This window comes from Eleutherodactylus coqui, chromosome 3, assembly GCF_035609145.1.
Source record: "Eleutherodactylus coqui strain aEleCoq1 chromosome 3, aEleCoq1.hap1, whole genome shotgun sequence".
NCBI lineage: Eukaryota > Metazoa > Chordata > Amphibia > Anura > Eleutherodactylidae > Eleutherodactylus > Eleutherodactylus coqui.
In genome coordinates this window covers 20623083-20767261 of record NC_089839.1, presented here as the reverse complement: position 1 = coordinate 20767261, position 144179 = coordinate 20623083, and the positions used below count along the sequence as shown (strand labels likewise).

Genomic DNA, 144179 nt, shown 5'->3' with positions numbered 1-144179 from the left:
CACACATGTGGCAGGTGTGCAGAGAGTGGGGCTGCTGCAGCGCTGCTTGGGGTCTGGGGCAATTAATCCCGTTGGGTAGACATGTTGCTGCGGTCATTTTCTGAGGGCTGAAGTGAATGTGCATTTCTGCCTTTCTCGGTTGACAACGATCGGTTAAGGATCAGCCAAGTGTTTTCATACCATCTAACTCCTGAGGATACATATTCCTCCTGTGATAATTTGCTGGAGCTCACCGCCATGTTTGGGGTGTTGGCAGGTCTTACAATTCGGACATATTGAGGGTAATGGCTATATATGACACAGTTTCTGCAGCTATGGGACTATGTGTACGTCTCCAGGAATATTTATGTGTCCCTGATTTATGGAAAGCCTTAACAATAATCTCATGATGCTTTACAACTTATTGCCCCAACTCTTCATTTAGCACATCATAGATTCCCTCTATACCGAGGATTGTCCATAACAGTAGAAACAGCCGTCCAAGCATTCCTCCGGCTCTGGAGCTAAAACCTTTTTTGCAATGACTAGCTTGTATCCAGGTGTCCTTTCCTTCCAGTTTGACTGAATTGGCAGTTGTCAACTGGATCCGGTATGGACTGTCAAATGTTGGTTCAAAACTATTTCTGACATGTCTTTTGAGGACAACCCGGTCCTGGAAACAAAATATGTGACCCTTTTTTTGAGTCTGGATCTGGAAGCAATTATAATGCACGTATATGAGTGACAGCTTCTGATACAAGGTACTCACAGGGGGCTCAGGTCCCCATGCTGGGCCTGGAGGTGTTGGGGAAAGCAGAAGCCTATTACAAGGGCCCTACCAAAAATCTACATATATAAAGGTAAAAGCCCTTACTGACTGCCTGACTCACCGACTGACTGACTCGCCACTAATTCTCTAACTTCCTGATATCGTACAAACATGATATTTAACAGGAGCATTCTTTAGGTCCTAAATAGGAAAAATAAAGGGATCACAACTCGAAAATTCAATGCTAGGTGCAAAAGTATTGGTGCCCCTGTGTAATATGCCAAATCTAATTCTCTAACTTCCCGATGTCGTGCAAACATGAAATTTGGCACAACCATTCTTTAGGTCCTAAATAGGAAAAGTAAAGGTGTCACAACTCGATTATTCAATGCTAAGTGCAAAAGTAAGTGCACCCCTGTGTAATGTAAAATCTCGGTGTCATACAAGCGTGAAATTTGGCGCAAGCATTCTTTAGGTACTAAATGAGGAGAGTGGGAGGGGTGGCACATTCTGCAGAGGGACATCCGTACACATGCAGCCTAAGGAGAATCTAACACTCCTCTATGTGTATACATATTTTATTCTTCGGTTCCTCTAAAGTACCCTTGACTTCATAAAATTTTCCGTGCAAACAACAGGTAAACACCTGTATTAAATTAACTCGGGCAAGGCTGAGTACATCAGCTAGTAATTTCATATGGGGACCGCTTGGTGTTTCTATTATGCTTCTTTCTGAGTAGAGATAATGAAATGTCTACCTCTATTACTTTGTATGACTTCTGGTATACCATATGTAAATTTCTTTACTTAACAATTTCTTAGCTGGAGTCTTGACCTTGGCATTTTTCTCCAGCTAACCTAAGAAATGGTCCGTGCAAACCAACACAAACTCCCAGAAAACAAATGAATAATTAGGAACATCCCTCAAGGTGTATTTATATAGAAAAAGATAATATTTCTAGTCCTATTTTTAGTAAAGAGTTTGAGCTGGAGAAAGGCTCGGCTGGTGTCTGTGGTCTGACCCAATGGGACAAGGTCAGCCGCTGCACCTACTACGGAACATCCCTCCAAACTCAAATAAAAAGCCCTCTCCTTTTAACCCAAAATAGGTGAGCAGCAAGAAATATTCACCAGATGCCAAATAAACTCTGCCCGGGGCAAAGAATAAAACAATGTTATCCTGTTCTCTTTATGGGAGCAAAGCAATCTCCTCTTCAAATAAATTTTCTCAACTTCCACAAGCTTGAAAAAGAGGCACAATTGCCCCAAAACGCATTGCATCTGCCCTCTCTATGTTACTTGTCTATCTGTTATAAATAAATATCCTTAATTAATCTAAGGAGACTGCTGTGGAATTCTGCTTGAAAGTCTGCTGTAGTGGTATATGTGGCATAAAGGCTTGCATTCCAGGACTGGGGGGTCTCTATGGAGGGGACCTCCCTCAATAGTAAGTTCTGAAACTTCATTTAAGGAGGGGATCGCTTTGCATATGTATAGCGCCAACTTATTCCGCAGCGCTTTGAGGTAATTTTTATTTATTACCCCCCAAAAAGCTGGGTACTCATTTTACCGACCTCGGAAGGATGGAAGGCTACCTGAACCATTCAGAGTTTGAACTTGCAACCTTCAGGTCGTGAGCGAGAACTTACACTCTACACCACAGGAGGTGTGTGCGTGCGTATTTGGTCTGAGTTTAGGAAAGGCAATACTTCCCTCCTCCTCTTACATCACCTAGCTCCACCTCTTGGGGTCTGGCTAACTATTTGAGCATGTCTCTTAGATTCTATGTCCAGCCATCCAACTATACACATACCATATAACATATACGCGGGCCCTTCACACAACACACAGATTCACAAAAGTAACACATCCATATAATCAGAACTGACAAATGTTCCCTCCCATTCTCTTGTGCAGCAATATCACAGTCTACCAATCACACCTCTCACACCGGCACCTCTACCCCCTGGGATGCAACTGATCTCATAGAGAACAAAGAAAACATTACCTCTTTCCAGACAAGTAATAGAACTGTGTAACAGATGTATCTATTTCCTTTTTCTAATTTCTACATGCTCTGACCATAATGTCACATCTTTCCATGCAGGGACTTCTGTACAAAGTGAATCCCTGATCATTCGCTACTGAACTCTTGATTTTGATAAAAAAAGACATCCACTTTGGGCATACCTGCCTTTTAAAACACATTGGCACTCCCTCAGTACCGCCACTGTGGTAATTTCAGTTACTGCCAGACCCAGGACCTCACTATGGTCTTTCATTTGTCCTTAGGACAGAGTACTGCCCCGATTCCCATTCCAGATGGTAAAGTCATTCCCAGACGACACCAATGGGGAACTTCCCAACACAATCCAGATAAAGTTTGTCTCATACTCTGCTATAGTCATGAGTTTTCAGCTCACTCACAATGATGGCCCTCTCACACGGGACGATTATCGTTTAGAATTATTCCCGCGGGACTTTGAGCACTAATCGTACCGTGTAAATACATGCAGCGGCTGAAGGAGAATTGTTCTGTTGTTAAGTTTCTGTATGAAAACCATTGCCATTATGTGTTAATAGCAGACTTCACTTTCGAACAATTACCTGCTTACTGTGACTGAGAATGCTACCGGGCCGCTCCACCTCCATGCCGGCAGCGCTGTGAGCAATGTAACCAGTGTAACAGCACAGAACTGAGCATCACTGGGAACAGCTACTGGGCATCGTTTGCCTAAAAACTAATCTTATATAAATGGGCCATCAACCTCCTTCATACTTTGGTGCTCATAGAATGAACAAGTGCCCTTCCCTGTGGAATGCAGTTTAGCTCTTGAGCGCCCCACTCTGTGGAAGGCCTGCTCTCTCATCGCAGGCAATGGAAAAGATTCAACTCTTTCACAATGTAATACAACCAGAGAGAAGCACAACCTGTAAATGGAAGCGTGAAAACTGTAAAGATGTCTTAAGCTGTCCATAGGGATGCATTAGCATCCGCCAAGCAGCTAAAAGCATGCGGATGTGATATTTTTTTTCCCCAGCGTGCGAATCGTACGCGCAGGAAGAGATCGTAGCATGCTACATTTTCTTGCGGATCCTGCAGGGACAGCTTCCGTTGCAGTCAATGGAAGCCGTCCGATCTGCGGCACACCCGCAGCTGCAATGTGGAGGTGCCATGGATCTGCGGGAAAGCAGGAAATTTACAAACAAAAAAGAAAGCCCTGCGCATGCGCTCGGTGAGTTGGACGGTGCATCTGTCGTGCTGAAGAAAGAAGATCTGGCCGGTACAAAGGAGACAAGCGCTGGATCCAGAGAGGTAAGAAACTGTCTTTTTCATGTCCATGGCCGCGAGCCAGTTTGGGATGGGATACAGCAGTGGAATCCATGTGTGCAAGTGGACATTAGGTCTAAGTATACTGATTGATAATTGGGAAAGTGAAATAGAGACAGAGGTCTGCACCTTTTCTCAGGACGACAGAGACGGAGCAAACAAGAACAAGATTCTTACTCGCCGCAGTTTTGTTTTTGTCTGGTATTTACCATCAAGGGTCCTTGTCAGACCTCAGAACATTCCACATATTCTCCACCAAGATGTTAGAGTATACGTTGAATTTAGGTCATACTCAACGGGTATCATAACCTTATCAATCAGGTAAGCCTAAAAATCGATCAATGCCTCAGAGAACAATATGAGAACCCCTTTAAGTGATGTTTCCAAGCTCATTTTATTACTTCCATAGTTTAGAGAAATGCAAAGCAGTGATAATAATCGTCCAACTATCAAAAGTCACACAAGTGCAGCATTTTATTGTAAATCACATACAAGGTCTTCTGTGATGTTTCCATATATGAGTTCATTTCACATTCCTCCACAAACTGCTTCTCGCCAGCCTGTTCTACTCTTCGCCATTTTCTTTTAAGTGACCCATATTAGCCTTGGAGGATAATATCCAAAAGTCAAGAGAATTGTATTAACCCCGGGGGATAATGTGCAGAAACAACTGCTAGATTACTCTTACACCAGTGATAAGTTGGGTGATTATTGCGAAGGTGCCTTAGCTGTCAAACCCCTGTGATTGTAGCTGCCAGGTGTCATCTGCTTCAAACAACCAGCACCCACTGGGTATGCGGCGGGCACATCTCCCGAGCATACTTCATATTCATCCTGCACTAATGTTATCTACATGTAAGTCACAGAGGGGGAATGGGTTAATTATTGAAATTTGCTTCAAGCCTTCAAATTTTATATAGAAATTTTCTATGTAAATATATAAGATATCAAATATATATTTTGTTTTATTCAAAAATAACAAAAATACATTTTATTGTTGGCAGATGCCGGTACCAGGAGCTCAGGGGAATATCGGACGTCTTCAGATCTTAACGCAGAAGACTGCAGTATTGCCCAGGATACATTAGAAGAGCCCACTATTACCCCAGATAAACCCTCAGACCTTCACAGCAAACATCTATCATCTGATCCTGCTACACAGGTCCTGCTTTCTGATGCATCACAGACTACTGAGCCAGATAAAATCCACAGCAGGGATGTTGAATATCAAAAAGCTCCCACAGAGGAGAAGGCATTTTTACATTCAGAAAGTGGAAGATGTTCTATAAATAAATCAGATCTTGCTCCACATGAGGGAAGCCACACAGGGGCAAAGCCATTTTCATGCTCAGAATGTGGAAGATGTTTTGCTTTGAAATCACATCTTGTTACACATCAGAGAAGTCACATAGGGGAAAAACCATTTTCATGTCCTGAGTGTGGGAAATGTTTTAGTCAGAAATCATGTGTTATTAGACACCAGAGAACTCACACTGGGGAGAAACCATTTTCATGCTCAGAATGTGGAAGATGTTTTGTTCGGAAATCACATCTTGTTGGCCACCAGAGAACTCACACAGGGGACAAACCATTTTCATGCTCAGAATGTAGAAGGTGTTTTTCTGATAAATCACATCTTGTTAGACATCAAAGAACTCACACAGAGGAGAAAACATTTTTATGCTCAGAATGTGGAAAATGTTTTGCATTGAAATCACTCCTTGTTAGACACCAGAGAACTCACACAAGAGAGAAATTATTTTCATGCTCAGAATGTGGAAGGTGTTTTTTTGAGAAATCATATCTTATTATACATCAGAGAAGTCACACAGGAGAGAAGCCATTTTCATGTTCAGAATGTGGGAAATGCTTTACCCGGAAATCATATCTTAGTATGCATCAGAGAAGTCACACAGGGGAGCTACCATTTTTATGCACAGAATGTGGAAAATGTTTTGCTTTGAAATTGCTTCTTGTTAGACATCAGAGATCTCACACAGGAGAGAAGCCATTTTCATGTTCAGAATGTGGGAAATGTTTTACCCGGAAATCATCCCTTAGTATACATCAGAGAAGTCACACAGGGGAGAAACCATTTTTATGCACAGAATGTGGAAAATGTTTTGCTTTGAAATTGCTTTTTGTTAGACATCAGAAAACTCACACAGGAGAGAAGCCATTTTCATGTTCAGAATGTGGGAAACGTTTTACCCGGAAATCATACCTTAGTATACATCAGAGAAGTCACACAGGGGAGCAACCATTTTCATGCACAGAATGTGGAAAATGTTTTAGCCAGAAATCATGTCTTATTAAACACCAGACATCTCACACAGGGGAGAAACCATTTTCATGCTCAGAATGTGGAAGGTGTTTTTATAAGAAATCACATCTTATTGTGCATCAGAGAAATCACACAGGAGAGAAACCATTTTCATGTTCAGAATGTGGTAAATGTTTTAGCCAGAAATCAACTCTTATAAACCATCACAGAACGCACACAGGGGAGAAACCATTTTTATGCTCAGAATGTGGAAGATGTTTTCTTGTGAAATCACATCTTGTTATACATCAGAGAACTCACACAGGGGAGAAACCATTTTCATGCTCAGAATGTGGAAAATGTTTTTCATTGAAATCACTCCTTATTAGACATCAGAGAAATCACACAGGGGAGAAACCCTTTTCATGTCCTGAATGTGAGAAATGTTTTACCCAGAAATCAGATCTTGTAAGACATCACAGAAAGCACACAGGAGAGAAGCCGTTTCATGTTCAGAATGTGGGAAATGTTTTACCCAGAAATCAGATCTTGTAAAACATCAGAGATCTCACTCGAGGACATTTTTTTTCAAGCTTCTGTTTATTTGTTGAATTGGCATATTTTTCAATAAAAATAAGTACAAGGACATTGACGTCACGCTTGTTGTTTTACATAGCATAGATTATGTGTAACTTATGGATACTAGAGCAGCTGTTTGTATTAAATGTAAAAAAAAAACCTAGATGGAGCATACTTATATTGTACATATTCATATAACTAATAACTTCCAGATTTAAAAAAAGGAAATGTTTTCTTTCCCTGAAACTATTGGGGGAAGCATAGTTGATTGGGAAAAATATGGGTTGGGGGGGAGATAATGATGGTGATCTTTCATATCAATTTGCCTCCATTGTGTCTTGGTTTGTCAGATTCTTGTGATTTTCTTGCAGATGTGTCAGTTTTCTTTGGGAACATTAGCGTCCCTCTCACCCTGCTAGTCTTCCTAATGTTCCTTTTAATTCCTCTATTAGGTACCATTTCATGTTTTTGAAAGGAGCAACTATAGCAGTGTCTGAGAAATACGATACCAGAAAATGTTTCCATTTTTTTTAAATGGTGTTTTGCCCCTTTTTTCTTATTTCGCTCCACTTCTTTTCTGTATGAGTTGTGCTTCTACCTCCATTACATCTGGCATTGTTTGTTCTAACCAGTGTCTAAGTATTGCCCATTTGGCTGCCAAGAGAAAAATATGTAGGAAAGGTGGTAATTAGAGATGAGTGAACGTACTCGGTTCGTGTGTTTTTGGACTCGAGCACCGCTTTTTCCGAGTAAGTGACTACTCAGACGAAAAGATTCGGGGGGGGTGGGCGGGGGGTTGCAGAGGGGTGTGGAAGGGGGAGAGAGAGAGCTCTCCACTGCTACCCCCGCTCCACCTCGGCGCCCCCCGAATCTTTTCGTCCGAGTAGTCAGTTACTCGGAAAAAGCGGTGCTCGAACCGAGTACGTTCGCTCATCTCTAGTGGTAATGTCTGTTGGTCTGGCGTGTCTATTGTCTGTTATGTGAAATAGCATAAATTGTATGTCTACCAATAGTTTTATCTTTCATTTATTCAAGATATGTTGTGCTATGGTAGTCCAGAAGGCGTTTACATATGTGGACGACCATATGCCATGATCAAAGTCAGTAGTGCGTGTGCCACACTTTGGGCATTCAACCAAATGATTAGGTCTGTGCGGTGTGGCAGGTATGTTGAAGCCACATATGGCGTAGTGCATCACCTTGAAAAACGCTTCTCTCCACACCTCACTTTGAACATGTTTACGGATCGTGTTCCAGCCCTTCAGTATTTTGCTTTCTAGATCCATGTCATTGGTAATCCCTTTCCATGGGGAGTAAAGCTTATTTTTACCTTTTTTTTATTAAATTTGTGTTTGTTTTTTGTATGTCGGCCAATGAAGGTGTTCGCTGTATCTGCGCAATCAATATGTCAATTTCATTAGTTTGTCTCTACAGAAAGAAAGTGCTTGTTTGATTGTAGGAATTGTGCGCTGGGTATCTTATATTTGTCATGAATTTCCTTTTGTGTATGCCATCTCCGGTCTTCCTCATGCATGAACTGCCATGCTGTTGTCAGGCTGCTTGCACTCCACTCTCTGAAGATCTTGTCATCTAGCCCCCTATGAAATTCAGGATGTCCTATCAGTGGCATGTGCTTGGATATTAGAAAAGGTAGGTTGAATGCCTTCCTCAACTCTTTCCAGGTTACTATGGTGTCTCTTAGCAGCTGCGATCTTTTAATGTCTCCCGGTAATTTGGATATTGGCGTGTGTAGGCACGCAACTGTGATAGACATGATGATTATTTAGTATAAAATGTCTATCGATTTGTATAAACCAAATGTATTTTGCTATTGTAATGACTTTTAGCTCTGAGGAGTTTAATGGACACACACACAATCTAATCATGGTATTTGCTCTGAGTACATCGAAATTGCACAAGAAGCCTCTAAGAGTTAAGGGCCATAGTGTTATGTGTATATCTGTGTTCAATACTGAGTGTTTACCTAGGCCCCCTTCCACTCCTCACACAATCTATTTAAACAATGATTTGTCAACTACACAGAATTCCTTAAGGTTGTCTGCATGCTAAAGCAGACAAAGTCCACACTATGGCGGACGTGAGGAAGGGTGGGTAGGGAGGCGGGAGATTCTATATGATCCGACAAATGAGAATCCTATATGTTACTGATGTAACCTGTTGCACGCCCATTCTATGTCTTTACAATAAAAGGCCCTGTCTGGCTGTTTCTGGGCAGAGAGCCATTTTGAGCATGAGACTGATACCTCGTGTTTGACTTGGTCAGTGTGCGCATACTGCTTCTACACAATTTGGAAGCTACAAAATACCCCGAAACCTGCTGGAGAAAACTATAATCCAGATCAGTGGCGTATCCTGGGTGGACCGAGTTAGAGATTTTGATTTCTTTCTTTCTGGAAAAATACAGAGATCGGCGGATGGCACGCAGAACTCAGGGGCCCGAAAATCTACAGAACACGGTAAGATTGCTTTATGTAATTCTACCGATGTGAGCTGAGTTCTGACTGCTTTTCTGCCTATTTCTGATCCAGAGCGATAAATCAATGAAAGGCAGGTAATATAGTTCTTTCTTACTCGGAAAAAAGACCACCGTTTTAACCTGCTTAAGGGGTATTTTGTATGCTGTGGCTGCTATGTCTGAGACGGTTAAAAATTGTGTATACAAGACCAAGAGACAAATTCTGTGAGGGTTAATGTGTCAGAAGGGCGGACTCGGCTGTTTAAGTCTGAGGGAGTGCGCCAGAGACTTACTCCTAGGTAAACTAGTGTGAGGTTAGGAAGATTTATGATACGCATATTTACCTTTTATGATTGAGCGTGTTATGTTCTCATATGTGAAAAGGTATATACGCGGGAATATAGCCGTGGTGTGACGGCTGATGTCTCCAGAATATTGTTGAGGTTTTGGTCATTGAAAATAATCGTCAGTCTCTGTGTATAGCTAAAATGTAATGCCTTTGTGTTGACTACAGCCCCTCCCTGTAATGGCGGCCGCGCTTGCAATGTTTACAACCCCACATAGTGTGACTCTGCAGCACTTCCCCCCATGTGCTCACTTTCAGGGTGTGTGATGTTACTTCCGGTCCCTCCCCATCTGGGACAGGACCTGGCCCCGCCCCTTCCTCCTCCAGCGGCCATTTTGCCTCACCTGGAAGTGCTGCTGCCCCTGGCCCCGCCCCTTCCTCCGGCAGCCATCCTGCCTCACCTGGGAGATTTGTAGCTCTGCCCCTTTCTGCCTCTGGTGGCCATTTTGCTGCACTTGGGAGGCCTATATTCCCCAATGCCACTGTATCCAGTGCTAATATCATGATTGTCTGAAGTAAGGTTTTGTTTGACCAGACTGTGTTACGCTCCAAGATGTGGCCACTTTGGATGTGTGATAAGTTCAGGGAAACAAACCTTTGTGGAGATGCAGCTTGGGACATAGTAGATGACTAAGCTGGTTTATAGTGCATGGAAGATTGGAGTTGATGCATGGGAGACAGAGACCAGGAATACATGACAGGGGACGCTCTCTCATGTTCCCAGGGGCTCTGTTTTCCACTGCCCGCTTCTCCAATGGATGCTCAGACAGATGATGTTATGGAAGGCTCCTACAGATGGAATAATTTCCCTATAGTCACCCAGCAAACTTTTTCATGCAATTTGGTGAAGTAATTTTACTTTTTATGTGAAGAAAGAGGGACTGAATTGCCCAGAGTAGGATGTTAATTCATCCGTATTCTTTAGTTTTTCTTTAAGTCTTTTGTATATTCTAGTGTCAGTCTACACTGAAGCTATAATTATATTCCGACAGGAGAGTAAAAGCTAAACGCTGGACTTCCCCTGAAATACTATTACACTGGGTGACGTAAAATTTTACTTGTGTTGCGCCCCCTTGTGTTAAAAAATGCTAACTGCGACCTGAAAAAAAAAAAATCTAAAGGATATTTTCGCTCAGACTTCGCTGCATACAATGTCACCTTGACCTACAAGGTGCTTGTTTTTGTGCCTCTTGGTTTACTAGTTTGAACGCAATTACTCTTTTTCCATTGAGTATTCCGGTTCAAAAGGGGGGAGGCATAGATGATCTGGGTCATAGATGATCTAGGTGTTGTAGATCAGCTGTTGGGTTTTTAAAAAAAACAAAAGTAAATAAATAAATGGAATAAGATAACAAGATTCCGAGCCATGTGAAATAGAACATCAGCACGATTATTTAGTACTAATTCAGTAAGAAACTGCAGGTATGCAAACGGTTACCAGAACCTCTGTTGATAATGCATATGTTGAGCTTTTTGCAGATGGTACCAGGGTGAGGATTGATGACTCTACATCGGATATGCAGTGGTCACACAACAAGATGTCCTAGAAGCAGAAGCTCTGCCTCCGCATGTCACAGTACAAGAAGCGGAATTGAAGGCCATCACTGGGGCGAGTAGAGTGGCGAGAGGTAAGACGGCAACCATTTACACTGACTCCTGGTATGCATTTGGCATAGCTCATGATTACGGCCCAATATGGAAGGCCAGACAGTTTTTACCTTAAGCAGGACAACCAATTGAGAATGGTGCAGCGGTACAGAGTCGCATGGAGGCCCTACTTCTACCTGACAAAGTTGAGAGTTCGCACCGATTCCTACACTGGAGAGGCGAGAGACGACACCCTCGCTGACAGCATAGCAAAGGCAGCGGCCCTCAAGCCGTGGAAGAAAGAAGAAAAGATACTGACGGCATGAGTCAGTGGTAAAAACTTTGGACATTGACAAAAATTTGGACTTTGATATGCTAAAGACTTTTACAGTTACAAGCCAGCAAGGAAGAAAAGAATAAATGGACTAATATGGGAGCAGCAGAAACAGGACAGCGTGTGGTGAACGGTCAACAGCACTTGCCTACCACAGTTCCTGTATCCCATGATGGCCCAGCTGATGGACGGAAAGACCCACCTAGTAAACCAGCAATGACGACGACGCTTGAAAGACGATGGGCGACTTCTGGGTTCTCAGTAGCTGCTGCATCATTTGTCCAGTTTAGCATGATCTATGCCATGGGTAAGTCAGGGCAGAAGTAAATTTGCCACATCACGCTTGCCGGGACCACTCTACCCATTTCAGGGATTACAAATTGACTACGTTCAGCTCCCACTTGTTGGGAAGTATGAATACGTGCTTGTTGTTGTTGATGTCTTTGCAGGTTGGAGGCCGACCCTGTTACCAAGGCAAACAAGTAGGTAACCGCAAAGAAGCTCATGAACGAGGTAAACTGTGAATATGGGGTACCAGAAGTGATTCAGAGTCAGACAGAGGTATAAACTTCGCAGGTGAATGTAACATGTCATGTCTGCTCTGGGTGTATCCCAGGCCTTTTACATACTCTACCATCTTTAGAGTAATGGAAAGGTGGAGAGACGTAGTGGCACGCTAAAAGTAAGAAACCTAAAAATGACACCACTTTGGAAAGACTGTCATCCAATAGCCTTATACAGTGTTAGATATGAACCCAGGGGGGATTATGCATTATCTCCCTACGAGATTGTTTGGGCTAGCCCCAAGGCTAGGTCGTTACTATCCTCAGTAGTTACAATTACAATCTGATGTGTTGACTGAGTATGTGATTTCCGTTGTTAAAGAACTAACCAAAGCCTATGCACAGGTGTTCTCTTCCAGACTCAGAGGCAGACACTGGGACACATATCTTGCAGCCTGGGGATTGGGTGTGCGTCAAGAAGTTCCTCAGGAAGCACCCTCTTGAGCCCCGATTTGATGGCCCCTACCAGGTGCTTCTGACTACTGCCACAGCTGTGAAACTAGCCGAAAGACTTACATGGATCCATGCTTCATACTGTAAGAAAGCTTCAGATCCGGGAGACCAGTCTTAGTTGTGCCAAAGACATTACTCTGGTTAGGGCTAGTGAGAGAGGAGGGTGGCAACTGGAATCCTTAGTCGGAAGAATATGGGGGTATGGTTACCTTCTAGTATAACTCGTTCAATGCTCAAGTAGCCGCATATTCCTTCGACTATTGTACTGTGGTCCCGTGTCTAGGCGCAAGATCCCACCGCAGGCCAGATTTAGCTCAGTCCAGCTGGTTATATGACTTATATACCCGGGGAATACAATATGTTCGCGCCACTGATAACGTCTGGGGAGAAGACTGCCGTTATTGGGGATTAGTGGGATGTAACACAGGAATAGACTGGTCCTATAAACCGCGAAGTGCCTTAAATAAGAAAGATAAGAGCGGGAAATCCCTAATTAGTCGTATAACCCTCCTTGAGAATAATAAGGACAGCAGGTATTGGAAGGCTGAACTTAGTATGTTGCTTGGTTTTAATGCGGTTTTTACATTAACCATGGGAGATCCAAGCCCGGGGGACGGAGGGACTTATAGTCTGGGGACATACCGGTACGGGAGGACAGATCTCTTAGGGAAGTTTAAAATAAGGGATATGGTAGATGCACCCGAATGGAAGCCTTCACTCAGTCCCGTGCCCATAATTAACCCCCTCCGCCGTAAGATAAAGACCTTGACGAACATGATGATCATAGCCGACCCTACCTTTGAGGACACCTTGACAGTAGCGACTGGCTACTCTGACCAGAATCTCTGGTTGGAGTTGATGAGGTACAATGCTAACAGGAGCAACAAGTCTAACTGTTGCGTGTGCGGTAGTGCCCGACTACACTCGGTGATGGTCCCCCTAAATCTCCCTGTAGATGCTGAAGAGTGGTTTATCAGTCTCTTCACAAACATTTCCACTAATTACACTGTCCGTGAGAAATGGAAGAAGGAATACTCTATAACTACTTAAGTGTTTTGCACCGGAGAGAGTATTACTGACTACCCTGGAAACTACACCTGCCGGGCAAATAGGCAGGGTGGAGGGAGATTTTTGGGGAACTCACCAACAGGTATTGCTCCTCCTACGGTACGATAGGAGGGGAATGGATGCAGAATCAGGTTCAGTCCTTAGGAGACGTTTACTGGCTTTGTAGTGACATGAGGTAGAGGACCCGCCTGGAGGGTATTTGGACAGGGGGGTGTGCCTTAGTAAAGCCCTTATGCTCCTCCACATCCTGTCAGACAACATTGAGGATAATGAGGTTACCCCCAATAGTTACTTTATCTCGATCCAACTCAGTCTGTGTTTTGTGGTTATCCTGTCATGTTGGTCTATCCTTGTTTTCCGCATAGGTACGGCGGTTCCTTCCAGTCTTGTCACTAGGTAGTGTAGGGTCAGGGTGAGGCGGCCTGCACGTGTTCACCATTAGGACTATCTCCAGGAGGGACATTGGTGTGGGTGAAGATTAGGGAGTCCCAGGCCGTGCGTACCTGTGCACGCTACTAGTATTGTAACATTATACTAGAGCGAGAAGAGAGACCCCTGGTGGTAGTTTTGATCTACACGTATACATTGACATCATAGGATAGCCAAGGGGGGTACCTGACAAGTTTTAAAAATTAGAGACCAAGTTAAAGCTAGATTCGAGTCCATTTTCCTGGTCATTATGGTAAATAAACGTTGACTGGATTAATTATGTTTATTATAATTAGCAGTGGTTTATAAATTATACTAGAGACGCCTTATAGGGACTAGTCGACCAATAGGACCTACCTCGACTATGACTTTTTAAAAATAGAATGACCTTAGATATGACTTTAGCTAAAAAGGGGAGTGTCTGTAAGATGATAGGGGAGACTTGTTGTACCTACATCCCAGACGACACGTGACCCGCGGGTAAAGACGGAGTTGCCATTAAGAAGCTGACCGCACTAACTAAAAAGAGCTAACTTTTGGGACCAGCACTCGCCATGGATGAGTGGGTGGTAAAGGATCCTGGCACAGACGGGCGTCGCTGTTGTATGTGAACTGATTATCTTTTCTGTTCTAGTCTGCTGTGTTATCCCCTGTGTCAGAGAGACCTGTGAAACTGATGCTGGAAAAGCCGCTCCCACCATGAGTTTGCTGGATGCATCCCCAGAAGGAGTGGACAAGTCCTACACCCCCTTGAAGACTCTAAAACGAACCTTCAACGCACTCCGATTATAGGCTCATGCGCAGAGAACTGTGAAAATCAGATAGAGAGTTAGAGGATAGACATTTTAAGGGGGGATTGTGATAGACATGATGATTATTTAGTATAAAATGTCTATCGATTTGTATAAACCAAATGTATTTTGCTATTGTAATGACTTTTAGCTCTGAGGAGTTTAATGGACACACACACAATCTAATCATGGTATTTGCTCTGAGTACATCGAAATTGCACAAGAAGCCTCTAAGAGTTAAGGGCCATAGTGTTATGTGTATATCTGTGTTCAATACTGAGTGTTTACCTAGGCCCCCTTCCACTCCTCACACAATCTATTTAAACAATGATTTGTCAACTACACAGAATTCCTTAAGGTTGTCTGCATGCTAAAGCAGACAAAGTCCACACTATGGCGGACGTGAGGAAGGGTGGGTAGGGAGGCGGGAGATTCTATATGATCCGACAAATGAGAATCCTATATGTTACTGATGTAACCTGTTGCACGCCCATTCTATGTCTTTACAATAAAAGGCCCTGTCTGGCTGTTTCTGGGCAGAGAGCCATTTTGAGCATGAGACTGATACCTCGTGTTTGACTTGGTCAGTGTGCGCATACTGCTTCTACACAATTTGGAAGCTACAAAATACCCCGAAACCTGCTGGAGAAAACTATAATCCAGATCACAACTAGACTCCAAGGTATACAGTGTATATGTTGGGCATAAAGCGTATGCCAAATTACCCCTTTGTGTGTCCGGTCAATCCACACTAACAAAACTGTATGCGGTTTATAGTGTCTATTTTGGGCTTAAAGCATACTCAAAATAACTCGCAGTTTGCGTAGCATTTTGACGTAGTGCATTATACAACATGATGAAGACTAGGGGTAAGGGTCGAGGATGAGGACGTGGGCGTCCGAATGAGGGTGTGGGCAGAGGCCAAGGTCCTGGGCGAGGTGGAACAGTGCCTGCTGCTGAGGGAGAAGTAGAACGCCACGTATCTATGCTCCCTAGCTTCATCTCACAGTTTGCAGGTCCGTGTGGTAGACCATTATTAAAAGCACAACAGCGCAATCAGGTGATGATGTGTATAGCAGATAACGCGTCCAGTAATTTATCCACCACACAGTCTTCCACGCAGTCCACTAACACTAGCCAAGACTCTGGACCTGTAAATCCTCACGCTGATCCTCCTTCCTCCCAGCCTGGTCACTCCAGGAAAAAGGAGAGATTAGGAACAGGCATACTCAGAGGAATTGTTCTCGGGTCCCTTCCCTGAGTCGGAAAAAACGGTTCATGAGCCACCTGAGGAGTTTGTCATGACCGATGCTTAAAATTTGAACCTTTCACAGTCTCAGGGTGGTGAGGGGGGGGGGGGGGTGAGTTCCAAGTAGTGTCTCAAGAAGTATTTGTTGATGATGAGACACAGTTGTCTGTCAGTGAGGTTGATCTCAGGGCAGTAAGTCTGAGGGAGGAGCAGACTGAGGATTCAGAGGAAGAGCTGGTGGATGATGAGGTGACTGACATGACCTGGGTTGGTAAGTCTACTGAAGACAGTGCTTCAGAGGGGGAGGCAAGTGCAGCACCAGAACAGGTTGGAAGAGGCAGTGGGGTGGCCAGAGGGAGAAGCAGGGCCAGAGCAAGTAATCCCCCAACTGTTCCCCACAGCACCTCCTTGCGGCAAGCTCCCGTGCAGAGGGCTAGGTGTTCGAAGGTCTGGAGGTTTTTTAATGAGAGCGCGGACGACCGACAAACAGTGGTGTGCAACCTGTGCCGCACCAAGATCAGCAGGGGAGCGACCACTACCAGCCTGACCACCACCAGCATGCGCAGGCATATGATAGCTAAGCACCTGACGAGGGGGAACGAAGGCCATTCACCGCCTGCGGGTCACACCACTGCCTCTTCCCATGTCACATGCTGGCACTGAGATGCAATTTCCCTCCCAGGACACAGGCACGAGCTTCTCCCACCCTGCACCCACCCCTTCACCTGCACGGTCCTCCACTGCCTCCACCAATGTGTCCCAGCGCAGTGTTCAGCTGTCCATGACACAAACATTAGAGCACAAGCACAAATATGCAGCCATCCACCCGCATGTACAATCGCTAAACGTGCATATCTCAAAACTGCTGAGCCTGGAGATACTGCCATATAGGCTGGTAGAAACTGAGACTTTCCGCAACCTCATGGCGCTGGCCATCCCTCACTACGTGGCGCTGCAGCACTGCCGTGGGGAAGCGTCGACAGGCCGTGCTGAAACTCCTGAGCTTAGATGACAAGAGGCACACCACCCAAGAGCTGTTACAGGGTTTGATGGAGCAGACAGACCTCTGGCTTTCGCCCGCTAAACCTCCAACCAGGCATGGTCATGTGTGACAATGGGCGTAACCTGGTGGCGGCTCTGCAGTTTGGCAGACTAACACACGTGCCATGCCTGGCCCACATGTTCAATCTGGTGGTTCAGCGCTTTCTTAAAAACTACCCCAATTTGTCTGAGCTGCTCAGCAAGGTACGTCGCGTGTGCGCACATTTCAGGAAGTCCACTACAGATGCTGCCACCCTCAGTACACTGCAACATCGCTTCCAGCTGCCAGTTTACCGACTGTTGTGTGACGTGCCCAGGCGCTGGAATTCAACATTGCACATGTTGGCCAGGGTTTACGAGCAGCGTAAAGTCATTGTTGAATACCAGCTGCAACATGGCCGTCGGAGTGGTAGTCAGCCTCCGCAGTTCTTCACAGAGGAGTGGGCATGGATGTCTGACATCTGTCAGGTGTTACGAAACTTTGAGAAGTCAACACAAATGGTGAGCGGCGATGCCGCCATTATTAGCGTGACCAACCTGCTGCTTTGCCTGCTGAGAAAGTCGCTGCTAAGCATTAAGGCCGACACTTTGCGGATAGAACAGGAGATGGGGGATGACAAATGTCACTTGATAGCCAGACCACCCTCAGGTCTGTCTCAGCGCGTATTGGAGGAGGAGAATGCCAAAGGCGCATTCGACAAACCTCCAAGCACGCGTGAGTCTGTAAGACCCTCTTTCTGGTGTCCAACCTTCTGCGTGGAAATGGGCGCAGAATGTGGGTTGACAGGCCAAAACCCTCATCCGTGACAATTACAAATGGGGCCTTTAGACCAGAAGAACCAGGTAAAAACTGTGGCTCTGGCAGGGGAGCTGGTTGGCAAGAGGCTGCTGGCCCATTCTGGAAGCCCTGAAGATGTGTGCATTAGCAGAGCTTCTATAGGCCCCGATATCCACCAGTACATATCGGTAGTCGTTGTCGGCTACAGCCAACAGGACTACCGAACAATACTGTTTGTAATTTAAATATTGGGACCCTGAGCGCGGCGGCTTCTCACGATCCTTGCCACTGTGCAGTGGTTCAACAAGAATTCAAAATGCAGCAAGGCAAACGTATTGCCGGTGACCAGGAATCTGTGAGAAGAAAGAAAATTTGTAAGTTATGCTAAAAACTACATGTACAACACAAATTCATGCAGCTAAGCATGCATTGCACATGCACAATCATGCAGCCATGCATACACAATCAGACATGCACCCTCAGACATGCAATCCTGCACATGCAATCAGACATGCAGCCATGCAGACGCATTTAGACGTGCACCTCAGACATGCAATCCTGCGCACACAATCAGACATGCAGCCATGCACACACAAATTTATAAACTTACCGGAGGGTGACAAGCAGACGCTCCTCTGGGGTGATGTGGCCCGCATGTTTGTGCCCTGGAATTGTAGGTGAGGACGCAGCAGCTCCACCAGCTTATCAAATGATGACACTTATGTGACAAAAGGAAGTAAATTTTTCTTTGTGCCTGCGCAGGTCTTGGAAGACGGTTGCAAAATGACCCTTTCGAGGGCGCTCCTGCACGATGGGGTGCACTCAAAAGCGTCTTTTCTTAGACTTGGGCTCCCTGTCTTCCTGCTCCACATCAGAGAGCTCATCATCGTCGAAAAATTGGTCATAAATCAGCCATGACAGCACAAAATTCAGATTTGCTCCAGCAAATGTCATCTGGATCTCAGCAATGATAAAGCAAAATGGCTTCTAGGGGTTGGCTAATGGGCTAATAGTTGGAAGGGGTTTGGATTCTTTTCCCATTTTTTTTTCATTTAATTTCCACGCGGAATCCGCAATTCAGATCCACGTACACCAGTGTGGGGAAAAAACACAGAATCCGTGACCACCCGCAATTATTAAAATATCATTTTTAACAAGATCCGCAGTGCACCCGCTGCGGATCTGAAGCTTAGAACCCCAGCGGCTGCACTTTGTGCCGTGGACATGAGGCCTTAGTCATAAGTTTACAATCAATTTCAGAGCTACAGTGATTTTTTTTGTATACAGATACACAAAAACATGTTCCATACCTGCACATCCACACCCACAGCTCTGCTGCATACACTGCAAAGCTCTTGGATATGACCGACACTTAACTCCAAGTCAGTAACAATGCTAGTGCATGCCCCCATCATGTCCCATCTACATTCTGTGGCTCCAATTCAACGCTCTTGTGCCTCTCCAATCAATCCTCAAGTCTCCTGCCCAGTTTATTCACATCTCCCCCATTACTTCCCTGCCACTCTCTTCTGATAATCCCTTCACTGGCTGCCTATTATCCTGCAAATCCATTTTAAGTTATAATCATTGGTATATGAAGCCGTCCACAACCTCTCTAACCTGTTATCCTGATACCTCCCCACATATAACCACGTATATACAATCTATCCTGTTCATATATCTCTGACCTATGGTAATGGATCGATGCCTCCCCAAATATAACATGCTATATGCAACCTATTCCGATCATACATCTCTGACCTTTCATTATATACTAATACTTCCCCACACATTAAGTCCTATATACAATCTATCCCGTCCACATATCTCTGACCTTGCATAATATCCCAACACTTCCCCACACATAACCTCCTATATATAACCTATTCCATCCATATATCTGACCTACAGTAATATTCCAATACCTCCCCACATATAATCTCCTATATACAACCTATTCCATCCATATATCTCTGACCTACAGTAATATCCTAATACCTCCCCACATATAACCCCCTATATACAACCTATCCCGTCCATATATCTCTGACCTACAGTAATATCCTGATACCTCCCCACATATAACCTCCTATATACAACCTATTCCATCCATATATCTGACCTACAGTAATATTCCAATACCTCCCCACATATTACCTGCTATATGCAATCTATTTTGTCCATATATCTCTGAGCTTCCATAATATCCAAACACCTTCACACGTATAACTTTCAATATACAACCTATCCCGTCAATGCATCTCTGACCTACAGTAATATCCCGATACCTCCCCACATATAACCTCCTATATACAACCTATCCCATCCATATATCTCTGACCTACAGTAATATCCTGATACCTCCCCACATATAACCTCCTATATACAACCTATCCCATCCATATATCTCTGACCTACAGTAATATCCTGATACCTCCCCACATATAACCTCCTATATACAACCTATCCCGTCCATATATCTCTGACCTACAGTAATATCCTGATATCTCCCCACATATAACCTCCTATATACAACCTATCCCATCCATATATCTCTGACCTACAGTAATATCCTGATATCTCCCCACATATAACCTCCTATATACATCCTATCCCATCCATATATCTCTGATCTACAGTAATATCCTGATACCTCCCCACATATAATCTCCTATATACAACCTATCCCATCTATATATCTCTGACCTACAGTAATACCCTGATACCTCCCCACATATAACATCCTATATACAACCTATTCCATCCATACATCTCTGACCTACAGTAATATCTTGATACCTCCCCACATATAACCACCTATATACAACCTATCCCATCCATATATATCTGACCTACAGTAATATCCTGATACCTCCCCACATATAACATCCTATATACAACCTATCCCATCCATATATATCTGACCTACAGTAATATCCTGATACCTCCCCACATATAACCTCCTATATACAACCTATCCCATCCATATATCTCTGACCTACAGTAATATCCTGATACCTCCCCACATATAACCTCCTATATACAACCTATCCCGTCCATATATCTCTGACCTACAGTAATATCCTGATATCTCCCCACATATAACCTCCTATATACAACCTATCCCATCCATATATCTCTGACCTACAGTAATATCCTGATATCTCCCCACATATAACCTCCTATATACATCCTATCCCATCCATATATCTCTGATCTACAGTAATATCCTGATACCTCCCCACATATAATCTCCTATATACAACCTATCCCATCTATATATCTCTGACCTACAGTAATACCCTGATACCTCCCCACATATAACATCCTATATACAACCTATTCCATCCATACATCTCTGACCTACAGTAATATCTTGATACCTCCCCACATATAACCACCTATATACAACCTATCCCATCCATATATATCTGACCTACAGTAATATCCTGATACCTCCCCACATATAACATCCTATATACAACCTATCCCATCCATATATATCTGACCTACAGTAATATCCTGATACCTCCCCACATATAACATCCTATATACAACCTATCCCATCCATATATCACTGACCTACAGTAATATCATGATACCTCCCAAAACATAGCATCCTATATACAACCTGTCCCGTTCATATATCTCTGACCTACAGTAATATCCTGATACCTCCCTTCATGTTACCTCTGGTCCTCTCAAGACCTCCTCTGCTCTCCCCTCACGCAATTCCCTCCCCCCCTCAAAACACCCATATTTTTCCTTCAACCTTTCAGACCATCCATTACCTTGGAAAGCTTCTAAAGAAACCTGAAAACCCTCCTCTACACACAAGCTACAACCTACCGTAACCCATGGGGCGTTTTTCGTTTTCCGCAAAGCGTGCAGGTTATATTTTGAATTACGCCCCCACTTGTCGGGGCCTGAATACCAGAGGGTAGACATCGTAATTTCACGCTTCAGAGGCGACCCTCAAAACTGGGCATTCTCGGTGCCCTCCGACTCACAGCCCTACCAATTGGTTGATGCCTTTTTTACAGCCCTTGGGCAGATTTATGAAAAGCCAGATAGGGCGGGATACGCCATGAGTAAGTTAATGAGTCTTCGGCAGGGAAGACGTCCTGCGGAAGAGTTCTGCTCCCAGTTTCAGCAGTTTTGGGTGTAGTCTAGATGGAATGACCGCGCTCAGAAAGATTTTTTTCTGACTGTGTTGTCTGAGTCTGTTAAAGATCTGTTGTTGTCACACCCGGAACTCGAGACGTTAGAACAGGCTATGACTATCGCAGTAAAGGACGACTGTCGTTTTAGGGCCTGACGCAAGACTCGTCAACTGCACGTGACGCGGTCCGAGAATCCTCCCTTGACCTCAGCTACCAATGGAGTCGAAGCAATGGAAGGGGGCTCCTTGTCCCCAAAGGAGCGCAAGGAATTCCAGCTCAGGAACTGATTATGCCTTTATTGTGGAGGTCCAGGTCATTGGGTCGCCAGCTGCCCCAAAAAACAGCCTTCTGAAAACTTCCGCTCTTAGGCGATGTTCGGAGGGATCACCTAGGAGCTCAGGTACTTCCGGAATGTTCTAAATTGTTAGTGCTGTTCTCTATTTTGTATAATGCTCATATCCTCAATGGTTGGGTCTTCATTGATTTTGGGGCTGCCGCGAACTTTGTTAATTTTAAGTTCGTTATGTCTATGTCTGCATGTCTTTCACCAGTGAATCCTCCCATCCGGGTCTTGGGTATCGATTCCACTCCGTTGTCAGCGGGGTTAATCAGTAAGAGGATTCCTGAGGTAGTTTTTTTTTTCCGTACGGGCGCTACATTTAGAGGTGTGCTCATTCCTGGTGATGGAGAGCCTTTCTGTTGATTTAGTCCTTGGGTTACCCTGACTCCGGCAGCACAAACCCCAGTTTGATTTGTCCACCTCTGAACTAGTACAGTGAGGGCAAGGTTGTGGTGAACATTTGGTCTCCGTCCAGGTGCATTCCACAGAGTGTAAGGTAAAGGGGTTACCTCCATATATTGAGGACCCCAGCTGGGTCTGTCACCCTGTCTGACAGAGGAAGACGCCCTCCAGATGCCCCAGGCGGGATTAGTGACAGGACTCTGTGGGTTGTGAGCCCTAAAGCTAAATGGACTGTCTATGATTTGTGATGTGCTGTGAAAAAAGGCTGGCAGGAGCCAGATTTAAAGAGATTTGTGCCACTTGAGGTGTGCCACTTCCTAACCGTGTGGACGGCGATCCAAAGGCGAGTAAACCCCTGTCAGGGTAATTCTAAGTACAGCACCAATCAGGCCCACCCCACTTGCCCCGCTGCCGGCTGAAAGAAGAAAACACCACACGGAGGTCTGGTATAGTTTCTCACACGGGACATGGCTGCGCTTTGCCGACGTGCTTTATTACAGATTACATGAGATCTTATACCCTTTGTCCCATCACCAGCATAGGGGTGATGGGCTCATAACCATATATGGGAAGTCCGGATTTCCGGACTGAGACAGTGAAAACAGTCGTTATCTTGCTACGGCGCCTCTGGCTTATGTACAGAAAATCACGTATTCAATTAACTCCAGTGCAAAGAATCACCCACTCAATTCTAAGAAAACGGCCAAGCATGCATTCTCCATATATGGGAAGTCCGGATTTCCGGCCTGAGACACTGAAAATCATATAACAGTCATTATCTTGATATGGCACTTCTGGGAAAACAGCCAAGTACACGTGGCCTTGTCCGATTCTTCTTGTGTTCAAGATACATTTTGTCTTCGCCTGGCAAGGCCTCTTGGCATATCTGATGTAAGGCGACATATAAGTTTTTTTCTCATTTGGAATTGAATAGAACTTGCATACAGGTATAAAGCATAAAAAAAAACATATGGCAATATATACATATACCCTCACACCCCGACTTGTTACATATGGTGGAGGATGTGCTTGCACCAAATGGAGTGACGCACAAAGCAGCGCATGTAAAGAGCCAGCAGGCTGGATGTGCGGTTGCCGTGAGGTAACGAAAAGTTGCAGGCAGCGGGTAAAGACCCAGGAGGCTGACGGTGTGGTTGCCTTAGGGGTGACAAACGTTTGCTGGATGCAGTTTAAAGGGCCAGGAGGCCAGAAAAATTGCGGTTGCTGTGGGAGCAACAAAGGACCAGACTGAGGACGTCTGTGAGACAAGTTAGTGAACTTGTTGCATATGTTTATTTTTTGGAATGAGAACTCAAATTTGCGGTCATTGCAGGAGGCAACCAAAAAGAGCCATGCTGGGGGTGTCTACAAATGGACTGGTGCATGTATGGATGTCCACTGGCAAAGTGGCTGGTAAAACCTTACTGGTTTGTGTTGGAGGCTAACTGCAAAGCTTTGAGGACACAGCAGGAGGTGTCCCTGCCGAAGGACTGACAAAAATCCGGAGAAGACTCCATGGAGTGGTGAGGCCACTAAAAAGACTGTGGGTTCTGTGCGGTATGGACTTGACAGTGAAGGAATTGATGCCAAAGTAGTTAAAATGCTGCATAGTATGTCTTTGTTGCATGTCATAGTAACATAGTATGTTAGGCTGAATGAAGACAATGTCCATCTAGATCAGCCTGCTGTAAGACCCTGGTCAACAACCCGCTGGTCACCTACAATTTATAGCCTATAATATCCTTCCACTCTAGAAAGACATCTAGTCCCCTCTTAAACTCCTCCATGGATTTTGCCATCACCACGTCCTCAGGCAGAGAGTTCCACAGTCTCACTGCCCTTACAGTAAAGAACCCTTTTCTGTTTTGGTGATGAAACCTGCTTTCTTCTGGATGTAGAGGATGCCCTCTTGTTATCGTCGCAGTCCTGGGTATAAATAGATCATGGGAGAGATCCTTGTATTGTCCCCTCATGTATTTATACATAGTTATTTGGTCGCCCTTAGCCGTCTTTTTTTCCATGGTAAATAATCCTAATTTTGAGAGCCTCTCAGGGTATTCCAGTCCCTTCATTCCATGTATTAATTTAGTTGCCCTTCTTTGAACCCCCTCAAGCACTGCAACATCCTTCCTGAGTAGCGGTGTCCGCAACTGTGCACAGTATTCCATGTGGGGCTTGACAAGTGCCTTAAATAGTGGGAGGATAATGTTCTTGTCCCTCACCCCTATACCTCTTTTAATGCACCCCAAGACCTTATTTGCCTTTTGCAGCAGCTGACTGGCATTGGTTGCTCCAGTTGAGTCTACAGTCTACTAGTACCCCCAGGTCTCTTTCCATATCACGTTTCCCTAGCAGTACCCCATTTAGTGTAAATTGGTGACATTCATTTCTCCTGCCCATGTGCATAACCTTACATTTATCAACATTGAACTTCATTTGCCATTTTTCTGCCCAAGCCCCCAGCTTATCTAGGTCCGTTTGTAGCCGTACATTGTCCTCCTTTGTATTAATTATCTTGTATAATTTTGTGTCATCTGCAAATATTGATATTTTACTGTGCAGTCCCTCTATCAGGTTGTTGATAAATATATTGAACAGAATGGGGCCTAATACTGAGCCCTGTGGCACGCCGCTAGCAACAGTGGCCCAATCAGAGTGTGAACCATTTATTACCACCCTCTGCTTTCTATCTCTGAGCCAATTCTTTACCCAGATACACACTTTTTCACCCAATCCGAGCTGTCTCATTTTATATATCAACCTATTATGTGGCATGGTGTCAAATGCTTTAGAGAAGTCCAGATATACGAGATCAATAGACTCTCCCAGGTCCAGCCTAGAACTTACTTCATCGTAGAAGCTGATCAGATTGGTCTGACATGATCGACCCTTCATGAATCCATGCTGGCGAGGAGTTATTCCGTTGTTCTCCTTGAGGTATTCTTCGATGGCGTCTCTTAGAAACCCCTCGAATATTTTTCCAGTTACTGAAGTGAGACTTACCGGCCTGTAGTTACCAGGCTCTCTTTTGGTCCCCTTTTTGTATATTGGAATTACATTGGCAATGTGCCAATCCAGTGGTACAACCCCGGTCTTGATAGTATCCATAAATATTAGAAATATCGGCCTAGCTATCACATCATTTAGTTCTCTTAGAAACCTTGGGTGTATTCCATCTGCGCCTGGTAATTAATCGGATTTAATCCTCTTTAACCAGTTTTGCACATCCTCCTGTGTTAGGTATGTAATATTTTGCGAGGGGTTCATTTTATTCCTCTGCATCTTATGTGGCATTTCCTTTTTGTTTGTGAATACACTTGAAAAGAAACAGTTTAATAGGTTTGCCTTCCCTCCATCATCTTCAATTATTTCTCCTGCATTATTTGTTAAGGGGCAGGGGAATCTGCATAATGTGAACTGACATCCATTAACCCTGAATTGTCATGTGTGGGGGATGAAGGGATGTGTTTGCTATATGACGTGCCTAACGTGTTGTTATTGTCCCCGAAGTAAGTCAGGGTGTGAACAGGTTTCTACAGGCAGTGCAGCCAACACCCATGGGGGAGCTAGTACAACTATGCCTCTAGTGATAGAGAGGAATAGTGAAAGCAAACTAAAAGTGAGTTGACAAGTAGTATTAGAGGTGCAAAAAAGATAAAAAATGAGAAAGGCTGCTGCTAGTGAGACAAGTGAAGTTGTCAGTGCAGATCCTGAGGTCCAAGGTGAGACAGAAAGAGAACGCTTGCTTAAAATTCAGGAGGGATTTGTACAGATGCAGGCTTATATAAAGTTTCTGGAGGAAGCATGTCAAGCTGCAAATAGAAAATATGAGGTTCAGTTAGAGAAAGAAAGGACTAACCCGTGTCTGCTTGAAGAAGAGGCCAAGAGGCAAAGGCCGCTGATACAGGAGATTGAGCACTTTAGAAGATTAGCTAAAGCTGATCAGAGGTTGCTGCTGGAACAAAAAACAGCTGAGTGCGAACAGAGCTTAGAAGAAATGAAAAGTGAGAAAAAGAAATATGAGGGATGTCTTTCAACAGCTCATGAAGAGATACAAGACATCAGAAATTTAGCCTGCGATGAGGCTTATCACAGAGTATGTCTGGAGGCACAGTATGAACAGGACTGTAGGAAACTGCAAATGAAAACCCAAAAGTTGGAGATGACGTGTTGCAAGTTAGAAAGAGATTCTATAGATGCACGGAATAAAACTACAGGTTTGCAGAATCAAGTTGCAGAGCTGAAAATGCAGTTAGCAAAGAAAAATGGGGAATCGGAGCTTCAGATAAGTCAGATCAAGGAAAAGCTGGAAATAGAGAAAGCTGCTTGTAGTCAGGCAGAGAAGCAAGCAGAGATCGTGAAAGACAAACTGGGTTACAAGGAAAACCAGGAAGCGCTCCATGAGAGACTGGTTTCCCAGTTACAGATGAGATTGGATGAGAAAGCTGACCTACAGGAAACCCAGATCCAGGAGCTAGAATGGAGTCATGCTCTAGTTATGGGGGCACTGTCCAAGCAGTTGGAGCAAACTGAAAAAGTGAAAGAAAAGTGATGGAAAAGTGAGTGTATCGAGCTGGCCCAAAAGCTGAAGGTGCTGTTGGAAGACAAACATGAATTTGAATGCAAGAAAAATGCAGTAGAGCTGCAGCTACAAGTAAAAGTCACTGAAGTTGACCGAGTCCAGACAGAGCTGTCTGAGAGGGTGATTAGACTGCAGCTGGAGCTGGAAGCTCAGAGGGAAGAGTCTCAGAAGCTGGTGGAAGACGAGACACAGTAGAGGCTTGGTCTTAGTGCACACATGAAGACTATGTAACATGAGAGAGATGTGCTCCTCAAGCAGTTAGAGGAAGATGCAAAAACTAAGAGGAATCTGTCAGAACAGATTGCAACACTTTAGGCTCAGGTGTCATATATGGAAAAGGAAATGAATGAGAACTCTACATACTGGGTCACGGTTGAAGAGCAAGACAGTGAAATCCTAGAAGAAGTGGAAGCGATAAATCAGCAGTTTTTTCTTCAAAATGCTGTCGATGATGAAATTGAGAAGTTTACAGTGAGTCTTCAGCAGGAAGTAGAAGACAATAGTTTGGAGCTTGGTCACCAATGTCAGATGGTGTGCAACTGGGAGAAGAAACAAAAGATGTGTGAACAGTGGCTTACTGAGGAGAAATCAATGTTTCCTAAAGTTGCAAAGGAATGGCTTAATAAGTGGGTGCGCACTGAAATGCAAGACTGGAGTAGCGCTGAAATAGACGCTGAAAAGAGAACCCTAGTAAGGGAAAAGCTAAAAGGTGTGTTCCAACAACCGGTAGAAGGAATGGAGACCTTGTTGGAGACTGAAGCGCTAACCTTGATGCGCACCCTGAAAGTGGTGTTAGAAGAAAAAGCGGTGTTTCAAAAGTCCGCTAAGACTGTAAGTGCGAAGATACAACTCTGGGAATCAAAGAGTCATATTGCTGAAAAGATGGTTCAGAGACTAGAGAGGTCCAGGGCCCAGTTCAGACAAGTGAAAAGAAAGAAGAACCTGTTGAATTCTAAAAAGGAGATAAAAATTGTGAAGTCATTGAGAAAGTGAAAGCTGAGCAAAAGATGAAGACTGAACAGACCTTTGAAGTACAAGAGGCCAAGAAGACAGAAGGTGAAAATGTTGAAGCAGAGAAGGCCACTAAAGTAGAGATTGCGAAAGATACCTCAGACGTTACAGGTGAAGAAAGTCCTGTAAAAGAAGTTGCGGGGGTGATACCTAGGAACGGGGCAGTTAATGATCAGACTAAAGAGAAGATAGTTAAAGGGGTTGTCCCGCGGCAGCAAGTGGGTCTATACACTTCTGTATGGCCATAATAATGCACTTTGTAATATACATTGTGCATTAATTATGAGCCATACAGAAGTTATAAAAAGTTTTTTACTTACCTGCTCCGTTGCTAGCGTCCTCGTTCCCATGGAGCCGACTAATTTTCGCCCTCCGATGGCCAAATTAGCCGCGCTTGCGCAGTCCTGGTCTTCTGCTCTCTTCAATGGAGCCGCTCGTGCAGAATGCCGGCTCCGTGTAGCTCCGCCCCGTCACGTGCCGATTCCAGCCAATCAGGAGGCTGGAATCGGCAATGGACCGCACAGAAGAGCTGCGGTCCACGGAGGAAGAGGATTCCGGCGGCCATCTTCACCGGTAAGTATAGAAGTCACCGGAGCGCGGGGATTAAGGTAAGCGCTCCGGTAAGCTTTCTTTAGGTCCCTGCATCGGGGTTGTCTCGCGCCGAACGGGGGGGGAAGGTTGAAAAAAAAAAAAACCGTTTCGGCGCGGGACAACCCCTTTAAGAACACGCAGAAAAATCAAAACATTGTTAGTGTTTCAGAACATGAAGAAAGTGGCAGTGATAGTCCCACACATAGAGACCCCCAAGCCTAGAGTTTTGACCCTGGAGGGGTCAAAGGAAGAAGGAAAATAAAAATTGTGATACGGCCTTTATCAAGGTGGTGGGTGGGGGGTGAAGGGGGGGGCATGGCTCAGTTTGTAATGTGTCCTTCTCCAGGACCTGCTATATGTGCTATACATGCTGCAGGGCTCAGTGTGTAATGTGTCCTTCTCCAGGACCTGCTATATGTGCTATACATGCTGCAGGGCTCAGTGTGTAATGTGTCCTTCTCCAGGACCTCCTATATGTGCTATACATGCTGCAGGGCTCAGTGTGTAATGTGTCCTCCTCCAGGACCTGCTACATGTGCTATACATGCTGCAGGGCTCAGTGTGTAATGTGTCCTCCTCCAGGACCTGCTATATATGCTATACATGCTGCAGGGCTCAGTGTGTAATGTGTTCTTCTCCAGGACCTGCTATATGGGCTATACATGCTGCAGGGCTCAGTGTGTAATGTGTCCTTCTCCAGGACCTGCTATATGGGCTATACATGCTGCAGGGCTCAGTGTGTAATGTGTCCTTCTCCAGGACCTGCTATATGTACTATACATGCTGCAGGGCTCAGTGTGTAATGTGTCCTTCTCCAGGACCTGCTATATGTACTATACATGCTGCAGGGCTCAGTGTGTAATGTGTCCTTCTCCAGGACCTGCTATATGGGCTATACATGCTGCAGGGCTCAGTGTGTAATGTGTCCTTCTCTAGGACCTGCTATATGTGCTATACATGCTGCAGAGCTCAGTGTGTAATGTGTCCTTCTCCAGGACCTGCTATATGTGCTATACATGCTGCAGGGCTCAGTGTGTAATGTGTCCTTCCCCAGGACCTGCTATATGTGCTATACATGCTGCAGGGCTCAGTGTGTAATGTGTCCTTCTCCAGGACCTGCTATATGTGCTATACATGCTGCAGGGCTCAGTGTGTAATGTGTCCTTCTCCAGGACCTGCTATATGTGCTATACATGCTGCAGGGCTCAGTGTGTAATGTGTCCTTCCCCAGGACCTGCTATATGTGCTATACATGCTGCAGGGCTCAGTGTGCAATGTGTCCTTCTCCAGGACCTGCTATATGTGCTATACATGCTGCAGGGCTCAGTGTGTAATGTGTCCTTCCCCAGGACCTGCTATATGTGCTATACATGCTGCAGGGCTCAGTGTGCAATGTGTCCTTCTCCAGGACCTGCTATATGTGCTATACATGCTGCAGGGCTCAGTGTGTAATGTGCCCTTCTCCAGGACCTGCTATATGTGCTATACATCCTGCAGAGCTCAGTGTGTAATGTGTCCTTCTCCAGGACCTGCTATATGTGCTATACATGCTGCAGGGCTCAGTATGTAATGTGTCCTTCTCCAGGACCTGCTATATGTGCTATACATGCTGCAGGGCTCAGTGTGTAATGTGTCCTTCTCCAGGACCTGCTATATATACTATACATGCTGCAGGGCTCAGTATGTAATGTGTCCTTCTCCAGGACCTGCTATATGTGCTATACATGCTGCAGGGCTCAGTGTGTAATGTGTCCTTCTCCAGGACCTGCTATATGTGCTATACATGCTGCAGGGCTCAGTGTGTAATGTGTCCTTCTCCAGGACCTGCTATATGTGCTATACATGCTGCAGGGCTCAGTGTGTAATGTGTCCTCCTCCAGGACCTGCTATATGTGCTATACATGCTGCAGGGCTCAGTGTGTAATGTGTCCTCCTCCAGGACCTGCTATATGTGTTATACATGCTGCACGGCTCAGTGTGTAATGTGTCCTCCAGGACCTGCTATATGTGCTATACATGCTGCAGGGCTCAGTGTGTAATGTGTCCTTCTCCAGGACCTGCTATATGTGCTATACATGCTGCAGGGCTCAGTGTGTAATGTGTCCTTCTCCAGGACCTGCTATATGTGCTATACATGCTGCAGGGCTCGGTGTGTAATGTGTCCTTCTCCAGGACCTGCTATATGTGCTATACATGCTGCAGGGCTCAGCAGGCCTGGAATGACACTGAATAGCCCTTAAACTCCTAACTGCTTCCCCTCTGTGTGAGGAGCTTGTCACGACTCCAGCAGTGAAAGGGTTACAGCTGGTAACTTACAGGAGCGCTCTCCATATATATATGTACCACGGACTGTAGCCATGCAGAGTATCCTCGGGTCTGTAGCTGAACCTCTGAATCGGTGCCCATGAGTCTGTAGCTCCGCCCCTGTGTGTGTGTGTATATATATGTATGTCATGTGGTTATATATGTAGTTATGCTCTATATTATATTAGTTCGGCGCTCTGGAAATAATGGCGCTATAAAATAAGCGGTCCCTGAGGACTGGAGTTGGGGAACACTGAGATAAGCGATAATCTCCGACCTGATCCGCAGACAGAAACTGCACCTCCTGCTACCCAAGTGCTGTATGCACTGAGCTGATCATGTGACCGCTCACATGACTATGACATCACCACAGGTCCTGTAAGTACACGGCTGCTGCAGGTAAGTACAATGTCCGGCTCCTGTAATGTGCGCCGTGTAGCTAATGCTGCATCTCTGCAGTGAGCGGGGTCTGTACTAGGCTCCTATAAGATGAGGGACCCCAAGACACGTGTAACCCCCAACTCAGTCCCCCACACAGTAATAATCCCCCCTACACAGTAATAAGCATTACTTGTGCCCCTGACAGGGTGATAGTCTTCTCTCTGCCCCCCTCCCAAATACTGGTGCTTCCCCCACTAACTTCCAGCGCTCCCTCTGTTTTTCCTCCTAAGTAATAGCGGTCCTTTTGTACATCTACGCCCAGTAACATAGTATGTAAAGCCGAGAGAAGCCCCCTGTGCATCCAGGTCAGCCCATTACCCCCCGATGTTGGGGAAGGCAAAAAACCCCAATGAGATAGAAGCCAAATTTCCCTATTTAAAGGGGTTATCCCGCGAAAGCAAGTGGGTCTATACACTTCTGTATGGCCATATTAATGCACTTTGTAATGTACATCGTGCATTAATTATGAGCCATACAGAAGTTATTCACTTACCTGTTCCATTGCTAGCGTCCTCGTCTCCATGGTGCCGTCTAATTTCAGCGTCTAATCGCTCGATTAGACGCGCTTGCGCAGTCCGGTCTTCTCCCTGGAGAATGGGGCCGCTCGTGCCGGAGAGCTGGTCCTCGTAGCTCCGCCCCGTCACGTGTGCCGATTCCAGCCAATCAGGAGGCTGGAATCGGCAATGGACCGCACAGAGCCCACGGTGCACCATGGGAGAAGACCCGCGGTGCATCGTGGGTGAAGATCCCGGTGGCCATCTTGCTAAGGTAAGGAAGAAGTCGCCGCAGCGCGGGGATTCGGGTAAGTACTAAACGGTTTTTTTTTTCTTAACACATGCATTGGGTTTGTCTCGCGCCGAACAGGGGGCCTATTGAATAAAAAAAAAACCCGTTTCGGCGCGGGACAACCCCTTTAAGGAAAAAGAATTCCTTCCTGACCCCAATCTGGCAATCGGAATAATCCCCGGATCACCGACCCTTCTGAAGTCATCAGTGATATAACGTAATATTGTATCGCTCAAGAAAGAGATCCAGGCCCCTCACCATCACCACGTCCTCAGCCAGAGAATTCCACAGTCTCACTGCTCTTACTGTAAAGAACCCTCTATTATGTTGGTGTAGAAACCTTCTTTCCTCTAGATGTAGAGGGCGCCCCCTTGTTATAGTCCTGGGTATAATAGATGATTGGAGAGATCTCTGTATTGTCCCCTGATATATTTATACAATTATTAGAGCGCCCCCTTGTTATAGTCCTGGGTATAATAGATGATTGGAGAGATCTCTGTATTGTCCCCTGATATATTTATACAGTTATTAGAGCGCCCCCTTGTTATAGTCCTGGGTATAATAGATGATGGGAGAGATCTCTGTATTGTCCCCTGATATATTTATACATAGTTATTAGAGCGCCCCCTTGTTATAGTCCTGGGTATAATAGATCATGGAAGAGATCTCTGTATTGTCCCCTGATATATCTATACATAGTTATTAGAGCGCCCCCTTTTTATAGTCCTGGGTATAAACAGCCTTCTTTTTTCTAAACTGAATAATCCCAACGTTGATGACCTCTCTGGGTATTGTAGTAACAGCGTTCCCTATGTGCTCCCCTGAAGTATTGGTTCTTCCCCCTAAGTAACAGCAGTCCCTTTGTTCATTTCCTCCAATAACAGCAGTCCTTTGTATGTCTCCACTAAGTCTGTGTGTCATCAAGTATTTGTGGTCCTTCTATGTGTAACCACAAATAGCATTCCCTCTGTGTTCCCCAAAAATAATGATGCTGCTCCCTTTACTGGTGTATCTGGTCTCCACCGGAAGCGAGGGGTTTGGCTGCAGGTAACGCCCCCACCAGATCCCTCGTTGCTGATTGGCTTCACTGTAGTGTGACAGCAAACTGACAGGGGAGCAACTTTCTCTGCTGCTTTTGCCCTTCTGCTGGGGTAACGTGTGGGCTGCTAGCGGCATTTTAGCTAGCGTTTCTGTCTGCCTGATGGCATGTAAGGTCCCCGAAGGTCCTAATGTCCACTACTAGCGTGGATTTTATGAGCGGGGCTGTTGGACTTCTGACATGTAAGCTCCCTCCTCGGCTTGTATCTTCAGTGTGGGCGCGCCAGCCTGCCATCTCTGTTTGAGAAGCTGCTGTGACTGTCACTGCTGGCCTCCCTGCAATGTCCCCCGCTGTCACTCTCATCGTCGGCATGCGTGCGGGCTCCCTGCAATATTCCCCACTGTCAGCACCAGTCTTCGTGCGTTCTCGTCCGTTGCTATGAATCTCCCTGCCGGCCTCCATGCAATGTGTCCTGCTTTGACTGTCACTGCCGGCATGTGTGCAATATCTCATGCGTCCACCCGCGCACCACTAGCCAACCTCATTCTGTGTCCCCACCGCCCCACAAGCAGGCTACGCTCTCAGTTTCCCCCTGCCCTGCAAGGTGTCAGGCACTTCATTCAACCTGCATCCAGGCGGTGTCTTGCAGAGGCAAGAATGGATGGAGTCTGGCAAGTGACTGACAAACAGCTAATTAGAAGCTAGGGGCTTGACAGGGGGCATAAACTACAGCAAAGCCAGGTCAGCCCCGAGCTTCTGGTGGAGACGAGATACACCAGTACTGCTTCTCCCTGTATAATAGCAGTCCTTTGTACATGTACACCAATTAGTAGTGGTCCATCTGTGCATCTCCCCAAAGCACTAGCGGCCCCTCTATGTGTAACCACAAGTAATAGACGTCCCTCTGTGCTTCCTCCCTCTTAGTGATAGCGGTCCCCCTTAATCTCTCCCTAAAGTAATGATGGTCGCTCTGTGTGTGTGTCCCTTGTGTCTCCCCCAAGTAATAACTGTCCCTTTTCATAATCACAAAGTAATGGTGGCCTCTGTACGTTCCCCCCAAGTAATAGCGCTGCAGGTTGTAATCACCCCATAAATCTATACAACAGGGAATACAACATCTACACTTCAGTGTCTCCTAGAATGTTTCTCTATAAACAATATTTTTTTGTGGTTTTTACATTCATTGATCTTGTTTTCATTCAGGCTCCGGCATCCTAGTATCGTCTGTTGGGATCTTCCACATGAGAGAGGTTTTCTGATGAACCTGCCAAGGATGGATGGGAAGAGGAAGGAGATTGCAGAGAGTCTATTACATCTCACCCTAGAGATCCTCTATCAGCTTACTGGGGAGGTGAGAGATTCTGATGACGTCACATGACATCATTCTTCTCTATGATAACAGATGGACATAACTGGGAAGGTGAGGGACTCTGTAGATGTATGTAACACCATTTATTAGTCCGTCTCTCCTCAGGATTACACAGCAGGGAAGAAGACCTCTAGTGAGCGCTGGCAGAACTTTGTGCCTGAAGGTCATGGAAGAACCCTGAACCCAATAACGGGGCCTCCAACTCACTACCCGATACATGAGGACTTCAATGGGCAGAAGATCCTAGAACATGTCCACAAGATGACTGAGCTGCTGACAGGAGAGGTGACACTGCGGGGAATGGGGGACATTATACAGTAACAGGAGGGCTGTGGAGGATGACTGTATATTGTGTTGTCAGATTCCTATAAGGTGTCAGGACGTCTCCGTCTATTTCTCCATGGAGGAGTGGGAGTATTTAGAAGGACACAAGGATCTGTACAAGGAGGTCATGATGGAGGATCAGCAGCCCCTCACATCACAAGGTAATAGACATATAGAAGTATACATGACCTTAAGTACTTGAAGATGGAGTCCAGTCACTGTATGTGTGTCTTACAGATAGATCCGGTAAGAGGACATCACCAGAGAGCCGCCCCAGTCCTCTCCATCCACAGGATTATCCGGTACGTGGAGAAACTCCCTATAATCTGTAGAAGGCTCTGAAGGTTCTGCATTCAATACCAAATTGCCCCCAACCCTTTGAGACGAACGTTCAGTTTAAACGCAGAAAACGACTGAATGGCGAACAAGAATCATGCGCTTCTCGTTTGTTGCTCAGTTTCAGCCACCATAAGGATCAGCGGCGGCTTGTGCGCTTATCCTGCAGTTTAACCCCTGATCGTTCACTGTGTGACATAGGAATGTGGAACAATGAATGATTAGCGGACGAGACCTGCACGATTGTCAACGAGAAACAGGCTGCCGAGTGCGGATGTGCTGGTGATGGCGTTAGCAGCTCGTTCGCTCATCGTGCAAACAAGAATTGTGCAGTTCTTATCCCGTGTAAAACAAGTATAACAATACCGAATAGGTCTAAAGGGGATTTACATGGAACGATTATTGTTCAATGTAAACACAACCAATGACTGAATGACAAACGATAATTTGTTTGCTTCTCATTAGTTATATGTGGGCATAAAAATCTTAGCTCATTTACACATTGTTGCGTGTAAACAGCGGTTGTTTAGTCACTCACATTCACTGTATAAACAAGCTGCTACTACCAATGATAAATCTCTTAGTACTCTAACAGAAGTTTCTTTCCGCACTGAAACAACTTAAGGCTCATCTAGCTATGCTGAATCCTAGTTTTGTCTGTTGGCATCTTCCATATGAGATGATTTTTCTGTTGACCTCGCCAAGGATGGATATATGCATGAAACACTCAAGCTGCCATGATGTTTGTCCGTTATTACGGTCATCCTGACTTTTTCATCACGTTTACGTGTAATCCTGGATGGAAGGAAATGGCGGAGATACTGCTGCCTGCTCCACGATGGTCATGACCTCATAGCTGGAGGATTTCACATAAAAGTTAATTAATGGCGTTGTTAACAAAGGGGCATTAGTTTGGAGGGTGCGCTGTTTTATGTATTCTGTGGAATGGCAGAAGAGAGGTCTTCCTCATACATGTTGTTGGGGCTAGAGCAACGCATTTCTCCTAACAGAATAGATGATGTTATCTGTGGGGAGAAACCAAAACCTGAAGAAGATCCTTCCCTTCATGAAATTATCAAGGCCGATATGATCCATGGTCCTCGCGGTAATTTAACCCCCAATGCACCCTGTATGAAAGAAGGTCGCTGCAGCAAAAAGTATCCTCGACCCTCCTGAAAGACACACAGGAGACGACAGATACCCCAGTGCCGGCGAAGACCCCCGAAGGACGGTGGTTTCACCGCTGAAATCCATGTGTAACCCTGGATAACCGCTGGGGGGCCTAATAATCCTGTTCTTTCACCTACATTTGTTCCCATATTAACAAAGAGTATTGCAGTTCTGTAAGATCTATACAATACATATGGGAAAATGTATGGAAATGTAAGTTAGACCTGCAGCTGGCTCCCTCATATAACTACTGCTGTCCTGTCATTACTGGTCATTATGCTAATTAACCATCTTCTCCGCTCATCTAACACGTTCCTCTACATCTGTCTGACTTTTCCAGTATTTGTTTCCCAGCTTTTCCCTCAGGGTAATGATCTGAAGAATATTGATGCTGCAGCCATAGTGGTAAAAGAAGAGGTAAATGTGAGGGGTGATGAGCGGTGGAAGGAGGAGATTCCTACAGACACCCGTCCAGGTGAGTAGTAACCACGGAGTAATGCAGAGAACAGTCACATCTTCTGCTCTTTCATCACCTGCAAGGTTTTTGTGTTACATTTTTAAGCTCTGCGTTCTGTCAGATTGTTCAGCTGCGTATTCATCCATTTAGCCGAAACACAAATTAAATGTGATATCGCTACAGGAGATAACCCGTGACGAGCATTTAAACATGCTGATCTCTGCTGACTTCCTACTAACCCTCCTTGACCTGTCTGCTGCATTTGGCACTGTCGAGCATAGCCTCCTCACTATGCTCTGCTGTATTGGTCTAAAGCACACTGCTCTCTCCTGTTTCTCTTCCTACCTCTCTGACCGCTCTTTCAGTGTCTCCTTTGCTGGTTCTATCTCCTCTCCCTTTCCTCTCGCTGTTGGGGTTCCCCAGGGCTCAATCCTTGGTCCCCTTCTCTTCTCTATCTATACAGCCCCAATTGGACAAACCATCCACAAACTCGGCCTCCAATACCATCTCTACGCTGATGACACCCAACTATACACCTCCTCTCGTGAGATCTCTGGACCATTCCTCCAAAATATTACTGTATGTCTGTCCGCTGTCTCTAACACTATGTCGTCCTTTTTTCTCAAACTAAACCTCTCTAAAACTGACCTCCTCGTCTTTCTGCCTTCCAACAGACCTCCCCTCAACATCTCCATTCCAGTGTCTGGCACATCATAACCCCCAGACAGCATGCCCGCTGCCTTGGGGTCACACTGGACTCTGACCTCGCCTTTACCCTCATATCCAATCTCTGGCCCAAACATGCCACATGCACCTCAGAAATATTACTAAAATACGTCCGTTCCTAAACACGAACACGCTAAAGACACTCGTGGTCGCCCTCATCCACTCCCGACTTGACTACTGCAACTCGCTTCTCATTGGCCTTCCCGCACTAGACTCGCTCCATTCCAATCCACACTAAATGCGGCAGCGGGGCTCATTTTTCTATCCAGCCGTTACTCAGATGCCTCTGCACTATGCCAGTCGCTGCATAGGCTGCCCATCCACTATAGAACTAAAATTAAACTCCTCTACCTCACCCACAAAGCTTTGCATGGCGCTGCGCCACCATACATTGCCTTCCTCCTGTCTGTACACCACCCAGGCCGCTCACTCCTATCCGCTAACACCCTCAGACTAAGCACCCCTCTAATACGAACCTCACATGCTCGTCTCCAGGACTTCACCAGAGCAGCACCCATCCTCTGGAACACTCTACCCCAAGGCATCCGGACAATTCACGATGCACGAAATTTCAGACATGCCTTAAAAACGCACCTCTTCAGGGAGGCATACCAAATCCCCTGACCTAGTCTCCTGCCTTTCCGTATGGCTTCCCACACCTTCCACCCTGCCTATTACATAGGACCTCTAGCCCTGCACCTACTTACTGTCCCACCCCGTTTTCTTTCTAATAACTGATTTCCACATGAAATCCTCTACTGTCTGTGTTCCCCCATGCCTCGCTCCCTCCCCCTTGTACCTCCTGTACCACCCCCACCCCATTTGTTTCAAACTGAATGTACCTCACATTCTAATTGTTGTATTGTTTGCATTTATCCCATGCTTGAAAGCGCTGCGGAATAGGTTGGCGCTATACAAATAAAGATTATTATGATCTCTTTAAAAAGGTGTTTTAGGGCTACCCATATATGACAGACCATCGTGTGGAAGTACAAAGGTGGCATCTGTAAGCCAAGCACGGGTACATAACCTTGCCTTGTGTCATAGGCCTCATGTCTGCATACAATGTAGATACTTGGAGGAAGTGCTAGGACAGTATGGTTGAGGACAACGGCTAACCACCGGGCCGAAACAATATCTACTGTCTTGTATTTAGATGTCTCATTGTTGTAATGACTGCAAGACAGATCGCTGACCTGCAGTAATTACAGGGGTAATTGCCTTTACTTCTGGTCCTCCTCTTATACACTGGGTGTTGTGTGATAAGTTGCCCACATACATGTGGCAGGTGTGGAGAGAGTGGGGCTGCTGTACCGCTGCTTGGGGTCTGGGGCAATTAATCCCGTTCAGAAGACATGTTGTGGTGGTCATTTTCTGAGGGCTGAAGTGAATGTGCATTTCTGCCTTTCTTGGTTGACAACGATTGGTTAAGGATCAGCCAAGTGTTTTCATACCATCTAACTCCTGAGCTGGAGGCTCAGAGTGAATAGTGCCAGAAGCTACTGCAAGAAGAGACGCAGCAGAGGCTTGGTCTCAGTGCACACTTGAAGATAATGCAAGATGAGAGAGATGTGTTCCTCAAGCAGGTAGAGGAAGATGCAGAAGCTAAGAGAAACCTATCAGAGCAGATTGCAACACTTCAGGCTGAAGTGGTGGATCTGGAATATAGACTGGAGAAGAGTGCTGTGTGCTTGGAGTCTATGGAAGAGCAGAAAAGAGAAGTGCAAGGAGAATTAGAAGCTACAAGGCAGCAGTTTGAAGAGAAAACAGCCACCTATGATAAACTTGAGAAGGTTAAAGTAAGTCTTCAGCAGGAGTTAGAAGATGTTACTGTGAAGCTTGGCCACCAACAGGAGCTTGTGTCCAACTTGAAGAAACAGAAGAAGTTTGATTAGTTGCTTAGTGAGGAGAAAACCATCTCTGTTAAGTATGCAGAAGAACGTGATCATGCGGAAGCAGAGGTTCGTGAGAAAGAGACCAAAGTGATCTCCTTGCAGCACACCCTGGAAGAGGCCTTCAAAATGAAAGTTGTTACAAAGACTTAACAAGCAGTTGTGTTCAAGTCTGAACATGGAGGAACAGAAACAAGAGAGGATTCAGGATGAGCTTGAGAGAAAGTCAGAGGATTTGACAGTGTGTGATTGTCCAAGCATTGCAAGAAGACCTAGCTCAGGTGAAGCTCCAGCTGTCACAGGTACAATCAGAGATGGAGAACGTCAAAGCTATGGCGCCTGTGTCTGAGAACGCTAGGCAGGAAGCCGAAGATAAAGTGAGAAAGCAATGGTAGGATGAAGCTTCCCAGCTACAAAAGAGCTTATATGAGGAAGCTAAAATACATGAAGCTGAAGTCCAGGAGCTGAAACAGAAGCAGATGAAACAAATGGTGAACTTGCAGCAGTACATACAGGTTTTACAACAAGAAAACAAAGGTCTTAAGGGGTCTGTTGTTGACTTGCAAGGCTAATTAAATCAAAATCTAGAAAGGTTTGCAGCCTTTAGGCCGGCTACACATGGCCGTGACATTCCGCGGCGGAGCCCGTCACGGCGCCCCCCAGAGACCTCAAACTTACCTGCGGATCCGGCGTCCTCGCTCCCGCATGACACTTTGGCGTGACGCGCCGCAGCGTCACGTGACACGCCCACCGCGTCACATGACGCGGCCGGCCGTGTCATATGACGCGGCGACGGTAGGTGGGAAAGCGGTTTCACGCTATCTTCCGCTGTGCTACAGCGGAAGATAGCGTGACAGACGGCTTCCATTGACTGCAATGGAAGCCGTCAGCGTGTACACCCATGGCAAATAGAGCATGCCGCAGGTGAAGTCGGGTGATTTCACGGTGTGGAATTCCGCACCGTGAGCCCTGAGCTATTAGGTTCAATAGAACCTAACAGCTGCGGGCAGCGAATTACGCGGCGGAAATCCATCCGTGGGAAGGAGCCCTTACTCAGAGTATGTGTTCTGTCCAAAAGGATAGAGACTATGTTCTAGAAGAAGCTAGAACATTGAGTGAGACATTCACAGATGCAATGCAGAAAAAGGAAATGGAAATCGGGGTATTGAAGGAGAAACTTTCTGACGCTGAAGAGTTAAAGAGAGAGTTACATGAAGTATGTTGTCTTCTGGAGCAGGAGAGGCGGCAGTAGAATCAGTTGAAAGAGACCTGGCAAGAAGCAAGTGAATGGTTTGCAGAGTCTCAGGGCTTGATGAAGTGTAAAGAGGCTGAAGTTCAGAGGTTGTACAGAAAACTGACAGACATGATGGTGGCCAACCAGCAGATGGAAGTAGAGGTGACCTGGATGCAGGAAGAGCTTGCAATGGCAGAATGTACCCGAAGACAAGCTCAACAGGAGACAGATGAACTCACTAGTGAGACTGCAAATAGCAGAAGTAAAGATGTTCTAGTTGTGGAGGAAAAGGGGTGGTTAGAATCCAGCACGGCACAACTAGAGGAAGATGAAGTAACTGGGAGAGTGTTAGCGGTTCTCACTATCTCATATGTGGAGACCATTCAGAGGGGAACAGTTTTCTGTATAGCGAACACAGTCCTAGTGGAGAGTGAAAACACAGAAGCTGTGCAAGACGCACTCAATGAAAGACTGTGAACATGGCCTGAAGACACAGCAAGAGTTCCTGAACATATACAGGGAAGGCGAGAAAGAGGCCATTGAAGGGTTCTCAGGCCGTTCATCAACTGAGCAGAAATATCAACAGCGGCTGAAAGGACTGATTGAGAATGAAATGAATGTATCCTCTGCAGAGAGTGAAAAGACTTCAAGAAAGTTGTGCAGAATACTTCTCCAAGAGCTAAGTGTGACTATGGAAAGTTGCATGTTGGAGGAAGCGTTTTCCATGCCTGGGCAATGCCAGAAGTACTTATGGGAGAAGGTTATGGAAGCTTATCATATGAGGTCACAAAAAGGTGTAAAAGCTCCTGAAGGAATACAGAAGTATGTCTGTAAGAGAGCTGCTGAAGCTGCCACCATTCAAGCAGACGAGGCCCTGCCTGAGCCAGGGGAAGAGATTAGGGAGCAAAATAACAAAGACAGCTGGCAACTTGTGAGTGATGGCTGCCAAATGATGGAGGAGAAAGCCATGTCGGCTGAAGATGCAGAAGAGTGTGACCTGCTGGAGCAGATGGAGAGAGAAATGGCTGACCAGTATGGTGCTGGAGCAGAGGCTCCTGAAAACCTAAGCAAAGCGCTTGTCTTGAATGTTCAAGAAGGAAGAGTAAAGATGCAGTTTGAGGATGAGTTGCCAGTCCCCGGAAATGCAGAGTGGCACTGGGAAGTTAACCCACAAGCTGTGGGGGCGCAGTGTGAGAGAGATGTGCAAAGACGTGATAAGGCTGAAGACAAGAAGAGACAGCTTATCAGACAAATAAAAGAAAATGTTGAGGGACAGCTTAGGCCCCTTGTTGGAGTTCAGCAATTATTTGATCCTGGTGGGTCTAATTTGCTTATGAAAAGACTGATGGTCTTTGTCATGGGGAGGGGAATATGTGACAGTGCAGTAGCAAGAGTGGCCTGTTGGGGGCCTCTGAGCACAGTCACTGTGTTTGATTTAGTTAACCTAAACCCGCAAGGGTGCGGATACACAGTTTAAATTTCCCCTCCCTCACAAACTCGGGGTCCTTGAAGTTTGTGGAGCTTAGGTCCATTGAGGCCTGTGGGGCCTGAGGTCTATGTAGACCTGGTGCTGGTCTGTGAGGGACCTGGAAGCACGGAGCGGACAGGGGTAGTCGGCCCCTCGCTCATCGCCTGTCGGGGCGAAGTCACCTTCCTGGAAGGTCCACTGGAAGAAGCAGTGTGCGTTGCTGTGAGCACTGTGGTGGACAACAGTGTGCAGTTGCATATGATATGCTGGACTGTTTGTAAACTGAATACCTATGCTGAAATAAAAGCTGGAGGAACCAGCATTTGAACTTTACCCTGTTTCTGGACATCATTGCTGTGCTGCCACCCCTGGGCAGGGGAAAATAAGCAGGAGATCCTGGGAAAGTAACCCCAACTTGCCACATAACCCATGCTGGCTCTGGTTAATTACTCCATTTTCATCCAAGTACTTGCATACATGCTGTTTAATAATTTGTTCAAAGATCTTTTCTGGTATAGAAGCCAGTCTTACAGGCCTGTAGTTTCCTGGATCCACATTCTTAGGGCATTTGCTTTTTTCCAATCTTCTGTGACTTCTCCTGTTCTCCAGGAATTTTCAAAGATTATGGCCAGTGGTTCAGCAATTACCTCCACTGCTTCCTTTAGTATCCTAGGATGTGATTCATCTGGACTTTGAGACTTGAATTCATTTAAAGTGTTCCCTCACCATCTCTCTGCTTATAGATAACCTGCATTCTATTATTCCCACAATAACACAGGGAAGATCAGTTGATGTTCCATCTACTTTCTGGGAGAAAAGAGATACAAAATAGGAATTTAAAGTTCAGCCTTCCCAACATCATTCTTAACCAATTCACTATTTTCATCTTGTAAGCATCCAGTAGCATCTGCACTGTAGCACTAGCAATAGCACTGTAGAAGATGGACTTTTTTTTTCTTAATCTAAATAATTTTTATTAGAACTTATCAATATTTTGAGGTATGTGGGCCGATTAATCGGTTTTCGGTATAGGGATGGCTGTATTGAATTGTTTGAAATTTTTATGGTGGTGTCCAAAAAGTTGATTTCTGTATTCAAGTAGCTTAATGTCAGGTTTATGATGGGGTGAAATGCATTGAATCTCTAATTGAATTTTATTAGTTCATGTTGGTGCAGATGATTATGATGTCATCAATGTAGCGGAAATAGGCCAATGGTTTGCTGGAGCAGGAGGCCAAAAAATCACTCTCCAGTTTTGCCATGAAAAGGTTGGCATGTTGCACTGCCATTTTACTGCCTATGGCAGTTCCGGTGAGTTGCGGGAATATCTCTTTGCCAAAGAAGAAATAATTGTGTGTGAGGCGGAATCTTGTGAGTTGTAACACTGATTCGGAGGCAAACCCATTGGCCTCAAGGTACGCCTTGGAGGTGGTCAGTCAATCTTCATGTGGGATGTTGGAGTATAAGGATTTCAAATCCATGTTGGCCAGGATGGTGCTATCAGTTAGGGAGGGGGAACTACGATTGACAGTTTGTTCAGTAGGTCTGTGGTGTCCTGCAAGTAGCTGGTTGTATTTATCACCAGAGGTTTGAGGACACCTTCTACGAATCCTGATATTTTTGCAGTGAGCTTTCCCACACTTGAGAAAAATGGCCTCCCTGGGTTGCCAGCTATGTGTAGTTTGAGAAGCATGTAGAATACACCAACCCAGGGGCTGTCCTGTATCAAGTCCAAAACTACTGGCTAACACAGTACCAATCTTTTATCGTTATATATACACGTTATATTTTACATCACCTAGCTCCTCCCTTTGTGTCCTGGCTAACTATTTGAGCATGTTTCTCAAATTATATGTCCAGCCGTCCAACGATACACATATACCATATAACTTATACACGGGTCCTTCACACAAATTAACAAAAGTAGCACATCCACATAATCGGAACAGTCAAAAGTTCCATCCCATTCTCTTGTGCAGCAATATCACAGTCTACCAACCCACACATCTCACACCGGCACCTCTACCCCCTGGGATGCAGCTGATCTCAGAGAGAAGAAAGAAAACGTTACCTCTTTCCAGACAAGTGATAGAACTGTATAACAGATGTGTCTATTCTCTCTCATTTCTACATGCTCTGACCATAATGTCACATCTTACCAAGCAGGGACTTCTATACAAAGTGAATCCATGACCATTCATTTTTTAACTTTTGATTAAAAAAAAAAAAGACATCCAGTTTGGGCATACCTGCCTTTTAAAAAACTCTGGAACTCCCTGAGTATTGCTTGCTTATGACCGCCACTGTGGTAATTTCAGTTAGTGCCAGACCCAGGACCTCACTATGGTCTTTCATTTGTCCTTAGGACAGAATACTGCCTGAATTCCCATTCCAGATGGGTAAAGTCATTCCCAGACGACACTAATAGGGAACTTCCCAACACAATCCAGCAAACGTTTGTCTCATACTCTGCTATAGTAATGAGTTTTCAGTTCACTCACAATAATGGCCTTTCCACACGGGACGATTATCGTTTAGAATTATTCCCGCGGGACTTTGAACACTAATCGTACCCTGTAAATACATGCAGCGGCTGAAGGAGAATTGTTCAGTTGTTAAGTTTCTGTATGCAGAAAACTAAACGATGAGCCATTATGTGTAAATAGCAGACGCTCACTTTTGAAGGACTACCTGCTTACTGTGAATGGAAGCTAGGGATGGGGGTGAACGCTTCCGAGCGGCTCTGCCTTCATGCTGGCAGCTCTGTGAGCAATGTAACCAGTGTAACGGCACAGAACCGAGCATCACTGGGAACAGCTGCTGGGCATTGTTTGCCCAAAAGCTTTTCCTATGTAAATGGGCCATAAGCCTCCTTCATACTTTGGTGCTCATAGAGTGAACAAGTGCCCTTCCCTATGGAATGCACCTTAGCTCTTCAGCGCCCCACTCTGTGGGAGGCCTGCTCTCTCATCGCAAGCAATGGAAAAGATTTACCTCTTTCACAATGTAATACAACCAGAGAGAAGCACAACCTGTAAATGGAAGCGTAAAAACTGTGAAGATGTCTCCAAATTCTGTAACAACACCACCATGGGGAGATATTGGATTGTTATATAAATTTAAGAATATTTTGATCCTGCTTGTATAAGAAACACTTCATACACAGTCATACAGTCCGGACATAATCTATTCATCCGCACAAGGTACACTGATTGATAATTCGGAAAGTAAAATAGAGACAGAGGTCTGTACCTTTTCTCAGGACAGCAGAGACGGAGCAAACAAGAACAAGATTCTTACGCACCGCGGTTTTGTTTCTGTCTGGTATCTACCATCCAGAGTCCTTGTCAGACCTTAGAACATTCCACTTGCCCGCATATTCTCCACCAAGATGTTAGAGTATATGTTCAATTTGTACTCAACGGTTATCAAAGACTTATCAATCAGGTAAGCCTAACTATTGATTGATGCCTCGGAGAAGAATATGAGAAACACTTAAGTGATGTTTCCAAGCTCTTCTAAAGGGTTTAATTATTTGCTTAATTTTTTTCAGAGAAATGCAAAGCAGTGATAATAATCGTTCAACTGTTGAAAGTCACACAAGTGCAGCATTTTGTTGCAAATCACAAACAAGGTCTTCTGTGATATTTGCATATATTAGTTCATTTCACATCCCCTCCACAAACTGCTTCTAGCCAGCCTGTTCTACTCTTCACCATTTTTATGGGTCTTTTAAGTGACCCATATTAGCCTTGGAGGATAATGTACAGAAGTCAAGTGACTTTTATTAACCCCGGGAGATAATGTGCAGAAACAACTGCTAGATTAGTATTACACCAGTGATAAGTTGGGTGATTATTGCCCCATGTAAAGGTACCTTAGCTGTCAAACCCCTGTGATTGTAGCTGGCAGGTGTCATCTGCTTCAAACAACCAGCACCCACTGGGTAAGCAGCGGGCACATCTCCCAAGCACACTTCATATTCACCCTGCACCTCTGTGATCTACATGTAAGTCGTAAGGGGGAAATGGGTTAATTATTGAAATTTGCTTCAAGCCTTCAAATTTTGTATAAAAATTTCCTATCAAATATTCTAAAATATCAAATATATATTTTCTTTTATTCAAAAATAACAAAAATGCATTTTATTGTTGGCAGATGCCGCTACCAGGAGCTCAGGGGAATATCGGACGTCTTCAGATCTTAACGCAGAAGACTGCAATATTGCACAGGATACATTAGAAGAGCCCACTATTATCCCCGATAAACCCTCAGCCCTTCACAGCAAACATCTATCATCTGATCCTGCTACACAGGTCCTGCTTTCTGATGCATCACAGACTACTGAGCCAGATAAAAGTCACCGCAGGGATGTTGAATATCAAAAAGCACCCACAGTGGAGAAGGCATTTTTACATTCAGAAAGTGGAAGGTGTTTTATAGACAAATCAGATCTTGTTCCACATGAGAGAAGCCACACAGGGTTGAAGCCATTCTTATGTTCAGAATGTGGAAGATGTTTTGCTGAAAAGTCAGATCTTGTTAGACATCATAAAACTCACACAGGGGAGAAGCCATTTTCATGTTCTGAGTGTGGGAAATGTTTTATCCAGAAATCACATCTTGTTACACATCAGAGAACTCACACAGGGGAGAAACCGTTTTCATGCTCAGAATGTGGAAAATGTTTTGCTTTGAAATCACAACTTGTTAGACATCAGAGAACTCACACAGAGGAGAAGCCATTTTCATGTTCTGAGTGTGGGAAATGTTTTATCCAGAAATCGGGTCTTGTTACACATCAGAGAACTCACATAGGGGAGAAACCATTTTTATGTTCTGAGTGTGGGAAATGTTTTAGCCAGAAATCAGTTCTTCTTACACATCAGAGAACTCACACAGGGGAGAAACCATTTTCATGCTCAGAATGTGGAAGATGTTTTGCTGCAAAATCACATCTTGTTAGACATCAGAGAACCCACGCAGAAGAGAAGCCATTGTCATGTTCAGAATGTGGGAAATGTTTTATCCGGAAATCAGATCTTGCAAAACATCAGAAAACACTTTCTCACTCAAGAAAATTTTCATGTCGTCAATGTGGGAAATGTTTTACCCTGGAATCAAGTCTTGTTCTACATGAGAGAATTCACACACAAGAGAAGTCATATATTTATGTTCAGAATGTGGGAAATATTTTGCCCAGCAATCCTATTTTGTTAGACATTAGAGGACTCACGCAGGGGCAGAGCCAGGTTCAGGTCCTGAATGTGGGAAATGTTTTACCTTGAAATCGGATCTGGTCAGACATCAGAGAATCCACATGGGACAAAGCCATTTTCATGTTCAGAATGTGGGAATGTTATGGCATTAATTTCATTTTTGTTGAACATTAATATAATGAACGCCTTAAAAGTAATTTAAAAAACATCAGAATTGCAGATTTTGTTAACCAAGCCTCCGGAAAATAGCATAACGTGATCAAAATGTTTATATGCTCCCAAAAATGGGATCAGTCAAGACTAGAACTGTTTTGCAAAAAAAAAAAAGCTCAATAAGCATTGTTGGGAAAATAAAATTGCTATTGCTCTTGGACACAAAATCAATTTTTTTTCCTCCTTTTAGTTTTCTAGCAAAGGGTCCTAGAATGCACATGTTGTGATGGATAGAAGGGATACTCCAGTGGCACAATATATCTATCAAGAACATGGTGGGAATTCAGATTGCTTAACGGGGTTTTCCAGAGAAATACTATTGATGACCTATCATCCTAGATGCAATTGGAATATTCCCCCGACTCAGGATTCTAGGGCAAGACAGTTCAGGGTAGGGTAGGTCTTATATTTCAAGCCTCCCCAAAAATTAGGCTAGGGCTTATTTTTTGGGGAAATGGGCAGCAAAACTGAGAGACAGACAAAAGATGAACTCTGTCTATAAACTACATACTCCTTGTAACGCCACCACCAACCCACAAAAAATTTATGATACATTTGCTAAATGTTATGCATCACTATAAAAGGAAAGTAAGGGGAAAGTGGGGAATCTGTGGCACAAATTCCCTCCCGCTATCTATTCTTTCTCAAGCTCAAAGGGAGTGTCTGAATACAGATATTACCTCTGAGGAAATAGCCGAGTCCATTGATAACTTGAAATTGTGAAGGGCACCGAGCCCGGGCGGCTTTACAGCCCTCAAATATAAAAAATACAGTGAAATACCGACACAGTCTCTACAGAACATGCTTCATACTTTGACGAATGGAGACATCCCACCCCAAGAATTCCTAAACTCCAATTTAACCGTTAACCCTATGGTTAATAAAGATTCCCTTTCACCTAAAAATTATAGGCCCATCTCATTAATAAATATTGATTTATGAAATTTTCACTTCCATTCTAGCGGCTCGCCTCAATCAATTTTTCCCAGATTTGATTCATAAGAATCAGGTGGGGTTCATCCTGTGTAGACAAGCCCCGGATAATAGAAATAAAGATTAAAATATTATAGATCATTCTAAACATATTAACATCCTTTTGACTCTTCTGGCCCTACATATTGAGAAAGCATTTGACTCCTCCCCCAACATGTCATAGGAAGAGTTTTAGAAGCAACTCATGAGATTTATAAGGAAGGCGAAAAGACTGCAGGTAGCAGCCTCAATACTATATCTACACAGGAAACGGGGAGGTCTGGGAGTCCCTAATTTAGAGTCAAGCTACCAAGTGAACATTTTAAATCAGTCCTCCACCTGCCTGGACGAATCCTAGACGGCCACCTGGAGTGTCATGGAAAAACAATTAAACAGGAATAGGCCTTTGAGTGCCCTTCCTAAAACCTCAATGCTGAGTCTACTAGACCCAACTCTCTCTCCTGTCCTAGATATTTAAAATGTATCTCCTCCTATGTTGTCAACCATCTAAGTCTGGAATCTCCGTGTACATAAATTCAAAACATTCTCTGATAGGAAATCATCAAGTTACCTTTGGAGACCCTCGAGTATTTCATCCCTAATATAAATATTAAGAATTGGAGAAGGGGAGGTATTAACTTTATAACAGACCTCATGGATAAGCAAGGTATAATACCCTTCCATAAACTCAAGAAGAGACACACGCTAAATACTATTGATGTGTATACATATGGTCAGATACGGTCCTTCCTTCGCATCTCCCACCTAGAGAAAATTAAATGTCCAACCAAACTGTTGGCATTCCTCCCAGATTAGAATATATAATAATGTTCTCACAGGGGGTATGGGAGAGAATAAAAACACTTAGTAAATTGGTAAAGGGACCTGAATGTAGTATTTTCCGCAGAGCAATGGGTGGTCTCCTTTGAATGGGCCGACAAATCCATGCGTTCTGCCAACCTCCTGCAGACTCATTATAAGGTCCTAACTAGATGGTATTACACTCCTTCAAAGTTGGCGAGATGCTTTCCAGTGGGGAGTAACAAATGTGGGAAAGAATGTGGACAGCAGGATACATTGTTTTATATCCTTTGGGGATGCCCCCGGTTACAATCCTTCTAATTTCAAGTTATCAAAGATGTAACGGGTACCACTATAGCATGCAGTCCTCAGCTCACCCTCCTGCTTATTGAGTGTAACTGCATCCCACAGGAAAATAGAAAGTGGGTCTGCCACTTCCTACTATCAGCTAAAATACTTAATAACAAAGAAATACTTAATTAACAACTAAATTGAAATCCTGTGCCGCCCCCAGTCTGAAAGAATGAATAGAGAAGATGGCCAATCATTATACCTATGAAAAACCTTATACTAGATCTATTAACAAATTGGACAAATTCAATACCATCTGGAACCCGTTTGCGATATGTGTTGTCACAATGTTGAATTAAGTTATGATTCAATTCATATCTCCAAAATCATCTGGATTTAACAGATCTGCAAAGAAATGCTATATAACTGATTTCCCTCTGTATTATTATTTCAATAACATAGATGCTTATTAGTCGAACGTAATGTTTCTTTTTGTATATGCAATGTATGCTGCAGATATCCTTGATACAACTGTAAGTCTTGGAAAATTTCTTGCAAATCCAATTTTAAAACATTTTAAAAAAAGAAAAAAAAAAAAATATATATATATATAATTTTTTTTTTACTCCCTGTTCTGGCAGCACCTGTTCTATATATTATAAGAAATGGGATTTGGTGGTGCCTTCATGCAAGCCCTTAGGTCCCTGTACTCTACTCCCTCCACTCTTTTAAAACTCCCCACTAATAAGGAAACCCATATCTTACCTCCCATGGGGGAAAAATAACAGTGACAGACCTCTGCCACTTCGTAACAGGATACCAACTACTAACATTAGCTCAATTCCAAGCCAAATTTAATCCACCTGCCTCCGAAAATTACCGAGTCAATCAGGTCTTCCATTTCCTGCATTCGTTGAGACTACCATCAGCTCTTTCAGACATGACAATCTCTGAAAAGCTCTGTATGAGGGACCCCATGAAAAAAGGATTTCTGTCCTTGATCTATAGTATATTAAATAATCCAATGGTGGAAGGTAAACTCCCGTTTATGCAACAGTGGGAGACAGATTTACAAACTAGTTTATTGGAAGAAAGATGGTACCACTTTTGTGAAACAACCTCTAAAGGCAGCCACCAGGTCACCTTCATGGAAACATCTATAAAAATCTTACACCGTACATACTTGGTAGCTGTCAGAATAAACAGATTCTACCCATCCTGTTTGCCCTTGTATTTCATAGGGTGTAAGGAGATGAGAACTCAATTACATATCTAGTGGACCTATCCAGAGGTGTCCCGGCTCTGGTCTTAGGTACTTAAGTTACTCCATTACTATTCATAGGCCCATTCCAAAAGTCGTCCATGGTGTTCCTACTAGGAGATTGCTGGCCAAAAGTTAAATACCAGACACACAAATCGATACAAAATATATGTATCGTGACTACAATTCACATTACAGCAAGATGGAAACAACCCCCCTTGTCTTTTGAGGATGTGTTGAATAGAATCTCGCAAATAGCTCTGTAAGAAAGAATATATGCTACACGGTTAGACACACTGGAGATGTATGGGATGGTATGCGGACCACCTTGGCCATTCTGACCAAACTGTTAGGAGGTGTTGCGACCAGTGGATGCATGAGGGCACACAAGTTGACCGAGCTCAGGATGCCCTTGACAGACCACCAGTAGAGCGATTCGTCTGATCGTCCGACAGCCACGAGCAGCTTTAACTGTTTCACTGTCCACCACCCAAAGACAGATGGCACCATCGCTGCACTCCTGTGTCTGTTGGAACCATTTCCAGGCGTTTGGCTGAAGGACATTTGGTCTTATGATGCCCATTACGTGTACTGCCTTTGACACCCACCATCGTCTCCCATTTGCAGTGATGTCCTGAATTACGGAGAGAAACAAGGGTATCTTCAGTAATTAATTCAGGTTCAGTTTGTGCACCGACAACAGGTGTGTTCATGTCTAAAGACCTAGTGTAATAGAAATGATGATTAATTAGCATAAAATGTCTATTGATTTGTATAAACTAGATGTATTACGCAGCTTTAGTGATTTAATTCTGTAGAGGCTGATAGCCACATAATTTCATTATGGTAATTGCTGGACAATGGCATGGTGAAAGATGTGTGCTATAACATTAGCCAATGTAAAGTTTCAAGGCATCCTCTCTTGGGTTAAATTACATTGGTATGCAGTAAGACTGAAGGTATATCTATCTTGGGTGTCTCCTCAGCCCTTCTCCCCTTCCCCCCCTCTCAACGTCTGAGACAAAGAAGCTGGTCTTCGTCTGACCACATGTTGAGGGGACAAAGGCTGGCTTGTACACAGGGCCTGAGGGGGGCAGGGGGAAGGGAGAGGATTCTATATGGCTCAAAGAATAAATAACTGATGTTATATGTTATACGCCCATAAAGGGCGGGTATTATGTGTTTTAATAAAATTGGGGCTCTGGCATTGTACTGCCCAGAGCTGGTTGAGATTCGAGACTAACAGCTTGTGTCTGACTGGTTGCTTTCATCGCGTGCACACGCCATACTACATAATTAGAAAGCTACAGAATACCCCAGAACCTGCTGGAGAAATTGGCGTCCAGATCAGTGGAGTCCCTTGGTTGGCGAGTAGGCTGTGATTAGTCACAGTCTGGAAAATACAGAGATTGTCAAAGAACACGCAGAACTCAGGGGCCCGAAAATCTACAGAGCACAGTGATTGCTTTATGTTATTCTACCTGTGTGAACTGACTTCCAACTGTTTATCGCTTTTGTCAGAGGAAGAAACAATGATTCTGGCATCAGAACCTTTACTCCTTGCAGTCAGCGCAGAAAACCCTAATACAGTGCCAGCCCATGTCCTTCAGCGAATTCCAAATAAACTGTGGTCCAAGGGCCCAGAAGACAGAGTTCCACCTGGGGTAGTCAAACTGAAATGTGGAGCCAACCTCCCTCGTTGGGCGCAGTACCCACTCAAGTTTGCCGTCTCACAGGCCATTGCGGGGCAAGTGAAGGCACTGCTGGAAAATGGGGCACTCATACCCTGCGAATCTCCCTGCAATACCCCATTGTTTCCGGTAAAGAAGAAGACACCCAAGGGGATGCTGGTGAAATATCGTATGGTGCAGGACCTCAGAGCAGTGAACGAGGCCACCATTTTGGAAACACCCATTGTGCCTAATCCACACATCCTGTTGGCAGGGTTCTGCCCACCGCCACATACTTCACAGTCGTGGATCTTGCAAATGCCTTCATCAGCATTCCATTGGACCCGTCCTGTCAATTTCTCTTCGCCTTCACCCATGATGGCCGGCAATATACGTGGACCGTGATGCCTCAGGAGGCTCAGAATTTTCCCAGCCAGTTTGCCAAAGCCATAGCCTCCATCCTCGCATTATGGCAATCCGCACACACTATGGTGGTTCTCCTACAATATGTTGATGACCTCTTGCTGTGCGCTGATGACCTCCCCACAGCTGAGGCGTTGTCGGAAAGCCTATTTCACTTCCTGGCCGACCAAGGTTGCAAAGCATCTCTATCCAAGCTCCAGTGGTGCTCCACTTTGGTGGTTTTCCTTCGTCACTGCATCACGCAAGGGGCCAGGCACCTCACCGACGAATAGATACTGACAGTCCAGAGGAAACAAGTGCCAAACCCAGCGCGGGCGTTACAGGCTTTCCTCGGCCTAATTTCCTACTGCAGATCATGGATCTCAGAAGCCTCTCTACTGATGCAACCTCTGTATGATGCTTTAAAGATGGATCCATTTCTTCTAGGACCCGCGGCGCTGGAAAGTTTCTATCTCTTGAGAACAGCCATCTTCACGGCCCCTGCATTGGGCCTGCCGGACTATAACAAGGACTTCCCCTTTTTTGTCAGCGAATGGCAGGGACATGCAACTGGTGTCCTTGCCCAATCTCATGGCCCCAGAATGCGGGCAGTTGGCTACTAGTCCTCTCAGCTAGACACAGTAGCCCGCAGTGGGCCCTCCTGCCTACAGGCCATTTTTGCTGCTTAGGTCCTGTTGGACAAAACTTCGGACCTCATTTTGGGACACCTTCTGATTGTCCAAGCTCCCCGTGACATTACGACCATCCTCAATCAAACACAACCAAAACATCTTTCTGCAGCAAGACACCTCAGACTGTAATGTTCGCTACTCCTGCCGGATAATGTAACACTATGCCGATGCCATAATCTCAACCCCTCCACTCTCCTCCCACTTTCTAAGGGGGGTGTAGAGTCAGAAGAAGAAACAAATGATCTGGGGGTGCCCGAATATGATTGCTTCGAGCTCATGAAACAACAAACCTCACACTTATCTACTGTCCTGGATACCCCTCTGAAGAATCCTGAACTTACAATTTTTGTTGACGGCTCCAGGTACGCGGACAGCAAAGGGAGGTTTCATATGGGGTATGCAATCACTACGGAAGACATCATGCTCCAAGCTCAGAGACTGCCTCTGACAATGTCTGCACAAGAAGCAGAACTACAAGCCTTGATTTCAGCCTGTAAATTGGCCAAAGGGAAGACCGCAAATATCTACACGGACTCCAGGTATGCTCTTGGAGTGGCCCATGACTTAGGCCTAATATGGAAAACCAGGGGATTCCTGACCACAGCCGATACTCCAGTGAAACATCATGAGGCTATCAGAGACCTGATGGATGCCCTACTCCTACCTACTCAAGTGGCTGTGCTGAAGGTCAAGGCTCATGGAAAGTTAAACTCAGCAGAAGCTAGAGGGAACCATCTAGCCGACATGGAGGCTAAAGAAGCAGCAGCAGGTCCAGATGGAGGAAGTAGGACTCGGATGGAGGACCAGGCAATGGAAATGGTTGCCCAGATGGGATAAGAGGTACCTACCACCCCAGATGTAAGAAGCCTCTCAGCACAGGCAAGAGTTACACCAGAACAGCTAAAAACCTGGGAAGATAAGGGAGCTACAAAAGACAGAAGAGGACTGTATCAAATCTCAAGGAAACCCTATCTTCCAAGATCTTTGTAACCAGCAGTGGTACAATGGGCTCATGGACCCACACACCTATCCAAAATGCTGATGAATGCCCTCATTCAGAAGTACTACGTTGCCCCTGGTATCTCAGTTCTGACTGACCGATACTGTAAGTCATGCACTACTTGTGCGGAATGTAACCCAGGGCATATTGAGAAGGTTCCCGCAAAACACCTCGCCAGGCCCGTGCAACTCTTTCAACGGATCCAGATTGACCACATCCAGATGCCAAAGAGTGGGCGATACGAATACGCCCTAGTAGTAGTAGATGTCTTCTCCGGCTGGCCAGAAACATACGCCAGTAAGCAACATGACTGCAAGAACTACTGCCAAGAAGCTACTCTCAGAACTCATCTGCAGGTTCTGGGTCCCAGAGGTCATCGAAAGTGACCAAGGCCCAGTGTTCACTGCCAACGTCACCAAAGAAATTTGGCAGGCCCTCGGTAGCAGTCTGCTGTCTCACACCCCTTACCACCCCCAGAGTAGTGGAAAGGTAGAGAGACTTAATGGCACGCTAAAGGGCAAGATGCTTAAAATGATGCAGGAAACAGGGCTACCCTGGACAGACTGTCTCCCAATAGCCCTATTCAGTGTTATTCAGATATATATTCAGTGTATATCTATCTCCCTACAAGATCCTGTTTGGGTCAGCCCCAAGGCTAGGTTGCTACTATCCCTAACAGTTACAATTGCAATCTGATGTGTTGACTAAGTATCTGACTTCCCTTGCCAAAGAACTAACCAAAGTACATGCACAGGTGTTCTCTTCCATTCCAGATTCAGAGGCGGACACCGGAACACATAACTTGCAGCCTGGGGATTGGGTGTATGTCAAGAAGTTCCTCAGGAAGCACCCTCTTAAGCCTCGATTTGATGGTCCCTACCAGGTGCTTCTGACTACTGCCACAGCTGTGAAACTAGCTGGAAAACCTACTTGGATCCACGCTTCACATTGTAAAAAAGCCTTAGATCCGGGAGACCAGGCCTAGTTATGCTGTGGACATTACTCTTGTTGAGGCTAGTTAGAGTGGGGGGCAGATCTCGAGCAGTAATCACGAGAGTGGAGGGTGGCAACTGGAATCCTTGGTCGGAGGAATATGAGGGTACTGTTACCTTCTCGTATAACTTATCCAACACTCAGGTAGCCACATATTCATTTGACTATTGTACTGTGGTCCCGTGTCTAGAAACAAAACCCCACCATGGGCTAGATTCAGCCCGGTCCAGCTGGCTATATGACTTATATACCTGGGCAATACAATATATTTGTGTCACTGATAACGTCTGGGGAGAAAACTGCCGCTATTGGGGATCAGTGGGATGGAACACAGGAACAGACTGGTCCTATAAACCACAAAGTGCCTTAAATAAGAAAGATAAAAGAGAGAAATCCCTGATTAGCTGTATGACCTTCCTTAACAATAATAAGGATAGCTGGAATTGGAAGGCTGGACTTAGTATGTTGCTTGGTTTTAATATGGTTCTTACACTAACCATAGAAAATCCAAGCCCAGGGGACAAGGGGACTTATTGCTTGGGGACATACCGGTACGGAAGGACAGATCCCTTAGGGAAGTTTAAAAAAAGGGACATGGTAGATGCTCCCGAATGGAAGCCTTCACCTAGCCCCATGCCCATAATTAACCCCCTACGCCCTAAAATAAAAACTTTGAAGAACATGATGGCCATAACCGACCCTACCTTTGAGGACACCATGACAGTAGAGACTGACTACTCTGACCAGAATCTCTGGTTGGAGTGGATGAGGTCCAATGCTAACAAGAGCAACAAGTCTAACTGTTACATGTGCGGTAGTGCTTGACCACACTTGGGGACGGTTCCTCTGAATCTCCCCGTAGATGCTGAAGAATGTTTCACTAATACTTCCACTAATTACACTACTTGTGAGAAGTGGAAAAAGGAATACCCCATAACCACCCAAGTGCCTCGCCCCGGGGAGAGCTTTACTATCTAACCCGGAAACTACACCTGCTATGCAAACAGGCAGGATGAAGGGAGATTTTTGGGGAACTTCACCAATAGGTATTGCTCCTCCTACAGTACACTAGGAGGGGAATAAACGCATAACCAGGTCCAGTCCTTTGGAGACGTTTACTGGCTTTGTGGGGACATAAGGTTGAGGACCCGTCTGGAAGGTAATTGGACAGGGGAGTGTGCCTTAACAAAAGCCCTTATGCCCCTCCACATCCTCTCAGACAACGTTGAGGATAATGAGGTTACCTCCAATAGTTACCATAGAGTGAGAAGAGAGGCTCCTGGCGTTAGTTTTGATCTACACGTGTACATTGTCGCCATAGGACAGCCAAGGGGGGGTACCTGACGAGTTTAAAGCTAGAGACCAAGTTAAAGCTGGGTTCGAGTCCATTTTTCCAATCATTACGGTAAATAAAAATGTTGACTGGATTAATTATATTTCTTACAATCAGCCGCGGTTTATAAATTATACCAGAGATGCCTTACAGGGATTGTAGGTCCTACAATTAGGACCTACCTCAACTATGACTTTTCAAAATAGAATGGCCTTAGATATGATTTTAGGGGCGTGTTTGTAAGATGATAGGAGAAACTTGTTGCACCTACATCCCAGACAACACGGGACCCACAGGTAAAATCACAGTTGCCATTAAGAAGCTGACCGCACAATCGGAAGAACTAAAAAGAAACTCAGGGATAACTGACCCTTGGGACCAGTACTTTTCATGGATGAGCGGGAGGCAAAGGATCCTGGCCCAAATAGGTGTTGCTGTTCTATGTGTACTGATTATCTTTTCCGTTTTAGCCTGCTGTGTTTTACCCTGTGTCAGGAAGACCAGTGAAACTGCCGCTGAAAAAGCCACTCCCACAATGAGTTTGCTGGATGCATCCCCAGAAGGAGTGGACAAGTCCTACACCCCCTTGAAGAAACTAATCCCAACCTACGACGTGCTCCAGTTATAGGGCCAGATCACCCTCCTTGGGATTACGAGTCGGTGACTACGGGGGACCCAGGCTAGCTGTGGTCCAGTCGCAAGGGCTGTGAAGAACCCGTGGTTGGCTTAGAGAGCTTGCCTTGGTTTGCTCGAAGGGCCTCCCTAGATTTGGGTTACCGAGGAGGGTCAACGGGAGAGGACTGTGAAAATTACCAGGGAAAGTTAGAGAATAGACATTTCGAGGGGGGGGGGGGGTTGTAGTAGAAATGATGATTAATTAGCGTAAAATGTCTATTGATTTGTATAAACTAGATGTATTATGCAGCTGTAGTGATTTAACTTCATTATAGTAATTGCTGAACAATAGCATGGTGAAAGATGTGTGCTATAACATTAGCCCAATATAAAGTTCCAATGCAGCATCTCTAGGGTTAAATTACATTGGTATGCAGTAACACTGAAGGTATATCTATCTTGGGTGTCTCCGCAGCCCTTCTCCCCTTACCCCCCTCTCAACTTCTGAGACAAAGAAGCTGCTCTTTGCCTGACCACATGTTGAGGAGACAAAGGCTGGTTTGTACACGGGGCCTGAGTGGGGCACGGGCAAGGGAGGGGATTCTATATGGCTCAACGAATGAATATATATATATATTACTGATATCATATGTTATACGCCCATAAAGGGCAGGTATTCTGTGTTTTAATAAAATCGGGGCTCTGGCATTGTACCGCCCAGAGCTAGTTGAAATTTGAGGCTAACAGCTTGTGTCTGACTGCTTGCTTTCATCGCCTGCGCATGCCATACTACATAATTAGGAAGCTACAGAATAACCCAGTACCTGCTGGAGAAATTGGCGTCCAGAACATTAGGTGTGAGTGCCTAAATCCTGCCTTGGCTGTGGTGCAGTATGCTGCAGCCACAGCTGCTGTGATGGTCTGGGGGAACAATCATATAAGACAGTCGGTCCCCTCTAGTAATGGTAAAAGGGACAATGACAGCTCAGTGAAATGTTCAGGACATCCTGCAGCTGCATGTGTTCCTTTCATGGTGGCTTTCAAGAGGCATTTTTCAGCAGGGTAATGCCTAGCTGGGCACACAAGGGTGTCACAGGAATGCCTTCACAACATTGCCACACTGCCATGGCTGCTTAGTTGCCAGATTTATTGGCAATAGAACATGTATGGGACCATCTGGAATGTCAACTTCCAGCCTACAAGTTCGCATGATATAGAAGGTCAGTTACAGCAATTGTGAAGCGACATGCCGCAGGATACTATACAATCTCTATATGCCTCCATGCCCGCCTGTATCATATATATTTTATCCAAGATAGAAGCGGCTCAACTGCGCACTCGAGCCTCCATGCTCGCCTTCCCCCCTTATCACATAATGATTCCATGCTAGAGGTGGCCCAACATGGTACTAGAGCCTCCCTCCAATGGGTTAGTTCTCCACAGTAAATCAACCTTTTCCTCTGATATTAACCCCTTACTTATATCAATGTTACAATCACACACAAAGTTTCATACAATCCTGACAACTCCGAGGTTACATTTTCTTGACGAGTGTATATGTTACGGGGGAACCATGAGCAATCCAGATGATTGGAGGCAACACTGGTCACAACTTACTTTAGAAGATCTCATCATGGATTCTGTAGTGATTGTTACATTGTAGGCAATGAGCTGCCCTCTATCAGTTCTCCTAATCAGTAATGCCTTTGGTCATAACAGTTTACAATTAATTTCAGAGCTACAGCGATTATTTGTACAGATATACAAAAACATGTTCCCTACCTGCGCATCCACACACACAGCTCTGCTGCATACACTGCAAAGCTCTTGGATATGACAAACCTTCAACTCCAAGTCAGTAACAATACTAGTGCATGCCCTCATCATGTCCCATCTAGACTACTGCAACATTCTTCTCTGTGCCCTCCCATTCAACTCTCTTGTGCCTCTCCAATCAATCCTCAAGGCTGCTGTCCAGTTTATACACATCTCCCCCCATTACTTCCCTACGTCTACCCTCTATTAATCCCCTCACTGGCTGCCTATTGGCCTGCAAATCCATTTAAAGTTATGAGCATTGATGTACGAAACCGTCCACAACCTGCCCCGTCCATACATCTCTAACCTGTTATCCTGATACATCCCTACATATAACCTCCTATATACAACCTATCATATATATATATATGACCTACAGTAATATCCTGATACCCTATATGTGCTATACATGCTGCAGGGCTCAGTGTGTAATGTGTCCTTCTCCAGGACCTGCTATATCTGCTATACATGCTGCAGGGCTCAGTGTGTAATGTGTCCTTCTCCAGGACCTGCTATATGTGCTATACATGCTGCAGGGCTCAGTGTGTAATGTGTCCTTCTCCAGGACCTGCTATATGTGCTATACATGCTGCAGGGATCAGTGTGTAATGTGTCCTTCTCCAGGACCTGCTATATGTGCTATACATGCTACAGGGCTCAGTGTGTAATGTGTCCTTCCCCAGGACCTGCTATATGTGTTATACATGCTGCAGGGCTCAGTGTGTAATGTGTCCTTCTCCAGGACCTGCTATATGTACTATACATGCTGCAGGGCTCAGTGTGTAATGTGTCCTCCTCCAGGACCTGTTATATGTGTTATACATGCTGCAGGGCTCAGTGTGTAATGTGTCCTTCTCCAGGACCTGCTATATGTGTTATACATGCTGCAGGGCTCAGTGTGTAATGTGTCCTACTCCAGGACCTGCTATATGTACTATACATGCTGCAGGGCTCAGTGTGTAATGTGTCCTCCTCCAGGACCTGTTATATGTGTTATACATGCTGCAGGGCTCAGTGTGTAATGTGTCCTTCTCCAGGACCTGCTATATGTGTTATACATGCTGCAGGGCTCAGTGTGTAATGTGTCCTTCTCCAGGACCTGCTATATGTGCTATACATCCTGCAGGGCTCGGTGTGTAATGTGTCCTTCTCCAGGACCTGTTATATGTGCTATACATGCTGTAGGGTTCAGTGTGTAATGTGTCCTCCAGTACCTGCTATATGTGCTATACATGCTGCAGGGCTCAGTGTGTAATGTGTCCTTCTCCAGGACCTGCTATATGTGCTATACATGCTGCAGGGCTCAGTGTGTAATGTGTCCTTCTCCAGGACCTGCTATATGTACTATACATGCTGCAGGGCTCAGTGTGTAATGTGTCCTTCTCCAGGACCTGCTATATGTGCTATACATGCTGCAGGGCGCAGTGTGTAATGTGTCCTTCTCCAGGACCTGCTATATGTACTATACATGCTGCAGGGCTCAGTGTGTAATGTGTCCTTCTCCAGGACCTGCTATATGTACTATACATGCTGCAGGGCTCAGTGTGTAATGTGTCCTTCTCCAGGACCTGCTATATGTGTTATACATGCTGCAGGGCTCGGTGTGTAATGTGTCCTTCTCCATGACCTGCTATATGTGCTATACATGCTGCAGGGCTCAGTGTGTAATGTGTCCTTCTCCAGGACCTGCTATATGTGTTATACATGCTGCAGGGCTCAGTGTGTAATGTGTCCTTCTCCAGGACCTGCTATATGTGCTATACATGCTGCAGGGCTCAGTGTGTAATGTGTCCTCCTCCATGACCTGCTATATGTACTATACATCCTGCAGGGCTCAGTGTGTAATGTGTCCTTCTCCAGGACCTGCTATATGTACTATACATCCTGCAGGGCTCAGTGTGTAATGTGTCCTTCTCCAGGACCTGCTATATGTACTATACATCCTGCAGGGCTCAGTGTGTAATGTGTCCTTCTCCAGGACCTGCTATATGTACTATACATGCTGCAGGGCTCAGTGTGTAATGTGTCCTTCTCCAGGACCTGCTATATGTGCTATATATGCTGCAGGGCTCAGTGTGTAATGTGTCCTTCTCCAGGACCTGCTATATGTGCTATACATGCTGCAGGGCTGAGTGTGTAATGTGTCCTTCTCCAGGACCTGCTATATGTGCTATACATGCTGCAGGGCTCAGTGTGTAATGTGTCCTTCTCCAGGACCTGCTATATGTGCTATACATGCTGCAGGGCTCAGTGTGTAATGTGTCCTTCTCCAGGACCTGCTATATGTGCTATACATGCTGCAGGGCTCAGTGTGTAATGTGTCCTTCTCCAGGACCTGCTATATGTGCTATACATGCTGCAGGGCTCAGTGTGTAATGTGTCCTTCTCCAGGACCTGCTATATGTGCTATACATGCTGCAGGGCTCAGTGTGTAATGTGTCCTCCAGGACCTGCTATATGTGCTATACATCCTGCAGGGATCAGTGTGTAATGTGTCCTTCTCCAGGACCTGCTATATGTGCTATACATGCTGCAGGGCTCAGTGTGTAATGTGTCCTTCTCCAGGACCTGCTATATGTGCTATACATGCTGCAGGGCTCAGTGTGTAATGTGTCCTTCTCCGGGACCTGCTATATGTGCTATACACGCTGCAGGGCTCCGTGTGTAATGTGTCCTTCTCCAGGACCTGCTATATGTACTATACATGCTGCAGGGCTCAGTGTGTAATGTGTCCTTCTCCAGGACCTGCCATATGTGCTATACATGCTGCAGGGCTCAGTGTGTAATGTGTCCTTCTCCAGGACCTGCTATATGTACTATACATGCTGCAGGGCTCAGTGTGTAATGTGTCCTTCTCCAGGACCTGCTATATGTACTATACATGCTGCAGGGCTCAGTGTGTAATGTGGCCTTCTCCAGGACCTGCTATATGTGCTATACATGCTGCAGGGTTCAGTGTGTAATGTGTCCTTCTCCAGGACCTGCTATATGTGCTATACATGCTGCAGGGCTCAGTGTGTAATGTGTCCTTCTCCAGGACCTGCTATATGTGCTATACATGCTGCAGGGCTCAGTGTGTAATGTGTCCTTCTCCAGGACCTGCTATATGTGCTATACATGCTGCAGGGCTCAGTGTGTAATTTGTCCTTCTCCAGGACCTGCTATATGTGCTATACATGCTGCAGGGCTCAGTGTGTAATGTGTCCTTCTCCAGGACCTGCTATATGTACTATACATGCTGCAGGGCTCAGTGTGTAATGTGTCCTTCTCCAGGACCTGCTATATATGCTATACATGCTGCAGGGCTCAGTGTGTAATGTGTCCTTCTCCAGGACCTGCTATATGTGCTATACATGCTGCAGGGCCATTAACTGTCCTCACTGCCTTCCCTCTGTGTGAGGAGCTTGTCATCACTCCAGCAGGGAAAGGGTTATAGCCGGTAACTTACAGGAGCGCTCTCCATATATATACGTATGTATGTTGGGGGGGCGGTAGCCGTGCAGGGTGCATATTTGTAGTTTACGCTTAGGTTAAGCAGCGCTGCTGATTAGAGCCACCTGATTGGCTCTTCGGCACCACGTGACTACACAGCATGCACGCGGATTGCCTTCAGCAGCCGTGCACTACACACTACACTTAAGCAGCATGGGGTTAGGTTTAGGGTTAGGTTTAGGGTTAGGATTACCTAACCCTAACCCCAACCCTAACCCTAAACCTAACCCTAAACACTAACCGTAAACACTAAAAGTAACCCTACACCTATCCCTAAACCTAACCCTAAACCCTAACCCTAAACCCTAACCCCTAACCCCGTGCTGCTTAAGTGTAGTGTGTAGCGCACGTCTGCTTAACTGTAGTGTGTAGTACACGGCTGCTGAAGGCAATCCGCGTGCACGCTGTGTAGTCACGTGGTGCCGAAGAGCCAATCAGGTGGCTCTAATCAGCAGCGCTGCTTAACCTAAGCGTAAACTACAAATATGCGTGCTGGATACACTGAGGTGATCATGTGACTCCTCCTCCCACCCATGTGACCGCTCACATGACTATGACATCACCACAGGTCCTGTAAGCACACGGCTGCTCCAGGTAAGGCTGGTTTTACATGGGAGATAAAATCGTGTGATGCCAGTGAGTGAGAAAGCAGATGTGTGAAGCCAATGATTCCCAGCGGTCTCCTTCCCATCTGCGATGTTACAAGAACAAAAAATTCGTTCTATTTTAATCTTTCTGCGATGGGAGATCTTTTCTTCCATGTTTCTCCCTGGCGCCTCCTTTTTATCGCACCACAATGCACTAATTTGTGTTGTGATGTTTTTTTAACCCCTGAAGGACATGGGCCATTTTTTTCACCATTTTCATTTTTTCCTCCCCCTTTTAAAAAAACTGTAACCAATTTGTTATTTATCCATCGCCGTTGCTGTCTGAGGACTTGGTGTTTTTTATGGGACAAGGTGTATTTGTCATTGGTTCTATGTAATGTACCGAAAAACTTTTAAAAAATTCTAAGTGGAGTAAAATGAAAAAACAAAAAGAAAATTCCTCCATCTTTCAGTGCGTCTTGTTTCTACGGCGCACAAATTGCCACAAATGACCTTATAACTTTGTTCTGTGGGTCGGTACGATTACCACGATACCAAACATAGTTTTCTTTGTTGTTTGTTTTTTTTTAGCTCTACTGCTTTTATTTTTTTTTCTCAAAGATATTTTATTTTTCTAAGTGTATTTCTGACGGCCATAGTTTTTTTTATTTTTCCTTCTACATGATTGGGCTCAAGTTCGGCAAGACGTCCTGTAGTTTGCGTTTGTAGAATTTTGGATTGTGTACGGCTTTTTGATCGCTTTTTCATTCAAAAGTTTTTATCAGGGCAGAGTGAACGTAATATATAAACAATCCGGTTTACAACAAATACAGAACTGCACCATGCAAGTCTGCAGCATTTTCAGGCTTGCTACACACAACCTGGGAGCCGACTCCAGACATACTCTAGCCAATATTCTCTCTTCAATGAATATCTAACCAAAAGGAGAAAATAGCATCAAGAATAAGGGGAGAAAAAAGAAAGAATAAAACCCTCGTGTCCCACCCTAACGCCCCTGATGGAGTCGTTCCCCCTGATGGCGTTAGCCAGGGATTCCATTGTTAGGATGTATAAGAAAGGGGACAGTGGGCAGCCATGTCTCGTTCCGTTATGAATAGAGATGAGCGAACGTACTCGTTTCGAGTAATTACTCGATCGAGCACCGCGATTTTCGAGTACTTCCGTACTCGAGTGAAAAGATTCAGGGGGCGGGGGGAGGCGTGGCGGAACAGGGGGGAGCCCTCTCTCTCTCCCCTCCCCGCTGCAACCCCCCACTCACCCACGGCACCGTCCGAATCTTTTCACCCGAGTACGGAAGTACTCGAAAATCGCGGCGCTCGGGGAAAAAAGGGGCGTGGCCGAGTAGGTTCGCTCATCTCTAGTTATGAATAAAAATGTTATCCAACAAGGCTCCCTTAACCCTAACCCCGGCCCCGGCCCCACTCTCTGTTAAGGGGCTTCCAGAAATCTCCATCCAACCCTATCAAAGGCCTTCTCTGCATCAACCGCCATGAAGCAGAGCGGGGACCCCGCACATCAGGCCCTCAACAACAGTGACATAGACTTTATGTTATCCCTGCCCTCCCTCCCTGGGACAAACCCCACCTGGTCTCAGTGTATCAGCCTCAGAATGAAAGGTTGTAGTCGGGTCACAATCATTTTAGCGAATAGCTTAATATCTAAGTTTATAAGTGAAATGGGTCTGTAGTTACCGCGAACCGTGGCATCCTTTTCTGGCTTGAGTATTACCACCAAGTGTGCCAGGAGCGCATCCCCTTGTCATCGCATTGAAGGCCCTAAGGATTATCATAGTATTTCCTCTTTGAAGAATTTGTAGAATTTAGATGTGAACCCATCAGGGCCCGGACTCTTTCCCACTTTGAGCTCCTTTATTAGGACAGCCAATTTGGAGAGCGAAAAATCCTCCTCCGTGTTAAGAGACTCATCTGGCTCTATGGGGCTAGGAGCGAAGCTGTCCAGATATTCCCAGATCCAACCATTCTCCGACCCATCTGCCAGCATAGGGCTCTGCTTTATATTATATAGATTATTGTAATAATTATGAACAACCTCCAGGATCTCTGAGGTCAAATGAGCTACTCTCCCTTACTGAAGCTGTCAAAAGCCTTTTCAATGTCAAAGGCTACAATCAATAGCGGTGTATTGTGGAGACATGTATGAGATTAAGGACTTTTCTAATATTGTCTGGGGCCTGACGGGAGGGGATAAAACCAACCTGATCTCTATGGATCAGCAAGGGAAGAAAAATGTTTCAACAGTTGGCCAAAATACTGGTCAGCATTTTGTAGTCTAGATTTAGTAGCGAAATTGGTCTATAATGTTTGGGCGAGGTATGGTCCTTGTTTGACTTGGGTATAACCGTGATGTGAGCTCCTCTGGGATAGTTTTTCCTGACAGAATTTCATTGTAGAAACATGTTTGGGGGTGAGAGAGGGATGCAATAAATTTTTTGTAGTACAGAGCCGTCAGCCCATCAGGACCTGGAGCTTTACCTGGTTTTAAAAGTTTAAGGCCGGCTGCACACGGCCGTGATGGGCTCCGCCGCGGAATTTCGCGGTGGAGCCTGTCAAGGCCCCCCCCCCAGGAGACCCCATACTTAGCTGCGGATCCGGCGTCCTCGCTCCCGCATGATGCTTTCCCGCCCACCTCCGCCGCGTCGTGTGACACGTCCACCGTGTCACATGACGCGGCCGGCCGTGTCACATGACGCGCCGGCCGCATCATATGACGCGGCGGCGGTGGGCGGGGAAGCGTTTTCATGCTATCTTCCGCTATGCTACAGCGGATGATAGCGTGAACGGACGGCTGCTATTGACTGCAATGGAAGCCGTCCGCGCGTACTCCCACGGCAAATAGACCATGCCGTGGGTGAGGACGGGTGAATTCACGGTGCAGAATTTCGCGATGAAATTCCGCACCGTGAGCACTGAGCTATTAGGTTCAATAGAATCTTATAGCTGCGGGCAACGCAGCAGATTTCCGCTCGTGGGAAGGAGGCCTAATAGTTAGTCTCCTCTACCTCCTCCACTGTGATATGTTGGCCAAGAAGCTCACTCTGGTGCTCTGTGAGCCGTGGAAGAGGAATCTCTTTCAGAAAGTTCTGGCGGGCGGAGGGGGACTTTGAGGTTTGTATTTGTAAAGATTGTTATAGAAATCATAGAAAGTATGAGCGATTTTGTCCGGATTCAAAGTGCAGGTTCCATTTTCTGTTCTGATAGAGTATACTGAGTTGATTCTTTCCTTTGTTCAAGTAGCTTATCAGGTTTGTTCGCTAGTTTAAAATAAACCGACTGGGTCCACTGAAGGCCCCTCTATGCCTGGGAGGTGTACAAGAGATTAATGTGTAGTTTTATGTCTCTAATATTTTAAGTCAAGGCTATATTAGGGAGTTGTTGGTTGGCTATTTCTAGCAGGGCAAGGCGCCTCTCTAGGGCCAGTAGGGCCTGATTTTTTTTTTCTGTTCCTAATGGAGGCTACCCGGGAGATTTGGCCCCTCATGTAAGCTTTATGTGAAAGCCATAGCCACACCGGTTGTGTGTCTCCGTTGTCACCCAAAATGTTGCTAGTTGATCCGAGATCTTGGCGAAGGTTACGGGGTCTTTCAGTAAGGATTCATTAAGTCTCCATCTCCTAGGAATAATCTGTGGGAGCTGGTCCACAAAATGCGGTAGGACAATGTCATGGTCCGACCAGACACAAGGTATATGCCTAGTCTGTGCGAGAGTAGGAAGTAGATGAGTGGACACCAGCGCCCAGTCGATACGAGAATATGATTTTTGGCTGCTACAGATGAGTAGGTCCTCGAATATTGGGGATAAGAGTATCTAGGAGCCGAGGAGGAAGAGAAATGCGTCTCCTGAAGGCATATAATATTGGGCTTAGTTTTGAGGTATTGGATGAATGCTTTCTCTCTTTTGAGAGGGGAGTTAAATTCTTTAACGTTATGAGATATTATAGTGACCATTGTGAAGGGGGGAGAGGGGGCCGAGTGAAGCTAAGAATCTGCCGTGGTGTTCAAGGATCATCGAAGTGATGAGTAATGTAAATATTGTGTGTGGTGGTATAATTAAACAGGAAAAGAAAGGACTTATACAATAAAGAAAAAATTAACATATTGTCAAACATAATTGGGTTCCAGAACCCAACAAATCCCAAATTGAGCACTCCTCTAAACATATGGAAGGGGAGTACTCGAAGTCTGGAGGGGAGTGAGCATCAAGTTTCTCCGTCCTGTTCTAGAACATACGGTTAGCATATAATAATGTGATAGACATGATGATTAGTCAGTGTAAAATGTCTATTGATTTGTACTAAACTAGAGGTATTACGCAGCTGTAGTGACTTTAACTCTTAGAGGCTAATGACTGCATAATTTCATTATAATAATTGCTGGACAATGGTGAAAAGATATGTGTTTTGTGACTTCAGCCTAATGTGGAACTCTGCTGCATAAGGAAAGAGTTAAATCACAGTGTTATATGTTATTGCTTGTGTTCATCTTGAGTGTTTTCCCAGTCCTTTCCCATCCCCCACACAGAATCTTCTTCAACGAAAAGATACAAACATGTGCTCAAAACTGAAAGTACGTAAGACAAAGACTTGCTTATACATTGGACTTGAGAGAAGGTGAGCAGGAAGGAGGGGGGATTCTGATCCGACAAATGAGAATTCTATATGTTACTGATGTAATCTGTTGCACGCCCATTAAAGGGCAGGTGTTATGCTTTACAATAAAAGGGGCCGTCTGGGTGTTTCTGCCCAGAGAGCCATTTTGGATATGAGACTGATAGCTTGTGTCTGATCTGGTTGATGATGTGTGCACACTATACAATTAGGAAGCTACATAATACCCTGAAGCCTGCTGGAGAAAACCATAATCCAGCTCAATAACAGAAACAAATAACCTTAATGGTATAAGAAAGCCTCCTGACTGAAGTCAAGTGGGCTAAAATCCGCTATGGTTGTTAGGTTCCGCATCTATCCGAATGAGGCCTAGGCCTCCTCCAGAACTGTGTGATGCAGGCCTATTGCCTCAAGTATCACTGAGGTTAACTATGGGCGCCTCGGGTCCTCGCACATACAGACACCAAGCCACACAAATCTAGTATCCAAGCTGGCGTAGGCATTGGTGACAGTCTTCCCTTGGCGCAAAGTGTGATGCTTATGTGCAATCCCTTCTCCCCTAAAAAGGCCAGTCAAATTGGTCTTCGCCCCCTCACCTACTGCCTCGAACCCAGTATAAAAAAAATAGAGGGCGGGGGGACAAGGGCATCTCTGCCTAGCATATAAGCAACCTTCAGAACCTTAAACTTTCAGAAGTATAGAGAGAGAGTCATAATATTCGTGGCCTGTCTCAGGCGATAGTCTCCTGGCGCTCAGTTGTTGTCGTTCCTCGACGGAAGTTCCCCACTGATGTCCAAGAGCCGGCCAGTCGTTGCGGTCTGGGAGACCTGCCGGTCTCAGCCTCAAAGGGACCTAATGGAAAACGATCTCTGGTTGATGCGAACTAAGGCAAATGGAAAGTTCCAACGATATCTGATATTTGCCCGCTGCAGCGCCAGGGTGATGGGTCTCAGGGTTCTCTGTTTAGCCAGGGTAGAGGGTGCAATGTCGGCAAATATTTGCACAGAGGGGGGAACTCCTGGCAATGAATCCAGGTTACGGGCAGCCGGCAGAAGTTGATCTCCATTTCAGAATAGTGTAGTTTCAGTATCGTATCAATCGGGAGATCCGGATTAGCTGGTTTGGAGAGGGGATGGTATATTCTGTCTATGCGAAAAGAGTCATGTGCCACCTGAGGGAGGAGTGCAGAAAAGAGGTTAATGGCAGCCTTCTTCAGTTTAGTGATAGATTCAGGAAGCTCTCGGATCTGAATATTTGCTCTTCTGCTCCTATTTTCAAGGTCTTCGCACTTTAGTTCTAGAGCTTCTACCCTTTCAGCGTAGTTATCCCATTTGGCGCGCTCATGGTCTAACGCGTCAATGATATTGTCTGTTTTTTGTTCGAGCTCGTTAGTGCGCTGGCCTAGGTCATTAATCTGTTTGGAGATATCATGCACTGCCGTCTTCAGCTCGTTTCTGAACAGTTTTTTGATGTGAGTGAGAAGCATGGTCTCTGATGCGGAGAGGTAAGAGTTTAGTGGCGCTAGAGATGGATCGGGGATCTGACCGACGGTGGAAGGTTCCCCTGCATCTGGGCTCTGAGATGACAGTTCCATTTGTGAAAGTGAGTTGAACTGATTGCTCGAGAAAAGTTCTGGCAGAGTGCACTGAGAAGCTGGAGTATGAACTTTACTCTGTCTGCTGTTTCTCCTGGACATAATAGGTTCTCCAAATAGTATGTTTGTCTAGAGCGGTGTTGAATAGCTTTTCTGTTCTGATAGCTAGGACGGGAACGGAGCACAGCTCATTGGATGACCGTGGTCACTCCATTAACTGTGTATGAGCCTCTCCCTAAATGAAAGACAGAGCGTCAGCCGAGGGTGCGCAGCCCGAATGTCGCTTTATTCTTTGGGGCAATCCGAGATGGGGGGTGTAGAAAACTGGTTTACTGCGAATGTTTTATTTTGTGTAATACACTGTCCAGCTGTTAGATGGCACTAAGGTTGTGGGCAAATGCCTCCTACTTGTCAGACTTGAGGGTTTGGCAAAAATATGCCAAAATCAGGGATCCAGTTCTCTCCACCTCCGGTCCCCTGCCAACCCAGGGTCCTGCTGAAGTGAAGTCAGGGCTAAGAGGGCTCAAGAAATTCGCTCTGGGATCACCAAATGTCGATGAGGGGTTTTATCTCAGCCTCTTATATATAGCAGAGGCTATTGCTGTTATCTTCACCCCTCCTGCCCCGAGGGGCCTGCAGTACCTGGTGGGGGTACTGGTCTAGCACTCCAGGTGCTCCTCTGCTTGGTGGTGTTGCCAGTCCACTTCCCCTGCAGTTTCAGTTCGCAGGCTAGCTACTCACGGTCGGCCTTGCTCTAAAATGGTGGCTAATCGGGCCGGGGAGCTCTCTCTCCTAAGACTCCACACCCGAGAGAAGCTCCGGCACCGGTCTTATGGTCTGCCGCGGTTCAGGGGGAAGTGGCCCTGTGCCGCTCCCCAAGTCAATTCCGGTAGTTAGGCCAGGAGGTGATTATGCCCGGTTAGGCCGCAAAGTCCCTCGTCCGGCTCCGTCCTCCTGGGGGGGTGGGCACTCCGGTGCTGAACTTGGCAGTCCCCTGTACCTTGGTGGGCCTGTAGGCTGTGAGGATCGCCACTCTGGAGCCGCTGTAGTCGTGTCCATGCACCTAGGTAGTCTGCGCAATCGCTTTTTTAACCCTTTCCAATCCAATAATTTTTTCTCATCCATTCTCCCCAGCTCCAAATAAATTGAAACTGGTGAGAATGGAAGAGAAAAAATACATTTCCCTGCACCCTCCTGAACTGACAGAGTTCAGGAGGGTGCAGGTGCTCACTGCACCGTGGGGGGGCCTGCTTACCTGTCCGGCGTCTTCTGCATTCTCCCTCTGCCTTCCGGCTCGGCGATCATGTGACCGCTGGGGTCAGGTGGCACCCAGCGGTCACATGATCACCGAGCCAGGAGACAGAAGGGAGAATGCGGAAGACGGCTCAGCGTTCATGTGACCGCTGGGGGTCAGGTGACACCGGCGGTCACATGATCGCTGGCCGGAATCTCCGTGCATTACATAGCGCTAATTGAGCGCTATGTAATGTGTAAAGGAGAAGGCAGAAAGGGTTAAAAACCCTTTCTGCCTTCTGCTCGGGAGGTCCTCGATGAGGACCAGTGCAGGAGTGTATCTGCATCCGATGTGTCTGATGATCGGGTGCAGATGCACTCCTGCACTGCAGTGTCGGGTCTGCCCCGACATCGGAGCTGTGGAGGGAAATTATGATGTCGGGGCAGGCCCGACATTGGATTGGAAAGGGTTAACATCGCCAATGCAGAGTGGATCATTAAGGAGATTCTCATTGAGTTTCCACAGATTCGATTTGGGGAACCTACCCGTATCTGTGAGTTTCCCATAGATTGAGGCATGGTCAGACGACAAGTAGGGACCCACAGAGCACGACGGCTTGAAACCCAGTAGTCTGTGTGATATTCATATGTAATCGATCCGACTGCAGCTGTTGTGGACCGCCGAATGTAAACTGTAGTCCCTGACATCTGGGTGTAAAATCCTCCACAGATCTACCAACTGCATCCTCTCCCTCTTCCTTTTCAATGTGCGACGTGCTGTGTGGGAAATGGGGCACTTACCCACCGATAAATCCACCTCAGTGTTATTCACCAGGTTAAGATCACCACCCAGGACTATGCCTGTACCATCTGCAGAGTCAGCCAATTTCCTCAGTACAGTTAACCCGAAGGCGATCTGATCCTGTTTGGAAAAATAAACATTAGCGAACGTCATCACTGAACGCATGACTTCTAGTTTTAAGAAGATATATCGGCCATGCGGGTCAACTACATGATCGATAATCATATGCTGCAGAGATTTGTACAATGCCACGGAGACCCCTCCTGCTTTTTTAGAGTGAGGGCTAAGGAACCAGGAGGTGTGAAATCTGGATGTAAGATGTGGGATGTTGTCAGCTTTGAAGTGGGTCTCCTGTAGCATGGCCACCATAATTTTCTTCTTGCGTAAATGATATAGGACCTGCTTCCTTTTTTCCAGGGTATTTAGACCCTTAACATTGTAGGTGCACAGTCACGTTAGCCATTGATGTATAGACAAGGCATACGGGTGACCCAGAACCTAAATCCCTATGAGAAAGAGGGCAGGGAAAGGGAAAAAAGGGGGGAAACCAGAACAACATGAGGATTAGTGCCTCTAAATGGAGTAGAACAAAGTTTGGGAAATACCATTTCAGAACAGCACACTGGCTGTTAACCCTACTGGAGGGTGAGGAGAACCAAAGGCGAGGTTACACCCCCAGCGGCTCCGCCATATGATGTAAAGTTTTGCAAAAATTAGGCAGTACCAACAAGACTCATCATCTTTCCGTGTGCAGTTCATGTTGAAATATAACCTGAAATGAGAGGTATAGAAGAACCCAAACAGACAGAAACAAATCACACAAGTAGAAGAACATTGCAGGAGAGAAAAATGATGATGCTAAGTTCAGCATTTAGCTCTGCCACCAACTCTCCACCACAATAAGCCTATAGCTGGGGCCAGCGCCCCTTCCCATCGTGACCAACTGGAAGGGCGCTCAAAAGATCCTAGGAAATGCAACAAGTCACCCCAAGATCTAAAGGTGGCCTTTTATTTCCTTTATGCACCTGAAGCTGAAAGGCATACCCCCATTGGTACTGGATGTCTCTTTCTTTCAACGCCATCAATAGCAGTTTCAAGGTTCTTCTAAGTTGGAGCATGCATCGAGATGAATCTAGGAGGATGAGAATAGGGTAACCCTGATAAGATAAGTTCTCTATCTCTCTAGTTTTCCGCATAATCAGTTCTTTTTCCTGGAAAAATTGGATCCTACAAACGACAACCTTGGACCCAGCGTGCGATGAATCCTGTCAATTTCGATGGGTTTGTCTGGAGGTCGCTGCAGAATGCCATTGAAGAATTTTTAGGACCAAGCCTCAAGCTGGTCATGCTCAACATTTTCCTCCAGGCCTCTTATTCATAGATTGTTCCTCCTATGACTATTCTCCAGATCGTCTAAATGCAGAAACAACTCTGAGATTTGTGTCAACTTCATCTGGATGACCTTTCTGTGTGATTCGACTGTTTCTAATAGCTTTTCCTGTGTTCCTCCACGTCCGCCAGGCACTGGCCCACATGTAAAATGTCATTTTGCAAGGCTGTGATATCCCTTTTGTGGGACACCTCCAACTTGTGAAGAGAGCTGTCCAGATCCACTTTGGTAGTCAGTGAGCGCAGATGGGCCCTCCAATCCCACTCTTCTCCACTATCAGGAGGCCCTGAGAAGTGTGTCTGGGACTGTCTCCTATAACCTGTTGTATGGGCCGGTCCAGGGATATATTGGGAGGGCTAGGGGATTCATCACTATCCTCCCTTTGTGCTGCAGAGATGTGGGGGAGGATTTGGTCCACAAATGCTGCTGGTATCAGAGATGTGATCTGCCTGTCAGAAAGGTACCTCGTGTGCCTGGAACTGCGCTCCTTGGGAGGTCTTGCTGTGGCTTCCTCCAGTGTGTACCGAGCTGCCTCTGCTCCTCCTGACTGCTCCTGTCCATGGGGCCAGTATCACTGCCTTCTCCCACCAGCGCCATCTTGGGACCCCCGCACCCTCCAGCCATGTCCATCTGCGGGCGCAGGAACTGCTCCAGGCTGCTTTTCTTAGAGTTCATCGGGTGGCCCAAGGTACTCTGCACTCTCCTGCGTCCCATGCTCTCAGTCTCCGCTGGTAAAGCATGCCAGTAAGCCTAAATGTAGCAGTTCCTCTCAAGCGTGACTCACCCAGCCATTGCCAAGCTCCGCCACCTTTGATCGCTTTTTATTGAATCTTTTTCTTGGAGACAGGGTGACCAAAAAAGTGCATTTCTGGTGTTTTTATTTTTTTTTTCAGACAATGTTCACCATGTGGAGGAAAAAATGTGTTATATGGATAGATCGGACTTTTACGAATGCAGTGATACCAAATATGTATGATTGTTTTATTATAGATATGGCAAAAAGGGTTGTTTTTTAACTTTGATTGCTTTTTTTTTTTTTTTTAAATAATTAGTAAAACTTTATTAGCCTTATTTTTACTTTTTATCGTAGTCCCTATAGGGGACAACAACATAAGGGGTTAACATTAGAAAGTCCTATTGACTTTCGCGATAAAAAAAATTGATTAAAAACGATTCTCAAAAAAAGCGTTGCTAATCCTCAAATCACGTGAACAAAATGGCGATCGCCAGTGTGGAACTAGCCTAAGTACAATGTCCGGGCTTTTGTAATGTGAGCCGTGTAGCTAACGCTGCGTCCTTGAAGTGAGCGGGGGTCTGTACTAGGTTCCTATAACATGAGGGGCCCCAAGATATGTGTAACCCCCAACTCAGTCCCCCCCACATTTAATAATCCTCACTACATAGTAATGGCTCCTTTGTGCCCCAAAGTAATAAGCATTATTTGTGCCCCTGACAGGATGATGCCCCCCCCTCTGTGTCCCTTCTTAAGTAACAGCGGCCCCTCTGTGTATTCCCCCAAAGTAATAGTGCTTTCCCCACAAACTACCAGCGTTGCCTCAAAAACTTGAATTTTTCTCCTAAGTAGCAGCGGTCCCTCTGTGCTCCCCTGAAGTAATGGTGCCTCCCCCTACGTTATAGCAGTCCCTTTATACATCTGCGCCAAATACTAATGGTCCCTCTATGTGTAACCATAAATAATAGCCTCCTCCTTGAATGTCTCCCCCAAGTACTAACGGTCCCTTTTCGTCTCCACAAAGTAATGGCTCCTCTGTGTGTTCCCACCGAAAGTAATAGCGCTGTAGGGTGTAATCACCTCATAAATCTGCACAAAGATAGAATACAACCTCTACACTTTATAGTCTCCTAAAAGGTTTCTCATTATTATCTCCATAAAAAAATATATCCGTATTTTTTGTGGTTTTTACATTCTTTCATCTTCTTTCCATTCAGGTTCTGGCATCCTAGTATCGTCTGTTGGGATCTTCCATATGAGAGAGTTTTTCTGATGAACCTGCCAAGGATGGATGTGAAGAGGAAGGAGATGGCAGAGAGTCTATTACATCTCACCCTAGAGATCCTCTATCAGCTTACTGGAGAGGTGAGAGATTCTGATGACGTCACATGACATCATTCTTCTCTATGATAACAGATGGACATGACTGAGAAGGTGAGGGACTCTGTAAATGTATGTAACACCATTTATTAGTCCGTCTCTCATCAGGATTATACAGCAATGCAGAAGACCTTTAGTGAGCGCTGGCAGAACTTTGTGCCTGAAGGTCATGGAAGAACCCTGAGCCCAATAACGGGGCCTTCAACTCACTACCCGATACATGAGGACTTCAATGGGCAGAAGATCCTAGAACATGTCCACAAGATGACTGAGCTGCTAACAGGAGAGGTGACACTGCGAGGAATGGGGGACATTATACAGTAACAGGAGGGCTGTGGAGGATGACTGTATATTGTGTTGTCAGGTTCCTATAAGGTGTCAGGACGTCTCCGTCTATTTCTCCATAGAGGAGTGGGAGTATATAGAAGGAAACAAAGATCTGTACAAGGAGGCCATGATGGAGGATCAGCAGCCCCTCACATCACAAGGTAATAGACATATAGAAGTATACATGACCTTAAGTACTTGAAGATGGAGTTCAGTCACTGTATGTGTGTTTTACAGATAGATCCGTTAAGAGGACATCACCAGAGAGCCAAGTATTGGCTAGACAAGAAAAGGAGCCTGGCTGCCAAATTCAGCATGGATTGGAGAGGGGAGAGTCTGGCGCGGGGGAGGCTGATCAGCAGCGAGTTGCAATAATTGAGCCAAGAGTGTATGAGGGTAACAGTGAGCATGTCCAAGGTAAGAAAGGGGTGAATTTTTGCGATGTTCTTAAGGTGCAGGTGACCTATTCAGGCGAGAGATTGGATGTAGGGGGTAAAGGAGAGATCGGAGTCGAATATAACCCTAAGACAGTGGGCGTGCTGTCTGGGACTTATGGTGGTGCCACACACTAAGATGGAGAAGTCAAAGGTCGGTTACCAGAAGGTGGAGACACGAGTAGGTTAGTTTTCGAGAGGTTGAGTTTTAGGTAGAGAGAGGAAATAGTGTTAGAGACAGACAGACAGTCAGTGTCATTTGGAGGAATGGTGCTATGATGTCACGGGAAGAGGCGTATAACTGGGTGTCGTCAGCATATAGATGGTACTGAAAGACCAGAAGAGAGCAGTACCATTTAGGCCAATGGAGCGAAGCATGTTGAGGATGAGTTTGTGGTCAACAGTGTCAAACACTGCGGAGAGCTCGAGGGGGATCTGTAGGGAGTAGGCGCCCCTCGATTTGGTTGTCAGGAGGTCGTTTGACACCGTTATAAGGGTGGTTTCTGTTGAGTGTAGAGGGCGGAAGCCAGACTGTAGGAGGTCAAGAAGAGAGTTTTCTGATAGATGGCTTATAATATCAGTTCATATTGTGCAGACTGGGTTCGTTAGCAGTCACCCCTCCCCTACCCTGGGTTGAGTTGAGTGGCTGCTTAACCAGTCTGCACATGAACATTTTTGCTCCTCTATGTTGCAATCTGGCTTGCTGCTTGCTACCAGGTTAAACGGCGATCAAGCCTTTCCTACAGTATGTATCCTGTACTTTTTCGGTGAGTTATGTCTTATAAGGCGGGACTAAAGAAAAGCATTCTAATTAGTGATGAGCGAGCATACTCGCTAAGGGCAATTGCTCGAGCGAGCATTGCCCTTAGCGAGTACCTGCCCGCTCGGGCGAAAAGGTTCACCTGTCACCCGTGGCGGCACCCGAACCTTTTCTCTCGAGTGGGCAGGTACTCGCTAAGGGCAATGCTCGCTCGAGCAATTGCCCTTAGCGAGTATGCTCGCTCATCACTAATTCTAATTGTCTGGTGATGAATGGAAGATTTGAGATGAGTCGTAATTGGCAGCATCAGTTGAGTCAAGAGTCAGTTTCTTTAGCAGTGGGGATATGATGGCATGTTTGAATGAGGAGGGGAAAATGTCAGAGGTCAGAGAGAGGTTGAATATAGTAGTAAGGTGGGAGATGACAACAAGAGAGAGGAACCAGAGGAAGTATGAGGGAAAAGGGTCACTTACGCAGGTGATGGGGCGAGCAGAGGAAAGCAATCTGGAGACTTCTTCCTCTGTCATTGGTCTGAGTACAGAGAGTGAGCAAGAGCTAGGTGCAGTACTGTAGAGAGTAGGGTCGGGACTAGTCTGGGATTGGGAGGTTATTTCCTGACGAATGTCATTGATTTTCTTTTTTAAGTAAGCAGACAGCTTTTCGGCACGGAGATCCGTCACAGATGGCATATGGCGTCGTTTTTATAGCTATGGGACTATATGTACATCTCCAGGAATATTTATGTTTCACGGATTTATTGAAAGCCTTAACAATAATGTCATGATGCTTTACAACTTAGGCCCAATGTCCACGGGCAGATTTGATTTGCGGAACCCGCACAGGAGATTCGCAAATCATGCCGCCCATATGTGTTTTGTTTTTTTTTCCCGGTGTGCGGATCACACATGTGGGAAGAAATCACAGCATGCTCCATTTTCCTGTGGATTCAAAATAGAAAAAATGGTACTGCGCATGCCCCGGGTGCGTGGGCAGGTACACCTGGACACATTCGCCGTGGTGAAGAAAGAAGATCCGGCCATCATGGAGGAGACCCACGTTGGATCTGGAGAGGTAAGAAGCTGCCTTTCTCCTGTCATGTCTGCGGGCACGCTCGGATTCCACTGCGGGATTCAGCAGTGGAATCCATGAGTGCAAGTAGACATGAGGCCATATTGTCCCAACTCTTCATTTAGCACATCATAGATTCCCTCTATACTGAGGATTGTCCATAACAGTAGAAACAGCCTTCCAAGCATTCCTCCGGCTCTGGAGCTAAAACCTTTTTTGCAATCACTAGCTTGTATCCAGATGTCCTTTCCTTCCAGTTTGACTGAATTGGCAGTTGTCAACTGGATCCGGTATGGACTGTCAAATGTTGGTTCAAAACTTTTTCCTACATGTCTTTTGAGGACAACTGAGTCTCCTGGAAACAAAATATGTGACCCTTCTTTTGAGTCTGGATCTGTAATCAAGGAGAATTCACATATATGAGTGACAGTTAACTTCTGATGCAAGGCACTCACAGGGGGGTCAGGTCCCCATGCTGGGCCTGGAGGTGTTGGGGAAAACATAAGCGTGTTACAAGGGCCCTACCAAATATAATTTCATATGGGGACATCTTGATGTTTCTATTATGTATGGTTATTAATGAGTACAGAGCTATTAATGTCTACCTCTATTACTTTGTATGACTTCTGGTATACCATAGGTACAAATTTCTTTGTTCAACAATTTCTTAGCTGTAGTCTTGACATTGGCATTTTTTTTATTTTTCATTTTACAAGCCACACCTCCAGCTAACCTGAGAAATGGTCTATGCAAATCAACGCAAATTCCCAGAAACCTAACTTAGCTGTATGTAGGTAATCTGCAGTCACTGGAACAGGTAGTCTGGCTTTGGAGTAACAGCGAGGAGGTATTTTGGCAACTTTGGCTGGGTTTATTGGGCGCAAGCTATACATCTCTGCACAAACCTGGTCGCAGCATTGTTGAACCCTGGGGCAATCCACGATCCCTACAATCCCTTTGGGCCTCCAAAGTAGTTTCCCTGATATAAGCCTGGAACTTGATGACAGCTACCTGTTTGGGAAGAGATAAAACAAGAATACTACCATTTCCAGATGGGCTTACCCAATGTTTCAACAAAATTTCTACTATATCACAAGGGTGCAAAATCAAAAGCAATTTTAAGAGGCATTCCTCTAGTCGGTGTAGACATTAACTGCCTTGCCATCAGCCAGTGTTACATGCTTTAGCGAGTACCACCAGCTTGGCCTCCTGAGCAGACATCCCAGGAGGGATTGGTTTCTGTCCAATTACCTCTTTGTTGGTTACCACTGCACAGCTTATTTTTGCTTGCCCATTTTCACGGTGCCTGGAGCCATATATGAAAAACTCAAAATCTTCAGTACCAATAGGAGTTTCAATAACATTTTCAAGACGGCTGTCTCATTTTCCATTAACTCTAAAATTCATCTGCGTTTTCTCCTCCTCTTTTCCGATTTCAATAGAAGTATTGAAGCTGGATTCAGAACTATACATCTTCTAATTATGACATCTGAGGGTGCTATTTTGAGAGGGACAGGCAGTAGACTGGAGACTTGGGGTATCCATTCTCTATAATAAACTACTAATCCCAGGAAAGTGCACAGTTCCTGTGGGTTTCTGGATAGTGGGATACTGACAAATCACAACAGCAAATCATCTACATTTTGAAGCACCAAGGCGCTGAGATATTTTGGGTCCTAGTTTTGTAAAACTGTTTGCAGGGCCTCAGAGTACTGCCCTGAGGAGTTGGCTGCTCCTTGTGGCAACACACACCAGCAATATTGCTCGCCACGATGTATGGAAGTGAATATGAGCTGGACACTCTCTTTAGGGGTAAACGGAAAAAAGTTTTTCGAGATCCACCACTGTGAAGAGGGTGGAGCTGGACGGTACCTGTGACAACAACATAAGGGAATTTGGCACCAATTGTGACAGTATTAACTGCAAGGAAATCATGGACAATTATGGACAGAGATTGGAGCTGCAGGAAGATCATTTGCATATTCCCTATGCATTCTAAGAATAGCAAAGAATCACTGTAAGCGGAAAGATTGTCGGTATTACCTGGGTCTAACTGGTCAGAGGACATTGCCAGAACAGAGGTTGGAGCTGCAGGAAGATCATTTGCATATTCCTTGTGCATCCTGGGAAGAGCAAAGAATCACTGTTAGCGGGAAGATTGTTGGGATTAGCCGGGTCTAACTGCTCGGAAGACAGTGCCAGAATAGAGATTGGAGTTGCAAGAAGAAAATTGCATATTTCCCGTGCATTCTGGCAAGAGCAAAGAATCACTGTAAGCAGGAAGATAGACAGGTCTAACTGCTCGGAGGACATCACAAACTGCGCGCTGTCAGCAACTTCATTTCCATAGTAACCACACTACAATTCTTGTCATTTAGAAGTTTGGATGTGGGCATCATCTGACAACATGAAAATGGAGCGGAGCCATTTGGTGACCTGCAACATATGCTATATGTTTACAGACCTACCAGAGGAAAAGCCAAAGTGCCAGAAACGCAAGCCTGTGTCTCTACTGGAGGAAAAGGTGCATAGTCTTCAGGAGAGAATAGCTACATTAAAACTTATTAAGAAAGGTGACGATTTTCTTGGCAGAGTATAAGAAATTCTTCAAAATGTTAAAGGAAAAGAAATGTCCAGTATACCTGCAGAAGCAGAGAAATTGGAAGCATGTGACCCAAAGAATCAGGAGGATCAGGAGTCAGCCAGCACCCATACTGCTCAGGAACCAGTACCAGGTTCTCACACAGGAGGACCTGGTACTGGTTCCTGAGCAGAAGAAGAAAGAGGTGCAGCAAGAAATGACTCTACCCGCAAAGAACAGAGAAAAGGAGAAAGAGGTACAGCAAGAAATGACTCTACCCACAAAGAACAGAGGGGAAAGAGGTACAACAAGAAATGACTCTACCCACAAAGAACAGAGCAGAGGAGAAAGAGGTACAGCAAGAAATGACTCTACCTACAAAGAACAGAGGAGAGGAGAAAGAGGTACAGCAAGAAATGACTCTACCTACAAAGAACAGAGGAGAGGAGAAAGAGGTACAGCAAGAAATGACTCAACCCACAAAGAGCAGAGGAGAAAGAGGTCCAGCAAGAAATGACTCTACCCACAAAGAGCAGAGGAGAAAGAGGTCCAGTAAGAAATTACTCTACCCACAAAGAACAGAGAAGAGGAGAAAGAGGTACAGCAAGAAATGACTCTACCCACAAAGAGCAGAGGAGAAAGAGGTACAGCAAGAAATGACTCTACCCGCAAAGAGCAGAGCAAAGGAGAAAGAGGTACAGCAAGAAATGACTCTACCCACAAAGAGCAGAGGAGAAAGATGTACAGCAAGAAATGACTCTACCCGCAAAGAACAGAGCAAAGGAGAAAGAGGTACAGCAAGAAATGACTATACTCACAAAGAACAAAGCAGAGGAGAAAGAGGTACAGCAAGAAATGACTCTACCCACAAAGAGCAGAGGAGAAAGAGGTACAGCAAGAAATGACTCTACCCGCAAAGAGCAGAGCAAAGGAGAAAGAGGTACAGCAAGAAATGACTCTACCCGCAAAGAACAGAGCAGAGGAGAAAGAGGTATAGCAAGAAATGACTACCCACAAAGAACAGAGCAGAGGAGAAAAGGGTACAGCAAGAAATGACTCTACCCACAAAGAGCAGAGGAGAAAGAGGTACAGCAAGAAATGACTCTACCCGCAAAGAGCAGAGCAAAGGACAAAGAGGTACAGCAAGAAATGACTCTATCCGCAAAGAACAGAGCAGAGGAGAAAGAGGTACAGCAAGAAATGACTCTATCCGCAAAGAACAGAGCAGAGGAGAAAAGGGTACAGCAAGAAATGACTATACTCACAAAGAACAAAGCAGAGGAGAAAGAGGTACAGCAAGAAATGACTACCCACAAAGAGCAGAGGAGAAAGAGGTGCAGCAAGAAATGACTCTACCCGCAAAGAAGAGAGCAAAGGAGAAAGAGGTACAGCAAGAAATGACTCTACCCACAAAGATCAGAGGAGAAAGAGGTACAGCAAGAAATGACTACCCACAAAGAGCAGAGGAGAAAGAGGTACAGCAAGAAATGACTCTACCCGCAATGAACAGAGCAAGGGAGAAAGAGGTACAGCAAGAAATGACTCTACCCACAAAGAACAGAGAAGAGGAGAAAGAGGTACAGCAAGAAATGACTCTACCCACAAAGAGCAGAGGAGAAAGAGGTACAGCAAGAAATGACTCTACCCGCAAAGAGCAGAGCAAAGGAGAAAGAGGTACAGCAAGAAATGACTCTACCCGCAAAGAACAGAGCAAAGGAGAAAGAGGTACAGCAAGAAATGACTCTACCCGCAAAGAACAGAGCAAAGGAGAAAGAGGTACAGCAAGAAATGACTATACTCACAAAGAACAAAGCAGAGGAGAAAGAGGTACAGCAAGAAATGACTCTACCCACAAAGAGCAGAGCAAAGGAGAAAGAGGTACAGCAAGAAATGACTCTATCCGCAAAGAACAGAGCAAAGGAGAAAGAGGTACAGCAAGAAATGACTCTACCCACAAAGAACAGAGAGGAAAGAGGTACAGCAGGAAATGACTCTACCCACAAAGAGCAGAGGAGAAAGAGGTCCAGCAAGAAATGACTCTACCCGCAAAGAGCAAAGCAAAGGAGAAAGAGGTACAGCAAGAAATGACTCTACCCACAAAGAACAGAGCAGAGGAGAAAAGGGTACAGCAAGAAATGACTCTACCCACAAAGAGCAGAGGAGAAAGAGGTACAGCAAGAAATGACTCTATCCGCAAAGAACAGAGCAAAGGAGAAAGAGGTACAGCAAGAAATGACTCTACCCACAAAGAACAGAGAGGAAAGAGGTACAGCAGGAAATGACTCTACCCACAAAGAACAGAGAGGAAAGAGGTACAGCAAGAAATGACTCTACCCACAAAGAACAGGGCAGAGCAGAAAGAGGTCCAGCAAGAAATGACTCTACCCACAAAGAGCAGAGGAGAAAGAGGTCCAGTAAGAAATGACTCTACCCACAAAGAGCAGAGGAGAAAGAGGTCCAGCAAGAAATGACTCTACCCACAAAGAGCAGAGGAGAAAGAGGTCCAGCAAGAAATGACTATACTCACAAAGAGCAGAGCAGAGGAGAAAGAGGTACAGCAAGAAATGACTCTACCCACAAAGAGCAGAGGGGAAAGAGGTGCAGCAAGAAATGACTCTACCCACAAAGGGCAGAGGAGAAAGAGGTGCAGCAAGAAATGACTCTACCCACAAAGAACAGAGGAGAAAGAGGTACAGCAAGAAATGACTCTACCCAGAAAGAACAGAGGAGAAAGAGGTACAGCAGGAAATGACTCTACCCACAAAGAGCAGAGCAAAGAAGAAAGAGGTACAGCAAGAAATGACTCTACCCGCAAAGAACAGAGGAGAAAGAGGTACAGCAAGAAATGACTACCCACAAAGAGCAGAGGAGAAAGAGGTACAGCAAGAAATGACTCTACCCACAATGAACAGAGCAAGGGAGAAAGAGGTACAGCAGGAAATGACTATACTCACAAAGAGCAGAGCAGAGGAGAAAGAGGTACAGCAGGAAATGACTCTACCCACAAAGAGCAGAGGAGAAACAGGTACAGCAGGAAATGACTCTACCCACAAAGAGCAGAGGAGAAAGAGGTACAGCAAGAAATGACTCCACCCACAAAGAACAGAGGAGAAAGAGGTACAGCAGGAAATGACTCTACCCACAAAGAGCAGAGGAGAAAGAGGTACAGCAAGAAATGACTCTACTCACAAAGAACAAAGCAGAGGAGAAAGAGGTTCAGCAAGAAATGACTCTACCCACAAAGAACAGAGGAGAAAGAGGTACAGCAGGAAATGACTACCCACAAAGAACAGAGCAGAGGAGAAAGAGGTACAACAAGAAATGACTACCCACAAAGAGCAGAGGAGAAAGAGGTACAGCAAGAAGTGACTCTACCCACAAAGAACTGAGCAGAGGGGAAAGAGGTACAGCAAGAAATGACTCTACCCACAAAGAACAGAGCAAAGGAGAAAGAGGTACAGCAAGAAATGACTCTACCCACAAAGAACAGAGAGGAAAGAGGTACAGCAGGAAATGACTCTACCCACAAAGAGCAGAGGAGAAAGAGGTCCAGCAAGAAATGACTCTACCCGCAAAGAGCAAAGCAAAGGAGAAAGAGGTACAGCAAGAAATGACTCTACCCACAAAGAACAGAGCAGAGGAGAAAAGGGTACAGCAAGAAATGACTCTACCCACAAAGAGCAGAGGAGAAAGAGGTACAGCAAGAAATGACTCTATCCGCAAAGAACAGAGCAAAGGAGAAAGAGGTACAGCAAGAAATGACTCTACCCACAAAGAACAGAGAGGAAAGAGGTACAGCAGGAAATGACTCTACCCACAAAGAACAGAGAGGAAAGAGGTACAGCAAGAAATGACTCTACCCACAAAGAACAGGGCAGAGCAGAAAGAGGTCCAGCAAGAAATGACTCTACCCACAAAGAGCAGAGGAGAAAGAGGTCCAGTAAGAAATGACTCTACCCACAAAGAGCAGAGGAGAAAGAGGTCCAGCAAGAAATGACTCTACCCACAAAGAGCAGAGGAGAAAGAGGTCCAGCAAGAAATGACTATACTCACAAAGAGCAGAGCAGAGGAGAAAGAGGTACAGCAAGAAATGACTCTACCCACAAAGAGCAGAGGGGAAAGAGGTGCAGCAAGAAATGACTCTACCCACAAAGGGCAGAGGAGAAAGAGGTGCAGCAAGAAATGACTCTACCCACAAAGAACAGAGGAGAAAGAGGTACAGCAAGAAATGACTCTACCCAGAAAGAACAGAGGAGAAAGAGGTACAGCAGGAAATGACTCTACCCACAAAGAGCAGAGCAAAGAAGAAAGAGGTACAGAAGAAATGACTCTACCCGCAAAGAACAGAGGAGAAAGAGGTACAGCAAGAAATGACTACCCACAAAGAGCAGAGGAGAAAGAGGTACAGCAAGAAATGACTCTACCCGCAATGAACAGAGCAAGGGAGAAAGAGGTACAGCAGGAAATGACTATACTCACAAAGAGCAGAGCAGAGGAGAAAGAGGTACAGCAGGAAATGACTCTACCCACAAAGAGCAGAGGAGAAACAGGTACAGCAGGAAATGACTCTACCCACAAAGAGCAGAGGAGAAAGAGGTACAGCAAGAAATGACTCTACCCACAAAGAACAGAGGAGAAAGAGGTACAGCAGGAAATGACTCTACCCACAAAGAGCAGAGGAGAAAGAGGTACAGCAAGAAATGACTCTACTCACAAAGAACAAAGCAGAGGAGAAAGACGTACAGCAAGAAATGACTCTACCCACAAAGAACAGAGGAGAAAGAGGTACAGCAGGAAATGACTACCCACAAAGAACAGAGCAGAGGAGAAAGAGGTACAACAAGAAATGACTACCCACAAAGAGCAGAGGAGAAAGAGGTACAGCAAGAAGTGACTCTACCCACAAAGAACAGAGCAGAGGGGAAAGAGGTACAGCAAGAAATGACTCTACCCACAAAGAATAGAGCAGAGGGGAAAGAGGTACAGCAAGAAATGACTCTACCCACAAAGAACAGAGGAGAAAGAGGTCCAGCAAGAAATACTGTATCCACAAAGAATGAAGAGGAACGGCAAGAAATGACTCTACCCACAAAGAACTGTGTAGTAAGCACACATAGTCCTCTTGAATGGAGAAAAAGAAGTGCTGTGGTGAAGAAAAGGAGAGTGGTGGTTGTGGGGGATTCCCTATTGAGAGGAACAGAGGCCGCTGTCTGCAGAGCTGACAAACGCACGAGAGGGCTGCTGTCTTCCAGGAGCACACATCAAAGATGTGTCTGATAGGCTGTCAAGACTCTTCAGTCCTACAGAACACCACCCATTCCTACGAATACATGTAGGGACAAATGACACTGCAAAAAAGGCTGCCCTACTTCTCCAGTCAATGGAAGCCATCTGATCTGCGGCACAAGGTGTGTGGGAATCCGGACACATGAGTTGAATTTTCTTTGCTTTATTTTCGTCTTAAGCTTGCATAGTTAGGTACATGGTTTCACAAGAACGCGTTTCTGCGTAATGCCTTGTTCACCTCAATGTATGTTACAAAGTTTACTAATTTATAGGTTAAAAACAATTACTACTGATTCCAGATACCTGATATGTTAACTCCTTCATTACATTTGGTTCGCTGCCGGTTCTCTTCCCTCAGAACCTGCTGCTTAAATCTCACTAAATAATTAACCCTTACAGATCATTGTATATTATATACTTATTTCTCAACCCTTATGGCACTAATAGACATTAATGCGATCATGTTATGCACTCAAACAAATCCTTTACAAATCATACTGTAATATATATCCATTATTGATTATAACTGTAAACACATTAAGAAATTTATACTATCTAAGAAAAAACAATTGGAACATGATTAAAGGAGATGTCTCGAGGAAGCAGTGATTTTTTTTTTTTGCCCAGTCCCCCTAATTAAACATACATTACTAATTACCCCTGTAAATTACTTTTCTAGCTGGTTCGTACTTACCGTTCCAGCGTTTCAGTAACTTATAAAAGTTTCCCCAAGATGGCCGCCGGCTCTTTCCCCGTCGCTCGCTGCAGCCCGACGTGCGCGCTCCCGAGACGCTGCCAGCTGTGTCTCCATGGCAACCGGACGCCCCGCAGCCGCCGACCAGACGCCCCGCAGCCGCCGACCAGACGCCCCGCAGCCGCCGACCAGACGCCCCGCAGCCGCCGACCAGACACCCGCACCGCCAGGCAGCAGGTAACCGGCGCTAGCCCCCGGCTCCCCCAGCGCTACGCTCCCGGCTCCCCAGCGCTAGACCCTCAGCCCAGGTGAAGGCCCCGGAGCCCAGCGCTGGGCTCCGGGGCCTTCACCTGTCAGTGAACGTCACCCCCGGCCTAGCGGCAGCCCCCCCCGGCCTAGCGACAGCCCCCCCATCGCAGCGGCAGCCCCCCCCGGCGCAGCGACAGCCCCCCCGGCCCATCACTTACCTGGACAGCTGGACGGCAGGACAGCTGGGCGGCTTCTCCGGCAGCTCTGCACCTTCCTCTAACAGAGGAAGGTACAGAATGGCCGCTCCAGCGCGCTCCCGAGCAGTGACAGCTCGTCTGCGCATGCGCAGAAGAGCTGTAGCAGGGAGCACACTGAAGCGGCTCGTGCTGAATGGAGAAGACCGGACTGCGCAAGCGCGTCTAAAAAAGCAAGCTGCCGGCGAATTTAGACGGAACCATGGAGACGAGGACGCCAGCAACGGAGCAGGTAAGTGGAATAACTTCTGTATGGCTCATATTTAATGCACGATGTATATTACAAAGTGCATTAATATGGCCATACGGAAGTGTATAACCCCACTTTGTTTCGCGAGACCACCCCTTTAACAAACTTATAATATACAATATTGCACTAATAAAATATATAACACCTAGATGTAAATTTACCCTTAGCAAGTATGCTTGCTCATCTCTATCCATAATCTTTAATTACCAGCTCTGATTGGATTTTTATCTTTTTCATGCAGAAATATATATATATATATACATACATAGACACATTGTGGACTATCTTGAGCATAATTTATAAATGCAATCCTATTTGCTAATAATTGATATTGCAAAACAAAACAAAACTGAAATTGAACAGAGGTAAAACGTCATGTTAGGTTATGATAAAGAGATGTTGGGAAGGAATAGGGAAGGCATCCACTGAGCCTGAAGATTGATAAGCTGGAATACATATTTTCCAAACCTGCCAACCTTATTCTACATCACTTCCATATGAATGGGGTTAAGAGCTTATATTCGTGTTCCAACACCCCAAGTACAGCGTCCTACCATGCTCCTTTCTGTTTGCTTACACATTTCTTTATCTGGCTTGCATTCTGACACCACAATGTGCCCAAATCCTCCAGCATCTTAGTGGTGTGGTAAATGTTCTTTTCACCGCGTTTCCTTCACTGTATTAGGGCTAATGCCCACAGCCGGATTTCTGCTGCATTTTACACAGCGGAAATCTGCGGCATTATGCCGCAGCTATAAATTTTATTGAACCTAATAGCTCAATGTTCACGCTGCGGAATTCTACCCCAGAATTCCGCAGTGTGAAAGAAACAGCGGCATGCTCTAATTTCTGCGGGAAAATATGCAGCCGCCTTCCATTGTAATCAATGTAAGCCGTCCGTCACGCGATACTTCTGCTGTGAGCACAGAAGAAGTATTGCGTGATTACTCGTCACCGCCGGCCACGTCATCCCCCCAGTTCAAGTGCGCCATGCACTACACTGCGCATTGCGCCTGCTCGCCAGATGGGACTTGTACAGCGGATCCGGAGAGGTGAGTATGGGGTCTTTGGGGGGCGCCGTGTTGGACTCCACTGCAATATTCCACTGGCGGAGTCTGACACGGCCGTGGGCATGAGGCATTAGTTGGATTTTAAACATGTTTATTAATCCAATGTCACATCTATTACAATGTTTCCTATATTTTTATTTGCTACTAACATAAAACCAATGTTGTCACATCTGGGCTCAGAGCGAAAATACAAAAAACAAATAAAAAACCTTTATATATGTTGGACTAACATATCAACTTCTTTTGATCTTCTTAGACCCTTAATCCACAGGGTCTCTGATGCAGGAAAGCAGGGGTATTATAGTGCTCTTACTACTATCCCTGGTTAGCCAATGAACAGACCCTAAGTAGGAATCTGTCCCCGCCCATTACATTGATATCAATCAATCTTCTCCATGTCCATGAAAAGTGCAGATATCTATAGCTGACTATATAGCCCCTTTTATTCCTTATAGATTCCGCTATTCAAGATGCCCTTTGTACACCCTTTGTTGCCTCAGTCTTCAGGGAGGCGCCATGATGTTTAGCCCTTTTTTTGACTTGACGTCAACTGGTTGGCATTCTGCATAACATCTGAGGTTCACTCCAGTGACAGTTTAGCAGCATTTGGGCACTGTTCTAAACACTTGTCTCCGAATGTCAGTTCTTCAGGCTCAGATGAATAGTCACAGCCCATGGACAGATCCAGCTTGCACTTAGAGAAGATGCACTTTAAAAATCACACTTGCAGAATTCCAATGTCCTTCCAGAAATAACCCAGTTCATGAATTTACTCAGTCCTAAATAAACTCCATCAGGAATAATTCAGTCCATAACAGATCACTCAAAACCAAAAATAAAATCGCAGTCTTACCTCTTGTGGTCCTTTTCATGTTACCTCAGCAGTATAAGAAATAGCAACCAATCACAGGGCCTTCACACTTTTTATTGTTTGGTGATATCACATGTCAATGATAACAATCATTGTAATCTTTCCCCATTGGAGGATTTGGAGTTCTATCTGGTACTTTTCCCCCCAATTCGTCCCACGGATCATCTAACCCTTTCTTCTTTTACATTCTCCATATCTCATCTGTACTGATCCCATCTATTTTCTCCCGTGGGACCCCAGCTTTCAACAAAACTAGGAACATATCTATATGGCTTACTCTATTGATTCACCTGACTTCTTCTATTAGGATTGGGATTTTGATTTTGCTGTGACTCCTTCTTTTTTCCCTGTTTTAACTTTTTCACCAATGATCTTACCTCTGAATAAAAATCCTCAAGCCCTGGTACAGGGACTTGTTCCGGCGACATGGGAGGAGGGGAGTCTCTCTTGTCATGTGACTCACTACACCCGCGCTGTCGAATTTCTGAATCTTTAATAATTACCTTATTATTTTGGGACCCTTGTTTCTTATTCAACCCCCCCTTTTCTGGAACATCCTCCACATGTCTCCTATGCTTATACCATCTATTGTATCTCTTATGGCCCCATCTTTCAATAATGCAAGAAACCTTTTTCCGAGAAATGCTCAGATTCATCCGAGGAAGAGTCCCAAATATCTCCATCCCACTTTTCTGGATCCCAATTGGCTACTAAAGTATGAACCTTTTTTTTTATTTACTCTCCCTCTTCGTTTATGGTATTTATATTGTACAACGCCAACAGCCTTTTCTGCTATTGTACTGTATTGATCTGCTTTACCTCTATTCAACCTGTTCTGACATTGTGCCATATTCAGTGCACTCTGTGCATTACACAACTGTTTCTCTTATTCTTGCACTTGCCCCAACATTCGCTCTTTCTCTTCTTGCTTCATATGATAAGCTGCTAACAACATCCAACCACGTCTGCATACATTCATAAAATCCTTTTCTTTCCTCAATTTTACTTTTTACAAGCACGCCACCACATTCACTGGTTCAGCATCTTTCCAACACTTTTCGTTCACTTAAACTCACACATTGTGAACACTCAGTAGCAGAAGTATTATAGGGCGCCTGCTCCCAACCTGGAACCTCAACACATTTATTCAAAACATCCTTTTTCTTAATAATAGACACGTTTTATGCAATATCGCACTATTTTCTCGATAATTAGACAGAGTTCTTAAAATTCCAGATTATCGGAATTTTGCAACAAATCAGCCCTTGAACCTTCTGCGTATCCTGTTCACAGCGCCAAATGATGTATTACCAACTTGAAAGGCAACAAGTTCAGATATGGCTTTAAAGAAGGACAACTGGGTTGATATAACACAATTTCTTTAATAAGTAGAGATGAGCGAGCAATGCCCTTAGCGAGTACCTGCCTGCTCGGAAGAAAAGATTCGGGTGCCCCGCGGGGGGGAACGGAGGGGAGATTCTCTCTCCCTCTCTTCCCCCCTCCCCCCCCCCCCGCTCACTCCCGCAAGTGACCGCTCCCCCGCGCCGGCAGCCGGATCTTTTCTTCCGAGCGGGCAGGTACTCGCATAAGGCACTACTCACTCGAGTAGGTTGCCTTAGCAAGTACGCTCGCTCATCTCTAGTGATATTACATACTTTTACACTAGTCCTACACACTTGTGGGTGGCCAATCCCTCAGGCATCTACGAGTCAAAGATCACAAGATCCTTCAGAGAATTGATGGCTCACTGCCAGATAATTACAATGTCAAAGGTCACAAGACCATGCAGTAATTGATGGCTCCTTTTCAGATAATTACAATACTCCTTTTGTGCCTTTTATGCCTACACAGTGGGCATACCTAACGTTTTACTGGTTTGGGTCAATTACAGTTCATGTTCGTTTTATCCTGATTAAATTAAGGCTATAAGAAATCACTTTATACAACTATCTATGCAACTGTGCATGCGGCAGACGCGTCAGCCGGCCCTGCCGCAATGCATCTGCCGTGTTGAAGAAAAAAGATCCGGCAGGCACGGAGGGAACCCGTGCTGGAACCGGAGAGGTAAAAAAACGTTTAGTTTTTTTTCCATGGCCGCGGCTTGACCTGATTCCGCTTCAGGATTCAGCAGAGGAATCCGTGCGTGGAATTGGACATGAGGCCTAAGTACACTGATTAATAATTCGGAAAATGAAATAGAGATGTATCTTTTCCCAGCACAGCAGATTCTTACTCGCCGCAGTTTTGTTTTTGCCTGGTGTCTACCATCCAGAGTCCTTCTCAGACCTTAGAACATTCCACTTGCCCGCATATTCTCTACCAAGATGTCAGAGTATACGATCAATTTATGTGATTCTCAATGGGTATCATAGCCTTATCAATCAGGTAAGCCTAACTATTGATCGATGCATCGGAGAAGAATATGAGAAATACATAAGTGATGTTACCAAGCTCTTCTGAAGCATTTTATTATTTGCGTAGTTTAGAGAAAATGAAAGCATTTTCTTGCAAATCACATGCAAGATCTTCTGTGAGGTTTGCATATATTAGTTCATTTCACATCTCCTCCACAAACTGCATCTAGCCAGCCTGGTCTACTCCTGACCATTTTTACGAGTCTTTTAAGTGACCCATATTAGCCTTGGAGGATAATGTCCAGAAGTCAAGTGAACTTTATTAACCCCGGGGGATAATGTGCAGAAACAACTGCTAGATTAGTCTTACACCAGTGATAAGTTGGGTGATTATTGCCCCATGTAAAGGTACCTTAGCTGTCAAACCCCTGTGATTGTAGCTGGCAGGTGTCATCTACTTCAAACAGCACCCAATGGGTAAGCAGTGGGCGCATTTCCCAAGCACACTTAATATTCACCCTGCACCTCTGTGGTGTACATGTAAGTCACAGAGGGGGAAATAAGTTAATTATTGAAATTTACTTTAAGCCTTCAAATTTTGCAGAGAAATTTTCTATGCAAATAGTATGAAATATCAAATGTATATTTTCTTTATTCAAAAATAACAAAAATACATTTTATTGTTGGCAGATGCCGGTACCAGGAGCTCAGGGGAATATCGGATGTCTTCAGATCTTAACGCAGAAGACTGCAATATTGCACAAAAAACATTCGAGGAGCCCACTATTATCCCAGATAAACCCTCAGCCCTTCACAGCAAACATCTATCATCTGATCCTGCTACACAGGTCCTGCTTTCTGATGCATCACAGACTACTGAGCCAGATAAAAGCCACAGCAGGGATGTTGTATATCAAAAAGCTCCCACAGAGGAGAAGGCATTCTTACATTCAGAAAGTAGAAGATGTTTTAAAAATAAATCAGATCTTGTTCCACATAACAAAAGCCGCAGAGGGGCAAGGCCATATTCATGTTTAGAATGTGGAAGATGTTTTCGAATGAAATCACGACTCGTCACTCATCAGAGAAGTCACATGGGAGAGAAACCATTTTCATGTTCTGAGTGTGGGAAATGTTTTATCAAGAAATCACATCTTGTTACACATCAGAAAATTCACACAGGGGAGAAACCATTTTCATGCTCAGAATGTGGAAAATGTTTTACTGAGAAAGCAAAACTTGCTAGACATCAGAGAACTCACACAGGGGAGAAACCATTTGCATGTCCTGAATGTGAGAAATGTTTTAGCCAGAAAGTAGATCTTGTAAACCATCACAGAACTCACAAAGGGGAGAATCCATTTTCATGCTCAGAATGTGGAAAGTGTTTTCCTGTAAAATCACTTCTTGTTAAACATCAGAGAATTCACACAGGAGAGACACCATTTTCATGTTCTGAATGTGGGAAATGTTTTATCAAGAAATCACATCTTGTTACACATCAGAGAAATCACACAGGAGAGAAACCATTTTCATGTTCAGAATGTGGAAAATGTTTTCCTGAGAAATCACCACTTGTTAGACATTACATAACTCACACAGGGGACAAACCATTTGCATGTCCTGAGTGTGGGAAATGTTTTAGCCAGAAATCTTATCTTCTAAAACACCAGAGAACTCACACAGGAGAGAAACCATTTTCATGCTCAGAATGTGGAAAGTGTTTTCTTGAAAAATCACAACTTGTTATACATCAGAGAACTCACACAGGAGAAAAGCCATTTTCATGTTCACAATGTGGAAGATGTTTTACTGTGAAACCACAACTTGTTAGACATCAGAAAACTCACACAGGGGAGAAACCATTTTTATGTCCTGAGTGTGGGAAATGTTTTCGCCTGAAATCAGATCTTGTACACCATCGCAGAATGCATAGCGGGGAGAAACCATTTTCATGCTCAGAATGTGGAAAAGGTTTTCCTGTAAAATCACGTCTTGTTAAACATCAGAGAATTCACACAGGAGAGAAACCATTTTCATGTTCAGAATGTGGGAGATGTTTTAGCCATGAATCAGTTCTTGTAAAACATCAGAGAACTCACACAGGAGAGAAGCAATTTTCATGTTCAGAATGTGGGAAATGGTTTAGCCAGAAATCACATCTTGTTAGACATCAGAGAACTCACACAGGAGAGAAGTGATTTTCATGTTCAGAATGTGGGAAATGTTTTATCCAGAAATCACATCTTGTAAAACACCAGAGATCTCATTCGATAATATTTTCATGTCGTCAATGTGCGAAATGTTTTACTCTGGAATCAAGTCTTGTTCTACATGAGAGAATTCACACACAAGAGAAGTCATATATTTATGTTCAGAATGTGGGAAGTATTTTACCCAGCAATCCTATTTTGTTAGACATTAGAGGGCTCACGCAGGGGCAGAGCCAGGTTCAGGTCCTGAATGTGGGAAATGTTTTACCTTGAAATCAGATCTGGTTAGACATCAGAGAATCCACATGGGACAAAGCCATTTTCATGTTTTAAAGTCATTCTTGTTAAACATTAATATCACACTGATCGCCATAAAAAGTGACTTAAAAAAACCCATCAGAATTGCAGATTTTGTTAATCAAGCCTCGAGAAAATAATGGCATAAAAAGTGAACAAAATGTTATATAACATGCATAGAGAGAGTTAGTGGGACTTTAGATTAAGGGCACGTTTACATAGAACAACCTGTTGGCTGCAGATGCTCGACAGGTCGTCCCAGCAATAATCGTTCCTGTGCTTTTACAACATGATGTTCAGGTCTGGTGACTGTGCTGGCTAGGGAAGATGCTGAACCCCATCTTCATAGTCCTGAAACCACACCTGGACATAGCAGGCTGCATGGATAGGGGTATTACCATCATGGAAAATTGCATCTCTCTGAGGAGTCCATGTCTGCACTGTGTGCACCATTGATTGGACCTGATCAGCCAGAATATCACTATAGTCCTTGGCAATTGCCCTCCCTTTTAAGGTGATGAAGGGCACTGCAAAAAACTATGAGATAGCCACCCAAATCATGAAAGATTCAACACCATACTAGACTGTGGGAAGCAGACAGGTGGGATGACGGGCTTCACTGGCTGTCACCAGGTATAAACACATTCTATGGAGGGAAATAGCATAAGGGAGTATTCATTGGACCAACCACATCAGCAGAGCAGGAGTTGTGCTCATGGCACCACTGTAGTTGTCTTCGTGTATTCATTTATGTATTGCTGCTCTGCTATAATAACTCAGTTTGTGATGTTCTCTCCTCGCTGTAATGGTCGAGAGGAGGCTGGAAATAATGACTGAGCTCAGCAGTCACTCTGGCTGCAGGTGTCTCCCTATTAGAAGTCACAATCCGCTTCACCGTCCTTCTGTCTCTTTCACTAAGTCTACACTTTCAGCCATTATTGTGGTCATCAGATGATGTTTTGCCTTCAGGGGTGGATTCTGTCACCACTTTTGATACTGTACCCCCTGGCATACCAAGTAAACTGGTGGTTATGCTGACAGATGTAACGGCTAGCCTGGCACCATAATCCCTAACGTAGCATCAAATGGGTTGCTGGTCACGCAATTGGATGTGCGCAGGTCTGCCTTTGCTTGGATTACTATGTGATGCTGGGTGGTCTACTGCATTTCAGAGTCCCAAGCTGTCACATCGTTATCCCATGACTTTTGGCACATCAATGTACACTGCTGTCTTTTTTCTGAGAACATGGCCTGCACTTACAGTTCAGAGGGATATGGAGATGATTAGAGCTGTGGTGTGATTAGATGAATAAAACGCTTCCACCCTTGGTGTATAAAAAGGCTCTTAGAGGCTATTTTTCTATAATTGACCTCTTTTTCCACTTGTGTGGGGCTTGTTGACCACTAGACATGACTCTACGATAAAATCAAAGAGATTTTGCCCCGTTGTGCCACTTTTACACAAGCATATGTAAAAACGCTGTGTTTTTAAGGCTGCATTCTACTGCATGAAGAGTTGCTTTTTATGCCCATGTGCATGCACTTTACTGGATTTTTTGTTCAGTAACAATGCAGACAAGCCAGCTGATGATGTCAACTTTTTTTTTCCCCACCTCAAGGTGGCATAGTAACCTGCGTGTCAACCGCAGTATTATGCAAGCAGTTGTATATTCACTGTGTTTTTCACGCACCCCCCTAATTAGAAGTCCTTAGGTCCTAAATAGGAAAAGTAAGGGGGATATAATGGCCCAGTACAACAGGGGCCCCTCCTAACCAGTACGAATGCATTTGTCTCTTGGCAGTGTCTTTTGACGTTGTTTGAGTGAGCTGAGTGCAAGGTTTGCAGCATTGAAGGAGTTAATGTCTGGGGTCTGAGTAATGTGTCAATTTGCCCTGTCATGTGACTATGAAAGATATATGTGTTTGTAAAACGTGGTAGTTAGGGAGTTGGTGAGAGAGGTCCATGTTGGGGCATCTGATGATTGCTTGGAGAAGACAAGGCAGCTGTATGTGGGCACCTTCAGCCCACAGATACAAAAGATAGAGGAGGCTGAGAGGATGGCCTCTTGTCTGTGAGAACAACTTTTGAAGTCGTGCAGTGTGGAGCTGCCAGTGAGTGCGGACAGGGAGAGAGAGACAGCTTGAGAAGTAGAGTGTACCCCGGGCCAGGCCCTACAGATAACTTGGACTGTGGTGTCTCCTGCATACCTGTGAATTCTCTCTGTCGCACCAATAAGCCAGTTGCTTCTAAATTGTAAACGGCTGAAGTTAAGTAAAACAACCAGTCGCCCGTCCATTTCCGGAGGCTGTCTTAAAAAAGGTACCCGTGTGAGTGTGAATTTAATCCGCCAACTTGGGATTCCCCCAGAGAAGCTGCACGTGAGAGGATTTACTCCACCAACCAGGAATTCCCTGCTGCAGAAGAAACAGTGGCGTCACGAGTGACAAATCGAGCCAAGGTAATTAAGAATGGAGTCCTCTGTTTTATCAACCCATCCTTGGCCCTTGGGCATGCCACGCTTACCCTCGGTTGGGAGGCGGTAGAGCCACCGTGACTGGGCCCAACCTTCACCCTGCTGTCTCCTAGGCCGTGGTCTGCTCCTGGAACACCCCCTTGGGTACTGCAGGAGGGGTTGAACTTGGTGCCACAAGCAGGATGAATCAAATGTGTCTGTACTTATAAGACTAAAAATATTAAAAATTTACTAAAGCAGACTTTCTCCTACCATTTTTCCTGATGTGGATGAATTTTTGCCCGTGCAGTGCTTAGGTGAAGTTACTTTCACTTTCGAGACCCTCTGTTTTTCTTTCAATTTGCCAAGGGCAAGATCCCTCTGACTCTTATAAATAGATTGCGGGTTCTCTGAGCCTATGGGCATTTACCAGAGTGGTGTTAGACTAAACTGTATATTCAGAATGCTGGAGCAGAGTTTGGGGTTGTATGTGGGAAAGAGGCACTAGTTGGAAAAAGACTGTGTGGTATTGTTGGCCTGCTCCTGGGACGCCCCCTTGGGTACTGCAGGGTCACAATTCAAATATTCAAAGCTAATTGCAAATGTAAGTGCACCCCTATGTAATGTACCTAATCTAATTCTCTAACTTTCCGATGTCAAACAAACATGAAATTTGGCACGACCATTTTTTAGGTCCCAAATAGGAAAAGTAAAGGGGACAGAACCCCTTATTCAGTGCTAATTGTAAAAGTAAGTGCACCCCTATGTAATGTAACTTCCCAGTGTTGTACAAGCGTGAAATTTGGCACAACAATCTAACTGACCTCTATGTGTTTATATTGAGAATAATATAAGTGACCTCTATGTGCATATAGTGAAAGGCTGTAAAGTACACAAGGCAGCGGTCATGGACTGCAGGAATGAAGCATGCCTTTAAGGCTAAGAAAGGGCTGCAACCTCCAATTTGGAATAAAATTTGAATAAAAAAAAGTTGTTACCTTTAAGGGTAAAAAAGTGAAAAGAATGGGAGGGGTGGCACATTCTGCAGAGGGACATCAGTACATGCAGTCTGAGAAGAATCTAATGTTCTTGTATTTGTATACATATTTTATTTCTTGGTACCTCTGAAGTAACAACCACTTAATAAAATTTTCCGTGCGAACAACAGGTAAACATCTGTACCCAATTAACCGGCTAGTATTATATTACACACATAAGGGAGGCAATTGCACCCGGGCCCTCAGCCAGGGTGGCCGCCTGCCTCGGCTTTGCTCACCTGAACTTACAAATGAGACATTTGTGCTGCCTTTCTGTCACTGCAGAAGTCCCCTGAGGTGTTGTCTGGCAGATATCCCTCAGTGGGCTCAGTGTGTAATGTGTCCTCCAGGAGCTGCTATATGTGTTATACATGCTGCAGGCCTCGGGGTGTAATGTGTCCTCCAGGACCTGTGTAAGGTCTCTGCCCTTACTTTCTGCTTCTGTCCAGCACTGAGAGGTTTAACCAGCACTGCAAGGGTAAATCAGCACTGGCAGGGTTAACCAGGTCTCTGCCTCTCAGTTCACCTGTGGGGTTAATTAGGCATTACTCCCCTATTTAAGGTGAGTTGAGGCACTTCCTGGTTTCCTTTGAATTATTGTTTGTTGGTTGCTGACAGTCAGCCTCACTGGTCATTCTGTCTTGTCTGTGTCAGCTCTGCCCGCCCCCTCCTTGGGTTCTGTATTGCAGTCTGACTTTTGGTCTCTCTGTCAGCACTGCCCGCTCACTGAGTTCTGTCTTGCAGTCTGACTTCTGTTCTGTGAGTTTCATGTCAGTCTGTCTCTGCTCTCTCCTGCATTTGTCTGTGTGCCAGCCCCATCTTGTTCTGTGTATTACCCCTTCAGGGATAGTCAGGCCCGAGGTTTCAGCACGGGGCCGCCTTTATCGAGGCTGTAAGGGGTCTTTAAGCAGACCGTTCGGCTGATGCTGTCTGCCTCCCAATTATTTTCAGGTTTGAGTACTCAAAGACAACTTAGATGGATGACCACACGGGTATGCGGTTAGCCAAAGAAGAAGTGAAGTTTATTTGCAAAGTACAGAACTTTATAGAAACAGAAAATGCTTGCGTAAGATCTAATCACTGCGCATGTCCGAACCTGCTGGACATCTGGTGTTTTTAATGAACAATATGTCTTTCAAAAACGTCTCCTACATATACAATATATCAACGCCCGGTGACAACTGTATCAAAGAACATGTCCTTGGTAAGATTTCTTACTAGAAGGGAGTGAGGTTTCTCAAGGAAAGAAGACATGGGAGAGAGAAAGCTGATAAGACATATTGGAACATGTTCAGGGTCATTATAATTGGGATCTAACATCTTTCTAGGTAAAAGGTGAAATTGATACAGATACATGTATTAATGCAGACAAGCAAAGAGATACAAAATGGAGTCTCTGTAGTCTATTATTAAAGCGTCGGCCCTTACACGTATAAGCTTAAACTAGAGATGAGCGAACGCGTTCGTCCGAGCTTGATATTCGTGCGAATATTAGGGTGTTCGGGATGTTCGTTATTCGTAACGAACACCATGCGGTGTTCTGGTTACTTTCACTTCCTTCCCTGAGACGTTAGCGCGCTTTTCTGGCCAATTGAAAGACAGGGAAGGCATTACAACTTCCCCCTGCAACGTTTAAGCCCTATACCACCCCCCTGCTGTGAGTGGCTGGCGAGATCAGGTGTTCGCCTAATATAAAAGTCGGCCCCTCCCGCGGCTCGCCTCAGATGCGGTGTGAGTTAGATGAGGGACAGTGCTGTTTATACCGGAGCTGCTGTAGGGAAAGAATTGGTAGTTAGTGTAGGCTTCAAGACCCCCCAAAGGTCCTTATTAGGGCCACTGATAGCTGTGTGTTGGCTGCTGTTAGCAGTGGCATTTTTTTTTTTCTCAAAATCGCCTCTGCAGACCGTTGCACCTGGCATTAGGGACAGAAGTGCTGCATAGGCAGGGAGAGTGTTAGGAGTGAGTGTAGCCTTCAAGAACCTCAACGGTCCTTTCTAGGGCCATATTTATCCGTGTGCAGTACTGTCCAGGCTGCTGTTGGCTGTGCTGCATTTTTTTGGGGCTTCTCAAAATCGCCTCTGCAGAGCATTCCACCCTCCATTGATACTGCAGGGAAAGAATTGTATAGGCAGGGCCACAACACAGTTATTATTCATAGAATATACGCAGTGCTGCCTTTTGGTGGGAAAAAACTGAAAACAAATCTATTTGTCCAGCCTCTGTCCGTCCTAAGGGCTGTGGACACGTGTGAGCTGCGTGAAAAACATTGCTAAATCATACGCACCCAGCTACGCTTTACTGCTGGCTTCGCCATTTGCTTTCCTTAATTGGGAAAAAAAATACCTGCTCTGCCAGAGTTATAATAACTCTGCTACCCTCACGTTCTGTGACACATAAGCAGGGACACAGCACAGTTATTACACTTCTCATGTTCATTGAATATACGCAGTGCTGCCTTTTGGTGGGAAAAAACTGAAAACAAATCTATTTGTCCAGCCTCTGTCCGTCCTAACGCCTGTGGACACGTGTGAGCTGCGTGAAAAACATTGCTAAATCATACGCACCCAGCTACGCTTTACTGCTGGCTTCGCCATTTGCTTTCCTTAATTGGGAAAAAAAATACCTGCTCTGCCAGAGTTATAATAACTCTGCTACCCTCACGTTCTGTGACACATAAGCAGGGACACAGCACAGTTATTACACTTCTCATGTTCATTGAATATACGCAGTGCTGCCTTTTGGTGGGAAAAAACTGAAAACAAATCTATTTGTCCAGCCTCTGTCCGTCCTTACGGGCGGTGGAGACGTGTGAGCTGCGTGAAGAACAGTGCTAAATCATACGCACCCAGCTACGCTTTACTGCTGGCTTCGCCATTTGCTTTCCTTAATTGGGAAAAAAAATTCCGGCTCTGCCAGAGTTATAATAACTCTGCTACCCTCACGTTCTGTGACACATAAGCAGGGACACAGCACAGTTATTAAACTTCTCATGTTCATTGAATATACGCAGTGCTGCCTTTTGGTGGGAAAAAACTGAAAACAAATCTATTTGTCCAGCCTCTGTCCGTCCTTACGGGCGGTGGAGACGTGTGAGCTGCGTGAAGAACAGTGCTAAATCATACGCACCCAGCTACGCTTTACTGCTGGCTTCGCCATTTGCTTTCCTTAATTGGGAAAAAAAATTCCGGCTCTGCCAGAGTTATAATAACTCTGCTACCCTCACGTTCTGTGACACATAAGCAGGGACACAGCACAGTTATTAAACTTAGATTATTCATTCACTAGAGGCAGTGGGGCCTTTCGTTTTCCAAAAAGGGCAAAAATTATATTTGGCCTGCAGTCTTGCGCCAATTTATTTCCTGCCTGTGAAATCAAATCACTGGTAATACAGCATGCTGAGGGGTAGGGGTAGGCCTAGAGGACGTGGACGCGGCCGAGGACGCGGAGGGCCAAGTCAGGGTGTGGGCACAGGCCGAGCTCCTGATCCCGGTGTGTCGCAGCCGACTGCTGCGCGATTAGGAGAGAGGCACGTTTCTGGCGTCCCCACATTCATCGCCCAATTAATGGGTCCACGCGGGAGACGGTTATTAGAAAATGAGCAGTGTGAGCAGGTCCTGTCCTGGATGGCAGAAAGTGCTTCGAGCAACCTATCGTCAACACGCAGTTCTGCGCCGTCCACTGCTGCAAATCCGAATCCTCTGTCTGCTGCTCCTCCTTCCTCCCAGCCTCCTCACTCCACTACAATGACACCTGCTCAGGAGCGGGAACACTCCCAGGAACTGTTCTCGGGCCCCTGCTCAGATTGGGCAGCAGCGGTTCCTCTCCCACCAGAGGAGTTTATAGTCACTGATGCCCAACCATTCGAAAGTTCCCGGGGTCCGGGGGATGAGGCTGGGGACTTCCGCCAACTGTCTCAACAACTTTCTGTGGGTGAGGAGGACGATGACGATCATACACAGTTGTCTTGCAGTGAGGTAGTAGTAAGGGCAGTAAGTCCGAGGGAGCAGTGCACAGAGGATTCGGAGGAAGAGCAGCAGGACGATGAGGTGACTGACCCCACCTGGTGTGCAACGCTTACTCAGGAGGACAGGTCTTCAGAGGGGGAGTCAAGGGCATCAGCAGGGCAGGTTGCAAGAGGCAGTGCGGTGGCCAGGGGTAGAGGCAGGGCCAGACCGAATAATCCACCAAGTGTTTCCCAAAGCGCCCCCTCGCGCCATGCCACCCTGCAGAGGCCAAGGTGCTCTAAGGTCTGGCAGTTTTTCACAGAGACGCCTGACGACCGACGAACAGTGGTGTGCAACCTTTGTTGCGCAAAGCTCAGCCGGGGAGCCAACACCAACAGCCTCACCACCACCACCATGCGCAGGCATATGATGGCCAAGCACCCCACAAGGTGGGACGAAGGCCGTTCACCGCCTCCGGTTTGCACCCCTGCCTCTCCCCCTGTGCCCCAACCTGCCACTGAGATGCAACCCCCCTCTCAGGACACAGGCACGACCGTCTCATGGCCTGCACCCACACCCTCACCTCCGCTGTCCTCGGCCCCATCCACCAATGTCTCGCACCGCACAGTCCAGCCGTCGCTAGCGCAACTGTTGGAGCGCAAGCGCAAGTACGCCGCCACGCACCCGCACGCTCAAACGTTAACCGTCCGCATCGCAAAATTCATCAGCCTTGAGATGCTGCCGTATAGGGTTGTGGAAACGGAGTCCTTCAAAAGTATCATGGAGGCGGCGGACCCGCGCTACTCAGTTCCCAGTCGCCACTACTTTTCCCGATGTGCCGTCCCAGCCCTGCACGACCACGTCTCCCGCAACATTGTACGCGCCCTCACCAACGCGGTTACTGCCACGGTCCACTTAACTACGGACACGTGGACAAGCACAGGCGGGCAGGGCCACTACATCTCCCTGACGGCACATTGGGTGAATTTAGTGGAGGCTGGGACCGAGTCAGAGCCTGGGACCGCTCACGTCCTACCCACCCCCAGAATTGCGGGCCCCAGCTCGGTGCTGGTATCTGCGGAGGTGTATGCTTCCTCCACTAAAGCACCCTCCTCCTCCTCCTCCTCCTCCTCTGTCTCGCAATCAAGATGTGTTAGCAGCAGCATGTCGCCAGCAGTCGGTGTCGCGCGGTGTGGCAGCACAGCGGTGGGCAAGCGTCAGCAGGCCGTGCTGAAACTACTCAGCTTAGGCGATAAGAGGCACACGGCCCACGAACTGCTGCAGGGTCTGACACAGCAGACCGACCGCTGGCTTGCGCCGCTGAGCCTCCAACCGGGCATGGTCGTGTGTGACAACGGCCGTAACCTGGTGGCGGCTCTGCAGCTCGGCAGCCTCACGCACGTGCCATGCCTGGCCCACGTCTTTAATTTGGTGGTTCAGCGCTTTCTGAAAAGCTACCCACGCTTGTCAGACCTGCTCGTAAAGGCGCGCCGGCTCTGCGCACATTTCCGCAAGTCCCACACGGACGCTGCCACCCTGCGCACCCTGCAACATCACTTTAAGCTGCCAGTGCACCGACTGCTGTGCGACGTGCCCACACGGTGGAACTCTACGCTCCACATGTTGGCCAGGCTCTATGAACAACGGAGAGCTATAGTCGAATACCAACTCCAACATGGGCGGCGCAGTGGGAGTCAGCCTCCTCAATTCCTTTCAGAAGAGTGGGCCTGGTTGGCAGACATCTGCCATGTCCTTGGTAATTTTGAGGAGTCTACCCAGGTGGTGAGCGGCGATGCTACAATCATTAGCGTCACCATTCCTCTGCTATGCATCTTGAGAAATTCCCTGCAAACCATAAAGGCAGCTGCTTTGCGCTCGGAAACGGGGGCGGGGGAAGACAGTATGCCGCTGGATAGTCAGGGCACCCTCCTGTCTATTTCTCAGCGCGTACAGGAGGAGGAGGAGGAGCATGAGGAGGATGAGGAGGAGGGGGAAGAGACAGCTTGGGCCGCTGCTGACGGTACACCGGCTGATTGCCTGTCATCCTTTCAGCGTGTATGGCCTGAGGAGGAGGAGGAGGAGGAGGAGGATCCTGAAAGTGATCTTCCTAGTGAGGACAGCCATGTGTTGCGTACTGGTACCCTGGCACACATGGCTGACTTCATGTTAGGATGCCTTTCTCGTGACCCTCGCGTTGCACGCATTCTGGCCACGACGGATTACTGGGTGTACACACTGCTCGATCCACGGTATAAGGAGAACCTGCCCACTCTGATTCCCGAAGAGGAAAGGGGTTCGAGAGTGTTGCTATACCACAGGACCCTTGCGGACAAGCTGATGGTAAAATTCCCAGCCGACAGCGCTAGTGGCAGAAGGCGCAGTACCGAGGGCAAGGTAGCAGGGGAGGTGCGGAGATCGAGCAGCATGTACATCCCAGGCAGTGCAACAGTCTTTAAGGGCCTGGCCAGCTTTATGGCTCCCCACCAAGACTGTGTCACCGCTCCCCAGTCACGGCTGAGTCGGCGGGAGCACTGTAAAAGGATGGTGAGGGAGTACGTAGCGGATCGCACGACCATCCTTGGTGACGCCTCTGCCCCCTACAACTACTGGGTGTCGAAGCTGGACACGTGGCCTGAACTCGCGCTGTATGCCCTGGAGGTGCTTGCTTGTCCTGCGGCTAGCGTCTTGTCGGAGAGGGTGTTTAGTGCGGCTGGGGGAATCATCACAGATAAGCGTAGCCGCTTGTCAACCGACAGTGCCGACAGGCTAACACTCATCAAGATGAACAAAGGCTGGATTTCCCCAGACTTCTGTTCTCCACCAGCGGACAGCAGCGATACGTAAGCAATACGTAGGCTGCACCCGCGGATGGAAGCTACGTTCTCTCTCACCATCCAAAACGGGGACATTTCTGCTTCATCAATCTGTGTCTAATATTCCTCCTCCTCCTCCTCCTCCTGCTCCTCCTCCTGAAACCTCACGTAATCACGCTGAACGGGCAATTTTTCTTAGGGCCACAAGGCTCAGTCAAATAATTTTTCAGAACAATTTTTAAAAGTTTCAATGCGCTTAAAAGCATTGGAACTTTAACTTGAACCAATTTTTCGTTACACTGGGCTGCCTCCAGGCCTAGTTACCACTTAAGCCACATTAACCAAAGCGATTAATGTGTTTCACCTGCCCTCTTGGCTGGCCATGGCCAATTTTTGGGATGTACATTAGTACTGTTGATACAGCAATTTTTGTGGGCCCTCGCCTACAGTGTAATCAAATTAATTTTTAGCCCACCTGCATTACAGCTGACGTAACCTCAGCTGTGTTGGGCAATGCAATGGGATATTTCTATGTACCGCCGGTGGCTTCCTGGCACCCACCCAGGCAGTGGGTCCACAGGGAGTTTAACCTACATGTGTCCACTTGTAAAGAACCCCAGTCTGACTGGGGCATGCAGTGTGGGCCGAAGCCCACCTGCATTAAGCACGGCATTACTACCTCAGCTGTGTTGGGCAATGCAATGGGATATTTTTGTGTACCGCCGGTGGGTTCCAGGGAGCCACCCATGCTGTAGGTGCACACGGAGTTTTTAATACATCTGTACACTTCTAAAGAACCCCAGTCTGACTGGGGCATGCAGTGTGGGCCGAAGCCCACCTGTATTACGCACAACATTACTACCTCAGCTGTGTTGGGCAATGCAATGGGATATTTCTCTGTACCGCCGGTGGCTTCCTGGCACCCACCCATGCTGTAGGTGCACACGGAGTTTTTACTACATCTGTACACTTCTAAAGAACCCCAGTCTGACTGGGGCATGCAGTGTGGGCCGAAGCCCACCTGTATTACGCACAACATTACTACCTCAGCTGTGTTGGGCAATGCAATGGGATATTTTTGTGTACCGCCGGTGGGTTCCAGGGAGCCACCCATGCTGTAGGTGCACACGGAGTTTTTAATACATCTGTACACTTCTAAAGAACCCCAGTCTGACTGGGGCATGCAGTGTGGGCCGAAGCCCACCTGTATTACGCACGACATTACTACCTCAGCTGTGTTGGGCAATGCAATGGGATATTTTTGTGTACCGCCGGTGGGTTCCAGGGAGCCACCCATGCTGTAGGTGCACACGGAGTTTTTAATACATCTGTACACTTCTAAAGAACCCCAGTCTGACTGGGGCATGCAGTGTGGGCCGAAGCCCACCTGCATTAAGCACGACATTACTACCTCAGCTGTGTTGGGCAATGCAATGGGATATTTCTATGTACCGCCGGTGGCTTCCTGGCACCCACCCATGCTGTAGGTGCACACGGAGTTTTTACTACATCTGTACACTTATAAAGAACCCCAGTCAGACTGGGGCATGCAGTGTGGGCCGAAGCCCACCTGCATTAAGCACGACATTACTACCTCAGCTGTGTTGGGCAATGCAATGGGATATTTCTATGTACCGCCGGTGGCTTCCTGGCACCCACCCAGGCAGTGGGTCCACAGGGAGTTTAACCTACATGTGTCCACTTGTAAAGAACCCCAGTCAGACTGGGGCATGCAGTGTGGGCCGAAGCCCACCTGCATTAAGCACGACATTACTACCTCAGCTGTGTTGGGCAATGCAATGGGATATTTCTGTGTACCACCGGTGGGTTCCAGGGAGCCACCCATGCTGTGGGTCGACAGGGACTTCACAATAGGGAGTTGTACCTGCCTGTGTCTATGAATTAAAAAGCCCGGTCTGACTGGGGCATGCAGACACCTTGACAGAATGAATAGTGTGTGGCACATAGGTTCCCCATTGCTATGCCCACATGTGCAGCTCCTGATGGCGGTGGCACAGGATTCTATTTCTCATTGCTTCTGTACAGCATTGTGGGCTATCGCCCCGCCCCTATTAAAGAGGGTCGCTACCTAGCCGTGCCAACCCTGTGCAGTGTGTGCCTGCGGTCCCTCGTCGTGGCAGACGCACTTCTAAATAGACATGAGGGTGGTGTGGCATGAGGGCAGCTGAAGGCTGCGCAGGGACAGTTTGGTGTGCGCTGTGGGGGGGAGGGGGGGCGGTTGGGCAGCATGTAACACAGGAGAAGTGTCAGTGGAGTGTCATGCAGGCAGTGATTGTGCTTTGTTGGAGGTAGTGTGGTGCTTAGCAAAGGTATGCCATGCTAATGAGGGCTTTTCAGAAGTAAAAGTTGTTGGGGGGGGGGAGCCCACTCTTGCCGCTATTGTGGCTTAATAGTGGGACCTGTGAACTTGAGATGCAGCCCAACATGTAGCCCCTCGCCTGCCCTATCCGTCACTGTGTCATTCCCATCACTTTCCTGAATCGCCCAGATTTTCACACATGAAAACCTTAGCGAGCATCGGCGAAATACAAAAATGTTCTGGTCGCCCATTGACTTCAATGGGGTTCGTTGTTCGAAACGAACCCTCGAGCATCACGGGAAGTTCGTTACGAATAACGAACACCCGAACATTTTGGTGTTCGCTCATCTCTAGCTTAAACCTTTAGCAGAAGAAGACGCAAATTATAAACACATAAGTATTCTGTGAAATACACTTATCAATTTAAAGGCATAAACCTGAATTAACCCCTCACATTCCCCCATTTTGGACATGGAGTCAAGACAAGTATGACTCCTAGTCCATAAACACATGATTCATATCGGCGAAGAAAAAGCTTTTTCAGTACATTTAGAAATACATGAAATTATAACCTTAATTGCTCTATAAATGCATAATAAAATCATCACAACTTGTAATCTACTTCGTAGAATCCCCATAAACCAACCTCCTAAACCAGAAAACCAATTGGCAGGGTTCAAAGAACTAAATGTGTTACCCCACCAGCTATCTCTGGTTTCTGAGTTTTCATTTGTCCATGCAAACAGTTCTTTTGACGGAACAGGAACAGCCAAGAAAGGAAAACCAGTGGCACCAGGTGTGTGTACAAGTCCAACAGTACTTGGTGGTGTCTAACAAGGTGGTTCTGGGCATTGTCCTTTTGCACCCTCTCACAAGGGCGAAGCATGGAGTGAGGAGTCCAAAAGTCCATCAATAAACAAAATGTCCTTCATTTTCCTTCTCATGGGGGGGGGGGGGGGCAAAGGTAGGGCGTGAAAAGTCCATTAGTCCCAAAACAAACAACAATTCCTTCAACCTTTACCAAAGTAGGTGCGATCAGCAGGACTCGATAGGGCCCCTCGAGTCCGGGCTCTAGGGTTTCCGGACACGCCTTTTTACGACCACCCAGTTTCCAGGTAGTAGGGAATGAGATCCCTCTAGGTTGTCTGGGCCTGGAATGGGAGAAAAAGACTAGATTCTGGGTTACCATTAGTTGGTCACACAGGTGCTTTACATATCCGGCTACTATGTCATAGCCCTGCTGTAGGGCCTGTGGATGATACAGCCCCAATCTTGGCATAGAGCCAAACAACACTTCTTTTAACTTAAGCGTACCATTTAGTCTTTTAACTTTGTCTAAACTCTGCAGGTGTGAAGTGTGTACCTTTGTTTGAGTCAATCACTTCCGGTGCCCCATCTCTGCAGGTCACCTCATTCATCAGCTCCTGTGCGATTACCTGCTTATTTACTTTGGTAACAGGGTAGGTCTCCGACCTGAAAAGACATCAACAACAACAAGCACGTCTTCATACTTCCCAACAAGTGGGAGCTGAGTGTAGCCAATTTGCAATCCCTGAAATGGGTAGAGTGGTCTAGGCAAGTGTTATGTGGCAAATTTACTTCTGCCCTGTTGCTTACGGCAAAGATCATGCAAAATTGGACAAGTGATGATGCAGCAGCTACAGAAAACCCAGGATCCACCCGTCCTTGTTCAAGCGTCGACATCATTGCTGCTTTGAACGGGGTGCTGGATGAGGCAAGCATCGCCACCATGCTGAAGGAGGTGCTAGAAGGCCTGGAGTACCTGCATAAGAACGGTCAGATCGTCAGGGATGTTAAGGCTGGGAACATCCTCCTGGCTGAAGACGGCTCCGTGCAGATTGCAGATTTCGGCGTCTGCGCGTTTCTAGCCACAGGGGGCAACATCATCAGGAATAAAGTCAGAAAGACCCTTGTGGGCACGCCATGCCGGACGGCACCGGAGGCGATCGCTCTGCTTAATAGGTAGGGACTAGAGAGGAGCGAGCATACTCGCTAAGGGCAATTACTCGATCGAGCATTGCCCTTAGCGAGTACCTGCCCGCTCGGAAGAAAAGGTTCGGCGGGCGGGGAGAGCAGGGAGGAACGGAGGGGAGATCTCTCTTTCCCTCTCTCCCCCCTGCTGACTGCCACAACTCACCTCTCACCCGCGCCGGCAGCCGAACCTTTTCTTACAAGCAGGGAGGTACTCGCTAAGGACAATGCTCGATCGAGTAATTGTCCTTAGCGAGTATGCTTGCTCATCTCTAGTCAGGACTCCCCATCTCCCTTGCAGCAAAGGGTTAGTCTCCCTTTCTGTGTTCTGAGTTCTGCCTAGGACTTCCCCGTTCTGTCTGTACTCCTGTCTCTGGGTTGGTTTTGTATAAGCGATTGTCTTAAGTAATACTAAACACAACTCCGTCCTGATCCGCAGACAGAAACTGCACCTCCTTTCACTCACTACTACTCTTTAGCTCAGTCCTATGGAGCAATTCCAGCAACCTGATTAGTTCTGATTCACATTTTCAGCAACCTCATTGGTTGTTTGGGTTGTCTGATTCAACCTGATTGGTTGTTTGGGTTGTCTGATTCAACCTGATTGGTTGTTTGGGTTGTCTGATTCTATCTGATTGGTTGTTAGGGCCGAACTGCAACTGAAATACCAAATATGCGTCCTGGATACACTGCGCTGATCATGTGATGCCTCATCCCACCCATGTGACTGCTCACATGACTATGACATCACCACAGGTCCTGTATACACTGAGCTGATCATGTGACCCCTCCTCCTCCCACCCATGTGACCGCTCACATGACTCTGACATCACCACAGGTCCTGTAAGCATACGGTTGCTTCAGGTAAGGCTCGTTTCAAAGCAGATTCGTGAAGCCAATTCTTGCCAATGGTTTCCTTCCCATCTGCGATGTTTTCACTGCTGTGATGTTGTGAGAACAACAGATCTCGGCCACTCTATCTTCCTGCAGTGTACAATTCATTTTATTGTTTTATCTCCAGTGTTTCCCTATGGAGCAACAGACAAACTTGCAGTTGGTGCGATGTTATTTTAACCCTTTAAGGACATGGCCCTTTTTTTTTTTTCATTATCTTTTTTTTCCCTACCCCCTCTTTAAAAAAAATCTTAACTTTTTTATTTATCCGTTGCTGTCTGAGGGCTTGTTGTATTTTTCGGCGCTGCTATTTAATGCACTATATAATGTACTGAAAAAAAAAATCAAAGTGGAGTAAAATGAAAAAAAAAATGAAATTCCGCCATCTTCCGGCGCGTCGTTTCTACGGTGCCACAAAAGTGACCTGATGACTTCATTTTATGGAACTGTATGTTTACTACGATACCAAACTGAAATAGTTTTTTTTTTGTACTACTTTTATTTTTTTTAAAGATATTTCATTTTTTAAAATTATTTATTGCCGCCATCTTCTAACAGTCAATCTTTTTTATTTTTCCGTTGACATAGTTGTACGAGGGCTCATGTTTTGCAAAACCTCCTGCGGTTTGCGTTGGTACCATTTTATGGCTTTTTGATAGCTTTTTGTTGCATTTTTTCTTGCAGAAAGGCTAACTGAAACAGCAAATTTCTAGCGTTGTTTATGTTTTTTCCAGATGGCGCTCATCATGCGGGGGAAATAATGCGTTATTTAGATAGATTGGACTTTTACAGACGTAGCGTTGAAATGAGTGAGCACCAAAATGCTCGGGTGCTCATTACTCGAGGCGAACTTTTCGTAATGCTTGAGAGTTCGTTTCGAGTAACGAACTGCATTGAAGTCAATGGGAGACTCAAGCATTTTTAAGGTGACCCATGCTCCGTATAGGGGAGGTTGTGTGAATCACCTGAAAACATCAGAAAGTCATGGAAACACCACAGAAACGGATAGGGAACAGCAGGGGCAACATGGCTGCATCTGAGGCTCCCAGGTCGCACTATTAACCCGAATTGTGGTCAAGAGCCTGGCGGTCACCCCCCTAACAATTTAGTTGGGACAGACCCTAATCAGCAAGGCACACGCGCTGGCACATCTTAGCTAAGCACCACACTAGGTGCAACCAAGGACAATCACTTCCTGCGGGTGACACTGCTGCCTCTTCTCCTGTGTTACATGCTGGCATTGCTGTCCAACCCCCCGCACGACCCTGCGTCCACAGCGTACTGAAATATTTTCCCAGCGCAGCATCCAGCTGTCCCCATCCCAGAGGGGGTAAGGCGCACTCCTTCACCTACTTCGCTGACGGGAGCTCTGCAACACTGTAGGCCGGTCCTTCCGGCTCCTAACGTCCAAAGGACCCTACACAGAGTGGCACGCAAAAAAGGAGCGTCTCTCTCTCTTCTCGTCCCGGGGGTTCGAGTCAACCTGCCTTTGTCCGGGAGTACTGGCAGAGAGCTGGCGGTCTTTGACCTATTTTCTCAAAGCTCTGAGAAGTAGTGGGGATGCGCATACTGGAGTCAACACACTGCAGCTGCCCCTCTGCCGCCTCCTTTTGGGACAAAGCCACGGAATCCCAGAGTCCCCACACTGCCTGTCCGCCCACAGCAGCTGGCGTCCGACCCAGGCACTCCCTCCGAGCGGCCGGGCACACAACGACGCCTCTGCCAGTTGAGGAAGCATGCAAAGATAAAAAAAGAAAAAATTCTCTCCCCAAGGGGCTTGTTAACCAGTGCCGCAGGGAAAGACCGCATAAACCATGAAGAAATTAGGGTGGCCAAACCAGGCACTGTTTCACCCTGCCCAGTACCTCAACCTCTGCCCACACCCTCATTTGGGCACCTATGTCCACGTCCTCGAACCTTACCCCTAGTCTTCATCATGTTGTATAATACACTGCGAGGTATTTTGCCTACGTTTTAAGCCAAAAATAAACAGTGTAAAATGTGTACAGTCTAGTGTGTCCCCTCGATCTACACTATATAACACTTGGGCCTATTATGCAAATGCTTTCAGCCAAAAACAAAAAAAAGAAATGCAATGTGACAGGATTTTTGTTAGTTCCTATATAGTCTGTGTACACCAGTAGCAGTATACTGTATAGAACCGGTAACAGAATGCAGTATACAGCCGGGATGCTTGTGAATGCTTTGTGCGCACTACTGGTCCCAGGCAGCCAATCTGATGATGAACACAATGAGAGGAGTAGTAGTCCTAGAAAGGATGGTTGGGTTACAATTATTCCAGTCCCATGCCACCTCCGTCACAAAATTTCACTAGGCACAAACGTGGGTGTAAAGGGGACTCAGATGCCAGTACTTCTACACATCTCCACAATTGAACAACCCATTCTACAACTAAAGATATTTTTACCCAGAGTGCAGGTGAACCCCTGAAAGATTTGTTTACCAAGCCTGCAGGTGAACCCCTAAGGCTGGCTGTCCACGGGCGATGCGGTATCCCGCAGCGAAGCTCCGCCGCCGCCCGGGAGCAGGAGCCGCCACCGAATCTCCGCCAGTCAGCCCTATCTAATTGCCCGCCGCGAGTACGTTTCCCTACGCCATGTGACCCTTTTAAAATTGAGCTTCATAGCTGACAAATCGCAGACAAATTAATTTTTGATTGTAAGTGCCATCGCATGCCACCTCTGTCGCAGCATTTCATTAGCCACAAACACCAGCTTAGGGGGGACTCAGAGGCCAGTACTTCTACATTGTTTAAGAAGAAAACAACTCATTTTAAAAAGAAGATTTTTTTTTTTTCCAACATTGCAGGTGAGAACCTAAAATATTTGTTCAGTGAGTGCAGGGTAATTGCTTCACCAAGAATATAGGTGAGCCCCTGAAACATTTCTGTACCAAGAGTATAGGCAAACCCCTGAAACATATGTACCAGGATTATAGGTGAACCCCTGAAACGTGTACCAAGAGTATAGGCAAACCCCTGAAACATTTGTGCCCCAAGACTATAGGCAAACCCCTGAAAGATTTGTGTACTAAGAGTATAGGTGTATCCCTGAAAGATTTTTTTACCCAGAGTGCAGGTGAACTCCTGAAAGATTTTTTTTAACGTAGAGCTCATACTGGCTTCATGGGATCCAGGTAGGGGTTTACCAAAAGACAAGCTACCGCCTGTCCCAGTCTCTGCCTCTCCCCGAGGGGCTTATTAACCAGTGCCCCAGGGAAAGACAGCATGTACTATGAATAAATTTGAATGGCCAAACCAGGCACAGTTGCACCCCACCCAGGACCTCGGCCTCTGCCCACACCCTCATTCGGGCGCCTACGTCCACGTCCTTGTCCTTGACCCTGATCCCTAGTCTTCATCATGTTGTATAATGCACTGCGTCAAAATGCTTCGCAAACTGTGAGGTATTTTACGTATATTTTAAGCCAAAAAAAGACAGTGTAAAATGTGTACAGTCTTGTTATATGGTACGGATTGACAGGACACACACTAAGGGTATTTTACATACGCTTTCAGCCAAAAATAATGTAAAATGTGTACAGTCTTGTGTGTCCTCTCGATCTGCACTATATAACAATTGGGCCTGTTACGCAAATGCTTTCAGCCAAAAACAAATTTAAAAAATGAAAAACGAGAGGTTTGTTAGTTCCTATATAGTCTGTGTACACCAGTAGCAGTATACTGTATAGAACTGGTAACAGTATGCAGTGTACAGCCGGGATGTTTGTGAATGCCTTGTGCCCACTACTGGTCCCAGGCAGCCAATCTGATGATGCACAAAAGTGGAGTTGTAGTCCTAAAACGGACTGTTGGGTTCCAACAATTCCAATCCCATGCCAGCTCAGTCACCAAATTTCATTAGCCACAAATGTGGGCATAAAGGGGACTCAAATGCCAGTACTTCACATCTCCACAATTCAAAAACCCATTCTACAACAAAACACTTTTTTACCTAGAGTGCAGGTGAATCCCTGAAAGATTTGTTTATTAGGAGTATAGGCCAACCCCTGAAACATTTGTGTACCAAGACTATATAGGCGAACCCCTGAAACATTTGTTGACCAATAGTATAGGTGAAACCCTGAAAAATTTGTTTACCAAGAATATAGGCAAACCCCAGAAACAATTGTGTACCAAGAGTATAGGCGAACCCCTGAAACATTTGTGTACCAAGAATATAGGTGAACCCCTGAAAAATTTGTTTGCCAAGAGTATAGGCGAACCCCTGAAACATTTGTGTACCAAGACTATAGGCGAACCTCTGAAACATTTGTGTACCAAGAGTAAAGGCGAACCCCAGAAAAATGTGTTTACCAAGAGTACAGGGAACCCCTGAGACATTTGTGTACCAAGAGTATGGGCGAACCGCTGAAACATTTGTGTACCAAGTGTATAGGCGAACCCCTGAAACATTTGTGTACCAAGGATATAGGCGAACCCCAGAAAAATGTGTTTACCAAGAGTACAGGCGAACCCCTGAAACATTTGTGTACCAAGAGTATAGCTGTACCCCAGAAAGATTTGTTTGCCAAGAGTGCAGGTGAACCCCTGAAAAGTTTTTTAAACATAGAGCTCGTACTTGCTTAATTTGCCAACAGAACCTGGCGGCAGCCCTCCGAAAACATTAGTTTTTACAAAGCTCTTTGGCCCTCTGAAGAATTCGCAGTTCAGCATGCTGACCTGCTGGTTTAGGAGGAGGAGGAAGATCAGAGAAGGATAGACCAAGCTACTTCTCCCCTTTTTTGGGGTGATAGAGGGTGCATGGTTCTCCAGTTCCAGCTTAAAGATACTTTATATTCCGCTGCCTTCCACCAGTGGAGAAGAGAAGTCTGGGGAAATGCAGGGTTTGTTCATCGTAATGAGTGTAAGCCTGTCGGCGCTGTCAGTTGACAGGCGGGTACTCTTATCGGTGATATTTCCCCTAGCAGCACTAAACACCCTCTTTGATAAGACGCTAGGGGCTGGGCAGGCCAGCACCTCCAAGGCGTACAGCGCAAGTTCATGCCACGTGTCCAGCTTTGACACCCAATAGTGGTATGGAGCAGAGGGATCACGGAGGACATTGGTATGGTTGGCTATGTACTCCCTAACCATCTTTTTACACTGTTCCCTCCTACTCAGCCTAGACTGGGTGTGGTGACACAGTCTGGCTGGGGTGCCATAAAACTGGCAAAGGCCTTGGAGAGTTATCCGCTATCCACGTCATCACCTAATCGCACTGTTGTGCTTTTAATAATGGTCTACCACGCGAACCTGCAAAATGTGAGATGAAACTAGGGAGCGTAGATACGCGGCGTGGTGCTCGCTTGAGTAACGAGCAGCTTCGAGTATGCTACTGCTCGAACGAGCATGCTCGCTCATCTCTAACGTAGTAATACCCAGTATGTATTTTTGTTTAATTATTAAATTATTTTATTCTAAATATGGCAAGAGGGTTTTTTTAAACTTAATGCTTTTTTTTTTTTATAATTAGTAAAACTTTATTAACCTTATTTTTTCTTTTTATCGTAGCCCCCATAGAGGTTAACCTTAGAAAGTCCTATTGACTTTCATGATATGAAAATCGATTAGACTCTATTCTGAAAAAAAAAAAATGCTACTGATACTCAAAAATTGCCTTAACAAAATTGCGGTGGAACCAGCCTAAGTACGATGTCCGGGCTCCTATAATGTGCGCCGTGTAGCTAATGCTACATCTCTGGAATGGGTGGGGACTGTACTAGGATCGTGTAAGATGAGCGACCCCAAAATATGTGTAACCCCCAAATCAGTCCTCCATACAGTAATAATCCCCCCTACAAAGTAATGGCTCCTCTGTACCCCAAAGTAATAAGCATTATTTGTGCCCCTGACAAGGTGATAGCAGCCCCTCTGTGTCCACCCACCCAAAGTAACAGCAGCCCCTCTGTGTCCCACCTCAGTAGCAGCAGCCCCTCTGTGTATACCCCCAAGTAATGGTGACTTCCCCACCAACTACCAGCGTTCTCTCAGCGTTGACTCCAAAGCTTGATGTTTCCTTCTAAGTACTAGGCGTCCCTCTGTGCTTCCTCCTCCTGATAGCCCACTCCTTGAATGTCTCCCCCAAGTACTAATGGTCCCTTTTCGTATCCACAAAGTAATGGCGGCCTTTGTGTGTTCCCACCAAGTTACGGAGCTGTAGGGTGTAATCACTCTATAAATCTATACAAGGAGAGAATACAACATCTACACTTTAGTGTCTCCATAAAAGGTATTTTGGTGGTTTTTACATTCGTTCATCTTCTTTCCATTCAGGTTCCGGCATCCTAGTATCGTCTGTTGCGATTTTCCATATGAGAACGTTTTTCTGATGAACCTGCCAAGGATGGATGGGAAGAGGAAGGAGATGGCAGAGAGCCTATTACATCTCACCCTAGAGATCCTCTATCAGCTTACTGGAGAGGTGAGAGATTCTGATGACGTCACATGACATCATTCTTCTATATGATAACAGATGGACATGACTGAGAAGGTGAGGGACTCTGTAGATGTATGTAACACCATTTATTAGTCCGTCTCTCATCAGGATTATACAGCAGGGAAGAAGACCTCTAGTGAGCGCTGGCAGAACTTTGTGTCTGAAGGTCATGGAAGAACCCTGAGCCCAATAATGGGGCCTTCAACTCACTACCCGATACATGAGGACTTCAATGGGCAGAAGATCCTAGAACATGTCCACAAGATGACTGTGCTGCTGACAGGAGAGGTGACACTGCGGGGAATGGGGGACATTATACAGTAACAGGAGGGCTGTGGAGGATGACTGTATATTGTGTTGTCAGGTTCCTATAAGGTGTCAGGACGTCTCCATCTATTTCTCCATGGAGGAGTGGGAGTATTTAGAAGGACACAAGGATCTGTACAAGGAGGTCATGATGGAGGATCAGCAGCCCCTCACATCACAAGGTAATAGACATATAGAAGTATACATGACCTTAAGTACTTGAAGATGGAGTCCAGTCACTGTATGTGTGTCTTACAGATAGATCCGGTAAGAGGACATCACCAGAGAGCCGCCCCAGTCCTCTCCATCCACAGGATTATCCGGTACGTGGAGAACCTCCCTATAATCTGTAGAAGGCTCTGAAGGTTCTGCATTCAATACCAAATTGCCCCCAACCCTTTGAGACGAAAGTTCAGTTTAAATGCAGAAAACGACTGAATGGCGAACAAGAATCATGCGCTTCCCGTTTGTTGCTCGGTTTCAGCCAGCATAAGGATCAGCGGCGGCTTGTGCGCTTATCCTGCAGTTTAACCCCTGATCGTTCACTGTGTGACATAGGAATGTGAAACAATGAATGATTAGCGGACGAGAACTGCACGATTGTCAACGAGAAACAGGCTGCCGAGTGCGGATGTGCTGGTGATGGCGTTAGCAGCTCGTTCGCTCGTCGGGCAAACAAGAATTGTGCAGTTCTCATCCCGTGTAAAACAAGTATAACAATACCGAATAGGACTAGAGGTGGTTTTACATGGAATGATTATCTTGCTGTATACATGAAAAACTCAAGCTGCCATGACGTATGTCCGTTATTACGGTCATCCTGACTTTTTCATCACATTCACTTGTAATCCTGGATGGAAGGAAATGGCGCAGATATTGCTGCCTGCTCCACGATCGTCATGACATCATAGCTGGAGGATTTCACTTAAAAGTAAAGCATTAATGGTGTTGGTAACAAAGGGGCATTAGTTTGGAGGGTGCGCTGTTTTATGTATTCTGTGGAATGGCAGGAGAGAGGTCTTCCTCATACATGTTGTTGGGGCTAGAGCAACGCATTTCTCCGAACAGAATAGATGATGTTATCTGTGCAGAGATACCTCATCATTACATACTAGGCAAATCCTGAGTTGTTATGATGTTTGGAGGGGCAAGCATGTAATGGGTGTGTAATGTTCAACTATATCTGTATTAACATAGTAAATTAGAAGGGTATTAGAGAATGACTGATAACATGAGTCAGCTCAAATACATTATCATGCATGAAGCTTCTCATTATAACCAATTTGGAGCCGACATGTGAAATCTTCTGGAATTTGATTTATTCCCATAATATGGCATTTCCCAAACATGAAAGGTTTCCAACAGTTGTTCATCTCGCTGTTCCTTCCTACTATGTAAGGAAATGTAAGTTAGACCTGCAGCTGGTTCCCTCATATAACTACTGCTGTCCTGTCATTACTGGTCATTATGCTAATTAGCCATCTTCTCCGCTCATCTAACACGTTCCTCTACATCTGTCTGACTTTTACAGTATTTGTTTCCCAGCTTTTCCCTCAGGGTAATGATCTGAAGAATATTGATGCTGCAGCCATAGTGGTAAAAGAAGAGGTAAATGTGAGGGGTGATGAGCGGTGGAAGGAGGAGATCCCTACAGACACCCGCCCAGGTGAGTAGTAACCACGGAGTAATGCCGAGAACAGTCACATCTTCTGCTCTTTCATCACCTGCAATGTTTTTGTGTTACTTTTTTAAGCTCTGTGTTCTGTCAGATTGTTCAGCTGCGTATTCATCCATTTAGCCGAAACACAAATTAAATGTGGATGAAAATGTGGTATTGCTATAAGGGCTTATTTACACAAGCTTATATCGGCTTGGGTTTTCACGGCCGTCCAATATACGCTTCTATCTGAGCAGTTTCCCTACCCCTCACCGGCTCTCTGGCTCTCTCCTCCCCTCTGGCTCTTTGCAATAGGAGTGGGCGGATGGCGGCGGTGCTGAGTTCCAGCCCCCTCCCCGCAGGCAGCAATGGGAGTGGGTGGGACAGAGCGGAGCTTAGCTCCACACCCATCCTGCCCCCCTCATTGCAAATGCCAGAGTGGAGGAGAGAGGCACAGAGTTGGGGAGGGAAGGGGGGAACTGCTCAGATGGAAACATATATTGACTGGCTGTAAAGAGGCCGGCTGATATACGCTCGTGTAAATAAGCCCTTATAGCGATATCACATTTTCATCAAAATTTAATTTGTGTTTTGGCTAAATGGGCAAATACCCAGCTGAACAATCTGACAGGAAACGCCGGCTGATATACGCTCTTGTAAATAAGCCCTAAGACTGTGGTGGCAAACCTATGGCATGCGTGTCAAGAGTGTGTAAGCAGCTACCTCTCTGCTGGCATGCATGCCGAAGGCTGCTTGCCATGATAGTGAATATCGGGCGGGTTGCCGCAGCTCCCCAGCCAGTAATCACTCAGCAGCGCTTTTATGGGTGCACCGTAATCTTCCTCCACTGACCTACTCTGGGGATCACTATTTCTACTGGGGCTACTGTGGGGATCACTATTACTACTGGGGCTACTGTTGGGGTCACTATTACTACTGGGGCTGCTGTTGGAGGGTCACTTATTACTGGGGCTAATGGGGGGGGTCACTATTATTACTGTGGCTATTGTGGGGGGTCACTCTTACAACAGGGACTACTGTGGGGGTCACTATTATTACTGGGGCTACTGTGGTGGGTCACTATTACCACCGGGGCTACTGTGGGGGACATTATTACTACTGGGGCTACTGTCGGGGGCCCTATTATCACTGGTGCTACTGTGAGGGACACTATTACTACTGTGGCTACTGTGCGGAACATTATTAATACTGTGGCTACTGTGGAGGTCACTATTTACTACAGCAGCTATCTTAGGGAAGGGTCACTAATACTACTGTGGCTACTATGGCGGGTACACTATTAATACTAGGGCTACAGTGAAGGGGTCACTATTACTCCTCAGGCTAATATCGGAAGGGATACTATCACCACTGGGCTACTGTGGGGGGTCACTGTTACAACAGAGATTACTGTGGGGGGGGGGGGGTCACTATTACTACTACTGGGGCTTTTGTAGGGGGGCACATACTGCTCAGGATACAGTGGAGGGCACAATTACCACTGGGGCTACTGTGGGGAAAACTACTACTACTGGAGCTACTGTGGGGGTCACGATTACTGCTGGAGCTTCTGTGGGGTGTTACTATACTGGGTATACTGTGGGGTTACTATTACTACTGGGGCCAATACAGAGGTTACTATTACTACTATAGCTTATATAGGAGACACTATTACTACTGGGACTTATATATGGGACACTATTACTACCGAGGCTACTATGGTGGTTACTACTACTGGGGTCAATATAAGGGACACTATTAATACTGGGGCTGATATAAGGGACACTATATTCCTACTGGGGCTACTGTGAGGCTCACTATTACTACTGGGACTATTGTGGTGGATACTATTAATACAACCCGAGAGAAGCACAACATGTAAATGGAAATGTGAAAACTGTGAAGATGTCTCCAGATTCTGTAACAACATCAGCATGGGGAGATATTGGATTGTTATATATCACTGTAAGGAGGTTTTGATCCTGCTTTATAACAAACACTTCAAACGCAGTCACACAGTCTGGACATAGTCTATTCATCCGCACTAAGTACAGTAAATACACTGATTGATAATTCGGAAAGTAAAACAGAGGCCGAGGTCTGCACCTTTTCTCAGGACAGCAGAGACAAGCAAACACATTAGAACAAGATTCTTACCTCGGTTTTGTTTCTGTCTGGTATTTACCATCCAGAGTCCTTGTCAGACCTTAGAACATTCCACTTGCCTGCATGTTCTCCACCAATTGTCAGAATATACGTTCAATTTAGCTGATACTCAACAGGTATCATAGCCTTATCAATCAGGTAAGCCTAAATATTGATCGATGCCTCGGAGAAGAATATGAGAAACACTTAAGTGATGTTTCCAAGCTCTTCTGAAGCTTTTGGTTTATTTTTATAGTTTATTTAGTGAAATGCAAAGCAGTGATAATCGTTCAACTATGGTAAGTAATATAAGTGCAGCATTTTTATGCAAATCACATACAAGGTCTTCTGTGATATTTGCATATATTAGTTCATTTTACATCCCCTTCGCAAACTGCTTCTAGCCAGCCTGTTCTACTCTTCACCATTTCCATGAATCTTTATAAGTGACCCATAAGAGCCTTGGAGGATAATTTCCAAAAATCAAGTGAATTTTATTAACCCCCGGAGAATAATATGCAGAAACAACTGTTAGATTACTCTTACACCACTGATAACTTGGGTGATTATTGCCCCATGTAAAGGTACCTTAGCTGTCAAACCCCTGTGATTGTAGCTGGCAGGTGTCATCTACTTCAAACAACCAGCACCCACTGGGTAAGCAGCGGGCACATCTCCTGAGCACACTTCATATTCACCCTGCACCTCTGTGATGTACATGCAAGTCACAGAGGTGGAATGGGTTAATTATCGAGATTTGCTTCAAGACTTGAAATTTTGTATAGAATTTTTATATGCAAATATTATGAAATATCAAATATATATTTTCTTTACTCAAAAATAACAAAAATACATTTTATTGTTGGCAGATGCCGGTACCAGGAGCTCGGGGGAATATCGGATGTCTTCAGGTCTTAAACCAGAAGACTGCAGTATTGCCCAGGATACATTAGAAGAGCCCACTATTATCCCCGATAAACCCTCAGCCCTTCACAGCAAACATCTATCATCTGATCCTACTACACAGGTCCTGCTTTCTGATGCATCACAGACTACTGAGCCAGATAAAAGCCACAGCAGGGATGTTGAATATCAGAAAGCTCCCACAGCGGAGAAGGCATTGTTACATTCAGAAAATAGAAGATGTTCTATAGGTGAATCAGATCTTGCACCACATGAGAGAAGCCACACAGGGGCGAAGCCATTGTCATGCTTAGAATTTGTCCAATGTTTTTTTCTGAAATCAAGTCTTAATGTGCATCAAAAAATTCAGACAGGAGAAAAGCCATATTCATGTTCAGAATGTAGGGAATGTTTTACAATGAAAGAGGATCTTGCTAGACATCAGAGAACTCACACAGCGGAGAAACTATTTTCATGCTTAGAATGTGGAAAATGTTTTGTTGAGAAATCACGTCTTATTAGACATCAGAGAACTCACACAGGAGAGAAGCCGCATTCATGTTCTGAGTGCGAGAAATGTTTTATCCAGAAATCAAGTCTTGTTATACATCAGAGAACTCACACAGGGGAGAAGCCATTTTTATGCTCAGAATGTGGAAAATGTTTTGCTTTGAAATCACCACTTGTGATACATCAGAGAACTCACACAGGAGAGAAGCCGTTTTCATGTCCAGATTGTGAGAAATGTTTTATCCAGAAATCACATCTTATTAAACATCAGAGAACTCACACAGGGGAGAAACCATTTTCATGTTCAGAATGTGGGAAATGTTTTATCTGGAAATCAGATCTTGTTAGACATCAGAGATCTCACTCAAAGACATTTTCATGTTGTCAATGTGGGAAATGTTTTACTCTGGAATCAAGTCTTGTTCTACATGAGAGAAGTCACACACAAGAGAAGTCATATATTTAGAGGGCTTATGCAGGGGTACAGCCAATTTCAGGTCCTAAATGTGGGAAATGTTTTACTTTTGAAATCAGATCCGGTTAGACATCAATGAATCCACATGGCACAAAACCATTTTCATGTTCAAAAACGCCAGTATTACAGATTTTGTTAATCAAGCCTCCAGAAAAAGATGTCATACAAAGTGATTAAAATGTTATGTGTTCCCAAAAATGGGGTCAATCAAGACTTTTTTGCAAAAAAAAAAGCAAAAACATACTCATAGTGCGTTGTTGGGAAAATAAAATTGCCATTGTGTCGTGGAACCTTCCTTTGCGGAACCACGGCTTACTCAATTTGGAATGTTTACACCCTTCCATATTAATTCTGAATTGATAATGCGCATAAGAAGTTTCCACACTGACACGAGGTTCAGCATGCATAGCTTCCTCAATTCTAACTTTAATGATCGGCGTGTAGCCTATTTTAAGAGTTTAACAACTCCACCCATCTGGGCAGGTCAAAGATTACATAGATACAACGTATTGTTTAATTATTGGATAAGCATCTTGCAATTCTTCCATCCTCCGGTCATCTGTGATTGGCCATCAGGTGGTGGATGAAATGAGTGGGTTGTCTTGGAGCCACGTGTGGTTCCTTCGATATGATTGGATGTTACATCATGAACTATAAATTGCACAAACCTCCCATGTTATTTGCATACGTTTCCAGTAAAAGTGCTTGGGTAATTTCTGCGGTGGCTGTTTCAGACTGTGGTTGTCCATGTCTGAGTTAACTGTCCTCCAAAATTGCAAAACAGATGGAAAATGTAACGTGTTTATACTATATATTATCTTGTCAGCATTTTGAGAACAGAAGTTTCATGTTGGCTTCCCCATGTCAGCAGAGTTATAAAACAGATATTTTCATATGAGCGGAAGTACCTATTGCATAACTGTAAGAACATTATATTTGTAGCAAGACAGAAAGCAAATATGTATACAGAATGTTAAATTGACAACTGTCTACTGCCAAGGCCCACCGATCCATATAGATATATACTGGACTTCCACCACAGACCCCCCTTGAAACTATCTGTTTCACTAAACTCGCCCTGCTCCGTCCCACCCCCACCGCTGACCCTAGACTCGCATTGTGTTGTACACTGGAGCTATTGCTGTCATGGGGGTATAGGATGGTTCGACATCATCACATTCTGGATCCATGATGACGACGGTTGCGCTGACAGTGGGCTTTTTGTTGGACGTCGTAGTGGGACAGGTGGACCAGGCAGTCATCAGGGTCGGAATACACTGTATGCAACAACAAACAGAAATTAGGATGACTATAAAGGTGACAAACATAATTAGGTTAGGAGAGGTGCGACTTTTACTATTTCAGGTAAACACTGCATAACTTGTATAGAACCCCGCCTTCTTGACGTTACCTCGATTCATCAACAAGAGTGCAAAATCAGGACTATCTAATAACTGATCAACATGACTGAACCCTTGTCTTATTAGTAAGTGCATTATCATATATATTAGTCTGGAAGGAAAGAGCTACAAGGTGATTATTCCCACTTCCCTTTTCCAGAGGCGGCAAGGTAACAGGACCAGGGGCGTTGTAACACCGGTATGTTGCGTGGACATAAGCAGAGTGCACTGCAGATAAAATAAAGCAAAATCTTAGCGAAAACCTATCACAGTGTTCTAAATACACAATGTTTTAAAACTTATTTTTCTATATTTTTCCCTTCTCCCGTTAGGTACCTTACTGAGGAAAACAGACTAAGGTTAGCTCTTTTTAGTTAGTGCGGTCAGCTTCTTAATGGCAACTGCGTCTTTACCTGCGGGTCACGTTTTGTCTGGGATGTAGGTACAAGTCTCCCCTATCATCTTACAGACACTCCCTTTTTTGGCTAAAATCGTACCTAGTGCCATTCTATTTTGAAAAGTCATAGTCGAGGTAGGTCCTATTGGTCGACTAGTCCCTATAAGGCGTTTCTAGTATACCTTATAAATCACTTTTAATTGTAATAAACATAATTAATCTGGTCAACATTTTATTTACCATAATAAATCAGGAAAATTTTTAAAAAACTCGTCAGGTACCCCCCTTATGACGTCAACGTACATGTGTGGGTCAAAACTATCACCAGGAGCCTCTCCTCTCACTCTAATGTGCTGTACTAGAAGTACATACTAGTAGTGTGCACAGGTACGCACGGCGTGGGACTCCTTAATCTTCACCCACACCAATGTCCCTCCTGGAGATAGTCCTAATGGTGAACACGTCCAGTTCGCCTCACCCTTGCGTCAGGGTTTTCCCACTGCCCGTAAGTCCCTACTCCTAGGAGGGGGGGGGATCCCTACCTCACCTCAGAGGGAGGCCATGGATTCCCTGGGCTCATTTCTGGGCATCCATACCCTCTATCTGTACAAGTTAACACCCCACAGGGTGTGCCCTCGCCGGAACCTAAGGTCTTCTGCACTATCCTTTGGCAAATGGGAATTCCACTGACAATCCATCTTAGGAGATCGGGGCAGGCACAGTACTAGTACATTTCTCCTTTTCTTTGGTAGCGTATGTGGTTGGCATTATCGGAACTGGCTCTTCATCTTTTTTAAACAAGGGAAATATTGGTGAGTTCCCCAAAAATCTCCCTCTACCCTGCCTAATTGCCTGGCAGGTGTAGTTTCCAGGGTAGTCAGTAATACTCTCTCCGGTGCAAAACACTTAAGTAGTTATAGAGTATTCCTTCTTCCATTTCTCACGGACAGTGTAATTAGCGGAAATGTTCGTGAAGAGACTAATAAACCACTCTTCAGCATCTACAGGGAGATTTAGGGGGACCATCCCCGAGTGTAGTCGGGCACTACCGCACACGCAACAGTTAGACTTGTTGCTCCTGTTAGCATTGTACCTCATCAACTCCAACCAGAGATTCTGGTCAGAGTAGCCAGTCGCTACTGTCAAGGTGTCCTCAAAAGGTAGGGTCGGCTATGATCATCATGTTCGTCAAGGTCTTTATCTTACGGCGGAGGGGGTTAATTATGGGCATGGGACTAAGTGAAGGCTTCCATTCGGCTGCATCTACCATACCCCTTATTTTAAACTTCCCTAAGGGACCTGTCCTCCCGTACCGGTATGTCCCCAGACTGTAAGTCCCCCCGTCCCCCGGGCTTGGATCTCCCATGGTTAATGTAAAAACCGCATTAAAACCAAGCAACATTCTAAGTTCAAGACACGGGACCACAGTACAATAGTCGAAGGAATATGCGGCTACTTGAGCATTGAACGAGTTATACTAGAAGGTAACCATACCCCCATATTCTTCCGACTAAGGATTCCAGTTGCCACCCTCCTCTCTCACTAGCCCTATCCAGAGTAATGTCCTTGGCACAACTAAGACTGGTCTCCCAGATCTGAAGCTTTCTTACAGTATGAAGCATGGATGGATCCATGTAAGTCTTTTGGCTAGTTTCACAGCTGTGGCAGTAGTCAGAAGCACCTGGTAGGGGCCATCAAATCGGGGCTCAGGAGGGTGCTTCCTGGGGAACTTCTTGATGCGCACCCAATCCCCAGGCTGCAAGATATGTGTCCCAGTGTCTGCCTCTGAGTCTGGAAGAGAACACCTGTGTACCTTCGTTTACCTCATTCCCTTCCGGTACCCTGTATCTGCAGATTACCTCATTCATGAGCTTCTGTGTGGTTATCTGCTCATTTACCTTAGTATCAGGGTGGGCCTCCAACCTGAAAAAGACTCAAGCAACAACAAGAACATATTCATACTCCCCAACAGGTGTGAGCTGAATGTGGTCAAATTGGCAATCTCTGAAATGGGTAGAGTGGTCAAGGCAAGTGTTATATGGCCACCTTACTTCTGTCCGGACTCGCATATGGCAAAGATCATGCTAACTGGACAAATGATGCAGCAGCTACAGAGAACCCAGGTGTCACCCATTCTTGTTCAGTGTCGCCGTCATCGCTGCTTTTGATTCTGTGTACCAGTTGGGCCATCATGGGGACCAGGGACCTCTGTAGGCAAGTTCTGTTGATTGTTCGCCATACGCCGTCCTGTTCTGTCGCTCCCGTCTTTTAGCCCATCTGCTTTCTTTCCTCGTTGACTTGTAACTGTAAAGTCCTTGACATATCAAAGTCCAAAGTTTTTATCAAAGTCCAAAGGTTTTATCAAAGTCCAAAGGTTTTATCAAAGTCCAAAGGTTTTATCAAAGTCCAAAGGTTTTATCACAGTCCAAAGGTTTTATCACAGTCCAAAGTTTTTATCAAAGTCCAAAGGTTTTATCAAAGTCCAAAGTTTTTATCACTGACTCATGCTGTCAGTATCTATTCTTCTTTCTTCCACGGCTTGAGGGCCGCTGCCTTTGCTGTGTTGTCGGCGAGGGTGTCATCTCTCGCTTCTCCGTTGTAGAAATCGGTGTGGATTCTCCATTGCCAGGTAGTAGTAGTAGGGTCTCCATGAGACTCTGCACCGCAGCACCATTCTTAATTGGCTGTCCTACTGAGATAACAAGCTGTCTGGCCTTCCATATTGGGCCATAATCATGAGCTATGCCAAATGCATTCCAGGAGTCAGTGTAAAAAGTTGCCGACTTACCTTCTACCACTCCACACGCCTCAGTGAGGGCCTCCGGTTCCGCTTCTTGCCCTGAGACATGCGGAGGCAGAGCTTCTGCGTTTAGGACATCTTGTTGTGTGACCTCTGCATATCTGGTTCGGAATCATCAATCCTCACCCTGATACCATCTACAAAAGAAAACTCAAAATATGCATCATTAACAGTGTGTACATCACTACAATAATGCACAGAATTTTAAACAATTTTAAAAAATAGCTGATCTGCCATACTCAAATCACCTATGCCTCCCCTCCCCCCAGGAATACCTGATTAAAAGAAGAGTAGCCGGATTCAAGGTATTACAACATTGGGAAGCTCAGAGCAATATTGGGGGAGGCATGGAAAGAGCACATTGTAGCCGGATCTAATAGGCCAGAGATAAGTGCTTGGGTTGCACTTGCATGAGTATGTTCTGGGTGTCATTTGGGGTGTGGACCACTAGGGGATAGTCCAATACCAACTTAGAAGATTTGTCCCAGGGGGGTTTGTCAACCATTGCCTGTACTGCTGCCACCGCAAAAGCAGATGAGGGAGCTCCTCAAGTCACTGGATCTAGCCTCATTGCTGTGTTGTCCTCCGTGCTTTTGTGTCAATACTGTCGTATAGGCGGCAGTATGAAACAAGGTCCAGAAAGGTGCGGAATTTGGCAACGGGTGTATGTACAGGTATGGCCTGCAGAACTTGGTTAGTCTTTGGAGGCCTCCAGGCCTTACAGCCTTCTGCAAGAGAAATTAACAGTGAAATTGTGGCCGGTTGGCAGTTTTTCCAAAGCATCAGCACACAGCACCTAACATGTGTGGCTGACCCTTCACCCCTTTTTTTTTTTTTTTTAACTAGGGGGATACTGTTTGACCCAGGGGTGTGTATCTGGGTCTCGTATATATTATCATGGTCGATACATTCAATTTCCCTATGCCTGTCTTGTGGGTGTCCCATAATTTGTCAGGAACCGTGGAAAGCTGAGTTTGGGACAGGAGAAAAAACAAAACTTTTTCTTCTGGCTATCTATAATTCTTACCCCCTCCTTGGATAAGAGACGTGTTCTTGTATCATCTAGCTCCACCCCTCTGAGTGTGGCTAATCACTTACTTCCTTATTCCCTCATTCAACGTTAGCAGTCCTTGGGTACACGTCACAACCCAATAAAGATAAAGTCTTATGCATCACATAATTTACATTTTACAAATTACGGGTCAATCTGCCCCGTTCCTCCTGTGGATACCTGGCCTTATCGTTACCTGCTTGTTTCCTATTCCTTGGCTTCTCTACAGTTTCTCTTACTCCCCGTAGTTTATTTATTTATTTTATATTGTCTGTGAATATACGTTACTTGTGCTGGGACTACAGGGCAAGTAACTTCCTCTTTTTAAATCTCTCGCTCATGTGACAGCCCAGCGACAGGATTATTAGGGAGAACGGCTAATTTTTACTTTTACAACAGTTTTTGTCCCAGACTTCCGGCGACTGGGCAGATGCAGTCTTAGATGCCGGGCATCTCCATCTGATTGGTAATGTACTGCAATTCTCTCTATTCACTAAACTGTTATATTGAACGCTGGTGTCTTTGGCGTGTATTAATACAGACGCCATTTCAACCCACCTTCTCTTCCTCTTTTCTGACACTTAGGGAAATTCTAACGTCTAATGCATAAATCACATATATTATGTTGTAACTTTACTGTCACAGCGGTGACCACCTAACATTGTATGTGGTTACAATTGAATTGGGGACTGCTAACATGTACGCTGTTGGGGACTTGGCAAACATAGACGTATTTTCTTGTGGGCATGGTGGGCTACGCAGTCTGTTACAGTTACAGTTTGTATTCTTAAGAGCCCCCTCAGGATGTGAGTGGCATATAACTTTTTACATTTATGTGACGGACGTATAGTTTATTTATTAATTACAGCACAGGAATTGCTTCACTTCTATAAAGAGTTACGGCACTTCCTCTTTTTAAATGAAGTTAGCAGCCTTTTTTTTTTCCTTCCTCCAAACACACTTACGGGCACAAGCCTATACTTCTATGCTATTATTAACGTTTAACAATTCAAAGGCAACACAGTTTAGTAGTCTGTCTTTTACTAGAAGGGATCCAATAATGCAACCTAACCTATAAAGTCCAAACCCACAGCGCGCCGCTGTGTACGGTGCATTATCTTGGCTACAACCCAGCCAATGAACAATCCCTTCTTACAGTTGAGCAGGGCTGATACTACTTCTATATAACAACTCAGCAGGATTAGCTCTACACAACAGACAAGCACACTAACTTTATATAAAGGACAAGTAGGACGTTTTAAACACACAGAAAGATTGCTTGATTAATCAATGATAACTTGACTCTCCACCCCTTCCACACTTTCCTGGAGGGTGTAAGAATTAACCGTACGGGAGGATGGAAGAATTAACCTTGGTACATTGTTTGCTGCCTTTCAATTTCAATCATGGCAGCCAGATTCATGATTATAGAAGTCTCCTCAGACGCCGGACACAATATGCCCCGCCCTAGAGTCTCTAGCACTTCTGTCGCTACACAGTTTATCAATCTACTCTCAGACGGAGGGATCTACTCGTGGACATTTAAACAATAAACAAATATTTGTGGACCACCATCCTCAAACAGTGGACCGTAACCACAGCGGTGGGCGGGGTAGGAATTATTCTGACTACAGATCTCCCATCTGAGGGTACTTTTCGTCAATAACAATCCTTTTTGGCAATTTGGGCAAGACATGGGTGGTATTCTCATACAATTAAACAGACAAATAGACGGAGCACCAGTACGGCTGGTTTAGTCTAAACTGCCCCTCGGGATACTGTCTGGCAGGCCCCCTCTCCTAGGTCTCTTACCAGACTCTAACGGAGCAGCGGTGTCTATCCAGACGTTTGACCGTTTCCTGACTCTAAGGTTTTAGACTCCAAACCTGACCCGAGCAGGACCACCTAGTCAAACTACCCCGACAGGCCCCCCCTGACTCTAAGGTTTTAGACTCCAAACCTGACCCGAGCAGGGGGCCCCTGCGGGGACTTCCTCTCCCTTAAAGCAATTCACTGACCTTGCCAACCGACCAGTACTCTCAAAACGACAGGCATGTAAACATTCCTTTATATCTTATGACAGGTTCTTATCGAGTGATCGAGACTTATAAAAATACCTGTCGAGCGGGTCCAAATCATTCGGCCTTGACACGGCACATAGGCGAGCCTGAACTTAGCCACACAGGTATAGATAATTAATTTTTCTTACCGTGTTCTGATGATATTTTGGGCCCACCAAGTCCAAGGTTGCATATGTCCGTGTCTTCTGTCCGAATTCTATGGAACCTGTCGATCACTCCCCGTACGGGCCACCAGCTGTCGTGGAACCTTCCTTTGCGGAACCACGGCTTACTCAATTTGGAATGTTTACACCCTTCCATATTAATTCTGAATTGATAATGCGCATAAGAAGTTTCCACACTGACACGAGGTTCAGCATGCATAGCTTCCTCAATTCTAACTTTAATGATCGGCGTGTAGCCTATTTTAAGAGTTTAACAACTCCACCCATCTGGGCAGGTCAAAGATTACATAGATACAACGTATTGTTTAATTATTGGATAAGCATCTTGCAATTCTTCCATCCTCCGGTCATCTGTGATTGGCCATCAGGTGGTGGATGAAATGAGTGGGTTGTCTTGGAGCCACGTGTGGTTCCTTCGATATGATTGGATGTTACATCATGAACTATAAATTGCACAAACCTCCCATGTTATTTGCATACGTTTCCAGTAAAAGTGCTTGGGTAATTTCTGCGGTGGCTGTTTCAGACTGTGGTTGTCCATGTCTGAGTTAACTGTCCTCCAAAATTGCAAAACAGATGGAAAATGTAACGTGTTTATACTATATATTATCTTGTCAGCATTTTGAGAACAGAAGTTTCATGTTGGCTTCCCCATGTCAGCAGAGTTATAAAACAGATATTTTCATATGAGCGGAAGTACCTATTGCATAACTGTAAGAACATTATATTTGTAGCAAGACAGAAAGCAAATATGTATACAGAATGTTAAATTGACAACTGTCTACTGCCAAGGCCCACCGATCCATATAGATATATACTGGACTTCCACCACAATTGCTCTTGGAATGTGGTGGCACAAAATCAAAACTTTTTCCGAATTTAGTTTTCTAGCAAAGGGTCTTAGAACATATATGAGTTGTGATGTGTTATATACAAGAGAATGCATATATTACTGAGAGAGAGAGTATAGATAGAGAGAGAGGGGGGGGAGAGAGAGGGGGGAGAGAGAGAGGGGAGAGAAAGAGAGAGAGAGGGGGGGGGGAGAGAGAGGGGGGGGGGAGAGAGAAAGAGAGAAAGAGAGAGAGAAGAAAGAGGGAGGAGACAGAGAGAAGAAAGAGGGAGGAGACAGAGAGAAGAAAGAGTGAGGAGACAGAGAGAAGAAAGAGAGAGGAGAGAGAGAGAGAAGAGAGGGGGGAGAGAGAAGAAAGTGGGAGGAGAGAGAGGAGAGGGAAGAAAGAGAGGAGAGAGAGAAGAAAGAGAGGGAGAGAGAGGGGAGAGAGAAGAAAGAGGGAGGAGAGAGAGAGAAGAAAGAGGGAGGAGAGAGAGAGAAGAAAGAGGGAGGAGAGAGAGAGAAGAAAGAGGGAGGAGAGAGAGAGAGTGAGAAGAAAGAGGGAGAAGAGAGAAAGAGAGGAGAGAGAGAGAGAGAGAGAAGAAAGAGAGGGAGAAGAGAGAGAGGAGAGAGAGAGAGGAAAGAGAGAGGGGAGAGAGAGAGGAGAGAGAGAGAGAGAAGAAAGAGAGGGGAGAGAGAGAGAGAGATCTTCCTTCATAGTAAATAGCAGCAGCTAAATGGTTAACTTTGTTAAGTTTTGTACACTGGTATGTACAATATGTTTCTTATAGCTCCCACACTTCTTTCCCAGAGGAGAAGCTGTCTGAGAGCGCTCTGGGGCCCCACCACTGATAAGAAAGGCTACTATCATGAACACAGTATGTTTCATTTCTTCTTGCTTAGTTAGAAATCATGTGTTTAGTAGTAACACACACCTTAAGGCATTAACTTATGTTAATCAATAGAAACTACAGCCTATCCTGAGTTCCTATGACTTTAGGCTGCTTCCACACGGGCGACAAAATCGTGCGATTTTTCTTGCGATGCGACAGTGCTACAAATTGCATGTATGTGAAGCCTATGCTTTCCAATGGGTCTTTTACATGAGCGATGTTTAGTAGCCTGTGACATTGCGAGAATACAAAATCTCTATCTGCTCTATGCAGCCACAATTTGCGATATTTTGTAGCCCATGTTTTCCTATAAAGCCTTTCTTTGTGTTGCATCGCATTGTACAAAAACGCGGTTTTCGTGCGGTGCAACTTTTACAGTAGGATATTCTACTGTAAAAGCCCTAAAATAAACCTTATCTGCATAAAAAAATAATAGTACATCACCTATCAGACGCTGTTAGTTCTGGTGTGCGTCCCCTCTGCGGCTCTGGCACACTTTTCATTGATGGCTCTAATCGGTTCAGTGAGCGCTGACTCTGATTTGCTGAGCCGCGGCGCTCGAGAACCAATCACAGCCAGCCCTTACTGGAGATGGGGATTTTGAACTTCCAATCCAGGAAAGGCTGCCTGAAGACAAACAGAAAAGTGTGCCAGACAACAGGCGCAGGTGCTGACAACATCTGATAGGTGATGTGGTTTTTTTTTATGCACATAGGGCTTATTTTTGGGGTAGGACTTATATTTAAAGCCCCCCCCTCTCCCCAAAAATCTGAGCAAAAGAGTGCTACACGGTCACAAAAAATGCTGCGATACCACACAGAACACAAATGCGATATCACTGTGATTTACTCAAGGCGATATTGTGTTGCCCATTTGGACGTGGCCTTAAGGCCATGTATCTCTATTGCTATATCATTTGGAGTATATATGTACTATGATGCTAATAATAAATCAGAAGCATATTGCCTTTGCTACAGCTGTGTGTCCCTGGCTTTATCAGTGTGCATGCACTTCTCAATAACAAACTTGGAACAGGCGGTGAAATCAGTGGGACCCATTGGGTTCCGATAACAGATGGATAGAAAGGATGCTCCAGTGGCACAACATATCTATCAAGAACATATGGAAATCTAAATTACTTAAAGGGGTTTTCCAGGAAAATACTTTTTTTTTTTCCTCAATAAATTTTTATTGGCATTTTCGATACATACAGCTTATGCAATCATAGATGATGTAAATATTCAACATTAATTATAAGCATTGCATGTTACAGCTTTATTTGGTAAGGGGGGTGGGGGAGGGTGGTCCGAGGGAAAGTGTAAATTTAACCTTAACTTCAAGGTACCCTAAACGTGCTGAGTAATAGTCTGTTGATTGGTTGTCCTAAAGTCATACAAGATTAGCTTAGTGGTTTCCAAGTGAGTTTGTGTTGTTAGAAAGAGAAGAGAGACTGTTGGGCGTTAGAGAATTACTCCTGAAACTACTCCAAGGCTTAGAGATTGTGAAGGGAGGACAGAGAGAAGAGGGGAAGGGGAGGGGGAGGTAGGGTAGTGGGAGGTGAGAGATGGTAAGCCTGTTGGTGGTTAGTCAAACCCTGACGGCATCTTCATTGTTTGGAGCCAGCCTGCCCAGTCTTTTCGGAACTGAGTCAGAGTATCCTTTTGAAGAGCAATACATTTTTCGTGAACACAGTTTAGGGAAACGGCGTCTTGCATCTCCTCTATGGAGGGGATATACTTAGATCTCCATTTTCTTGCTATAAGTATTCGTGAGGTGTGGAGTATGTGGCACACTATTACTCTGTAGTTCCTAGGTATATTTCCTATGCCCAGTAGGAGCAGGGCTAGTTCGGGTTCGAGATTCCCTGATGTAGGAAATAGATTGGATATATATTGTGAGACCTTACTCCAGTAATGATGCAAGAGGGGACATGACCAAAATATGTGGAGTAATGATCCAATTCCCCCGCAACCCCTCCAGCAGAGGGGGGACAGCTCCTTTTTCATCTGGGACAGTCTTAATGGGGAGCAGTACCATCTAGTCAGGAGTTTTTGATATTGTTCCCAATGTGAGGCGCAGGAAGTAGATTTGTGAGCCCATCTCATCGCCTCGCACCACATTTCCTGTGAGAATTTTTTGTTTAGGTCCTTTTCCCAGTTCAGGAAAATAATTGTTTTCTTGAATGTTTGTGTGCCAGATAAGCAAGTGTAGATTGATTTAGAAAGTTTTTTCTGTAGTGTTATATTTGCATTTAATAAATCGTTTAAAGGGTTTGGTAGCGTAGAGAAAGTAAGTTTGTGGGCTCTTAGGAAGTCACAAATACGTGAATAGGTGAAGTATTCCAGAGGAGGGACTGCGTATTTTTCTTGTAGCTGAGGGAAGGAGAGTAAATTGTTGTCCAGGAACAAGTCTGAGACCTTCATGGTTTCTCTATAAGGCCAGTTATTTAAACAGATATCAGGGATTAAGTACTTTAGTGTGAGAAAGGGAAGTGGGATTTTTGTAGATGTGCTTGGATCAAGGTTTGATCCTGGGCCTAGAGCATTCCATGCTTTTAGTGTGGCTTTTACTGGGGGAGGGTGTTGTGAGACTTCCTGGGGAATGATTGCGTTTGCTAGAAGATATACTTTCCAATTGAATATGCCCGTTAGATTGGATTCAGTGGAAGCCCATGTTTTATTCGCCTTCATGTTGCACCAGTGTCTGCTTTGATCAATTAGAAAAGTATTGTGATAGTTTCGTAGGTTAGGAAGCCCCATACCCCTGAATTTCAGAGGTCTGTTCAGAATGGAGAATGCCACTCTAGGTCTCACTCCTCTCCATATAAATTGATTCATTTGTTGGTGGAATGACAGGAATATGGAGTTTGGAATGAGCACAGGGATGGTCCTAAAGAGGTATAAAATGCGAGGAAGAATGAGCATTTTGTACAGAATCACCCTGCCCATCCAGCTAGGCTCGAATTTGGCCAAACGGTCTAGTTCTTTTTGTAGTAGCACTTTTAGCGGGAAGAAGTTTGTCGAGGGAAGGTCGGCGACTGAGGGGGTTAGGAGTATGCCTAAGTAAGGCAGGGAGGAGGGACACCATAGGAAAATACTTTTGATCACCTATCATCAGGAATGGTTAGCAATAGTTGATTGGCCAGGGTCTGTTGCTTAGGACCATGACCACTCAGCAGAGTCAGCACTGCAAATACACAGAGGTCAAAGCAGAAGCCTCCGTGCTGACCTCTGTGTAATAGCCAGCACTTGTAAGTGCTTAAGGTGATGAAGGGGGCTACAAAAAAACATGAGATAACTCCCCAAACCATGACCGATCCACCACCATGCTAGACTGTGGAAAGCAGATGGGTGGGATGACGGGCTTTCCTCAATGTTCACCAGGCATAAACACATTCTATGGTGGGAAATAACATATGGGAGTGTTCATTGGACCAACCACATCGGCAGATTATTATTAATGGATCAAGATATAAATAATGATTGATTGTAATAAAAACAAATTAAATATACGAAAAGTGTGAATACAGACTACATGTGTATAGAATAGAGATGAGCGAGCATACTCGCTAAGGCAAACTACTCGAGCGAGTAGTGCCTTATTCGAGTACCTACCCACTCGTCTCTAAAGATTCGGCTGCCGGCGGGGGGCGGCCGGGAAGGAACAGGAGGGAGATCTCTCTCTCACTCTCTCCCCCCCGCTGACTCCCGCAACTCACCGCTCTCCCACGCCAGCAGCCGAATCTTTGGAGACGAGCGGGCAGGTACTCGAATAAGGCACTACTCGCTCGAGTAGTTTGCCTTAGCGAGTATGCTCGCTCATCTCTAGTATAGAACATTTAGTAGCTGGACGCCTATCACGATGTTACAAGCATAATGAAATATGTTCGTTTCTGTTTCTGCATCATGTAAGAATAATGAATATATTTATAATGGTGCATTACATACATGTTTCTTGGATATAATTGTTTTGCTAAGATAATGTGAATATGATAAGCACCTTGCTATTTGCACTGAGGATTGCGGGTGTGACGGCTCATTTAAATGGGAATGAATGGGTTTTCACACTCGCGGTCCTGGCATATACAAGAGGTTAACTCTCAGGTGGTTTTTAATAGGTTTTAGTATTTAAGGAAAAGGGATATGATGTAATGGGGAGGTGAACAAGATTCTTTTGAATTGAAACGCGTTCTCCGTGTCTATCCTGAGATGGAGGCACTGAAGACATAAAAGCAGATGATACTTCACTTATAACCTGATTCCCGACTTCATTGAATTCTCTTTATAAGGATAACCTTTAAGACAGGGTGGTGAAAGGTTATGTGAGTATTTTTTGCATCTAACTACATGAGAGCACGGACGGCAGCAGAAAGGTGGGACTCTTTTTACTTTGAATAAAACGACCCCCTTCTAAATATTGCATCCCTAACACAGGAGGGTGTGCAGAGCCGGTTAAAGAGGACTAAAATCGATAAATCGCCAGGCCCAGATAGAATACACCCAAGGGTTCTAAGGAAACTAAGTGATGTGATAGCTAGACCGCTATTTCTTATATTTAGGGACACTATCGAGACCGGGGTTGTACCACTGGATTGGCGCAATATATAAAAAGTCCAAAAGAGAGCCCGGTAACTACAGGCCAGTAAGTCTTACTTCAATAACTGGAAAAATATATTTAAGGTGTTTCCAAGAGACGCCATCCTAAAATACCTCAAGGAAAACAATGATATAACTCCTCATCAGCATGGGTTCATGAGGGGTCGATCATTTCAGATTAATTTGATCAGCTTCTACGACAAAGTAAATTCTAGGCTGGACCAGCGAGAATCTATTGATCTCATATATCTGGATTTCTCTAAAGCATTTGACACCGTGCCACATAATAGGCTGATATATAAAATAAGACAGCTCAGTCTGGGCGAAAATGTGTGTATCTGGGTAAGGAACTGGCTCAGGGATAGAAAGCAGAGGTTGGTAATACATGGTTCGTACTCTGATTGGGCCAGATTGCTAGCGGGGTGCCACAGGGTTCAGTAGTAGGCCCCATTCTGTTCAATATATTTATCAATGATCTGATAGAGGGACTGCAGAGTAAAATATCAATATTTGTAGATGATGTAAAATTATACAAGATAATTAATACAACAGAGAACAATGTACGGCCACAAACGGACCTAGATAAGCCGGGGGCTTGGGCAGAAAAATGGCAAATGAAGTTCAATATTGATAAATGTAAGGTTATGCACATGGGCAGGAGAAACGGATGTCACCAATATAGACTGAATGGGGTACTGCTAGGGAAAAGTGATATGGAAAAATACCTGGGGTTACTAGTGGATTGTAGATTTAACTGGAGCAACCAATGCCAGTCAGCTGCTGCAAAAGCAAATAAAGCCTTGGGGTGCATTAAAAGAGGTATAAGGGCGAAGGACGAGAACATTATCCTCCCACTATATAAGGCACTTGTCAGGCCTCACATGGAATATTGTGTACAGTTCTGGAAACCGGTGCTCAGGAAAGATGTTGCAGTGCTGGAGGGGGTTCAAAGAAGGGCAACTAAATTAATAATTGGAATAAGAAGACTGGAATACCCAGAGAGGCTATCAAAATCGGGATTGTTTACCCTGGAAAAAAGACAGTTAAGGGGCGATCTAATGACTATGTATAAATACATGAGGGGACAATACAAGGATCTCTCCCATGATCTGTTTATACCCAGGACTGCGACGGTAACAAGAGGGCATCCTCTATGTCTAGAAGAAAGCAGGTTTTCTTACCAACATAGAAGGGGGTTCTTTACTGTAAGAGCAGTGAGACTGTGGAACTCTCTATCTGAGGATGTGGTGATGGCAAAATCCATAGAGGAGTTTAAGAGGAGACTAGATGTCTGTCTAGAGCGCTATGATATTACAGGATATAGACATTAGGTGGCTAGCAGGGTTGTTGATCCGGGTCTTGGACTCAGGCAGGAACTATCAAACGTTGATCCAGTGATTATTCTGACTGACATTATGGAGGCGGGAAGGAATTTTTTTCCCCAAATGGGCTAATTGGCATTTGCCTCATTGGGGTTTTTGCCTTCCTCTGGATCAACAAGGAAGGGAGTTGAAACAGGCTGAACTAGATGGACATTGTCTTCATTCAGCCTAACATACTATTTTAACCTTCTCCAGTGTCGCTGTGGGCGCTAGAAAACAGTACTGTAGTGTAAAGACCCATTTAGACACAACGAGAATCGCTCAAAGCCGTATATTGAGGGGTTTTCGTTCTTTCTAAATGCAGGGACATCGTGCAGTTTTCGTGCACAAGTTGTTGATCGCTGAACTCTAGCTTGCTAGAATTGAGCGATCAGCTGTTATCAGCAGAGTTGGCTGTTATCACAACAGGCTCTGCTGATAAAATTCTCTCTGCTAGTTTCTCGCTGTGAAGGGACACTGGCAGTCAGAGCAGAGAACACTACAGCTGTTTGCTTATGCAAAGCAGCTCTATTCTCCTATTAGCGGCCGCTGCTGTGTCCGCTCCGCTTGCATATTCTATAGTAACTACTTTACTACTATAAAGTATGCAAAGATGATTGCTCAAAACTCACTCAAACCATTGTTTGAGGGACTTTTGAACAATCATCTGTCAGTGTAAATGAGGCTTAATGTAAGTGGCCATGTTTACCCAGATAACACAGTGATAACGTAGGACAGATAGCACAGTGATGTCACCTGCAATTCTATGTAACAGCACAGAGAACACAGTGATAACGCTAAGGACAGATAATGTAGTAAATGTGACCTGCAGTCCTATGAAACAGCACAGATAAAACACAGTAACAGGTTCCATAACGTGTTGAATGTTCATTTATTCTTTACAGTAGTCTTTTATATTCATTTATTATTGTTGTTGTTTTTGGTATTAAAAACCATATTAAGGCCTCATGCCCACGGCCATGACGGACGCTGCCAGCGGAATATCACAGTGGAGTCCGTCACAGCGCCCCCAAAGACCCCATATTCACCTCACCGGATCCAAAGCTTGAATCCAATCTGGCAAGCCGGCGCATGCGTAGTACAGCGCATGATGCGCCAGCAGTGTGTGATGATACGGCTGGTGGTGGGCGGGGATATGTAATCACATGTAACCTCCTATATACAACCTATCCCATCCATATATCTCTGACCTCCAGTAATATACTGTTACCTCCCCATGTATAACCTCCTATATACAACCTATCCCATCCATATATCTCTGACCTCCAGTAATATACTGTTACCTCCCCACGTATAACAACCTATACACAACCTATCCCATCCATATATCTCTGACCTACAATAATATCCTGATACCTCCCCATATGTTACCTCCTATATACAACCTATCCCATCCATATGTCTCTGACCTACAGCAATATCCTGATACCTCCCCACATATAACCTCCTATATACAACCTATCCCATCCATATATCTCTGACCTACAGTAATACCCTGATACCTCCCCACATATAACCTCCTATATCCCACTTATCCCGTCCATATATCTCTGACCTACAGCAATATACTGATGCCTCCCCATATAGAACATCCTATATACAACCTATCCAGTCCATATATCTCTGACCTACAGTAATATCCTGATACCTCCCCACATATAACCTCCTATATACAACCTATCCCATCCATACATATCTGACCTACAGTAATATCCTGATGCCTCCCCATATATAACCTCCTATATACAACCTATCCTGTCCATACATCTCTGACCTACAGTAATATCCTGATGCCTCCCCATATATAACCTCCTATATACAACCTATCCCATCCATACATATCTGACATACAGTAATATCCTGATGCCTCCCCATATATAACCTCCTATATACAACCTATCCCATCCATACATATCTAACATACAGTAATATCCTGATGCTTCCCCATATATAACCTCCTATATACAACCTATCCTGTCTATATATCTCTGACCTACAGTGATATCCTGATACCTCCCTACATATAACCTCCTATATACAACCTATCCCATCCATATATCTCTGACCTACAGTAATATCCTGATACCTCCCCACATATAACCTCCTATATACAACCTATCCCATCCATATATCTCTGACCTACAGTAATATCCTGATACCTCCCCACATATAACCTCCTATATACAACCTATCCTGTCTATATATCTCTGACCTACAGTAATATCCTGATACCTCCCCACATATAACCACCTATATACAACCTATCCCATCCATATATCTCTGACCTACAGTAATATCCTGATACCTCCCCACATATAACCTCCTATATCCCACTTATCCCGTCCATATATCTCTGACCTACAGTGATATCCTGATACCTCCCTACATATAACCTCCTATATACAACCTATCCCATTCATATATCTCTGACCTACAGTAATATCCTGATACCTCCCCACATATAACCTCCTATATACAACCTATCCCATCCATATATCTCTGACCTAAAGTAATATCCTGATACCTCCCCACATATAACCTCCTATATACAACCTATCCTGTCTATATATCTCTGACCTACAGTAATATCCTGATACCTCCCCACATATAACCTCCTATATACAACCTATCCCCTCCATATATCTCTGACCTACAGTAATATCCTGATACCCCCCCCCCCACATATAACCTCCTATATACAACCTATCCCATCCATATATCTCTGACCTACAGTAATATCCTGATACCTCCCCACATATAACCTCCTATATACAACCTATCCCATCCATATATCTCTGACCTACAGTAATATCCTGATACCTCCCCATATATAACCTCCTATATACAACCTATCCCATCCATACATCTCTGACCTACAGTAATATCCTGATACCTCCCCATATATAACCTACTATATACAACCTATCCCATCCATACATCTCTGACCTACAGTAATATCCTGATGCCTCCCCATATATAACCTCCTATATACAACCTATCCCATCCATACATATCTGACATACAGTAATATCCTGATGCCTCCCCATATATAACCTCCTATATACAACCTATCCCATCCATACATCTCTGACCTACAGTAATATCCTGATGCCTCCCCATATATAACCTCCTATATACAACCTATCCCATCCATACATATCTGACATACAGTAATATCCTGATGCCTCCCCATATATAACCTCCTATATACAACCTATCCCATCCATACATATCTGACATACAGTAATATCCTGATGCCTCCCCATATATAACCTCCTATATACAACCTATCCCATCCATATATCGCTGACCTACAGTAATATCCTGATACCTCCCCACATATAACCTCCTATATACAACCTATCCCATCCATATATCTCTGACCTACAGTAATATCCTGATACCTCCCCACATATAACCTCCTATATACAACCTATCCTGTCTATATATCTCTGACCTACAGTGATATCCTGATACCTCCCTACATATAACCTCCTATATACAACCTATCCCATCCATATATCTCTGACCTACAGTAATATCCTGATACCTCCCCACATATAACCTCCTATATACAACCTATCCCATCCATATATCTCTGACCTCCAGTAATATCCTGATACCTCCCCACATATAACCTCCTATATACAACCTATCCCATCCATATATCTCTGACCTACAGTAATATCCTGATACCTCCCCACATGTTACCTCCAGTCCTCACAAGACCTCTCTGCTCTCCCCTCACACAATCATCTCCAGGATTTTTCCTTCAACCCCTCAGACCCTCCATCACCTGGAAAAGCTTCAAAAGGAACCTGAAAACTTTCCTCCACAGACAAGCTACAACCTACCGTAACCCTGCTGTCCCCACAAGATGAGCACCTACCCCCACCTAAATGTCAAAAATCCCTCAGTGGGCTCAGTGTGTAATGTGTCCTTCTCCAGGACCTGCTATATGTGCTATACATGCTACAGGGCTCAGTGTGTAATGTGTCCTTCTCCAGGACCTGCTATATGTGCTATACATGCTGCAGGGCTCAGTGTGTAATGTGTCCTTCTCCAGGACCTGCTATATGTGCTATACATGCTGCAGGGCTCAGTGTGTAATGTGTCCTTCTCTAGGACCTGCTATATGTGCTATACATGCTGCAGGGCTCAGTGTGTAATGTGTCCTTCCCCAGGACCTGCTATATGTGCTATACATGCTGCAGGGCTCAGTGTGTAATGTGTCCTTCTCCAAGACCTGCTATATGTGCTATATATGCTGCAGGGCTCAGTATGTAATGTGTCCTTCTCCAGGACCTGCTATATGTGCTATACATGCTGCAGGGCTCAGTGTGTAATGTGTCCTTCCCCAGGACATGCTATATTTGCTATACATGCTGCAGGGTTCAGTGTGTAATGTGTCCTTCTCCAGGACCTACTATATGTGCTATACATGCTGCAGGGCTCAGTGTGTAATGTGTCCTTCTCCAGGACCTGCTATATGTGTTATATATGCTGCAGGGCTCAGTGTGTAATGTGTCCTTCCCCAGGACATGCTATATGTGCTATACATGCTGCAGGGTTCAGTGTGTAATGTGTCCTTCTCCAGGACCTACTATATGTGTTATACAAGCTGCAGGGCTCAGTATGTAATGTGTCCCTCTCCAGGACCTGCTATATGTGCTATACATGCTGCAGGGCTCAGTGTGTAATGTGTCCTTCTCCAGGACCTGCTATATGTGCTATATATGCTGCAGGGCTCAGTATGTAATGTGTCCTTCTCCAGGACCTGCTATATGTGCTATACATGCTGCAGGGCTCAGTGTGTAATGTGTCCTTCTCCAGGACCTCCTATATGTGCTATACATGCTGCAGGGCTCAGTGTGTAATGTGTCCTTCTCCAGGACCTGCTATATGTGCTATATATGCTGCAGGGCTCAGTATGTAATGTGTCCTTCTCCAGGACCTGCTATATGTGCTATACATGCTGCAGGGCTCAGTGTGTAATGTGTCCTTCTCCAGGACCTCCTATATGTGCTATACAAGCTGCAGGGCTCAGTATGCAATGTGTCCCTCTCCAGGACCTGCTATATGTGCTATACATGCTGCAGGGCTCAGTGTGTAATGTGTCCTTCTCCAGGACCTGCTATATGTGCTATACATGCTGCAGGGCTCAGTATGTAATGTGTCCTTCTCCAGGACCTGCTATATGTGCTATACATGCTGCAGGGCTCAGTGTGTATTGTGTCCTTCTCCAGGACCTGCTATATGTGCTATACATGCTGCAGGGCTCAGTGTGTAATGTGTCCTTCTCCAGGACCTGCTATATGTGCTATACATGCTGCAGGGCTCAGTGTGTAATGTGTCCTCCCCCAGGACATGCTATATGTGCTATACATGCTGCAGGGCTCAGTGTGTAATGTGTCCCTCTCCAGGACCTGCTATATGTGCTATACATGCTGCAGGGCTCAGTGTGTAATGTGTCCTCCCCCAGGACCTGCTATATGTGCTATACATGCTGCTGGGCTCAGTGTGTAATGTGTCCTTCTCCAGGACCTGCTATATGTGCTATACATGCTGCAGGGCTCAGTGTTTAATGTGTCCTTCTCCAGGACCTGCTGTATGTGTTATACATACTGCAGGGCTCAGTGTGTAATGTGTCATTCTCCAGGACCTGCTATATGTGCTATACATGCTGCAGGGCTCAGTGTGTAATGTGTCCTTCCCCAGGACATGCTATATGTGCTATACATGCTGCAGGGCTCAGTGTGTAATGTGTCCTTCTCCAGGACCTGCTATATGTTCTATACATGCTGCTGGGCTCAATGTGTAATGTGTCCTTCTCCAGGACCTGCTATATGTGTTATACAAGCTGCAGGGCTCAGTATGTAATGTGTCCCTCTCCAGGACCTGCTATATGTGCTATACATGCTGCAGGGCTCAGTGTGTAATGTGTCCTCCCCCAGGACATGCTATATGTGCTATACATGCTGCAGGGCTCTGTGTGTAATGTGTCCCTCTCCAGGACCTGCTATACGTGCTATACATGCTGCAGGGCTCAGTGTGTAATGTGTCCTCCCCCAGGACCTGCTATATGTGTTATACAAGCTGCAGGGCTCAGTATGTAATGTGTCCCTCTCCAGGACCTGCTATATGTGCTATACATGCTGCAGGGCTC

The 144179-nt window shown here is 45.4% G+C and overlaps 3 protein-coding genes across 5 annotated transcripts in view; all 3 read left to right on the top strand.

Annotated features, from left to right (window-relative positions):
• LOC136620475 (zinc finger protein 665-like) overlaps positions 1-6988 on the top strand; it is a 20254-nt gene extending 13266 nt beyond the window's left edge. For both annotated transcript variants that reach the window (XM_066595267.1, XM_066595266.1), the window contains exon 6: positions 5084-6988. In XM_066595267.1, coding sequence (XP_066451364.1) covers positions 5084-6897 — 1814 coding nt within the window. In that variant the 3' untranslated portion in view covers positions 6898-6988. The remainder of the gene's footprint in view (positions 1-5083) is intronic.
• A 27920-nt stretch (positions 6989-34908) lies between these two features.
• Positions 34909-94913, top strand: LOC136620478 (oocyte zinc finger protein XlCOF6-like). 2 transcript variants are annotated; one of them, XM_066595269.1, is made up of 6 exons: positions 34909-35046; positions 35170-35349; positions 35426-35549; positions 35626-35690; positions 37249-37369; positions 92695-94913. In XM_066595269.1, the coding sequence occupies exons 1-6, from the start codon at positions 34954-34956 to the stop codon at positions 94203-94205; spliced, it is 2094 nt and encodes a 697-aa protein (XP_066451366.1). In that variant the 5' UTR covers positions 34909-34953; the 3' UTR covers positions 94206-94913. The 2 variants fall into 2 exon arrangements, with proteins under 2 accessions (XP_066451366.1, XP_066451367.1); XM_066595270.1 differs by lacking the exon at positions 92695-94913 and adding an exon at positions 46830-50504.
• A 15009-nt stretch (positions 94914-109922) lies between these two features.
• Positions 109923-122603, top strand: LOC136620481 (oocyte zinc finger protein XlCOF8.4-like). Its single transcript, XM_066595275.1, has 7 exons — positions 109923-109937; positions 116263-116410; positions 116534-116713; positions 116790-116913; positions 116990-117054; positions 118277-118397; positions 121403-122603. Exons 2-7 carry the CDS (start codon positions 116318-116320, stop codon positions 122410-122412), a joined length of 1593 nt encoding a protein of 530 aa, XP_066451372.1. The 5' UTR covers positions 109923-109937; positions 116263-116317; the 3' UTR covers positions 122413-122603.
• The last annotated feature ends 21576 nt before the right edge of the window (positions 122604-144179 follow it).

What these genes read in the sequence shown, in the direction of transcription:
- LOC136620478 (XM_066595269.1), top strand. Translation starts at nt 34,954, where the DNA reads ATGAACCTGCCAAGGATGGATGGGAAGAGGAAGGAGATTGCAGAGAGT. An exon ending in GCAGCCCCTCACATCACAAG is followed by an intron (nt 35,550 to 35,625) that starts GTAATAGACATA and finishes TGTGTCTTACAG; the next exon opens with ATAGATCCGGTAAGAGGACA. An exon ending in TCCATCCACAGGATTATCCG is followed by an intron (nt 35,691 to 37,248) that starts GTACGTGGAGAA and finishes TTTGTTTCCCAG; the next exon opens with CTTTTCCCTCAGGGTAATGA.
- LOC136620481 (XM_066595275.1), top strand. Translation starts at nt 116,318, where the DNA reads ATGAACCTGCCAAGGATGGATGGGAAGAGGAAGGAGATGGCAGAGAGC. An exon ending in TCTATCAGCTTACTGGAGAG is followed by an intron (nt 116,411 to 116,533) that starts GTGAGAGATTCT and finishes GTCTCTCATCAG; the next exon opens with GATTATACAGCAGGGAAGAA. An exon ending in CTGTGCTGCTGACAGGAGAG is followed by an intron (nt 116,714 to 116,789) that starts GTGACACTGCGG and finishes TTGTGTTGTCAG; the next exon opens with GTTCCTATAAGGTGTCAGGA.